At 40.1% G+C, this 111,518-nt stretch overlaps 6 protein-coding genes and 1 long non-coding RNA gene across 8 annotated transcripts; 3 read left to right on the plus strand and 4 right to left on the minus strand.

Annotated features, from left to right (window-relative positions):
- Window positions 1-18,573: 18,573 nt before the first annotated feature.
- LOC109991680 (gastrula zinc finger protein XlCGF8.2DB-like) lies at window positions 18,574-31,415 on the minus strand. The gene is made up of 2 exons (XM_065963796.1): window positions 31,188-31,415; window positions 18,574-22,808 (listed from the first exon to the last, which is right to left on the minus strand). The coding sequence occupies exons 1-2, from the start codon at window positions 31,279-31,281 to the stop codon at window positions 21,745-21,747; spliced, it is 1,158 nt and encodes a 385-aa protein (XP_065819868.1). The 5' UTR covers window positions 31,282-31,415; the 3' UTR covers window positions 18,574-21,744.
- Window positions 31,416-36,555: 5,140 nt separating this feature from the next.
- On the minus strand, window positions 36,556-38,323 carry LOC136182721 (zinc finger protein 501-like). The gene has a single exon (XM_065963802.1). The coding sequence runs from the start codon at window positions 37,813-37,815 to the stop codon at window positions 36,931-36,933; it is 885 nt and encodes a 294-aa protein (XP_065819874.1). The 5' UTR covers window positions 37,816-38,323; the 3' UTR covers window positions 36,556-36,930.
- A 19,090-nt stretch (window positions 38,324-57,413) lies between these two features.
- On the plus strand, window positions 57,414-75,760 carry LOC109991678 (FK506-binding protein 5-like). The gene is made up of 3 exons (XM_065963804.1): window positions 57,414-57,728; window positions 71,266-71,578; window positions 74,190-75,760. The coding sequence occupies exons 1-3, from the start codon at window positions 57,563-57,565 to the stop codon at window positions 74,299-74,301; spliced, it is 591 nt and encodes a 196-aa protein (XP_065819876.1). The 5' UTR covers window positions 57,414-57,562; the 3' UTR covers window positions 74,302-75,760.
- Window positions 62,171-69,603, plus strand: LOC114920850 (uncharacterized). Its single transcript, XR_010668768.1, has 3 exons — window positions 62,171-64,263; window positions 64,348-64,422; window positions 64,590-69,603. It is a non-coding gene; the product is annotated as an uncharacterized lncRNA (long non-coding RNA).
- On the plus strand, window positions 71,585-73,070 carry LOC136182720 (gastrula zinc finger protein XlCGF57.1-like). The gene has a single exon (XM_065963801.1). It carries the CDS (start codon window positions 71,796-71,798, stop codon window positions 72,681-72,683), a length of 888 nt encoding a protein of 295 aa, XP_065819873.1. The 5' UTR covers window positions 71,585-71,795; the 3' UTR covers window positions 72,684-73,070.
- Window positions 75,761-78,244: 2,484 nt separating the features above from the next.
- On the minus strand, window positions 78,245-82,936 carry LOC136182783 (stonustoxin subunit alpha-like). Its single transcript, XM_065964135.1, has 2 exons — window positions 82,905-82,936; window positions 78,245-79,083 (listed from the first exon to the last, which is right to left on the minus strand). Exons 1-2 carry the CDS (start codon window positions 82,934-82,936, stop codon window positions 78,498-78,500), a joined length of 618 nt encoding a protein of 205 aa, XP_065820207.1. The 3' UTR covers window positions 78,245-78,497.
- A 1,211-nt stretch (window positions 82,937-84,147) lies between these two features.
- Window positions 84,148-93,457, minus strand: LOC109991668 (zinc finger protein 585A-like). Of its 2 annotated transcripts, none has more exons than XM_065963782.1 (2): window positions 92,924-93,457; window positions 84,148-87,209 (listed from the first exon to the last, which is right to left on the minus strand). In XM_065963782.1, the coding sequence occupies exons 1-2, from the start codon at window positions 93,153-93,155 to the stop codon at window positions 84,670-84,672; spliced, it is 2,772 nt and encodes a 923-aa protein (XP_065819854.1). In that variant the 5' UTR covers window positions 93,156-93,457; the 3' UTR covers window positions 84,148-84,669. The 2 variants fall into 2 exon arrangements, with proteins under 2 accessions (XP_065819854.1, XP_029135203.2); XM_029279370.2 differs by having other exon boundaries at window positions 92,990-93,456.
- Window positions 93,458-111,518: the final 18,061 nt, after the last annotated feature.

Raw genomic sequence — 111,518 nt, forward strand, 5'->3', positions numbered from 1 at the left:
TACACACTAAGACAACAAAAATAATAAAAAAATAACGATAGAAAAACATACACTAACTACGGAGCTACAAGGACTTGCTGCCACTCAATACGACGCATAGCAACCAGGAAACTATATCATATCTGATATACCGTTAAACAGTTAAACTACTTTTACTTGTTGTATTTTCCTTTTTATTTGTACTATAAACCCATTTTTCCACTTCAGTGTGGAGTCCACTTAAAAAAACCTGCAAATATTCACACAAAGTTATTAAATCTATTCTCATAGGCTCCTTCTCAAATATAGGGTAGATTGTTGTTGGAGTTAAGTTACACTACACCTTATGTTGTGAACAAATAAGACAGCATATATACAGTTATTAGATCAGTTACAATTACCATCAACAGGGCAGAGACATGATTGGAAAAACTTTGAATTGGGGAATTCACACAAACTTGCTACAGCACAAACATGTAAGAATATGAGTTTAAGAATACTTCTGTGAAAAACATGTCAAGTGTAGGTCAAAGTAAAAAGATTTTTAACTTTTTAACATAACTACTCCTACTAATGCACCATTAAAGTAATGGCATATTATCCTATCAAAATGATTTGTTGCATATAAGAAATGTTTTTGATGGTTAACATTTGACGAAGATAAGATAAGAGATAAGATAATCCTTTATTTATCCCACAACTTGGAAATTTACATTGTTACAGCAGCAAAGAGGAAAGGTTGCAGACAAAAAGTGAACACAGTACAATTTAAATAAAAAAAGAAAAATTAAGAATGTACAAAAAAAATAGATACTAAAAAATAGATTAAAAAAAAATAAAAAAATAGATCAGCTATTTGACAAAAGTGTAGTCCATAATATTCAGTGCTGCTCCAGCAGACCACTCCGTACAGGATGGCTGATGCCACCAGAGTCATAAAAGTCCTCAGGAGTGCTCCCTGCACACCGAAGGACCTGAGTCTCCTCAGCAGATGATGTCTGCTCTGGCCTTTCTTGTAGAGAGCTTGGGTGTTAACAGTCCAGTCCAGCTTATTATTCAGGTGAACACCCAGGTAATCATAAGACTCCACTATGTCAATGTCCTTTCCCTGGATGTTCACCGGTGTGGGAGAAGTGGGCCTGTGCCTGCGGAAGTCCACCACCAGCTCTTTGGTTTTACCCGTGTTGATCTGGAGGCAGTACCGCTGGCACCAGTCCACAAAGTCCAGGTTTAGTTCTCTGTACTCCCCCTCGTCCCCATCAGTGATAAGGCCGACAATGGCAGAGTCATCAGAGAACTTCTGCAGGTGACAGTTAGGTGTCTTATGGGAGAAGTCTGCAGTGTACAGGGTGAAAAGGAAGGGAGCCAAGATGGTCCCCTGTGGGGCCCCTGTGCTGCAGATGACCCGGTCAGACACACAGTCCCGTGTCCTCACAAACTGTGGCCGGTTGGTCAGATGATCCAGGAGCCAGGATGTGATGTGCAGCAGAGTGGAATGGGTAGGGGGAGGGGTGGATGGCTGTTCAAATCTGTTGAAGAAAGTGTTCAGGTCATTCACCCATTCCTGATCCCTAACCAGTTCAGTGTTGGAGTCCTTGTGACCTGAAATGGTTTTTCAGGCCCTTCCAGACTCCGCTGACATTCTTCTGCTGCAGCTGTTCCTCCATCTTCCTCCTGTAGATGCGTTTCCCCTCCCTGATCTTCCTCCTCAGCTCTCTCTGCACATATCTTCATCTCCTCCTTGTCTTCTGACCTAAAAGCCCTCTTTTTGTCCTTAAGGAGGACCTTTATTTCAGGAGTAATCCAAGGTTTGCTGTTGGCAAAACAAAGTACAGTCCTGGTGGGTACAGTGTGATCCACACAGAAATTGATATAGTCTGTAATGCAGTGTGTGAGACTGTCAGTGTTCTCCCCATGGTCATCACAGAACACTTCCCATGCAGTTGTCTCCAAACAGTCCTTAAGAGCCTCTTCCGTCTCATTGGACCATCTTTTAACAGTGCGGGTGACAGCTGGTTGTCTGTGTACCAGAGGTTTGTACACAGGCAGGAGGTTGTGATCTGATCTTCCAAGGGGAGGGAGAGGAGATGAGGTGGTCCTTGGAGTTGGCATAGAAAAGGTCCAGTATTTTATTGTCTCTGGTGTGGCAGGTGACATATTGTGTGAAGGTGGGCAGGGTAGAGGAAGGAGAGGTATGGTTAAAGTCCCCAGTAATAAGGAAGAGGGCCTGTGGGTGCTGTGTCTGCAGCCTGTTTGTTAAAGAGTGCAGGACATCACACGCCGAGCTGGCATTAGCAGAGTGGGGAACATACGCAGCTATTGCGATAACATGCGAGAATTCCTGCGGCAGATAGTAAGGTCTTATGCTAATAGCTAGCAGTTCAATGTCCTTACTGCAGAGTTGTTCTTTGATAGTGATGTGCCCCGGATTACTCCATCGACCATTCACAAGCACCGCCAGCCCTCCTCCCTTTCTCTTACCGCTCTCCTTTGTCCTGTCAGCCCGCATCAGCTGAAAACCATCCAGCTTAGCATTTGAGTCCGGTGTTAGCTCCGTTAGCCAGGTCTCCGTGAACAGCATTAGGCTACATTCCCGATATTCCCTCTGATGCCGGGTTAGCACTGCTAGCTCGTCCATCTTATTGGGAAGAGATCTTACATTCCCGGTGATGACAGAGGGAAGGACGGGTTTGAAACGTCTCCTCTTGTTGCAGCACTTTACCCCGGCACAGCATCCCCGTCTCCGTCTCCTCAGCTCGCGGGGAACATCGTGTCTTTCACCGGTTAGCTTCGCAGCGCTATGGAGGGCTAACTGCTGATCGCGGGTGTAAACAATAGATGTAAACAGTAGAGTGAAAAACAGCAGAAATACCAGAACAAACTTAACAAGAGTTTTGTCCATCTTGTGGTAGTGGATTATGGAAGTAACAAACGAAAAAGAAGTAGAGTAAAAAAGAGCTAGAATAATAAAAAATAAGGAAAAAACCCTGTTACGGGCACGAGTTGCTGTAACATTCGACCACTAGTGCGGCGCTGCATGGTCTTCAATGAAGTAAGTCCTGATAAGTGAAGGGATGAAAATTCTTTACCTGGTTAAATCCATCTTACCTTCTAAGCTTTCACTTGTGTGTCTGCACTTCATGTCAGCTGATCAGAGAAGTTGAGTCAAAAGAAACTCATGACTGTGGAGCAGTGGTGATAGGCGATGCTCTGTCTATGCACTGGTTAAGACTGACCTGACTGACCACAGAATCTGGGGTTGTTATGAGCTGTTAGGGTTCTGGAATGACGAGTCAAAGGACCAAAGGACCAGAGGACAGAATGTTTACTTTGGAATACATGGAAACATGTCAGTTTATATGTCGCCATGGGAACAAACAATCAGGAAATCCTATTATGGGGCCATTTGCATAACACAACAAACAAGAAACAAAAAAAGTTGCTGTTTCATGAGTAAATATTTCAGTCCTGTCTCTACAGTCAATACACAAATGTACTAAATCAGTTCCTGATACCCCAATATTGCACCAATGTTCATCAGTGCTCTGAAAACTCCACCAACTGTAGCATCCTGGCTTCACTTTTTTTCATGAAATAAATAAACAAGTCTGTTAGTAGATGAAATATTAATGTTACTTTCATTGCAAATAGGAAAAGTTTTATGATTGATGACGAGTCAGGTTACCGTGGGAATTGGATAGCGCCAAGACCAATCGAAGAGTTGTTCTCCTCTTAGCAGAAAATGTATAAAAAGAAGTGAAGCAGCAAAAATGAAGCCAAAGAGAGAAATGATAACAGAACAAATATACACACAATTGAAGTGTTTCTATCCATATACCATTTAGTTATACACACTAAAGGCTATAATGTATTTCTATTGCTTCTTCTAACAATATGTTGAGTAAATCCAGAATTGCCAGATGACATCTACAGGTGTTGTCATTCAGTTTGTGATCAAAGGCTGCAGCAGTTTTTTGTTCAGGTGTCAATAGCCGTTTTCACATATGCACTCCGGATAATATCTAGATATTTACAGGAGGACTTCTCCGGAGATTCTCCCGAAGTAGCCGTTCACGTATGCTCCTCACAGCGGGGGTCTATCCCTGTCAGAGGGGAGGGCGCGCGGGGGTGGGCGCGCGGGGGATTTCCCGACGTAAGACATGACGTAAATAAACAACGCGGAAGTAACGGCCGAAGCAACAGAGTCCGCTACACAACGTTATAATGAGAATATTTGCCTTTATATCAGTGCTATGTGTAATCCAATGGAATGACAACATCCAGTGGAGAACAACATACTGACGAACAGAAAACAGAATGCAGCTGTTTAATTACGTGCACAGAGATCGTAGTGGTCACGGGCAGACACTTTAGGCGGTCACTATATAAACGTCATTCTCTTCCTATTGGCTCAAATTGAAAATCTCCGGAGTATATTCGGCCGTGTTCAGACATCAGCTCCTCCGGATTATCTGCGGAAAAAATACTAGGAGTCTGGCAGGATAAACTCCGGGTAATATCGGAGTAAAAAATGTGGCTGTTGCGTTCACACATTCAGCTCTTCCTGGAAATTTCTGGCATAGAAAAGGTCCAGTATTTTATTGTCTCTGGTGTGGCAGGTGACATATTGTGTGAAGGAAGGAGAGGCATGATTAAAGTCCCCAGTAATAAGGAAGAGGGCCTGTGGGTGTTGTGTCTGCAGCCTGTTTGTTAAAGAGTGCAGGACATCACATGCTGAGCTGGCATTAGCAGAGTGGAGTTTTTCAGGAGATTTCCGTATGTGTGAAAAGGGTTATTGAGATTTTCTTTATTTTGTATTCTGACTGCAGGATTCTTATTAAGGGTTCAAGGTTTTCAGTGAAATCAACCTGGACCTGATCTGGCTGTGGTCGCTCTGCATTAGGATCTCCTGAACTCCTTTTCTTTACCAAAGAGACTTTAGACACTCCAAACAAAAGGTCTGAGCAGACTCTGCCAATAGCTTTCCTTAAAAACGCTGGTGCTGAAATGTCTTGTTCAGTTGTCTTTTTGTTCGAGTTCTTCTTGGTTTTCAGTCTCTTGTTTGTCTCCATTCTGTCTTATGTCTAAATTCTTGCCATTTTGTCTTTAACGTGTGAACTCTTTCATTTTCTTTATGTTTGACCTACGGATTCTTCTTCTGTAAACTGTTATCTCCTGTCTACTTTTATTGTGTCCTGTCTAAGTTTATTTTGATAGAACCAAACCAATGAGATCCAACCGAGCCTTCACTATCAGTTTTGATGCAGAGAACCAAAACTCTTGTCTGTCAGCAACAGTGACAATACCTACGTATTTAATGATATTATTGATGACGATGACGATGGTTTTGTCTCTGTGCATTGCCTGTCAGTACCTGTGCGTCCGATCAGACTTAAAGCTGTTCGTTTGCACTTACTGACGTTGTTTCCTCCTTTCTAGATCATTACTTGTGTTGTACTTACTCTCTGATGTGTATGTACGTATGGACTACTGGACTGCTAGTAGGTCCTCAGTATTAACAGCCACATGAGAAGTCCTACAGGAGAGAGACCAGACAACAGTGTGTCCAGAGAAGCAACAAAGTGTTGAACCATTTCATATCTTTCATGTCATGTTTCTTTTTTTTTACATAATAAAATGGAAAGCAATATCGATAAATATTGCTGTCAAGAATTCTAACCGTACCATCCCTAGATTAATAACTCCTGTGCAATGGTAAAAGTGATCCAAATGAATCCAAGTTAACAACATCACTAATGTGTATTCATAAGTATGTATTGATTCTATATTCTTGTTCTATATGCTGTTCTGCTGAATATAATTCTAAGATTAAGATTGACTTCATTGATCCCCGCAAGGGGAAATTTCAGTTTTTACACTCTGTAGTCATGCAACATACAGTATATACATGCATACACACGGACAAACAGGATCCTATGGACATGCACCATGGGAGAGCTCCCAGTCCACCATATTGTTTGGGTTTTTGGATGGTAGACAGTTTGATTCCAGGTTTTTTTCTTTTACCAATAGAAATGTGTGACTGTACGATCACTGAATTTTTTGACAGGGGACTGTTGTACAGGTGAACAATGGGCTGCCACCTCCACCATTATATACTGATGACACTACAAAATAAACTTCAGTTTTCAGATCTCACCTTCCATCAGCTGGAAGTCCATCTTTAAAGAAAATAAAAAAATCTTTAGACTGATCACTCTTCATGGACACACAGCTGGGTCCAGGAGAGTCTGGTCTCTGTTCCTGCACCCTGATACAAACAAACAACATTATTAGTTACTGTGAGCAGCAGATGAGACAGTGATGATGATGATGACGATGATGATGATGATGATGATGATGACGATTATGATGATTGATGATGATGATGATGATGATGATCATGATGATGATCATGAAGGTGGAGTGATGTGAGTGCTGAGCTGTGACATGGAGAAGAGTCATGGACAGTTAGAGATCTTCACCTCAGAGCTTCCTGTTCCTCACACAGAGAGTTTTTAGAGGGAGGGACTCCCTCCTCTGTGTCCTCACACTGATCCATGGCAGAGCGCCCCCTGCTGGAAGAGCTGCACACCAAGAAGAACGAGCATTTAAGAGTTATTACAGCGAATAATCTTCACAGTTAAACTGGTCGTCCATGGAGCTTGACTGGGACAAAAATAAACAGCCCTGTATTTGGACTGGACCCTCCAATCCGTCCTGTGATCCATGAACACACCATCCTTTCAGCCCCCTGACATGCACACACTGCAGTATCCCCCAAAACCACTGTGAAGCTGAACAGCACCATGGACAAGAGGAGCACTGGTTACTGTCTCTCTCTTTTGACTGATCACACACTTCTCCCCCTCCACCTGTGGCTGCATGTTAGTAGGTACTGCTGCAGAAGAATATGTTAAAACTAGGGATGCAACGATTATGGATTTAGACATCATGATTATAGTCTAAGAAAGAATCCCGATTTCACGATTACCCAGATTATTTAGCATTAATCTCTTAACAAATGCAAACACAGGAATTCAATGTAGACCTATTCGATTTGAGCTTTCTGTAATGTGCAAAGCTATGAGGACATCTTTGGATCTTTGAGGGGGAAGACCAGACCTCAGGAAGGGGGGCCTGGGGGAGTCCAGCCCAGGATCTCATTTTTAATAAAAGCTCTGTTTCATGTTATTTAATCCCTCTGGTTACTTGTGTTAGCATATAGCTGACTGTAATATTTCATATGGTTATTTACTGGTAGACACTCACATATTCAGATACAGTTTCTGTGGTGCAGTGCTGCTCTGTTCACCTTCTGTTAACAGCCTCTGTCTGTATGTCAGCTCTTATACTGCTGTCTCATCTTCACAGTTTAGGTTAGGAAAGAAGATGGACTCACTTTTCTGGGAATATTAGTGTTTCATCCATTTCATTTGAGCACACAGTAATCCAGCACCAACTCAATGAATCTGATGTCTCAATCTAACGTACGATGTTCTATAGTGTGAACACATGGAGGGGCTTTCTGAGGGAGAGGTTTCTGATCATCATTCTCTATTTGGATTCTTCTTCATGCACTGTGCTCACCTTATTTACATTCAGATACATGTTTTTTTTATATTGGATGCCCACCAGCTGTCATTAAACATTTAATGATGAGGGTTCAACAAAAAGTTAAAAGTGTTTAGTTACTGTGGCTTTAATAACTGTTACAAAAAATGTTCATACAATCACAGATATGATTTCATCAGTAGAGTCTGTCTGTTCCTCACATTGACTCACTTCCTCTTACCCAGAGAGACCAGGTGACTGGTCCAACCAATGAACAGCTGTCCCTGCTTTAGGGGCCGGTCTTTAAAAGTTAACTTTATCAGTCACAAGGAGCATCGGCCCTTCGTGAAAATACGTGGTATGTCAGATGGTCAGTCCAGCCCTGATCGTACACATGAACACATCAGGAAGAAAAACAGATTACAGTCCAACACTCACACTGTGTAGTTTAACTTCTAATATCTTAACAACAGAAGTCAAAGTGATCCAACTTTACTCTGAGAAATGTCCAAAAGCTGAACTGAGACGTAGAACTAAGTACTTTGGTACTTTAACTGCAGACTGTGAACACTTCCTGAACATCACACTGACTCTTTCAGGATTGGTGTGTTTGACACATGAAGAATCAAAGTTGACAGTCGCTCAGTGTGACTCATGTTTCATCTCCTCTCATGTGTCAGAGCTGCAGCTCCAACATTACACTGTTTGATTTACACTGAACTCACTCAGAGACCCTCAGTCCATGTCTGAAGAGGACAGACTCCCCTTCCCCCCTCTGCTATCTAACGGTCCTGTTAGCATGTTAGCATAGCCTGCGTGCTATCTGTGAGTCATCGTGTTCCCTGTTCTTCTACAGGTGGGTAGAACGGGGTTGGCAGACACACACACTTTGGGGCCGTGGCGTGGTGAGGTGATCGTTCCCTTCTCGTTTCATTATTTCCCTGTTGCTTTCTCCCAACCAGGCTTGTTTTGTTTTATCCATGCATGTTTAGATTGCTGGGTTTTGTTATTTTAGTTGGGGCTGGAGAGACTGGTAGTCCTATTTTCGATTCCTTCCTTTCTTATAGATAAGTTTTGTGATTTAGGGGGAGGTGCCAAGAGCGACGGCCCATTATGTGGTTGGCTCGGCGCTTTCCCATATTTTGCGCTGTTTAGCTGGATCTCTTTGTTTGTTTTCTTATTTAGGTCTACTGACGGGGGGTGTAAGATCTTTTAAATAAAGCTCAGGGTTCAAACAGTTAACGTTGTGTGGCGTCCCTTTTTTATTTGTTCTGGTCTCCTCCTTTTACGAATCATTTATGGTTTAACTTAATGTACGTCGTAACAATCCCAAACGGGGAAATTATGGAAAATGATCCAGGTACAGATAGCACCGTTAATCAATCAAAAAAATCAGCTTTTTTTATAATGGGAAACAATAATCCTTTTTAGATTGTTCCCAAAGAGCCCAAGACATCACAAGGAGCCTAGCAAAGATGATTGTTGCTGACTTGCAACCTGTTTCAATGGTTGAGGATACAGGATTCCATAATTTTATGAAGGTGGTTGAGCACAGATACAAAATCCCATGTAGAAAATCCTTGATATCTTGTGAAATTACAAAGCTATATGAGCAAGTCAAATCAACTCTAAAAGACTTCTTAGAGTCTGCAAGCAGTGTGGTTTTAACAAGTGATATGTGGACAGCAAGAACAGCTGAAGCTTATTTGACAGTGACAGGACATTTTATTGACCAGAATTGGGAGATGAGGGCTTGCACTCTTGAGACACTCCAAGTAGCTGTACAGCACACAGCAGACAATATAACCGAAGTCATCACAAAAATCTCTGATGACTGGGGTCTGTTCAAGAGAAGGGGGGTCTTAAGGAAAAACAATCTCAGTGAAGCATCGAAAGACTTTGAATTGAATCGTATAACAAAGTTTGGGAGGGTGGAAAGTTTCCACAAAGTTGGAAGGAGGCGGTCGTAGTTCAATCCCCAAGCCAGGAATAGATTGTACACATCCAGGGCATTATTGAGCGACTGCTTTAACGTCCAACATCTGCAGAATAATGGAGGAAATGATAAATGAGAGGGAGAAGTAGGGGCGGGCTTTAGTGACACAGAGCTCCCGACCGACTCTGTCCTGTTGGTTCAGTCAGTACGTATCACTGACATGAAAGGGAGAGGGAGGGCGGGCTTTGAGCGACTCTAACAGTCTGGAGAGAGACACGAGACAGGAGAGAGGAGAGCGCAACTGAAGTTGAGAAACGAACGATTCTTTTCAGTTAGTGATTCAGTTCAGTTCGTTCACCCAGATGATTCGTTTGTTTTGAACGAATCATTCACGAACTACACATCACTACAGAGCACTGCAGAGCAACCTTTTGAAAGTCTCTTTTTTGTCACACTTTGAGAAGAAAACTTGGTGGTAACTCAGTCTGAAGCTGCATTGTACTGAGACAAAGTGAAAAAATGTCTGCTAAATCATCCAAAGGAAGAAAAAATTCTCTTTTAACCACGAGGCCTTCAAGTCCTACTCCGACCGCGGCCTCCACTGAAAAAAGTCCCCGAGGAGAAGCAGACGGACACAGAGTCTTTTCAAAGTGAGCTTCTGTCCTCCCTGCGCAAACATTTGATAGAGACTCTGAAGATTGAGGTCCGGGCTGTGTTGGAGAGTGAAATGGCAGTCATTAGAGCCGACATTACTGCAGCCAGGTCCGAGCTAAAGGAATACAGAGAGTCCATTACATCCGAGCTGTCTACGTGGAGTGTCACGGTAAAAGGTATGGAGGAAAGCCTGTCTGCATGCACTGATGACGTTTCACATTTACAGAAAGAAGCTGATACTCTGATATTTATCATCCTCTCTGTCTCTATTTCTCTTCATCCTCTCTGTCTGTATTTCTCTTCATCCTCTCTGTCTCTATTTCTCTTCATTCTCTCTGTCTGTATTTCTCTTCATCCTCTCTGTCTGTATTTCTCTTCATCCTCTCTGTCTCTCTATTTCTCTTCATCCTCTCTGTCTCTGTATTTCTCTTCATCCTCTCTGTCTCTCTATTTCTCTTCATCCTCTCTGTCTCTATTTCTCTTCATCCTCTCTGTCTCTGTATTTCTCTTCATCCTCTCTGTCTCTCTATTTCTCTTCATGTTCTTCACAAAAGGCAATGAGCATTTAAATTTCCTGTGATCCTGAACGCATCAGAATCGATCATCCGATCGCTATTGTAATAACAAGCATTTTCTTCTCCTCTTGAGGACAGATTTGACAAATCTTGACAAATCCCCCAGCTGAGCAACATGTCCGATGTGTCCTTGGGCAAGACACTTAACCCTGAATTGCTCCCGCTGCTTCAGTGGTGGGGTATGAACGGGATTAGTTACTTCTGATGATACTACATAGCGATCACTACCATCAGTATGTGAAAGGGTATGATTGGGTGGGTGTGACAGGCGGTGTAAAAGCGCTTTGAGTAGTTGGAAGACTAGAAAAGCGTTATATAAGCTCCATAAGTCCATTTACCATTTACTTTTCATTTCTTACAAATCTGCACTAGGATGTTGTTATTTCTTCAAACTTAATTCCCGTTAATTGTGAATAAATGACGAGACAGTCAGTATCTTTTTCAGGCTCATACAGCTGAAGTGAGCCAGCGTGAGACCGCTCTATAACTTTACATTGATTTTCTTTTATTGGTGAAAAACATGAAAATAAAAAGTGCCATTTGGACAAAAGTAAATATACAAAAAATGACAATAGGAATGTATGGGTTATGTAGAACAAGTGACGGGTGGGGGTGTGAGGTGGGGGGTCCTTAGTTTGAACAGCACTACTACTAATCATAAAAGAAGCAAAAATAATATTAAAAAGAAAAATAGAAATGATAGAATAATACTAATGATATAATAGTATAGTATAAAGCTACTTTATGTTATGATGTGGAATCAGCTCCCACTGGTGGTAGGGTTATAATTAAGACGGTTTAGGAATGGGTCCCATGTTTCAGTCAAGGCCAATATATTGCTTCTCTGGGAGGCCGTCATTATTTCCATTGTTATAAATCCTGTTAGAAGGTTGATCCAGTGGTTGATATGTAATTATTTTTGCTTGGATTTCCAGTTTAGAAGTACTGTTTTCCTGGTGATAGTTGGTGATATGAGAAGAGATTTTCTGAGTTTGGTCGGAGTGTCTAATTGTCTCTGAGCAGGCAGAGGGATGGGGATGTTGGGATTCTGCAACCCAAAATGTCTGGAAGTTGGCTTGTGTCCAAAAGTTTTGAACTGGCTGACATGTCCAGGTTGTGTGCAAATAATCATGTGTGTTGCCTAAATTGCATTGTGAGCATATTTCTGTTTGATAAGCCCATTTGAAACATTTCTTATGTAGCGATGTGTGTCTATGGATTGTTTTGTATTGAATGAGTTGTAGGTTAGTATTTTTTGTCATAACTAAAATATATTTTTGCAGATCTGTATCCAGAAGTTAGGGTCAGGATGGATATCTAGGTCATTTTCCCATTTAGAAATGGGAATTGTTATGGTGTCATCTGTTTTGGTTAGAATTTTGTAGAGCTTAGAGATTTTTTTTTCAGAGTCCGCAATCTTTATGATTTCTTTGCTTAATATAGAGGGAGTTAATGGGTTGTTAATTATATTTATCTTTGATTTTATGATTGATTTGAGCTGTTGATAGCGTAGAAATTGATGATTACCTACCCTGTACTCCTGGATTAATCTTTGGAAAGTAATGAATTGATTATTTTCAAACAGGTGGTGAAGGTGTGGTTCCATGTGGGAAAGTGAATGGGGGTTTTGCCTGCCAGAAAGTCTGGGTTATGCCAAATTGGTGTGTACTTGCATAGTTTTAGTGGTGATTTGGTTATTCTGTTAGCTCTCCACCAGGCTGTCAGAGTTGTTGAAATGACGGTGATCTTATAAAGACTGTGTGTTTTAATTGACTGGGAGAGAAAACTTAAATCTTTGATCATTATATTTTGGCACTGAGAATTTTCGAGATCTATCCATGAATTATTGTGTTGGGGTTGTCATCCATTTGATAATGTACTGAATCTGATTAGCTAGGAAATAGTATAGGATTGGAGCATCCAGTCCGTCCTGGGTTTTTTCTCTCTTTAATGTTGAGTGCGACTCTAGGTTTTTTATTTTTCCAGTAGAATTGGTTGATAACCGTAGAGAAGAGGTTGTGGGAACCATAGAGAAGAGGTACTTAACTTGGGGAAGGATTTTCATTTTAACTGTTGAAATACGTCCTATCAGAGAAAGCGGGAGTTTTGATCATCTTTTGAAGTCCTCTTGAATTATTTAAATTATTGGGGTGTAATTGAGGGTGAAAAGTTCTGATAGCCCGGCGGAGATGTTAATACCTAGCTATCTAATATTACATTGTGAAAAGGGAGGAGTTGGTTTTGGGTTGCAGAATCCCAGGCATCTGTAGATAGTATGGTTGTTATGGTTATTCCAATGAATTGTGAAGTTTGAGATTTTAGAGGAGTTGTTGATCAGATTAACTGTTTCCTAAAATGATGTGTTTGGGTTTTGTAAGAATAATAATATGTCATCTGCGTAGAGGCTAATCTTGTGTGCTGAATCGTTACTCTGAATTCCTTTTGATTTTGTTGCTTTGTCGTATTGCTGAAGATAGAGGTTCAATGAAAATTGCAAAAAGAGATGGTGAAAGTGGGCATCCTTGTCTGGTTCCTCTTTGAAGTGTGAATCTCTGTGATGTGATACCATTTGTGGTTACTGTGGCCACAGGTGTGGTGTAAATATTTTTTATCCAATGGATAAAAGACTCTCCGAAACCAAGCTTTTGAAGAGCACTGAAAAGAAAAATCCAACTAACCTTATCAAAAGCTTTTTCAGCAACTATGGTTTTTTCTTTTGTTTTTTGGGACAGATTGATGAGATTAAAAAGTCTGCGGGTGTTGTCTGAAGCATATCTTTTTTTTAATGAAGCCTGTTTGATCCAGGTGAACCAAAATCTTCTGATGAAGAAGGTTCTGGACTGGCAGTATATAAATTACTGTATAAAGATAAAAAAAGTTTTATTTATTTCATAATGATCCTGAACAGTTTCCCCATAGGCATTTATTATCGATAGAATAATCGATTTTTCTTTTTTCTGTTGTAATTGTTTTGGTAAATATTTTCCTGAGTTGTTGCTATATTGGAAGTTGTCGTATTTAAGTTGTTGGATGAGAAATTGTGTTTTTTTGTGTATGATAGCTTCAACCTGTGCTTTTGTGATTCTAAGTTATAACTTTTCATTTCTCTTCATCTCCTTTGTCTCTGTGTGTTTCTTTATTTCATCGTCTCCACTTGTAGGAATCTGTAAGCTCACTGACACACTCCAGACTCCTGTTCATTGACTTTTCTTCAGCATTTAACACCATTCAGCAGATTTTGATTGCTGAAAGGCTAATTCATCAGTTTAAATTTAAGCCTAGCTTGATTGGTTGGATTATATATTTTCTGACCAATAGGTTGCAGTGTGTGCTTTCTAACCAGCTCTCTTCTTCCACTGGCTCTCCTCAGGGTTGCTGTCTGCCAGTCCTTCTCTACATTATGTACACTAATGAGTGTCACAGCAATCACAGTAACAGACACTTTCTGAAATGATAACACTGTCGTTGTTAGCCTTCTTGAGGGGGGAGAGCAGGGTCATGGGCCAGTTGTGGATGACTTCGTAACTTGGTGTGATGAACCGTTTCTCCACTTAAACTTGTCAAAAACTAAAAACATGATCATGGATTTGACAAAATCCCCACCAAGCCAAACACCAACTGGTATTAAATCAGCTGACATTGAGATTGTGGACAGCTACAAATATCTGGGTGTTGTTCTGGACAATAGGTTGTGTTTAGAAAGTCATGTCAATGCTACCTCCAAGTTCTTTTGAAGAAAAATAAAATCTTTGAATGCCTCTTCTGAGATGAGGACTCTCTTATGTAAATGTTTCATTGAATTTGTTTTAAATGTGTCGCTGCATGGTATGGACGCCTGAACAGACCAATAAGAACAGACTTGGGAGAGTTGTTAAAACAAGCAGCAGAATCTCAGGGAGGAGTCAGGTTGGGCTTTTGACCATTTCGAACAAGCAGGTCCTGAGGACAGCTAAGATACTTGATATCTCAGATCACCCGCTTCACAGTGAGTTTGACCTTTGACCCTCAGGTCGTTGCTTTAGAGCTCCTGTGAGGAAGACTAAAAGGTCTCATTTGTACCAAGTGTAATTAATATGTTAAACAACAATTAGCCCTTTGTTGCTCTTTTTGCACTTGAACTGCACATTTGCAAACCTCCACTTTGCACTTTAATACCTTGGTAGGAATTCCCATCTTGGTATGAACTCTTGACTGATTTTATTGCAATGTTTTATTTGATTATATTTTGTTGTGTTGTCTGATTTTTGAAATTCATTGGTGATGTTGTCTTTGTGTTTCTTGTATTCTTTGTGGTCCTGCTGCAAAACAAATTTCCCCTTGAGGGACAATAAAGAATCTGAATCTGGATCTGAGTCCCTCTGCATAAGTCAGGGCCCGTGTCAAAGAATCTGAATCTCCTGTGACATCAACCACTTTTTGTTGATATATTTATGGGCTTTTGTATGCCTTTATTTTAGAGATAGGACAGAATCAGAAACCAAGGAGAGAGAGTGGGGAATGACTTGTGGGAAAGGAGCCACAGGTCACATTTGAACCCGGGCTGCCCGCTCTCCAGGACTTAATGATGATGAGTAGAAACCTCAGTCCTCACAGCCTTAGGCTACCGGCGCCCTGACTTTTTTTTACACAACCTCTTCAGCTGGTTTCATTTACTGTGGTTAAGTTAATATAGTATCTTCAGTCTACCACATGTTCCTTATTTTCTTTCAAAATAAAGGTATGTTTGTATCCAAAAAGGAAGTAGAGTAACCTAAGCTTAAGACAAAATTACACAATTAAAGCATTCAAAACCTTTTTTAAATGCTAAATAAGTGAATTCCAAACATGATTAAAATGTGATCAATTCCAATTAATTATTGATTTTCAGTGACAAAAGTGAAATCATTTGACAGCCCGTATTAACATTAAAAAAGCAGTCTAAGTACTGTTAATGTTTGTTTACTGTGTCCTGCAGATGTCCAGCAGCTGTTGGTGAGTAAAGAAGAGCTTCCACCTGAGCAGCAGGAGTGGAGCCACATTCTGGACCAGGAGGACACCAAGCCCCAACACATTAAAGAAGAACATGAGGAACTGTGGAGCAGTCAGGAGGAAGAACAGCTTGAAAGACTGAAGGAGGCTGATACCACCAAGTTCCCCTTCACTCCTGTCTCTGTGAAGAGTGAAGATGATGAAGAGAAACCTCAGTCCTCACAGCTTCATCAGAAACAAACTGAACAGATGGAAACAGGAGCTGATAGAGAGGACTGTGGAAGAGCAGCAGAACCAGAGAGGTACTCATATCCAGAGAGACATTTACAACCAGAGACTGAGGTCAAGACTGAAGACTCTGATGAACCTGAGACTGATGACAGTGATGATTGGCAAGCGACAAGAGAAGATTTGTCAGAATTAAACTTGAAAAATAAGAAACTAAAAACTGATAAGAGACCACATAGGTGCTCAGAGTGTGGTAAAAGATTTAACCGAAAAGGGATTCTGACCAGTAACATGATGATTCACACTGGAGAGAAACCCTTCAGCTGCTCTGTTTGCTGTAAAGGTTTTACCCAAAGAGAAAGTCTGGCCAAACACATGTTACTTCACACAGGAGAGAAACCCTTCAGCTGATCTGAGTGTGGTATAATGTGTAGTTCTAAGGGAAATCTGACCAGACATATGATGATTCACACTGGAGAGAAAGCAATCCGCTGCTCTCAGTGTGAGAAAAGATTTACCCATAGGTCTAGTTTGACATATCACATGGCAATTCACAGAGGGGAGAAACCCTTCAGTTGCTCTGTTTGCAGTAAAGGTAAAATTCTAAGATAAATTTGACCAGACACATGATGATTCACACTGGAGAGAAATGCTAATCCAGTGCAATGGTAAAAGTGATCCAAAGGAATCCAAGTTAACAACATCAGTAATGTGTATTCATAAGTATGTATTGACTAACAGATGTATAACTGCTGTTATAAAGGGATATAAGACAATTCTACTGACAGAAATCTGTCTCTACTTTTTTGACATTGATGTTTTGTTGCTGACATATGAACTAGTAAGTTGGGAGCAGCTATGATGTTTGAATGTAAAGGGTTTATATGAAACAGTTACAGTGAAAGGATCCTTTTTCTCTCTTGATATCTTCTCTTCTTTCTGTCACTCTGTTTCCTTGGAGGCCTCTGTGTTGGGTAGCACAAGTTCTTCAGACAGCTCATGTGTAACCTTGTAATAAATAAACTGATGTAGAGTGAGAAAGACTTTCATCTACTTGTGTTATTTTGTGTGGAGTGTCTAAAGTCTCTTTGGTAAAGAAAAGGAGTTCAGCAGATCCTGATGCAGAGCGACCACAGTCAGATCAGGTCCAGGTTGATTTCACTGAAAACCTTTAACCCTTAATAAGAATCCTGCAGTCAGAATACAAAATAAAGAAAATCTCAATGACACCTGAACATGCACAGGATAGACGTTCTGCTGTTGATTGTCTGTGGTTGCTTTCTGAAGTGTTCATTGTTTTAAATGTTCTTTGATGTAGGAGACCGAAGGAGAGTTTGTCTCTATTTAAAGTCAGTCAGTGTGAGCGACCCTTCTGGAGAGAACCATGTCTGATGTCTTCTCTCCGTTATCACGTCAATTAAAGGTTCCTGACTCATCACGATATTCTTATTTCTTTTGAGAACTAGCAATTCTCATATTTTTGGACAAAATTTAATAATCTTATATAATAAAATAATATTATATTATTACCAAAATAATATTTCCTGACTCTTCGCCTTTTCTGCACTAGAAGTGGATGGCGTTCAACGCATTGAAGACCCGGCTCCACCGTGCAAACGTGAAGTACGGGATGTTTTACCCCGCAACATTGAAAGTGGACACTCGAGATGTTGGGAATGGACATTTGGTATAAAAACACAAGAGAATATTCTTTTTACTCACCTGTATATACCCGTATAGATTTAATGCTGATACCCTTTTCTAAGGTACATCAAGTCACCTGCTTAGGATGTTTAACTATTCTATAGATACAGGGAGGCTTCCAGAATCACTGCAGCAGGCCCTCAACTGTGTAGCTCATATAGGCCTATTTTAATCCTACCCAGTAAATATAAAATATTCTCTAAAATCCTTGCTGTACGACTTGAAAAGACTTCATAAACATGGATCAAACAGGAGTCATTTAAAATAGATCCTAAATTGTTCATGTATGAAGATTCTTTAATATTATTCACAGCTCTAAACATGTCAAAAGTCTGTGCATCGCAGTTTCACTTAACGCGGAAAATGCTTTTGACCGCTTGATCCACCTGATTTTACAGCTGCATTTGATACTGTTAATCATGATATAATGATTCAAAGACTTCACGATTTAGTTGGCCTATCAGGCCCTGTTCTCGACTGGTTCACATCTTTTTACAAGACAGGAAATGTCACATTTCTCCAGGCAAGGTTTTCTCTGGGGTTCCACAAGGATCATTCCTTGGGCCGCTGCTTTTTAATCTATACATGCTCCAACTTAGTACAATCATGTAGAAACAAAATATATCATTCATATGCTGATGACACACAGGTATACATTTCACTTTCATATGATGATCTTAGCTTTATTGGAAAAACTTACAGATTGTGTAAAAGATATGTTTTAAAACTCAACACAGAAAAGACTGAATTACTCATTGTTCCAAAACTCAGAGACAACATATCCATCTACACCTCAAATCCATGTCAATGAAATACAGTGAGCAGGCCAAAAATCTTGGAAATATTTTAGACTCCTACCTTAGCTTTGAAAATTATATCCCCAACATTACCAGAACAGCATTTTACCATTTAAAGTGCATATAAAAACTCAGATTCTTCATATCCCAAACAGACGCAGAGAAACCAGTCCATGCATACAGACAAAATATGTTTATTTATTTGAAAATAGAGGTCAGTATTTTTGTTTATTATGAATACAAATGTTTTCATTGAGCCAGCTGTTGTCTGGCCTGAAGCCCATCTTTTGGTGACAGACTGAAACTGAAACCAAAGAGAGAAAAAAATCATCAAACATTAAGAAAGATTTTGAAAGATGGTGTTGGGCCACGCAGGCTTAGGACGGTCAAACAATGGACTTGGGCCTGCACCTCTGTAAAAGCCTCATTTGAGTTATTCACTGAGATCACAAAGAGGCCTAAAAGGACTCTTAATCCCAGAATCCCCTGCGGTACTTCACACCTACGTGTGAAGTAAAGGGGGGACCAGAACCTCTCTCTCCTCATTGGAGGGGACCTGAGGTAGACCCCCATGGAGCAGGCCAGGCTACAAAGCTCCAAGACTTCCATTGCTCGCCCTCTTTCACGCGCTGACCTTCGGTGCTCGGAGACCCAAGAAGATCTCCTGTTTCCTGCAACAATCTTCCTTTGTTTTAAGTTTTTGGCGCGCAGGTAATCCGCGGCCGGCAGTGTTCTAAATTCCGAGCTTGGATTGTCCAGTGAACGCATCTCAGTTTCTCGGAGAGCGTCAGACTATAACAGATTATCAGAAAGATAACGGTCTTATTCCGTCCTGCAACGAAAGGACATCAACGGACATCTTTCCACTCGACGGAGAACCAACGAAGCCGCTCTCGCCGTAAGGGACCCTCGCCGCCATCAGACGCCTCTGCACCAGGACGGACAGAAGATCTGCTCCATCGCCGGACTCTTTTCCTTTCACCAATCGCGGACAAAGCGATTCACAAGTGAGGCTTAATTAGGTCTGGGCAGAATTAGCTTTAGAGAGTGTTTTTAACAATTGTTGATCAAAGCAGAAACTGTAATTTTTATCTTTGTTGGACCGCTGCGTCCTGAGTTTTAACCGTTTAAAACTCTTGTTGTTTCGGACCGCTGCGTCCTATATGTGTTTAGCGTAACAGCGTTATAACCGGGTATTACTCTTCTGATCAGAAAGGCCAGTGTAAGCCGTATTAACCTGAATTCGGCTATTGGTTTGTTTCTGTGAATGAAGGGAATTACTCCGAGTTGTGGCGCGGGAGTCGGACTGTGATCCGGCCTCTTCAGGCACGCATTTCTCTTTTATTTCCCCTTCTACGAACATACACATACACACATATTCCCGTGTAAACGTACATCTGGAGACCAACTCCACCACCGCGCCATTACGCACAGAGATCTATACACTCGTGGCTATCCAGATGCCTCAGAGACACAGATTGTGTAGGGCCGAACTCAGTCTCTTTTAGGCCTTAAGGCCACATTTAGGCCTTTGTTAGGTGTGTGCCATCGGAAGGGCGACCACGTGGGACGAAGTAATCTTCCCCCCCTTTTTCTCTCCCTTTCATCCACCCACACACGCACGCACCCAGGTCTTTGTTAGGTTTGCGCCATCGTGAACGACCACGAGGGTACGAAGCCATCTCCCCCCCCTCTCTCTCTCTCTCTCTCTCTCTCTCTCTCTCTCTCTCTCTCTCTCTCTCTCTCTCTCTCTCTCTCTCTCTCTCTCTCTCTCTCTCTCTCTCTCTCTCTCTCTCTCTCTCTCTCTCTCTCTCTCTCTCTCTCTCTCTCTCTCTCTCTCTCTCTCTCTCTCTCTCTCTCTCTCTCTCTCTCTCTCACTCACGCACGCACGCACACACATTCACACCCCTTCCACAAGCCTTTGCTTGATAATGTTTGTTGCTTAGATTAGTTTATAATAGTTACTTGTTTAATTAAGTTCATTGATTTTGGATTGATGTTGCTTTGTTTAAATAAATTCTGTTATAATTTAAGAGAGCAGTTGTTTGTGATTACTGGTATATTTGCATTGTGATATAAGCTGGGTGCGAAGGCTTTGTGTACGGATTTCACGCCTTCAATTTATTAAATATAGTTATTCATTATTAATAATATTAGTAATTAAATAACTAATTTGAGACTGATTTGAGTGATATTTTGGTTATATTTACCTGATTACAGGTTGGTGCCCCAAAACCAGATTAAACATAGTTTAATGATATTTTATTTATATTATTAATAATTAAATATAATTATTAAAGAATATAACCAAAGTTGACTTGATACAACCCCAACAATGGCGAGAAGGTTGCTGCCGACAGGCCATTCTTGTGTCTCAGCTGCTGCGGCTAGCAGCGGCCCCAGAAGCATGATAGAAAACACTCTCCCTCCCCAATCCCACAATAACGGACAAAGAGACGTTGACGACGAGCGTACTGTGCCGTTGTTGTTCAGCGGATTTGGGTTACGTCGCAGGTAACACGTCCAATTTATTAAAGCACTTGAAAAGGCACCACGCGAACGTAAACATCACTGCAACTAGGAAAAAACAGACAGCCTTTTGCTAGTGATTCTGAACAGGCCAAAGCCATAAGAAATGCCATTGAAGTTCTTATATCGACAGAGGGAAATATTAATAGTTCTGCGATGAAACTATACTGTCACCCAGATGTGATAAGGTTTATTATGTGCTCAAAGGGCATTCAAAAAAATTGTTGGCTTAATAAACTAAAAGGTCAGTGTAATTTAAAAGAAATATTTTTACATATAGGCTATATTAATTACTTCATTTCATTCATATCTTTTATTTATGGGAGACTCTTTTGGTTGAAGGATGCAGCATAAGTTCATTATATGTTTTCTTTTTTTTATACATTGTTTAATTTAAAATATTATTAAAAAGTAACCTGAGCAGGTGTGCAAGTCTGAACTGTCGATGCTGCACTTAGCCCAATGTGTAAAAGCGAAATTCTAAATGTTCCTAATAAAGAAAAAATAGAGTTGTATCAGGTCCCTTTACTGTACCAAAAATGTACCGAACCGAAGCTTCAAAACTGAGAACTGTATCGAACCAAAATTTTTGTGTACTGTTCCACCCCTAGTGATTAAGTACTGTTTCTTTACATGTTAAATGAAGTACTCAACATGCTGAAATGTGTCTTTCTCTGATGTCTACATTTTCTCAAAGTGGATGGTTCTATACTGTATTTTGGTGTACTTCAATATGCTGTGGGCTTGATGTTTACATTACATCTATCTTTAAATTTGAGTAGAACAAAATTATTTTGGATCAGTTTTACCATTGCACAGATTAGCATTTCTTTCTAGTGTGAATCATCATGTGTTTGTTCAGATTTCCCTTGGAAGTAAACCTTTTACCACACTCAGAGCAGCTGAAGGGTCTCTCTCCTGTATGAATTAATATGTGTTTGGTCAGACTTGTTCTTTGGGTAAACCTTTTACTGCAAACAGAGCAGTTGAAGGGTTTCTCTCCTGTGTGAATTACCATGTGACTTGTCAAAGTAGACTTATGGCTAAATCTTTTCTCACACTGGGAGCAGTTGAAGGGTTTCTCTCCAGTGTGAATCTTCATGTGGCTGGTTAGATGCCGCTTTCGGTTAAATCTTTTCTCACACTGAGAGCAGTTGAAGGGTTTCTCTCCTGTGTGAATTAGCATGTGACTTGTCAAGCTAGACTTATGGTTAAATCTTTTCTCACACTGAGAGCAGTTGAAGGGTTTCTCTCCAGTGTGAATCATAAAGTGGCTGGTCAGATGCCCTTTTTGGTTAAATCTTTTCTCACACTGAGAGCAGCTGTAGGGTTTCTGTCTTGTATGAACTAACATGTGTCTGGTCAGATGCTGTTTTTTGTTAAATCTTTTGCTGCATTCAGAGCACCTATGTGCTCTCTTACCAGTGTTAAGTTTCTTATTTTTCAAGTTTAATTCTGACAAATCTTCTCTTTTCTCTTGCCAATCATCACTGTCATCAGTCTCAGGTTCATCAGAGTCTTCAATCTTGACCTCAATCTCAGGTTGTAAAGGTCTCTCTGGCTCTAAGTCGCTCTCTGGTTCTGCGCCTCCACAGTCCTCTCCATCAACTCCTGTTTCCATCTGTTCAGTTTGTCTCTGATGAAGCTGTGAGGACTGAGGTTTCTCTTCATCATCTTCACTCTTCACAGAGACAGGAGTGAAGGGGAACTTGGTGGTATCAGCCTCCTTCAGTCTTTCAAGCTGTTCTTCCTCCTGACTGCTCCACAGTTCCTCATGTTCTTCTTTAATGTGTTGGGGCTTGGTGTCCTCCTGGTCCAGAATGTGGCTCCACTCCTGCTGCTCAGGTGGAAGCTCTTCTTTACTCACCAACAGCTGCTGGACATCTGCAGGACACAGTAAACAAACATTAACAGTACTGCTTTTTTAATATTAATAAGGGCTGTCAAAGTATTACATTTTTAATGGCTGAAAAGTATGGAGTTAGATCAGTCTCAATATTCACAAATGCACACACAAATATATTTCATTCTATATAAATGTAAAAGAAATCCACAAATAAAAAAATAAGATTCGCAAATCTATTTCTGACTCACAAATATTTGTAATTTTGTATATATGTAATAGAAATCAACAAATATATAAAGTGTTCAGTCTGCATTTACAAACTGTTTGTCATTTGTGAACCTCACTGCATTTGTGTGTGGGATTTTTGAGACTCCCCTGCCTTGGTTAGATCAAAGACTGTAAATATTACGCGTTAGATTCACATATGCATTTTTTTCAGCAGGGAAATGTCTGTAGCCAATCAGATGTCTCCTTCCTATTCAGCCAATCACAGAAGCGTAGGTTCAAGGGTATGATTTAATGTGATCACTGTAGCATTGCATCTGTGCATACAGCGATTAGCCTAGCTATCAGACAATCTGATTAAGTCATCTTTATTCTGACCAGCACAAATAGTCTATGATTGTCGTACTGTATGGAAAGTTGTTTATCATGGTGGCTAGATTGACTGCGTGTCGTTGGTTTAACTGGTGTTGAATAAACTGGTGATATTCCGGCCGATGTGTTGGGGCCGCGGCTTTTGAAGGACCCATTGTTTACTATCGTTATCATGTTTACAACCAGACCAGGCATCTGCAAAGTCAACTATATTTTCTGTCTGACATTCGTTGGTTTACAGTCTATGGTTTTAACTTACTTTGTGACTCTGCAAACTCTTACCGAGTAGTGTTTGTCTGTTTATAGCTCAGAGCGCGTGTGTGGGTGGTGAAGCGAGTGAGGAGAGGGAGAGCGGATGCGAGTGTGTGTGTTCGATCGGTGTGTGTGTGTGTGAGTCACGTAGTTGATGCCGGGGATCAGGGCAGTGTCACAGCAGAGAAACGAGTCAGTATCTTAAGTGTATGTGCAGTTTGAGCTCTGTGTGTGTAATAAACGACCTGACTCTCAAGAAACAAGCTGGACTCTCCGTGTCTGCTTACTAGCTGCGGTTCAGTAAAAGCTTTCATTCTTTTTTTTGAGGACCTAGTCTAAAATGTATTTATTTTTTATGAATTTTTAGAGAATATTTGGGGTATGTAGGCAAAAATGTCTGAGTGGTGCAGAGGTGTAAAGAGTACTAATATATTCTACTCAAGTAAAAGTACTGTTACTTTGATGAAATTTTACTTAAGTACAAGTAAAAGTAACAGTTTAAAAATGTACCGTATTTTCCGCACTATAAGGCGCACCGGATTATAAGGCGCACCTTCAATGAATGGCCTATTTTAGAACTGTTTTCATATATAGGGCGCACCGGATTATAAGGCGCATAGAATAGAACGTGTTTACAACTGAACAAGGCTGGGAGATATTGTGAATATATAAATATAAATACGTATAAAACGTAATGTATAAAACTACAAAAACAAAAGTACATAAGACGATTTCCCCAAATAATAAATTATTTCTTTGACGTTTCTCTTAACTCTCAAAACGTAATTTTGTACGTAGTGCATTCACAATAACTCAACGTTGTTCAAACGTTAATGTGCATATTCACAATATCTCCCAGCCTTGTTCAGTTGTAAACACGTAAAAGAAACACAGTCTGATACCGCTAATTCAAACGTTAGTGCAGGGGTGCCCAAACAGTCGACCGCGATCGACAGGTAGATCGCTGACTGATTCTCAGTCGATCACGAGATGTTTTGTCAATATAAAATACAATTGTAAAATAGAAAAGTGATTTCAATTTCATCTCATTGCACTGTTTCCCACACACGATACCTGTGTTGGGAGCCCAAGTATACTTCCGACCTGTGTGTATTTAATTTTTCATTTATTCATGAAATTGCTGCGTGCATGAGAGAGCGAGCGGCGGAGATAGAGAGAGCGCGCAAGAGAGAGTGCAGGCATGCGCAAGGACGTGCAGGTAAAACCGGGGGGGGGGGGGGGGGTAAATGTTTTACCAACGCGCGCGCACACACACACACACACACACACACACACACACACACACACACACACACACACACACACACACACACACACACACACACACACACACACACACACACACACACACACACACACACACACACACACACACACACACACACACACACACACACACACACACACACACACACACACACACACACACACACACACACACACACACACACACACACACACACACACACACACACACACACACACACACATGCGAACCTTTTTACTTAGTATTTGTATTAAATGCATTTGTAGGCTGTTGGTAAAGGCTATGGCTCACTATGTGGACTGGTAGATCTCGGCAGACTGGTAACTTTAAAAGTAGATCTTGGTTCAAAAAAGGTTGGGCACCCCTGTGTTAGTGCATAACTCAACATTGTTCAGTTACGTATAACACGTAAAGCTCACTTTTTCAGTTCATTCCCCGTCCACGAATCCCTCGAATTCTTCTTCTTCAGTGTCCGAATTGAACAGTTGGGCGAGTACGGCATCCAACCTGCCCGGCTCCCTCTCGTCATTATCCGAGTCAGTGTCGCTGAGCGCCGTGTACAACCAGTATGGATCAACCAATTAACCAATTGATCCATATATAAGGCGCTCCGGATTATAAGGCGCACTGTCGTTTTTTGAGAAAATTAAAGGCTTTTAAGTGCGCCTTATAGTGCGGAAAATACGGTACTCAAAGTAAAAGTAACTTGTTTAAAATGTACTTTAAGTAAAAGTTACTTAGTTACTTTTTTTAACAATGCATCTCTCGTCGTGTGTCGTGAAAAAAGGACGAGAGGATATTAATCTCAAAGTTTTTTTAATTAAAGGCCGATCTTTACAATGATTTATCTTTTCAGATAAACATTTTCTTTTCTACCCCATTGAAAAAACAAAATATACATAATGAATAAATAATCAAGGATTATATGTTCAAGTAATCAGCTGTTTTATGAAGGGAAATGTTTAAAGGCTTTATATGTGATTTTTTTGATCCAGCAGATGTCACCCTTGAGCACCAGCATGAAACCAAAACAACTCGCGCTGCATTGTTGTGTTAGCATGCTAATGCTAGCGATCTTTATTATGCTCGTATCTTCACACTGCATGTAAATTTACCTGAAATGAGCGTGATCTAGAAACACAGTTAAGCAGTGAGTACAGTATGTTATTCTTCTTTTCTCTAGTCCCTCAATTAAACAACTTATATACACGAGGGGAGGAGTCAGCTGGCCGTCCCGGCGATGTAAACAAAGTGAAGATAGGACTCTGAAAACATCACAGACAGTGGGACTCGGGTGTTACACCCATTGTAGACAGTCATGACTCTCAGAGTTATTTTCAGAGGATATACTTGATTTCTATTTAAGTGTGAAAAATCACATATTAAACCTCCTAAACCTAAAAAGTATTTAAGAAAATACTAAAAGGATCTTTGTCTCAATCATAAAAAGTGTAAAGAGTATTTTAGTGTTTTTAGTTTTATTATTCTGAGGCTGGTTAGTCTCAAATGCAGCCTCAAAGGCTGACTTAGCTGCAACTAAACCTGAGATGAAAGATAATCCATTTATTGTTTTAAAATGAGCCTGTAAGAGTTTAAATGTTAGATGTTTTAGTCTCTGTTTGTTTACCTATTAGCTACTGAAGCTTCTAACTGAGTCTGTTTGGTTTGAAGTATTTATTTTCACACATCTGAGATGTGTTAAGTTGCAGCAGCTTATAACACCCAACTTCCTCAAACGTCTTCTTCAAAATAAAAGCACATCACAGAGATGGCAATTAGGGATTTTTATTGTGAAAAACTTTCCGGAACTAAATGTGTTTATCGCTCGGAGCTGCAGCGGTGATTGCTTAAGACAATGAGACATCAGTTTATAAACACCTTCAGCAGGTAGACCCGTTGTAGAAGAGGAGCTTATCCGTGCTGCACTAGCTGAAGTGACACCAAGCCAAGAAAAGTCTCTCTCTCTCTCCCCTTACAATAGAACTGTTCAATAGTAAATAAAAGTAATGGAACATCATTGTTCTTATTATTATAATTATTTTAGGGAAATTGTGTCACCAAGTCAAGTACCAAATTGACCACCATTGGCATAATTGATTTAAATGGAAATATATATTCACGTTTTGTGAATTATTTGTTCAAAATGTAGATGGGTGACGTGACGCTCAGTTTTTTGTGTCCATAAGGTTTAGTTAACTTTTAAAGGCTTAAAATTTAAAAATAAATGCACAAATGACATGCTTTCATTCTTTGTTTTGAGGACCTAGTCTAAAATGTATATTTATTATACATTTTTAGAGAATAATTGGGGTATTTAGGCAAAAATGTCTAAGTGGTGTAACTGTTGAAACTTCATACCAAAGAATTAAACTTGCTTTAAAAAGGTTAAATTTTCATATAACACCCTATGAACTAGTCTGGCATAATCTTACAATAGAACTGTTCAATAGTAAATAAAAGTAATGGAACATCATTGTTCTTATTATTATAATTATTTTAGGGAAATCGTGTCACCCAGTCAAGTACCAAATTGTCAACATGGTGTAACCACCATTGAAGGAGCCATTTTGTTAATATATTCATCATATCTGCTGCTGCACGCCATGTTTAGCAACTCTCTTTAAACCATGAGATAATTTGACATTTTAAGGGCGTGGTCAGGTATGTCAAATGGTATGACCTCAGAAAAACATTAACAATTTATGATAATTCTAAAAACTTGAATTCACTTTGAAAATTAGATTTGAAATGTTCACACCAGGAACTGTGCTAACATAGGTCTCAATAATAATGCCTGTCAAATATGATTTGAAGTGGAAATGTCAAATGGTGTAACCGGTTACACTATTTTACTTTTATGACAAGCCTTTCTGTTAGAGGCCACTTTTGTGAAATATCAGTATTTTTTTTGTGTTGATTAAAGTGGTGATTCATCCACAACCTTATTATCAAAGGTCAAGAACAAAATGCCCTGGCATTTTGTAAATGTTGAGCTTCAAATTGCATATTTGTGTTCCATTCACTTACATTTATAAAGGTGCACTATGTAGTTTTAGTAGAGAAATGTGAAAGTTGGAGAAATTTACAGATTACTTGGTTTACGTCAATCATAAATCCAAACACAAACTGTCCTCAGAGGAACATTTGGTCCCTGTAACACTGTTTGAAGATAAAATGCTACTGGAGAAGTTATGGTGGTGGGCCCGCAACAGTGAAAGCGTAACTCTCCTGGTAACTTTATATCTCCAAACAGAGTTCCAGGGACCCATTTTTTACTTTGAATAAAGTTTGCGTATTCAGTTCAGAAAATATATCACTTTCACTTCTCCAACTTTCAAATTTCACAACCAAATCTACATAGTGCACCTTTAAAAAGCCCATATTCTGCCCTTTTTGGGGTTCGTATATTTAATCTATGTACCTGCTAAAGTATGTTCACAATAGATAAAGTTCGAAAAAAGTGTCTGTTTTCATGTTCTGCCGCTCCATGCACCGGCTCGCTTCTGACTCTCTCTCTAAGGCTCTGAAGTGCCCACGTTCAGAGTCCCCATGTGTGCCAAGTCTGATCTGATTGGTCGGCCTGTCAGCTCTGCCGTAATTGGTCAGTCGCTCAGCCACTCTGGCTCAGAGGACCGGGGAGCATAAACATTAGCACCTTAGCACTGCTGTGCTACCACAGGCTACGGCATATCGTGGGCGTGCTACAGAAGTTAACGGGCATACAACATGGGCTTGCCACAACGAGCCAATGGGCTTAGATCAGTGATATCACACTGACAAGACGTCACACTGACAAATTTTTTTTGAGGGGGGCTAGAACCGAGCTTTACATACAGCTAATGCTACAGCTAACAGGAGGACGTAGGAGAAGCCGCGTTTCACAGGACACTTGGAAAACACATTAAAGAGCATATAAAACCAGAAAAGGCATAATATGGGCTCTTTAAACATGTATGATCTAATATATGCATGTATGGTGTAATATTGGCACCAGTAGTTGCATTTTAGATGTGCGGCTATCAGGGGCCATGTGGTAGGGTAGGTAGTATCAGCGTGCCACTACCTGGAGCTTGCTTGCCAACGTCTGGTCCTATAGAAGGTGGCAATGCTGTTTGGGCTGTGATGGCCATGATGTAGAAGAAGGTAAGATGTCAAGTGTTGCCTGTGGGTATGGTGGGCGTTGAGAGCTACCATGGAGGGGGGTGTCTCTAGGACGCCAAAGCTGAATGTCTAGTCTTCCGGGGAAGTTGTGGACCTAATTAGACGAACATCTGGTGAAGGGTGGGTCCCACTTGACAACACCGGTGATGACCTGGTTCTTGCTACCCTTCGGTCTACAAGGTTGAATTGTGAATGCCAGTGTGGTAGGGTGGTAAGTATAAGCGTTGTCAAAACATGGCTAACTCACATACTGTAAACAGAGCCTGGGCCTGTTGAAGGTGGCAATGCTGTTTTGGTTGCAGGGGCAACTAGGGCCGTAGGCTAGGATAGCCAAATCATCAATAGGGCATAGGGGCATAATTGGGGCAAGGGGTTTCTTCACTAATCTCTTATCCTTTCATTAGGGCACAAGTACCTTGAGTTTATTCCAAATACTAAATAAATGAATTCCCCCTGAAGATTTTGGTCAGATGTTGTAATTAATGAATTAATTAAGGATGCACCGATCCAATTATTGGATGGTATAGGATGTCGGTCCCATCTTGACTAAGACAGCTAGATCAGGTATCAGTAAGAATTCGCTGATCTATGAGACCCATCCAAAAGGCCGATCTATTCACTTCAGTTTTATACTATTCTGTGTTCAAGGCAAACATACGTGTGCTACATTACTGTCATCAGTGCACTGGTATTCTGTGCACTTTGGTAGGTGGAGCAAACATAAAATGGAGGAAGCTAACAACAATTTCTTCAAGAAACAATGGCCTTTGACTGTAGAAGCAGCATGGTCAGTTGGTGTAACTGGTTTGCGTCAATTGGTGTAACCAGTATTTCTTGTAAAAAAAATATAATAAAATACTGGAAAATTAAAGTGGAATAAAAGTAGTCCTCTATTGCAGTGAAATAACATGTTTTTAACAATTTTTACATAATTTGCCAAAAATGTATTAGAAAACAGAGGTGTTTACAGCTTTGTGTCCCGCTCAGTATTGAAAAAGGGCATAACTTTAGGGATAATCCTAATAAAATCTATTTTCTTGTGCTATTTTAAAATGAAGTAATTACAATCATGAGTACACTTACATATACTCCAGATGTATAAAATATTCTTATTTTTTCAGTTTCACTTGACATTTTTAGGTCCATTTAGCCTTACCTTTTGTAAAAAAAAAAAAGTTTAAATGTCATTTTAAATAACACAAAACCAACATGAATACAAATCTTACATTTTAATGAACCTGATGCATGCTTTCAAATTGTGTTTTTAAAATATTTTTGAATTGGTCATCTGAAAAACCCTTATTTGTCACTGACCCACATAACCACACACAGTCATATAGCAATGTCATAACCACGATAAACAACTTTCCATATATAGGCCGACAATCACCGAGACTATTTGTGCTGGTCAGTTTAAAGATGACTTAATCAAATTATCTGATAGCTAGGCTAATCGCTGTATGCAGCCTGCACTGCTCAGGGGGAAGCTAGAGAGAGCGGGACTGGACTGTCACCTGGCTGCATGGACAACGGACTACCTCACCAACAGACTAACAGACTGTGAGTCTGACATGGTGGTCTGCAGTACAGGGGCCCCGCAGGGGACAGTTCTCTCCCCTTTTCTCTTCACCCTGTACACCTCGGACTTCTGCTACAACTCTGGGAGTTGCCACCTGCAGAAGTTCTCCGATGACACAGCCATCGTGGGGTGTGTGTCTAAGGGTGATCTACTTTCAGTCCAGTGTCACATGGGTCAGAGCGACTCTCTTCTTCTTTACCGTAAAGGAGCAGATAAATGAGCAGCAAAAATCAAACGCGGGCTGACTTGACAGCAGTGAGTTCCAGGACTCTTTCCATGAACTCTGCATTGTTCACCTCTAAAGTTGAAGCTTCTTGGCCTGTGGTCTGAAGCTGGACTTTGTAGTCCTTTTTCTTTCTTTGTTTATTTCAATTCATGTGGTGTGCAGAGCATAGTTTTGTCATTCAGTGCGGTAGGACCCGTCTCGTTTGTTTAAATATGTACAATAGTTTTAAGTAAAACACGATCATTTTAAAGCTGCAGTACGATATTGCTGTATTTTCAATCTGGAAACACTGTAACGACATACATTACACTCACCGTAGTACGTAGTAGAGACCTCCATCTTAGCATCATCGTGGTCTTCAATCTCCGAGCTACTGCGGGCTGAAGAGAGCTTCTTCTTCGTCTTCATGCTGCAGTTTCCGGAGCACTTTATGGTTAAAGCGTCAGTATGGTGTATTAGAGATTCATACGATCACACAGAATTGAGTTGGAAGGTAAAGTATGCAGACGAAGCTAGCAGAAAACATGCTGCACCCGGTCCGCCATCTTCTACTTCTTCTCTGGGAATTTTTGGCGGATCGCAAACAGCTTAAAGGTGCATACCGCCACCTACTGTTCAAGAGTGTGTATCATCATGTCACTTCCCTTGTCTAGACTTTAAATTCTTCCTGCCACCTTTGTGTAATATAAGAATGAATAAAGAGCCCTCCTGACAGCTCTTATCCCCTCTCCTTCTTCCTCTGTGTCCAGTATTCCTCTCATATTCCATTCACGCCCTGTAGCGCTGATTTTCTCTTTCAATCTCTCTCTCTCATTTACATACTTATTACAATGTAATAATATATGTTCTACATTTTCCTGAGTTCTGCATCTTTCACACTCGTCCCTGTTCCTTTTCCCTAGTATAACCATTGTGTCATTCAGCCCAGTATGACCGACCCTAAGTCTCATTATGATCATTTCCTCCCTTCTATTCCTTTCTTTATAGCTCTTTGTGACAACAGATTTTTGTATTTTATACAAACCACTTCCTTTCTGATCGTCATCCCATCTTTTCTGCCATATTTCTTTTCCCTTGTTTTTTAAATCATTGCTTTTCCTTCTCCTTTCCCAAGAGAGATTGAGACTGCTCTTTCTTTGTTCAGTGCCCCTTTTGCTCTTTGATTGATCTTGGTGCTATCCACTTCCCACAGTAACCTGACTCGTCATCAATCATAAAACTTTTCTTATTTGCAATGAAAGTAACTGCTTTCATTTATGAATATTTCAACACAACTACAAGCAGACTTGTTTATTTATTTCATGAACAAAGTGAAGCCATGATGCTAGAGTTGGGGGAGTTTTCAGAGCACTGATGAACATTGTTGCTATATTGGGGTATCAGGAACTGATTTAGTACATTTGTGTATTGACTGTAGAGACAGGACTGAAATATTTACTCATGAAGCAGCGACTTTGTTTGTTTCTTGTTTGTTGTGTTATGTAAATGGACCCATAATAGGATTTCCTGATTGTTTGTTCCCATGGCGACATATAAACTGACATGTTTCCATGTATTCCAAAGTAAACATTCTGTGCTTTGGTCCTTTGGTCCTTTGACTCGTCATTCCAGAACCCTAACAGCTCATAACAACCCCAGATTCTGTGGTCAGTCAGGTCAGTCTTAACCAGTGCATAGACAGAGCATCGCCTATCACCACTGCTCCACAGTCATGAGTTTCTTTTGACTCAACTTCTCTGATCAGCTGACATGAAGTGCAGACACACAAGTGAAAGCTTAGAAGGTAAGATGGATTTACCCAGGTAAAGGATTTTCATCCCTTCACTTATCAGGACTTACTTCTTCAAATGTTAACAACAAAACACATTTCTTATATGCCACAAATCATTTTGATAGGTTAATATGCCATGACTTTAACGGTGCATCGGGGCAGTATGTGTAGTTATGTTAAAAAGATAAACATCTTTTTACTTTGACCTACACTGGACATGTTTTTCACAGAAGTGTCCTTAAACTGATATTCTTACATGTTTATGTGCTGTAGCAAGTTTGTGTAAATTCCCCAATTCATAGTTTTTCCAATCATGTCTCTGCCCTGTTGATGGTAATTGTTACTGATCTAATAACTGTATGTATGCTGTCTTATTTGTTTACAAAATGGGGTGTAGTGTAACTTAACTCCAACAACAATCTACCCAACATTTGCGAACGAGTCTATGAGAATAGATTTAACAACTTTGTGAGAATATTTGCAGGTTTTTTTAAGTGGACTCCACACTAAAGTAGAAAAATGGGTATATACTACAAATACAAAGGGAAATACAACAAGCAGAAGTAGTTTAACTGTTTAACGGTATATCAGATATGATATAGTTTCCTGGTTGCTATGCTCCGTATTGGGATGCAGCAAGTCCTTGTAGCGCCGTCGTTAGTGTATGTTTTTCTATCATTATTTTTTATTATTTTTGTTGTCTTAGTGTGTATTTTTGACTGAAAATGAGTACAATGACAAGGTTAGTGTACTCGAGAGAGGACCTCCTTATTCTGCAACGGACAAGTCGTGGAGTAAGTCATCACATCCCGGCTGAGCTTAAGAAGGCATGCCACGGATGTCGGGCTGGAGCTAAGCTTAAGGCTAAATGTAAGGCTCAGAGATGGAGATTTAAGCCTGTCCTACCTTCAATCCTCATGGGGAATGTCAACTCCCTGTCCAACAAATGTGAAGAGCTGGAGGCACTTGTGAAAGACCAAGAGACATAGTGAGTGTAGTCTCGTGTGTTACGGAGACCTGGCTGAACAATTACATTCTGGACACTTCTGTCGACTTAACTGGTACCAGCAGACAGAGATGTGAGAGTGAGTGGAAAGTGCAAAGGTGAGGGTGAGGGCCTGGTTCTGTTTGTGACAAAATCGGTGGTGTAACCTTGGTCATATAACTGCGAAAGAAAAGCTGTGCTGACAGGAAATTGAACTTCTGGCAGTTGGTCTCAGACTGTATTATGTACCGAGGAAGTTCTCTCACATCGTCGCCATTGTTGTTTACATTCCACCAAGAGCGGTTGCTATGGTGGCATGTGACGTCATCAATAAAACTGTTGCAAGAATACAGACTCAACACCCAGATGCGTTCATTGCAATATCCGGAGATTTTAATCATGTCAACCTCAACTCCAATCTGACTAGCTTTTCACTGTTTGTTTACTGTCAGACAAGGGGAAATAAGACATTTGATCTGCTGTATGCTAACATCAAAGAAGCTTACAGTGCTTCAGCTGTACCACCACTAGGCAGACCAGATCACAACCTGGTCTTTCTTCAGCCTTCCTATAAATCCTGTGTACTTAGTCAGCATGCAACCATTCGCTCATTCAGGAAGTGGACACCAGAGGCTAGTGATTATTTAAGGGACTTGCTTTGAGCGCACCGATTGGAGTGTACTGCTGGAGTCACAGGGGAACAACTTGGACAGTAACATGGACAGAATAGTTGAATGCACCACAGACTATATTTATCTTTGCTGGGAAACTGTGATACCAGTAAGGACTGTACGGTGCGTTCTCTATAACAAAGCCTGGATCATAAGTAACATCAAGAAACTCCTTAACAAGAAAAAAGAGGCCTTTGGGGAGGGAGACAGGGTGAAGGTCAAGAGTGTGCAACATGAGCTAAAGAGGGCATTAAAGCAGGCAAGGACGAACTACAAAAAGAAAGTAGAGAGGAAGCTGCAGCATAATGACACCAAAGAGGTGTGGAGGGGAATGAGAACCATCATTGGCTACAGTAAAAAGAACTGCCAATTTACCACTAGTGATGATGATGTTGATAAATCCAATGTCTTCAACCAGTTTTTCAACAGGTTTCACATGGTGGCTAGTGTGTGTCCAGCACCAGCTGATATAGTCTCACCCATTCCCTCTACCACTACTTTAGCTGCAAGACACCTCTCCCTTTCTTCTCCACACAGCTGCACTCCTCACACTGCTGCTGCAACTTCCCCCTCACCTGGGACCCCTCCCCTGTTCTTCACAATGGATGATGTGAGGTCAGAGCTTCAGAGGCTGCATCCTGGAAAAGCAGCTGGTTCTGATGGGGTGTGTCCGAGACTGCTTAAAGAGTGTGCAGCCCAACTGGCGGAACCCCTCCAGTGGATCTTTAACCTAAGTCTACAGAAGGCGAAAGTTTCGCTTCTCTGGAAAACATCATGTCTCGTACCGGTACCTAAAGTAGGCCGTCCAAACAAGCTAAATGACTATAGGCCGGTGGCTCTCATTTCACACATCATGAAGACACTGAAACTGTTACTTCTTCGCAGTCTTGGACAACAGGTTGGACATTCAATGGACCCTCTACAGTTTGCGTACCAGCAGCATATTGGAGTGGATGATGCTGTGCTGTACATGCTCCACAGGGCCTACTCCCACTTGGAGGAGCTGTGTAGTTATGTGAGGATTATGTTCTTTGATTTTTCAAGCGCTTTCAACACCATCCAGCCCCCTCTTCTAAGACACAAACTTGAGGGGATGGGGGTGGATTCCTCTCTCGCTGCCTGGATCACAGATTACCTGACAGATCGACCACAGTTTGTCAGGCTGGGGAACTGTGTCTCTGGTACGGTGGTTAGCAAGATGGGGGCTCCTCAGGGGACTGTGCTAGCTCCATTCCTGTTCACTTTGTACATGGAATTCTGAATTCTGCCACATTCAGAAATATTCTGATGACACGGCTATTGTGGCGTGCATTAGGAATGGGCAGTCAGTGGTGGAGAGTGTTCTTTTTTATGTGATCTGCCTGGGGGGGCAACATGACTGACAAGAACACTAGGCGGCTTGACAAGCTGATAAAAAAGGCTAGCTCAGTTTTAGGCAAGAGGGACTTACTGAGGATTGAGGTGGAGAGATGCGTGCGAAAGAAAGGACAGAATATATTGGACAATGTTAGTCATCCTCTTCATGACATCATGGCAGGTAGGAGAAGTAGCTGCATTGGACATCTAATTTCACTGTGCTGCAGGACCGAGAGGTTCAGGAGATCCTTTGTCCCCACAGCCATTAGGCTTTTTAACACACAGGCCAATGGTAGCAGCTCATGGCTGGATCTGTGGGTGGAACGTTACTGTCTGCCGTTTTCTTGTTTCTCTCCCTAACACCCTGGTGATTTGTGCCATTATAAGAAGCATTAAGGAATATAAAGACTTTAAGTATTTTAATTATCTGTTAATATCTATGCAGTTTTAAATTAATATTGATGTTTTCTCTGTTCTATTTTTTCTAACTTGTGAGCTATGGGACACTCCTGAATTTCCCCCAGGGGATGGATAAAGTATCTATCTAATGCATTTCTATTGTTTCTTCTAACAATATGTTGAGTAAATCCAGAATGCCAGATGACATCTACAGGTGTTGTCATTCAGTTTGTGATCAAAGGCTGCAGCAGTTTTGTGCCCAGTGGCCTCTGCACTCTTAATTAATCCTGTGCATGTTCAGGTGTCATTGAGATTTTCTTTATTTTGTATTCTGACTGCAGGATTCTTATTAAGGGTTAAAGGTTTTCAGTGAAATCAACCTGGACCTGATCTGACTGTGGTCACTCTGCATCAGGATCTGCTGAACTCCTTTTCTTTACCAAAGAGACTTTAGACACTCCACACAAAATAACACAAGTAGATGAAAGTCTTTCTCACTCTCCATCAGTTTATTTATTACAAGGTTACACATGAGCTGTCTGAAGAACTTGTGCTACCCAACACAGAGGCCTCCAAGGAAACAGAGTGACAGAAAGAATAGAAGATATCAGGAGAGAAGAAGAATCCTTACACTGTAACTGTTTCATATAAACCCTTTCAATTCGAATGTCATAGCTGCTCCCAACTTACTGGTTCACATGTCATCAACAAAACATCAATGGCAAAACAGTAGAGACAGATTTCTGTCAATAGAATTGTCTTATATCCCTTTATAACAGCAGTTATACATCTGTTAGTCAATACATACTTATGAATACACATTAGTGATGTTGTTAACTTGGATTCCTTTGGATCTTTTTTAACATTGCACAGGATTAGCATTTCTCTCCAGTGTGAATCATCATGTGTGTGGTCAGATGCCATTTTTGCTTAAATCTTTTACCACACTCAGCGCAGCTGAAGAGTTTCTTTCCTGTGTGAACTAACATGTGTTTGGTCACAAGATCTTTTCGATTAAATCTTTTACCACACTCAGAGCAGCTGAAGGGTTTCTCTCCTGTATGACCTAACATGTGTCTGGTCATAACCTTCTTTCGGTTAAATCTTTTACTGCACTCAAGGCAGCTGAAGGGTTTCTCCCCTCTATGATTTGCCATGTGATATGTCAAACTAGACTTATGAGTAAATGTTTTCTCACATTGAGAGCAGCTGAATGGTTTCTCTCCTGTATGACCTAACATGTGTGTGGCCAGAGTTCCTCTTTGGGTAAAACTTTTACCACACTCAGTGCAGCTGAAGGGTTTCTCCCCTCTGTGGTTTGCCATGTGATTTGTCAGACCAGCCTTATGGGTAAATCTTTTCTCACACTGAGAGCAGCTGTAGCGTTTCTTTTCACTGTGAACCATCATATGAGTGGTCAGACTTCCCTTAGTACTTAATCTTTTATCACACAAACAGCAGCTGAAGGGTTTCTCTCCTGTATGAACCAACATGTGTTTGGTCATTGACCCTTTGTGGTAAAATCTTTCACCACACTCCGAGCACCTATGTGGTCTCTTACCAGTCTTTAGTTTCTTATTTTTCAAGTTTGATTCTGACAGATCTTCTTTTGTCTCTTGCCAATCATCACTGTCATCAGTCTCAGGTTCATCAGAGTCTTCAATCTTGACCTCAATCTCTGGTTGTAAAGGTCTCTCTGGATCTGAGTCGCTCTCTGGTTCTGCTCCTCCACAGTCCTCTCCATCAATTCCTGTTTCCATCTGTTCAGTTTGTCTCTGATGAAGCTGTGAGGACTGAGGTTTCTCTTCATCATCTTCACTCTTCACAGAGACAGGAGTGAAGGGGAACTTGGTGGTATCAGCTTCCTCCAGTCCTTGAAGCTGTTCTTCCTCCTGACTGATCCACAGTTCCTCATGTTCTTCTTTAATGTGTTGAGGCTTAGTGTCCTCCTGGTCCAGAATGTGGCTCCACTCCTGCTGCTCAGGTGGAAGCTCTTCTTTACTCACCAACAGCTGCTGGACATCTGCAGGACACAGTAAACAAACATTATCAGTACTTGGACTGATTTTTTAATATTAATAAGGGCTGTCAAATTATTTTATTTTTAATGGCTGAAAATCGATAGTTAATTGGAATTGATAATGTTTTAATCATTGGAATTCACTTATTTTGCATATGAAACAAGTTTTTAATGCTATTATTTTGTAATTTGTCTTAAGCTTAGGTTACTTTACTTCCTTTTCTGATACAAACCGACCTTTATTTGGAAAGAAAATAAGGAACTTGTGGTAGACTGAAGACACTATATTAACTTATCCACGGAAAAAGGGAATTGGTAAAAAAAGTAAAAGTAAATTAAACCAGCCGAAGAGGTTGTGTAAAAAGCCTTGCAGCCTTGGTTCAAATCCGATCTGTGGTTCCTTTCCCATTCATGGTGGTTGGTTGGTTTCATTCCATCACTGCACGTACTGTCATTTAAAAAACTTGCATTCATTTCAGACCTGACTGTGATTAACGCGTTATGGTTTACAGCCATTCTTTTAATATTTTATTTGACAAAAGCATGATAAGTTCATGCAAATCTTTACAAATTAAAGTAAGAAAATAAAACAAGTGGACACAACATTTCAAACCCTTAGGGAAGTATTATGTGTCATTTGTTTCTTTGGTTTTTGATTCAGGTCGGAGCTGTACGTTCACTTTTTGTGCTCATAGCGAGGCTACTACAAAGATTGATTACAAGTCTAAAACTTGTAGCATGATAACTACGTGATGAGTAGTTTGTTCAGTTGATGTCATGATTTGGTTTCTTATTTTCAGAGTTTAGGTTTTCTTGTTGTTTTTAGTTCTCATTCTTGTTTGATGGTGTTGTTTCCCTTGTGTGTTTTCTAGGTTAGTGTTTCTTTATGTTCTAGTGTGCTTTGTTTCATTCTTGAGTTCTGTGTGTCTTCAGTGTTTCATGTATTTTATTTTGTAGTTGTCCTCAGTGTTGTGTCCATTCCTTCCTGTGTGATTGCCCTCATAGTCTTCACCTGTGTCATTAGTCTCACCTGTGTTTGATTACCCCTGTGTCTATTTAGTCTCTGTGTTTCTTCCCTTCTGCGTCAGTTCGTTGTATGTTGTATGAATGTTAGTTTTTGCTTGTGCTCCTCTGTGGCTCCCTATTTTTGATCCCTGTGTTTTGTTGCCTTTGGCCTTTTTGTTTAATTAAATATTTTTGTTTTCTGCACTTGGGTCCACCTCCCTGTTTTTCCAACCTCTGTAACAGTTGATCAATTAAACAGGTTGTGACTGACAAAGGAAATTAATATTTCATACAAAACAGAAAAGCTAAAAACTGTAGTGTTTTCAGAGCAACTTGTTGTTTTCAGAGCAACTTGTTCTTTTCAAAAACATCAACAACATGACACTTTGTTTACACCTTCTTTTAACCAGCAGCATGTTTCATGATGTCTAATAATCAAGGCTTATAAAGTAGTGGGCTGATTTATGAATGGAAATGTTGAAGAAAATACTGACAGGCTCTTTGTCTCACTCAGAAACGCTTTGAGTTGAGAGGATTTGAGTTGATTATTTTAGTTTCTAAATAATGGATTGATTGTTTGAAATGCTGAATCATATTGAGCACATTTAAAAAAACGTATGAACCTTGCTATTTCGAGCATATAAATAAATTAAACATAAATGTAACATCATAATTATACGACCATCTATCTTGTTTAAAGAATAATCCAGATGCTCCCTGAGTAAGATTGCATCACCCCTCGGACTTCTTGAACCACGATTAAAAATGATAGCTCCCATCCATTCTCATATCCACATCTCTTCCTCTTTTTGAGTTGAGTGTGTCTCCTGTAAACATATTATATCAAACTTATGTTTGGTATTCAGCCAAGTAAAACATTTGTTTTTCTTCATAGTATTTGATAACCTTATGTACTGTAGTTCTGCTTGTTTTTCAATGTATGCAGAAACAAACAGACATAAACACAACAAATAAATACATTTCAGTGTTATTGTTAACGTCAATCAGCATTTGCACTATTTATTATTAACCCTGACCCCAAGAGACCCTGTATGAGCTTCTATGAGATATTTTTATAAGTCACTGTGTTCCCCACTGAAGCTTCAACTGTATCTGCTTTGAAGTTTTTAGAACAATACTTGAGTAAAAGTACTTAAGTAAAAGTACAGATTCAAAAAAACACTCAATTACAGTAATGAGAGTAAATGTAATTCACTATTTTCCTCCTGTGAATAGCATACCATTTCATAAACTTATCTCCAATAATCATATCTACTTTGGTGGAAAGTGGAAAGAAAACCTACCTGCTCTCTGCAGCTTGATTTCAGGTATTAAAATCACATCCAGCAGTTTTCTTTGTCGGTGGAGCTCCTTTTCGTATCCACATGTTGTAGTTTCTGATATATCTCTGATAACCGCAGCGAGCAGCCGCCGTCTGAATAAATCTTTAAGATCCTGAAACCCGGACATCTGACACACATTAGAGTCACAGAAGGAAAATTCTACTCGACGTTACTCTGATAACCTACAACGTTACAGACACACATGCTATCAATCATGCTAACAAAGAGCTGGAAATAAACTCTACATCCTATATTTCTTCTTGTCTGTGTAGGTTCTCAGTGATCCAGGTCATGGCAAATTCGAAGCTTTATCCAAAGGCAACTGGACTGGTTAAAGATTTTGAAGACGTTTCACCTCTCCTCCAAAAGGTTTCTTCAGTTATGAACTATCTGGTGGATGGAGCTTGAGATTTAAGCCTCTGTGGATGACTCACATCAGAGTCGTTAGCTGAGTCGTTGGCCTTGTTTGGCCTAGAATCGTTACCACCCCCAGTCGTCTGTGGGTCGTTGGAGTTACATGTTCCAAGGTGGGACTGGGGCTTCAATTGTTTTGGGAGAACACCATCTTTCTAGGTGAAAGATGGTGTTCTCCCAAAACAACTGAAGTTGATGAACTGACTCATCCACCACTGAAAATAACCTTTGTTGGCTCTGCATATAGACATGATTTGGACATGGGCACAATGTTTAAAATGTATCTTTGTCTCTCAGAGAAAGAGCTCAAGAAGAGGTGGAATTCTCTGAGGACCCAGTACACCCGCTATAAGCGACTTGCTTCATCTGGAAGGTCTGGAGCCCAAACGACTGGCAGGCAGCAGTGGATCCTGACCTGGCTGCAGTTTGTAGAGCCCCATACAAAGAGGAAGGAGACCAACTCAAATCTTGCTATCAGGGTAAATGAACTATTCTGTTGAGTTTCTGTCTCTATCCACATGTAGCCTTTCATACGTTAACTTGGTTTTACTCTCACATTATCTTCCACAATCTGCCGTGAAGTGCATTTTTAGCATCTGAATACAGCCATAGCCTTATCATCAAAAAGTGTCTATACAGTGAGAGAAGCTTGTATTCACATTGGGCACTTCACACCTGACCACACCCCGGCCCAGATTTCAGGGTATTGTTTAACCCAACCATAACAATCCCAAACAGAAGTTTCCGCCTTTTTCACCAAAACATCCAAAAAGGAAATATGATCTGAGTCAAAACACAAAATGAACTTCATGGATTCCGTTCTAGAATTCATAAACGCGTGAAATTCTTTTCAATCTTCAGCATTACCTCACCGAATGAAAAACAAATCATCAATTTACCTCCAGTAAGATTTGATCAACTTAGAATTAAGTTAATTGGACCTACACATTATAAATGCTGTTCATCTGTAAGTTTAGGACGAGGGCATGATTTAATATCTTCAGGTATGGACAAATTAAGTGACCGTGATTCTACCTCCTTAAAATTATTAGTGTAATAGTTCATTAAAGTTTGAAGAATATCATTTGTAGATGTAACAACTGTTCCATTCTCAAGCAGAATTTGATCAATATTTGTCCTATATATAGATTACTTTTTTTGAAGTTGCGCCCCCCCGCAGCGCCATTCCCCCGCTGGCCGGCGCGGCCCACGGTCACACTACACAGGACTATCCGTGCCTAAGCACGATTACCTCTTGTACATAACGTCTTAATACAACACATGCACGCTTTATGTTATTATGAAGCATGCTCAGTTTACAAACAAGCGGACGAGAGAGAGAGAGAGAGAGAGAGAGAGAGACGCGCAGTCGAGTCCGCGTCTGCACATCAGAGAAAAACCCATGACAGCTACTTTACTGACTTTACAGCTTATTTAAGCCATTTTAATCAGACACAGCCATAAATTAATTATTTGTTCTCCGATGTGCAGGCGTCCACGTAGACTCACGCATGGACTTGCGCGTGGACTCGGCCGCGCGGATGCCCGCACATTGGAGAACAACACAGAACATGACAGCTACTTTGTGTCTTATATTGTGTCATGTTAGTCAGATACAGCCATGAAACTCTGGATTTCTCCATAATGAAGGCTGTCAGCTCTATGTACCCGCGTGCTTGTGCTCATGCATTAAGTGTACCGTGCTGAAGCACACCTCTCTGAAGTGTGCCAAAGCAAAGGAAGTGTACCGTGCCTGAGCACGATACGGAGCGGTCACACTGGTCAAACGAACTGGACTTTAGCGTTGAAGCGTGCTTGGGCACGGTACGGATGGCCAGTGTGACCGTGTCTTTAAGGATTATCAAATCCAGATTATCAGATTTTATTTTGTCTCTTATTTTTTATTGGTGATATCAGAACAATACAGACATTACAGAAGGGGGTCCATTGTTTTTCTATAATGTAGAACATTTAGCCCCCCAATCACTTCCTGCTAGACTTCTGAGGATGTTATTCACTTTCTCACATTTACAGATGATTTTTCTACATGAGTTTTCCAAGTAAGTCTCTTATCCATACACCAAGAAATGTGAACACATTAACCCTTTCAAAGGAACAACCATTGTTAGGTGGGGTTGTTTCTGTAGTAAATGTTCAACAAGGACTTCATGAAACAGACTGTGGATTATCAGACAACACCGCAACCCAACACACATGGCTGACAAAGTGCTGACCGTCACGTGCTGAAAAGTATTCATCTTCACATTGTTGCTCATATACTGTCAGCAGGTACAGCCTACCAAGCACAGCGCTACACTGGGGCTAGGGGGCGCTATAGCCCCATCACAAATCTGTCTAGCTCCGGTTAAGCCCCCTCACGTATGTCTAGAAAAAAGAAGAAGAGAGAACTTAAAAAAGTACCTATGAACTCATGAAAATCGGCTGTTTATAGCACCCCAACATATTCAAGCTCCCCCTAAACACCGGGAGGAAATAAATCCTGGCACCGTCCCTGCAGCCTACAGATTCCTTTCCATTCAGTTAGACTTCCAATAGGAATTTCTGTTCTGTGATGATGTTGGTTCAGAAGTCTGGTGATATGTTTATCCTGCTGCTTTGGTTCAGCGTTTTAAGGGATTAGGTGTCTTGTGGTAGAGGGTGAGTGCTCGTAACAGATATGAAGCTAAACTTCTTCTGAGTCAGCTGTTCATAAATCACAAACTAATAGAAGCTTCTGTTTGTCTTTTATATCACCACTGGTTGAAAGTCTGAGTATACTTGTTCATCATATTAAACAAAGACATTTAGAGTTTGCTTTGCCTCCAATGCATTAGTCTAACGTTGCTTGTTTTCTTAGATCTCCTATTGGACGATATGATAGGGAGTGAACGTCTTCACCTGCTACCAATCAATCTACCGTACGAACATCTGTTGTATCAGTTAACTCTAAAAAGACGATCTTATCAATGTAGAAATATGAATATTAAAAACAGAACATTTCAAGTATGGCTTTTGAGTATTATAGAGTGTTATTATTCTACATATCTTTGCAGGATTAAGAATGAGAAGCTTTCTAACATGTGAGTCTGTAGATATCTCACTGTGATGGTGTTTCTAATGGACCAACATTTCTGATAACAGTCACTGTTGAAGACATTTGTGGACGCATGCACAGTATCTATTGCAGTTGTTCTCATCACTTGAAGCATTGGTGTGTGTGGTTTATAATGTAGTTTGATCTCTATTGGTTTCAAGTTGCAAACTAGGAAGTGGTCACCAGGTTGGAAGGTATGCACTGTGGTCTCAGCTGGTGGAATCTACCACCTGCTCAGAGCACTCAGAAACTAAAAACAGTAAATACTTATCAAGTAAAACAAGTCCTAATCTTTCTAATGATTCAAAAACCTTTCTTATTGTTGAAGTTTAAGATTAAATAATTAGCTATTGATACAGGAAAAAATATAACTAGAGCACGCATTAGAAGACAACTTACATGAACTGAAAAAATAAATAACCTATCTGCAGTAAATATCACTGGAGGAAGAGACTGGACGAGCGACGCTTCAGTCAATTAGATGATATCTATATAGAAAAGGCCAAAGGAGCAATTAGAAGATAAATTCCTCTTTTTCTATTAGTGTGTACTTCATTCATATCTTCTGATACAGGCCAGTAGCGTAAGAATCTAAGAGCTGCGCCCCCAACAGATTGAAAGTTTGTATAGAAAATATAGACTTAAAGGAGAAAGATGAGAGTCCCAGGTCAGATAGCTCCCTGAATAACTGACTTCTTTCATTCTTTGAAAGTTTGTCAGAGATTTTATTCCCCTCAATCCCTGAATGACCTGGTACCCAAACTGAATCTGACACCCCACATTTTCAACCTGACACAGTATGTAATGGTATGCAGCTTAAAGGTGCATACCGCCACCTACTGTACAAGAGTGTGTATCATCATGCCACTTCCCTTCTCTAGAATTTAAATTCTACCTGCTACCCTTGTTCTCTTTATATCTTAATCTTATTTTGATACTTTCCCCCTATATCTCAGGATACTCTGTGCCAAATGTCATATTTGTATGGCTATTGATGCAATTTTAACAAGATAATTTGTAACATTACATGATCTTAACTGAAGCATTTTTCAAAAAGGTTTTTTTTGGCCCTCCAGGACCAAACAGCCCCGAGTTGGGAGTGGTCGATATGAACTTTTGATGGCCCAAGGTATGTGCTAACTAAAAATCATAGTGAAAAAAAAGGTAACAAAAAACATCCTGAGGGAGGGACCTGGCTCCCAGACTAGTATCCCCTCTCCTTCTTCCTCTGTGTCCAGTATTCCTCTCATATTCCATTCACGCCCTGTAGCTCTGATTTTCTCTTTCAATCTCTCTCTCTCATTTACATACTTATTACAATGTAATAATATATGTTCTACATTTTCCTGAGTTCTGCATCTTTCACACTCGTCCCTGTTCCTTTTCCCTAGTATAACCATTGTGTCATTCAGCCCAGTATGACCTACACTAAGTCTCATTATGATCATTTCCTCCCTTCTATTCCTTTCTTTATAGCTCTTTGTGACAACTGATTTTTGTATTTTATACAAACCACTTCCTTTCTGATCCTCATCCCATCTTTTCTGCCATATTTCTTTTCCCTTGTTTTTTAATCACTGCTTTTCCTTCTCCTTTCCCAAGAGAGATTGAGACTGCTCTTTCTTTGTTCAGTGCCCCTTTTGCTCTTTGATTGGTCTTGGTGCTATCCACTTCCCACAGTAACCTGACTCGTCATCAATCCTAAAACTTTTCTTATTTGCAATGAAAGTAACTGCTTTCATTTATGAATATTTCAACACAACTACAAGCAGACTTGTTTATTTATATAATTGAAAAAAGTGAAGCCATGATGCTAGAGTTGGGGGAGTTTTCAGAGCACTGATGAACATTGTTGCAATATTGGGGTATCAGGAACTGATTTAGTACATTTGTGTATTGACTGTAGAAACAGGACTGAAATATTTACTTATAAAACAGCAACTTTGTTTGTTGTGTTATGTAAATGGAACCATAAAAGGATTTCCTGCTGGTTGGTTTCCATGGCAACATATAAACTGACATGTTTCCATGTATTCCAAAGTAAACATTCTGTGCTTTGGTCCTTTGGTCCTTTGTTGACACGTCATTCCAGAACCCTAACAGCTCATAACAACCCCAGATTCTGTGGTCAGTCAGGTCAGTCTTAACCAGTGCATAGACAGAGCATCGCCTATCACCACTGCTCCACAGTCATGAGTTTCTTTTGACTCAACTTCTCTGATCAGCTGACATGAAGTGCAGACACACAAGTGAAAGCTTAGAAGGTAAGATGGATTTACCCAGGTAAAGGATTTTCATCCCTTCACTTATCAGGACTTACTTCTTCAAATGTTAACAACAAAACACATTTCTTATATGCCACAAATCATTTTGATAGGTTAATATGCCATGACTTTAACGGTGCATCGGGGCAGTATGTGTAGTTATGTTAAAAAGATAAACATCTTTTTACTTTGACCTACACTGGACATGTTTTTCACAGAAGTGTCCTTAAACTGATATTCTTACATGTTTGTGCTGTAGCAAGTTTGTGTGAATTCCCCAATTCATAGTTTTTCCAATCATGTCTCTGCTCTGTTGATGGCAATTGTAACTGATCTAATAACTGTATGTATGCTGTCTCATTTGTTCACAAAATGGGGTGTAGTGTAACTTAACTCCAACAACAATCTACCCAACATTTGAGAACGAGTCTATGAGAATAGATTTAACAACTTTGTGAGAATATTTGCAGGTTTTTTTAAGTGGACTCCACACTAAAGTGGAAAAATGGGTATATTGTACAAATAAAAATAAAAATACAACAAGTAAAAGTAGTTTAACTGTTTAACGGTATATCAGATATGATATAGTTTCCTGGTTGCTATGCTCTGTATTGGGATGCAGCAAGTCCTTGTAGCTCCGTAGTTAGTGTATGTTTTTCTATCGTTATTTTTTTATCATTTTTGTTGTCTTAGTGTGTATTTTTGACTGACAATGAGTACAATGACGAGGTTAGTGTACTCGAGAGAGGAGTCGTGGAGTAAGTCATCACATCCCGGCTGAGCTTAAGAAGGCATACCGCAGATGTTGGGCTGGAGCTAAGCTTAAGGCTAAACGTAAGGCTTGGAGATGGAGATTTAAGCCTGTCCTACCTTCAATCCTCATGGGGAATGTCAACTCCCTGTCCAACAAATTCAATTCAATTCAATTTATTTGTATAACGTCAACTCATAACAAGTGTTATCTCAAGACCCTTTACAAAAAGCAGGTAAAATACCTTACTCTGTGTCTGTTAACATTACAAAAGAGCAGGTAAAAAGACCTTACTCATTGTTATGTTACAGAAAGTAGGTAAAAGACCTTACTTATTGCTATGTTACAAAGATCCGGGGTTGTTCTGGCATGCCGTCAACCAACGATCTTGAGGAGCCTAAGAGAGCTCAAGAGCTCTCAGGAAAGTAGGTGGTTAGTGACTGAAATTTACAGATAGATACATGCAGTAATATGATGTACTGTATATGCACAGAGAGAGAGAGAGAGAGAGGAGCTCAAGGTGCCAGTTCCCCCGGTAGTCTAAGCCTATAGCAGCATAACTAAGAGCTGGTCTACACCAGCACTAACTATAAGATTTATCAAAAAGGAAAGTTTTAAGTCTATTCTTAAAAATACAGACTGTGTCTGCCTTCCGGACCCCGGCTGGAAGGCGGTTCCAGAGGAGAGGAGCCTGATAACTGAAGGCTTTACCCCCCATAGTACACTTGGAGACTGTAGGTACCACCAGCAGGCCTGCACTCCGGGACCGCAACGCTCTCGAGGGACAGTACGGCACTAGTAGCTCCTTCAGGTAAGATGGTGCCTGGCCATTTAGTGCTTTGTAGGTGAGAAGAAGGATCCTGAATTCTATTCTAGACTGTATAAGGAGCCAGTGCAGATAAGCCAGGACAGGAGTGATGTGGTCCTATTTCCTGGTTCTGGTCAGTACACGAGCTGCAGCATTCTGGACCAGTTGAAGAGTCTTTAGAGATTTGTCAGAGCACCCTGACAAAAGAGAGTTACAGTAATCCTGTTCCTGAATCTAGAGTAAGCTTTTTAAGTAGAGGTTTGATTACCGCTACTTTAAATGCCTGTGGTACATAGCCTGCCAGTAAAGACGAAATTATCATATCTAATATAGAGTTGCTAACTAAGGGAAAAACTTCCTTAAACAGCTTGGTTGGGATTGGGTCCAAAATACAGGTTGACGGTTTCGACGCAGAAAAAATGGAATATAGCTCCGAAAGGTTGATTGGAGAAAAACAGTCCAGACTAATATCTGGTCCTGGAACTGTCTCTGCCGTACCAGACATATCCGCACCAGGTAAGGGCAGGAGGTTACCAATTTTGTCTTTGATGTCTACAACTTTGTTGTTGAAAAAACTCAGGAAGTCATTACTGCTGAGGGCTAGAGGAATACAAGGCTCAAAGGAGCCATGACTCTCTGTCAGCCTGGCTAGAGTGCTGAAAAGGTATCTAGGATTGCCTTTGTTTTCCTCAATTAGAGAGGAGTAGTAGGCAGCTGGGGCGTGACGTAGAGCCTTCATATATTTTCTATGACTATCCTGCCAGAAAAAACGAGAGTGCCATATTCTTTCAAAATTCCGCGACGATTTTTTTAGAGTACGGGTTTCTGAGTTGAACCATGGAGCCACTCTCCGCCGCTTGACAACCTTCTGTTTCAGGGGAGCAATCGAATCCAGAGTAACTCTCAGCGAATCCACTGCACTATCAACAAACTGATTTAGCTGAGAGGGACTAAAGCTATCATAAGAGTTTCCAACCGGGTTGAAACACGGTACTGAATCAAAAACAGCTGAAATAGCTTCTTTAAATCTAGCAACAGCACTATCCGACAAACTTCTAGAGAGCACACCTCTTCCAGGCAGAGGTAATTCTGGTAGGACAAAATCAAATGTAATAAAAAAAATGGTCTGATAGTAGACTCCCTTTTCACAATGTAATATTAGATACTTAGGTATTAACATCTCTGCCGGGCTATCAGAACTTTTCACCCTCAATTACACCCCAATTTTTCAAATAATTCAAGAGGACTTCAAAAGATGATCAAAACTCCCGCTTTCTCTGATAGGACATATTTCAACAGTTAAAATTCAAATCCTTCCCCAAGTTAAGTACCTATTCTCTATGGTTCCCACAACCCCTATAGACAACTGGTTTAAATCTCTTGACTTGCTCACCAACAAATTCTACTGTAAAAATAAAAAGCCTAGAGTCACACTCTCAACATTACAGAGAGAGGAAACCCAGGGCGGACTGGATGCTCCAAACGTACTATACTATTTCCTAGCTAACCAGATTCAGTACATTATGAAATGGATACAACAACCCCAACACAATAATTAATGGATAGAGCTAGAAAATTCTCAGTGCCAAAATATAATGATCAAAGATTTAAGTTTTCTCTCCCAAAAGGCAAAACCCCCATTCACTTTCCCACATGGAACCACACCTTCATCACCTGTTTGAAAATAATCAATTCATTACTTTCCAAAGAATAATCCAGGAGTACAGGGTCGGTAATCATCAATTTCTACGCTATCAAAAGCTCAATCATGAAATCAAAGATAAATATAATTAACAACCCATTAACTCCCTCTATATTAAGCAAAGAAATCATAAAGATTGCGGACTCTGAAAAAAAATCTCTAAGGTCTACACAATTCTAAACAAAACAGATGACACCATAACAATTCCCATTTCTAAATGGGAAAATGACCTAGATATCCATCCTGACCCTGACTTCTGGATACAGATCTGCAAAAATATATTTTAGTTATGACAAAAAATACTAACCTACAACTCATTCAATACAAAACAATCCATAGACACACATCGCTACATAAGAAATGTTTCAAATGGGCTTATCAAACAGAAATATGCTCACAATGCAATTTAGGCAACACACATGATTATTTGCACACAACCTGGACATGTCAGACAGTTCAAAACTTTTGGACACAAACCAACTTCCAGACATTTTGGGTTGCAGAATCCCAACATCCCCATCCCTCTGCCTGCTCGGAGACAATTAGACACTCCGACCAAACTCAGAAACCCTCTGCTCATATCTCTAACTATCACCAGGAAAACAGTACTTCTGAACTGGAAATCCAAGCAAAAATAATTACACATCAACCACTGGATCAACCTTCTAACAGGATTTATGACAATGGAAATAATGATGGCCTCTCAGAGAAGCAATATATCGGCCTTGACTGAAACATGGGACCCATTCCTAAACCGTCTTAATTATAACCCTACCACCAGTGGGAGCTGATTCCACATCATAACATAAAGTAGCTTTATACGATACTATTATATCATTAGTATTATTCTATCATTTCTATTTTTCTTTTTAATATTATTTTTGCTTCTTTTATGATTAGTAGTAGTGCTGTTCAAACTAAGGACCCCCCACCTCACACCCCCACCCGTCACTTGTTCTACATAACCCATACATTCCTATTGTCATTTTTTGTATATTTACTTTTGTCCAAATGGCACTTTTTATTTTCATGTTTTTCACCAATAAAAGAAAATCAATGTAAAGTTATAGAGCGGTCTCACGCTGGCTCACTTCAGCTGTATGAGCCTGAAAAAGATACTGACTGTCTCGTCATTTATTCACAATTAACGGGAATTAAGTTTGAAGAAATAACAACATCCTAGTGCAGATTTGTAAGAAATGAAAAGTCAAGATTTGTCAAGTCTGTTCTCAAGAGGAGAAGAAAATGCTTGTTATTACAATAGAGATCGGATGATCGATTCTGATGCGTTCAGGATCACAGGAAATTTAAACGCTCATCGCCTTTTGTGAAGATGAAGAGAAATAGAGAGACAGAGAGGATGAAGAGAAATACAGAGACAGAGAGGATGAAGAGAAATAGAGACAGAGAGGATGAAGAGAAATAGAGAGACAGAGAGGATGAAGAGAAATACAGAGACAGAGAGGATGAAGAGAAATACAGACAGAGAGGATGAAGAGAAATACAGACAGAGAGAATGAAGAGAAATAGAGACAGAGAGGATGAAGAGAAATACAGACAGAGAGGATGAAGAGAAATAGAGACAGAGAGGATGATAAATATCAGAGTATCAGCTTCTTTCTGTAAATGTGAAACGTCATCAGTGCATGCAGACAGGCTTTCCTCCATACCTTTTACCGTGACACTCCACGTAGACAGCTCGGATGTAATGGACTCTCTGTATTCTTTTAGCTCGGACCTGGCTGCAGTAATGTCGGCTCTAATGACTGCCATTTCACTCTCCAACACAGCCCGGACCTCAATCTTCAGAGTCTCTATCAAATGTTTGCGCAGGGAGGACAGAAGCTCACTTTGAAAAGACTCTGTGTCCGTCTGCTTCTCCTCGGGGACTTTTTTCAGTGGAGGCCGCGGTCGGAGTAGGACTTGAAGGCCTCGTGGTTAAAAGAGATTTTTTTCTTCATGACCTAATCACACCTATTTGTTTGTTTTGTACCAAGCTGTAAACATGTTAATCTCTGCTATAAAAACAGACTTTTTTTAATGTTGTTTTTCAGATTAAATAAATATTTCTATAGAAATGCACTCCTTTATGTCTACTTATGAGTATACATTTCAGATTTTAAAAGGACAAGACTAAAATGTGCATTAATGCTCAACTCAATAGCTAAGGGAAGGAAGTCTACTTTTACACAACTTTTTATTCTTTCAACATTTTTTTTTACCAAATACTAATGTAGTTCATTTCTGAAAGTGGGATGGAACAGAGTCATTGCAAAAATATGCCCTTAAACACAGCCCCACTCTTAAATCAAGATACATGGAGAGTAAATAAGATCAATAACTTGTGAATAAAAACACAGTTAAAAATGATTTAGAAATGTAGTCTTCCCTGATCAATATCACATAATATCAACTTCTCCCATCTAAACTGGACAAAGGGTTTTAAAATGGGAAGAAAATGGTTTGATTGCAAGTTGTTTGGAGGAGATCTATTTTTATTTGAACAGCATGAATACAGTCTTCCAAGGTGCAAACCCCACTCCTCCTCCTGAAGCCTGTGGAGCTCCTTCATGTACTGCTGTCTTATCTGCTGGCCATCTTCTCTCAGCACAACTTTGACTGTTGAAAAGTCATTCAGAAGAAGCTCGAGCATGTGACATGGATCCAGGAGAACATGGACTTTTAGTGAGGGGTCTTCAGGATGGCAAAGAAAGAGAAAATATCAGTTATTCATTAAATCATTTTTTTGTTCTCATCTATTTTTCTGTATTCATCTGTGTGTAAGAGCACATTTATAAATTCAACAGTGTACTACCCAGACAACAAAGGTCCAGTATTCAGGTAATCAACATCTATTCAAAGTTAAGAAGATAAACATTATTGTAATCATGCTGTTTTCAGCTCTCTCACTCACACGATGATATTCCACATCAAATTGTCTCAGATTTTGTGTGAGGAAAAATTAAGCAGTTTATTGTGGATAGTACTTCATCTTAACATGAAACAAATATAACCTGAATTATTTAAATCATTAACAGGTCCCAACTCTCTGTGCTTTAGTACAGAACATACAGTAACTCATTTATTATTAACATGAGCTCAGTACATGGCTGTATTCTTCAAACTATTTCTTATACTTTATTATCTATGTGCTTTATATCTTATTTTCATTCCATATGTTATTTATATTTTATATTTCTACTGCTATATTCTGTGTATGAGTTCAGTGAAAATTAATATGGTTATTAATATAGTTTTTTTTTTAATTTGTTAACAGTTTGCTCAAATCTTAAGACACTACATCAACCATGTAACATTAATGTCATCCTCTATAACCTACACAGCACATTAGGTTCAGTTCAGTTTATGTTACTGACGGATAATTACTACACAAAGTTTGTTTTTTAATGTCCACATTTACGTGGAGTATAACATTCATCATAACGTCAGATAACCATATTTACAGTCTGTGGTTAACCACCGAGCTGAACCTTTAGCTTCTAACATCACACAAACTCATTATTTTCAACAGCAACATCTTAACAACAAACATTTCTAAACCATTGACCGTAAATAATGTAAATAATGAGCTACACAGTTAGCCGACTGGTTTACAAGCTAACGCTAAACAAGCTAGGTCCGTAAATATAAACACATGAGTAAGCAGTAAATATAACACTACTATATCACTTACCGAAGAAAAATGAAGCATCAACTTGTTGAATGGTCTGTTAACCGCACAGCAAGCCATGTATGTTGTCAGATATGTGTTAAACAAACTCTCCAAACGAAGTAAAAAAGAGGAGAAATCAGAGGATCAAGCTGTTAGCCTCCTGACCTGCTGACCTGACAGACAGATGCAGCGCGCAGAGCTGTCAATCAAATCTGACACAACCAAATATGGGCATAGTCGTTTTCCTTAAAATAATAAAATCCGATGAGTTATAAAAAAAAATCACCCCCCCCCCACAGTGTGAGGAGAAGGGGCCGTCAACTTCTCAGATATATCTCGTTTTTTGAACCAGGCTGTAAACATGTTTTGTACTTCCGCATAGGCTTCATTTTTCGAGACCGGAGGTTGCCCCTTGTCTGAAACACGATACTGACTCTTCTTTTTTATTGGCGGGTAGCTTTGAGGCGCATTACCGCCACCTACTGGAGTGTGGGCCAGAATACCTATGACTATTAGAAAAATCAATAATAATAATAAATAAAATAAAAATGTACACCCAAAAATAACAACAACAAAAATACATTTCTGTAACTAATTATAATGATTATGTCTTCTCAATCAACTGAGTTCGTCCAAGGTTCTTAAATAAAATCCTACAGTTTCATTTTCTGAGTTCTTTTGTAAGATATTTATTAAATGTACTTTAATTTCTTTCAGGTTTTCCATCATCTGTCTTCTTTTGAAACTTTATTTCTGACAGTGTAAAATGACATGTTCCACTGTCTCCTCTTGTCCACAGTAGTCATATTATGTTTTCCTGTTTTGAACAATGTGTTATTTAATCTATTGTGTCCTAATCTGAATCTAGATATTACAGCTATTCACTGTACCTAAATTAAGTGAAAGTCTATATTCTTATTTTTGGGATATTTTGGGGATACATTTGAATATTAGATTATTTTCGGGGTATTTTGATTATTATTGTTTACATTCACGAGTTATTTCCATTCGTTTATTTTGCTACTTGGGGCATAAGGGTAGATGGGTACATGGGTGTGTCTATATAGCCAGGTAGCCAGGTGAGACTCAGGTAGGCACCTAATGGGTTAATGTTTTTTTTACCATGAAGCCAGGACGCAATGGCAGGATGACAGGGCAAGAGATACAGCAGCGTTGTTTGTTGCCTGCTTGATGTCTCTGGATAAAATAAACCACCCTGAAACCTTCAATCATCATCTGGACAATGGACTTATTCATATATCCTGCATAAGTTTTGCCCTCTAGGTGCCTCAGTGGCTTTATTATGAGTTTGTGTTAAATTTATAATTTGTTTGGAATTTTTGTTATTCATAGACTATAGATATCACCACTATACTAGATATCATTCTTTCATTTCTCCTTTTTGTTCCTGCACTTCTCATTTCTCCAACATTCCTTTGTATTCTGTAAAATCATCGTCCTTTCCTTTCCTCCTCCCACTGCTTCTTTTGCCACCTTTCCTTCAGTCTCTGTTTGATAATGCTCTTCACTTCTGTTCTACTGATGCTAACTATCAAATCAGTTTAAGTATTTAATGTAGCCTCCTTTGCCACCTTGTCTGCTAATTCCTTTCCTTTGAAGCCTATGTGTGCAGGTACTCATAAAAACATAATTTGACTTCTGTATAGTGTTTGTTTGGTTTCTAAATGTCTGCTGTCTGAATGTAAACTGATGAGTGATGAACTTGAATCTGAACAAATGACTGATCTCAGTGCTCTTGTATCCTCTATCCACTGTACTGATAATAATAGAGTGATCATTCCCCCTGCTGATAACGCCTCACTGATTCTTTTCCCAACTTTGACCTGAAGCTCTAGAACAAGAAATTAAACTCCAACTGTATTTTTGATGCATGTGTATAGATGTGGACATAACTGTGGTATCCATCAATATAACTCTGTATGATGTGTGAGTTAACATGAAACATCCTTGTTCTTCTTTTCCAGTAATGTGAGATCTACTGTGGCACCAGGCAGTATCCAGGGTTGTATTTCTGGTAATTGTACTGTTGGACTATGGATGTTCCATTGATCAACTTTAATTTCTGCTGCTTTCTGTGTTACTGTCCATCTGAAGCTGTTTGTTTCCTTCTTCTCCTTTTCCCAACAAGGTTTGAAAGTTCCCTGTGTTGGATGATCTGGACTATGGCCCTGCTGTAAATGAACCCAGGAAGTCACTGACAGCTGAATCCTTCTTATGTCTAAAGGCATGTCTCCCATCTCCACCTGTAATGCTGCTGTTGGGGTTGTATTAAAAGCACCTGTACACAGTCTGAATGCCTGATATTGGATAGTATCTAGTTTTGTAAGAGTTGTTCTTGGTGCCAATCCATATACAATAAAACCACAATCTAATACTGATCTTAGTCATCCTGTATATATGGCTTTCAGAGCAGTCTGCCCCCCACTCACTTCCTGCTATTTAGACATGTATCCTTTATTTTATAAATAATATGTTGACCTCTCATTTATCATTTCCTCCATTATTCTGCAGATGTTGGACGTTAAAGCAGTCGCTCAATAATGCCCTGGATGTGTACAATCTATTCCTGGCTTGGGGATTGAACTACGACCGCCTCCTTCCAACTTTGTGGAAACTTTCCACCCTCCCAAACTTTGTTATACGATTCAATTCAAAGTCCTTCGATGCTTCACTGAGATTGTTTTTCATTATGTAACACATCTGATCCTCGCCTGGTGCTGACATTTAGGTTTTCTTCAGAGAGCGGTTGAGTTCTGTTTTTGTAAATGGCCTGTTTAGTATATCATTGAAATTAGAGAAATGGTCGTATGAATGGGGGTTCAAGATGTCAACAAGCTAATCTTTAGTAGATATATATAGAGCACTTATGAGATCAACACTAGATTATAGATGTATTGTATAGAGCAGCTACTAAGTTAGCATTGCAGAAAGTGGACAGATTACAGTACAGAGCACGATGTGTATGCATTGCAGCTATTAAGACAACCTCCATTAATGCAATTTTAATAGAAGCTGACGAGACACCTCTAGAGCTAAGGAGAGAAAAACTCACACTTCCTTATTGGGTACAGCTCAAAGGAAGTGGAGAGGAAAACCCTGCAACAAAGACTATCCAGAGTGGTTGGGAATACTTCATGTTCCAGAGGTGAAGGTTTGGGTGGACAAGGAATGAATGTTCAAACATGTACGGGATAGAGGCCTTAGAGTTCACCCAACACACTCCAGTGAGTAGTGTTCCTCCATGGCTGTACACTGAGCCAAAGATAGACATGAGTGTTTACCTGAGGAACAGTTATTTCAGTTACCTCAACATTTACACAGATGGGTCAAAGAATGAGCATGTGTGGGAATAGGAGTGTACATACCTGAATCTGAATCTCCAAAAGATGATCAGATCAACTATCAGTATATACTGCAGTATAGAGGCAGCTATGATTAGTCTACATTGGGTGGAGGAGGTCAGGACAGATAGACTGGTGGTGTGCACAGACTCTCGAGCTATCTTAGAAAGTATTCAGTCAATAAACTCAACCAGAGAAGATTTACTCATAGAACTTCATCACTCATGTTGCTAAGACTTCACAGGGGTGGTATAGATGGACCGTTTTGTTTGGTTTCTGCACATGAGGGAGTGACAGGAAATGAGTGTGCTGACTAACTAACAAAAGGGGCACTGAACAAAGAAAGAGCAGTCTCAATCCCTCTTGGGAAAGGAGAAGGAAAAGCAGTGATTAAAAAAACAAGGGAACAGAAATATGGCAGAAAAGATGGGATGAGGATCAGAAAGGAAGTGGTTTGTATAAAATACAAAAATCCGTTGTCGCAAAGAGCTATAAAGAAAGGAATAGAAGGGAGGAAATGATCATAATGAGACTTAGGGTCGGTCATACTGGGCTGAATGACACAATGGTTATACTAGGGAAAAGGAACAGGGATGAGTGTGGAAGATGCAGAACTCAGGAAAATGTAGAACATACATTATTACATTGTAATAAGTATGTAAATGAGAGAGAGAGATTGAAAGAGAAAATCAGCGCTACAGGGCGTGAATGGAATCTGAGCGGAATACTGGACACAGAGGAAGAAGGAGAGGAGATAAGAGCTGTCAGGAGGGCTCTTTATTCATTCTTATATTACACAAAGGTGGCAGGAAGAATTTAAAGTCTAGACAAGGGAAGTGACATGATGATACACACTCTTGAACAGTAGGTGGCGGTATGCACCTTTAAGCTGTTTGCGATCCGCCAAACATTCCCAGAGAAGAAGAAGTAGAAGATGGCGGACCGGATGCAGCATGTTTTCTGTTAGCTTCGTCTGCATACTTTACCTTCCAACTCAATTCTATGTGATCGTATGAATCTCTAATACACCATACTGACGCTCTAACCATAAAGTGCTCCGGAAACTGCAGCATGAAGACGAAGAAGAAGCTCTCTTCAGCCCGCAGTAGCTCGGAGATTGAAGACCACGATGATGCTAAGATGGAGGTCTCTACCGAGAGCTCCAAAAGGAAAGAGCCTTTGTCAGCAGCGAGGAACCCACCAGCAACTAAAAAGAAGGACACTGACTCAGAGAAAGGTAGGGAAGGAATGAACGAAGTCCTGGACGCAATAAAACAGCTAACTGGAAAAGTGGACACGCTAGGTACACAGATACAGCAACACTCACTTATGCTAGCTAACATAGCTAAAGCTGTTTAGTTCAATGCGGAGTCCAGCTTCAGACCACAGGCCGAGAAGCTTCAACTTTAAAGGTGAACAATGCAGAGTTCATGGAAAGAGTCCTGGAACTCACTGCTGTCAAGTCAGCCCGCGTTTGATTTTTGCTGCGCATTTATCTGATCCTTTACGGTAAAGAAGAAGCGAGTAGTGATGTGTAGTTCGTGAACGATTCATTCAAAACGAACGAATCATCTGGGTGAACGAACTGAACTGAATCACTTACTGAAAAGAGTCGTTAATTTCTCAACTTCATTTGTGCTCTCCTCTCTCCCGTCTCGTATCTCTCTCTCTAGACCGTAAGAGTCTCTCAAAGCCCGCCCTCCCTCTCCCTTTCATGTCAGTGATACGTACTGACTGAACCAACAGGACGGAGTCGGTCGGGAGCTCTGTGTCGCTAAAGCCCGCCCCTACTTCTCCCTCTTATGTCTCCAAAATTGAGAAAGTAGCAAATATATTATTTAACATTTGTGTCGCGAAAATGTTTGTGGGTCAATGACGTGACACTCATTTTTTTGTGTCCATAAGGTTAAGTTAACTTTTAAAGGCTTAAAATTTAAAAATAAATGCACAAATGACATGCTTTCATTCTTTGTTTTGAGGACCTAGTCTAACATGTATATTTATTATACATTTTTAGAGAATAATTGGGGTGTTTAGGCAAAAATGTCTAAGTGGTGTAACCGTTGAAACTTCATACCAAAGAATTAAACTTCCTTTAAAAAGGTTAAATTTTCATATAACACCCTATGAACTAGTCTGGCATAATCTTACAATAGAACTGTTCAATAGTAAATAAAAGTAATGGAACATCACTGTTCTTATTATTATAATTATTTTAGGGAAATCGTGTCACCCAGTCAAGTACCAAATTGTCAACATGGTGTAACCACCATTGAAGGAGCCATTTTGTTAATATATTCATCATATCATGTGACAAGAAATGATATCACAAAGAAGAACCCCTGATGGTCCTAACTGCTGCACGCCATGTTTAGCAACTCTCTTTAAAACATGAGATAATTTGACATTTTAAGGGCGTGGTCAGGTATGTCAAATGGTATGACCTCAGAAAAACATTAACAATTTATGATAATTCTAAAAACTTGTATTCACTTTGAAAATTAGATTTGAAATGTTCACACCAGGAACTGTGCTAACATAGGTCTCAATAATAATGCCTGTCAAATTTGATTTGAAGTGGAAATGTCAAATGGTGTAACCGGTTACACTATTTTACTTTTATGACAAGCCTTTCTGTTAGAGGCCACTTTTGTGAAATATCAGTATATTTTCTAATGTTGATTAAAGTGGTGATTCATCCACAACCTTATTATCAAAGGTCAAGAACAAAATGCCCTGGCATTTTGTAAATGTTGAGCTTCAAATTGCATATTTGTGTTCCGTTTACTTACATTTATAGAGGTGCACTGTGTAGTTTTGGTAGAGAAATGTTAAAGTTGGAGAAATTTACAGATTATGTGGTATATGTCCATCATAACTCTAAACACAAACTGTCCTCAGATGAAAATTTGGTCTCTGGAACACTGAAGATAAAATGCTACTGGAGACGTTATGGTGGGGGGTCCACAACAGTGACATCGTAACTCTCCTGGTAACTTTATTTCCAAACCGTGTTCCAGGGACCCATTTTTTACTTTGAATAAAGTTTGTGTATTCAGTTCAGAAAATTTATCAAAGAATTGTTTCACTTCTCCAACTTTCAAATTTCACCACCAAATCTACATAGTGCACCTTTAAACATGTATAATCTAATATATGTATGTATGCTGTAATATTGGCACCTTTGCATTTTAGATGTGTCAGCTATTAGCTGCCATGTGGTAGGGTAGGTAGTATCAGCGTGTCACTACCTGGAGCTTTCTTGCCAAAGTCTGGTACTATAGAAGGTGGCAGTGCTGTGATGGCCATGATGTAAAGAAGGAGAGATGTAAAGTGTTGCCTGTGGGTATGTTATCCTTTGATTCGGGCACAAGTACCTTGAGTTTATTCCAAATACTGAAGAAATGAATTCCCCCTGAAGATTTTGGTCAGATGTTGTAATTTACTTAAGATATGAATTAATTAAGGATGCACCGATCCTGACTAAGACAGCTAGATCAGGTATCAGTCAGAATTTGCCGATCTATGAGACCCATACAAAAGGCCGATCTATTCACTTCAGTTTTATACTATTCTGTGTTCAAGGCAAACATACGTGTGCTACATTACTGTCATCAGCGTACTGGTATTCTGTGCACTTTGGTAGGTGGAGCAAACATAAAATGGAGGAAGCTAACAACAATTTCTTCAAGAAACAATGGCCTTTGACTGTAGAAGCAGTATGGTCAGTTGGTGTAACTGGTTTGTGTCAATTGGTGTAACCAGTATTTCTTGTAAAAAAATATAATAAAACACAGGACAATTAAAGTGGAATAAAAGTAGTCCTCTATTGCAGTGAAATAACAGGTTTTTAAACAATTTTTACATAATTTGCCAAAAATTAATTAGAAAACAGAGGTGTTTACAGCTTTGTGCCCCGCTCAGTATTGAAAAAGGGCATAATTTATGAATTTAGGGATAATCCTAATAAAATCTAGAAATTAGATTTAAAAATTCTTGTGCTATTTTAAAATGAAGTAATTAAAATCATGAGTACGCTTGCATATACTCTAGATGTATAAAAGAATCAATATTCTTAATTTTTCAGTGGTTACACCACTTGACATTTTTAGGTCCATTTAGTCTTACCTTTTGAAAAAACAAAGGTTTAAATGTCATTTTAAAAAACACAAAACCAACATGAATACAAATCTCACATTTTAATGAACCTGATGCATGCTTTCAAATTGTGTTTTTAAAGGATTTTTGAATTGGTCATCTGAACAACCCTTATTTGTCACTGACCCATGTGCTTTTTATAGCTGCTGTCAGTTTGTAAACGGCTTTTATATCCAACTTAATTTCACTCAACTGACTGTTTTAACATCCACTAACGATCGTGTTTCAGTCAGTACAGTGTGTGTGTGACTGAGGCTGGTGACTCGCAGTCTCGCTCGTTCACGTTCAGTCAGTGTTTCGTTCACTGAACGAACTGAGAGGAAGAGAGTGACTCGGAGGTGGAGCTCTTGTTCAGTTTGTTCAGTGAACGAACTGAACGAGAGCTCCGACATTAATCACTGAACAAACTGAGAGGAAGAGCGGCGCTCTCATTCAGTTCGTTCAGTGAACGAACTGAATGAGAGCTCCGCCTCCGAGTCACTCTCTTCCTCTTCGTGTACTGAACGTACTGAACAGAACGGTCGGGGAAAATAAATGTGATTGTTTTAGCAGCTTTCAGTTTGCAAACTGTGGCTTTATCCAACTAAATTCTCAGCTCATTGGCTTATTATTCACCACCGGCTGTTCTCAGTACGATCGCGAGCAGAACTAAACGTTCAGCCGTGTTTCAGCTTATTAAATTCTGATTCACAGACAGAGCTGCGGAGAAGTACTGAACGATTCGGTGAACGAATCACTTTACTGAACTGATTCTACTGATTCAGTACACTGAAAAGAACTGCTTTTCACATCACTAGAAGAGAGTCGCTCTGACCCATGTGACACTGGACTGAAAGTAGATACTTCAAAATAAAAGCACGGCAAAAGATTAGATAGATAGATTGAATGCAATGTGATTTTATGTGTTTTAAATTTCACATTTCAAACAATGTCTTGATAGGTTTGCAAATAATTTCAGTAAACCATGAAGACATTACGGTGGCCCTCAAGGTAAACTGTTTAAATATTTGATAATTGTGAAACCAGTTCACTACATGTAAAAATATTTAATGGAACACAAAAACATTTCAAAAAGACATAAAAACATTTTTGGCTTCGGGTGTTGACTGCTGACAGGAGAGTTTTAGTTTGTGAAGACAGGATGCCTGAAAGTTAATTTTCCTAATAAGTGGATATTTGTTGTGCAGACAGAAATGTGTAGTAGTTCAGTCCAGGACTTGGAGCGCCTGGAGCATGTAGGACTCTTCTGCTTAGTTGTTGATAGTTTCGAGTAAAGGTCATCACCTATGTTCACCTGCATGAGCGTTTTCGTGCCGTCTTGTTCAGAAACAGTTTACGTGTCTCGATGATGCGTGGAATGCCGTTGTTATGGATAAACGTTGAGCGAGTAGCACTTGTTCTTTTAGTTATTAGACACCTGCAGTGGTCTTATCTGATCAGACATGATCAGTGCGTCTCCACATCAAGGTAGACATGGTGCTCATGTCAGCAGCAGCGCTGTAACTGAATTTACAGGTGAAATCTCCTGAGTGACTGCGCGGCTCAATAAGTCTCTAAAACATTTATGTATTACTGATATGTTTTATTTGAACTATTTTACAAGCTAAGGCTAAGCTAAGTTTGCTAGCTAGTATGGCCTTGTTTTTTTACACTGTCAAAATATAGCAAACTACTTACAGCATTCAGGTGACTTTTCAAGCTTCTTGTGCCACCATGGTAGGCACACTGCCTTTGTCTTCACTAAATTTAAAGTGTTCCCACACAGCTTCGGCATTTTGTCTTCCCTTTAACTGAAGTGTGACGCTGACTGACCGCGTGAGGATAGGAATATAAGGTACCCCAAAAAAAATGAATATTCGAATACCAAAATTAATAATCAATTGCCTTCCTGACGAACAAATATTCGAATAGCCGAATATTCGGGTCCAGCCCTAGAAGGATGTCCATCTTTCCTTCATTGATCTCATCCACTGTGACTGACACTGCTTCTGCTGAGAGAGTTACTACTCATTTCATAGCCGTAGAAGCATTTCAAATTGAGATAGAAAAATCCTAGGAACTAAGGTAGAAAGGTCAGAAGGTTCCTGTGGGGCTGATAGTCTCTGAATTCATTTGAAAGCACACTGTTTCAACCTCATTGACACCGCAGTGTGCCAGCTTCACTGTAGCTCAGCTTGCCCAGAGCAGATCGGCCTGAAAACCACACGTAACTTTCGTCCACGGCTCGTGGTCGTCTCACGAGAAATTCGTACTGCTTTACAGCATTACTGCAGTCAGCAGCACTTATGCTATGAAAGGAAAAGTACGGTGACGGATGAAGCTTAGAATAGAAAATGTGAGTGTGACCGAACAAGAAGCCGGACCAGAGGAACTATTGTGGTGCGTTCCAGTTGATCTCGTAAGTGGGAAATTCCCAGTTCCCAGTCAGAAGTGTCAACTGGAACGCCCCCTGGAGTCGTAATTACAACCCCGGAAACTCGGAGTAAAAAAAGTAACCAGAGTTTGGATCCAATATGGCTGCTACGTGTGTCGAAAGGGATGTTTAAGCTGTAACTGTTGATTTCATTAGCAGTTTAGTTGTCTTTTTTGTAATTAAATCAATCAGACTGATGGAATCGTGCAAGTTCTCTCTGTGGAGGTGTTTCATGTCATTTTCAGTCAGAAACTATCACGTAGTGTGTTTTTATCGTCTGGTATTAGCTAACAAAACAAAGTTACTCCTTGGACGAGTCCATGTTGCTTTTCCGACTTGCAACTGGAACGCAGTTATTTCGGGTGTGACGTCATTCCCACTTCCAAGTTCCGAGGTAAATGGAACGCAGCATTAGAGAGGCTTTTACACGTTGGAGAGAGCTTCAAGAAACAGTGGGCTGCAAGTCCAGCGCTGGGCTTGTAATGCTGGTGAGTAATTCTTTTTTCTTTTCATCATCATTTTAGAGTCGTTTCACCAAAAAAACATTCAGTCTATCTCCACAGGTAGATGACGTTATCATACAAAGACCAGAATGTCAGAATAATGTTACGGTCCCCTGATGATAGCGTTAGCGACGCATGCAAAACGTTATTTGTTGGAGATTTTTTGTGCCTTTATTGTAGAGATAGGACAGCGTCAGGAATCAGGGAGAGAGAGTGGGGAATGACATGTGGGAAAGGATACCACAGGTTGGATGAGAACCTGGGCCGGCCGCTTGGAGGACTACAGCCGTACATGGGGCGCGTGCACCAACCACTGCGCCACCAGCACCCCATTGTTGGAGATATTTGGGCAAATTATGACTGATGCACGGCGCAAAAAGTTGTCGACCCCGTTAGCAGTTGTTTGTATGCCAAGTCATCCCATGTCAGCAGAAATTTAGTCTGTAGCATGATAATACAGACATATTGCATATTGTCATGGTTAAGCTAGCTCTTCTTGCTCCTTATCTGAGCAGCGCGTATGCAAACGTTCTCGCAGTTCAAACGTTTCGCCCTCATGTTGCTGTTGAAACTAACGTTACTATACATACTCTGCACAGTTATATCAACCAGCATAATGACTTCAAACTTTATTCCAGCTTTCTAAAAAGGCGATCAATCTACAACCCTGCCAGAGTCTTACAGTCAGACCGCCACAGGTATGTTTTCATGGAGGAACGTTATCTAATCAATTACAGTCATTGAATGGTAAGATGTAATATTTTACTTGTCTTTTGATTCAGGAATGATGTGTTTGCTGTTCGAGGTGTTCAGCCACTGAATGAGGAAGAGGAGGAGGCTGATGTCTTATAATATAGGTCAGTTTGACTTACATCTGAAACACACAAGCACATTGTAGTGTTGAATAGTAATAATCTAATTGTATGTCTTTTTATACTCTGGTTGCAGCATGAACTCCCTGGATGAGGAGGAGGCCCATGACTTTGAATATTGGATTTGACTTTACTTGTACTATTTGTTACAGATCCAGAGCATGGCAAGTACAAGGAATAAGGGGCTCAAACATTCACTCGACATCTGGCATGCTGCAAAGTATTTGGGTAAAAAGCTACCTCAGGTGAGGCTTCTTGTTCTTACTCTCATAACTGTTCTCTCATTTGTTTTCTAAAGATTGTGTTTTTACATGTTCAAACTTTATTGTATAAGGAAGAAAAAGAACATTTCACAGCAGCACATGTTCTCATCTTGTAATTAGGCATACACAGTGAAAGACCAATCGTCAGTCATGACCTCGATGAACCACTTCTGGTATTTCTCCAAACAAGCAACAGCAGAAGAGCAATTCAAGGATTGTTGGTATTTGTGTAGCACCAAACCCAAACTCTTGTTTGTTGGTATGCTCATGCTGAAAGGGAAAATAATGTGTTTCAAGGACTTTATAATAGGTATATAATGATTTTTAAAAATATATATTTTGCAGATATTAGAAATTTTATCACCTTCAGGTGTGACTACAGTCATGCTTGTATTTGTAATAATTTTTTTACAAACACGTTCTTTTTTTTAAATCGACAATGGCTGCATGCTGCATCATTGTTATTTACGACCATTACAAAATGTATTTATATGGTGACTCTTTATCACTCCAGCTGATTTTCAAGCTGAGGACTCTGCTCACCTTTATGTTATTTGGTGCAGTATGAAGTGGAACGTCCAAAAGCACACCTTTATGTATTCAGAGAAGCAGTTTGGTCACACCTGTATACAGAACACTGACCGTGCTTACAGCTACTGATTAAACCCACCAGAACCGCCGACTTCCTGCTCGAGACCGTGATGGACACAAGATGTCAGTATTTAGTGTGACAGTTGTCTAACATACAAATGTATTGTTGCTGTTTCCTAAACAGTTTTGAAAATATGAAACCACTCTAATACACAATTCTATTATTATCCAAGGTCCTGAAGTTGCTGCAATAAAAATCAAAGAGCTGGAGTGTGAACGCCTTGAAAGAGATGAGACTACGGTCAATAATGCTGATGATCCACAGGCACCACCCACAGCTGAACTTTACTCACATTTCACAGGGAGAAACTGCTCCTAAACTTTCTGCTGGTCTGTATCTACAGCTGTGCATGATCAGAGCTCAGGTCCATCATAACATAGCTCCAGGATGGTGTAGGGCCCCCCCCCCTCCTTCATCAGAGCTAATAAAAACCTATTTTATCTTGATCTCTTTAGCTTTTCCTTCCTATTATATCATCCATCATTATTACCTTTGATATATTTTGCATGACAATGCTCAGGGAGATTCTTTTTGTTGGCATTGTTCTGCCCAATGTTGATCGCTTGATTCTTGAAACCTTGATAATGTTTTTGTTATTATGTGAATATAAATAAGAAGATAGAACTAAAAATCAGTGGGCAATGAATGAATGAAACCTTTATTGCCCCTAGGGGAATTTGCCTTGCACAGAGAGCTAAAAAACACAATACAAACAAACATTTACAGGACAGTACATAAGAACACATAAAAAAAACACTAAAGCATCACATGATTCAATGAGGGATTTCAGCGAGTTAAATAAAGTGCAGAGTGCCGAGTTCGTCCTGTATAATCAGTTCTTATTAAGCAGCTGAACACTGCACACAATTACTAATTGTTATAACCATTACCAGTACAGGACAATTACAAGTACTAAATGCAATCATAACAATAGAATGGAAGAAAAGGATATATGTTTTATTATTCAAACAAAGGTCAAAGCAAAAGACTTCAAGGAACTCAACATACAAACTCAACTTGAAATTGCACAAAAACACAGGTATTTACAAGTCTGTCAGACACATTTTTACACAAGGCAGCACACCCTGAAGCCAGGATACTGTCCTCTTGGCAATGCATCTATGATTTTCCAGATGCAGCAGCTTTGATTCATAACTCTGTTCCCCTCTCCCAAGCAGCCAAGCTATCATATCACACATTGTCTATGCTGCAGGCCTGTGATGCTGCTCCACTCCGGGCTCCTGCTCATCACTGATGGTGATTTGAAGTTTAGGTTGAATCCTGGAATAAAAGGAAAACCGATTTTGAAAAAAAAAAAACTCATACACTGTTAGCAATGCATAAACATCTCTTAGATTCGATACGTGAGCTAGACCATAGATACTCCATATCAACCTCACCTGAAATATATAAAGAAAGACTGGGCTTACAAACTCAATATAACCTTCTATCAACGGACAGTAAATGCTGCTCTCAATCAATCAATGAGCTTACATAGATCCCGAGGATTTGTGTATGAGCACGGTGAAAAGGCAGGTCGACTTCTGGCCCATCAGTTGAAATGTAGATCTGCTGCTCAACTCAAACCAAAAATTCGAAAAGCTTCTGGTGAGCAAACAGTCGACCCAGTTGAAATAAACAATACTTTCAAAACATTTTATTCTAATTTATATACATCAGAATTCCCGAAGGACGATTCTGTTATGCTTGAATTTTTGGACATCTTAGATGCTCCTTCCATAGATCCTAATAAGAGGGATGACTTAGACGAGTCCTTTATACTAGAGGAAGTAATCAATTCAATCACAGCAATGCAAAGTGGCAAGGCTCCCGGACCTGATGGCTACCCAATTGAATTTTATAAAACATTTTTGTTCAAGTTAGCCCCTCTTCTCTTTGATATGTTTGAGCACTCTCTGGATCAGGGGGCCTTGCCACAAACACTGTTGGAAGCATCTATCACACTTTTATTAAAACCCAGCAAGGATGCAAATGAATGTGGCTCTTATCATCCAATATCGCTCCTGAACGGAGATGTGAAGATTTTGGCCAAGCTTCTTGCTTCTAGGTTAGAAACTACTGTGACAAACATCATCTCCACAGATCAAACGGGTTTTATCAGGGGTCGTCATTCTTTCACTAATATACGCAGGCTCCTCGGGGTCATCCACTCCCCATCATCCTCGGAGACCCCAGAGGTGGTGCTCTCCTTGGATGCGGTGAAGGCGTTAGACCCAGTCAAATGGCCTAATCTGTTTGCAACACTGCCTTTTCCTCTTTCGAGGGCTAAATGACAGGGTTGCCCTTTCAGTCTGCTCCTCTTTGCTTTGGCCATAGAACCTCTTTCTATCATGCTAAAGGTCTCACAGCATTTCAAGGGAATTCAAAGGAAAGATATAAAACATAGTGTCCTTATGTGGACGACTTACTCCTCTACATTTCGGACCCTGTGCCCCTAACATTGTAAATATGCTACTTCGGTTTGGCAATTTTTCAGGATATAAATTGAACCTCTCAAAAAGAGTGTTTTCTCAGTTAACAACTAAGCCCTTCAAATTGCAGATACCAACTTACCCTTTCTCTTTCCAGATCAGTATTTAAATATTTGGAAATTAATATAACCCGCACGTTATCTGGCCTTTATGACAAAAATTATGCACCCTTGATTGATAGCTTAAAATGGACATCCAGAAATGGAGCGTGCTAAATTTGTTCCTTTACAGGCAAAATTACAAGTGTTAAAATTAACATACTGCCCAGATTTATTTATCTGTTTCAGAATATCCCGGTTTTCTTCTCAAAATCGTTCTTTAGACTTATTGACAAGTTGATATCCTCTTTTTTGTGGAGTAAAAAGCATCCCAGAGTTCGGAAGACGCTTCTCCAGAGGCATAGAGTAGAGGGGGGATTGGCCCTACCCAATCTGATGTATTATTACTGGCCGGCAAACCTACAAAAAAATTGTGTATTGGATCAAGGCCCCAAATACTGACTGGTGCAGAAGCGAATACCTGCATATCATCATCACTACCTGCACTAGCAACTGCTAAGTTATCTGTGTCTCCCAAAACAGTATTCTTTATGCCCTATTGTTATGTCCACCCTTAGGATATGGTCTCAATTCAGACAAAATTTTAACATGCAAGATTTTTCTATTTATTGTCCCATCTGTAATAATCACATGTTCCTTCCAGCCAAATCAGACCCTGTCTTTGCCCAGTTGTGAAGTGCAGGCCTCCATAGATTTAGTGACCTATTCCTCAGAGACACTTTTGCCACTTTTAACGCCCTTTCCACCAAATTTAAATTACAGTGCTCTAGCCTTTTCCGATACTTCCAGGTCCATCACTTTGTTCAATCCATTAGTCCATCTTTTCCCAATCTGCCACCAAGTACACGACTAGATGTTATTTTGAAAATCGCTGCACATCTTAAGGGTCTGATTTCAAATATCTACAATACTATCATGTCATCCAATATTGTAACACTAATGTAGACGAAACATGGGATCGTTGTCACACAGAAAAAGCAGACCTGACTCGCATGTTCTGGTACTGTAATAGGCTGAACAATTTTTGGGCTACTGTATTTCAAACTCTATCTAAAGTATTTGACAAAGATATTCAACCCAGTGCTGAAATTGCAATTTTTGGAGTCCCAGGGGAGGACATATTGATGACAAACAAGATTAAATATATTTTTGCCTTTGCGACCTTGCTTGCTCGGAGAAGGATCTTATTGGGCTGGAAATTGAAACATCCCCCTAAAGCTTCAGCTTGGATGAGTGACCTGATGCTGTTCCTGAAATTTTAAAAGATTAAGTTTTCTATTAGAGGGTCAACCCAAAAATGTCATACAACATGGGACCCTCTAGTTTTTTATTTTGAAAGGTTTAAGACCCTTCCCAAAAATTAAACTCAACAAGAAACAGCATCTTGTCCTTCATGGAGCACTTAACCCTATAATGCCTGACCCAAGAAATAATGGTCAGAATATTCTAATATTTTGAATCTGAAGTCTTAATTTGGTCCTCTAACAAAATGTAAAATCATTTTAAAAAATAGCAGAATTGCATATGTTTTTTTGTTTGTAATCACATTTGATACATCGGGCATAACAATTTAATTCAATTCATTTTATTTGTTTAGCGTCAACTCATAACAAGTGTTATCTCAAGACACTTTACAAAAAGCAGGTAAAATACCATACTTATTGCTATGTTACAAAGATCCGTGAATCCGTCAACCAACGATCTGGTGGGGAGGGGGTAGGGGTGTGGTGGGGGTTGTTCTGAGTGTGTCGCTGAGTGGGGAAGATTTGTTTGAAACATGAAGTGGTTGGTGGGGAACCGTGTGCTTCGATTTTTGACTATGCTTCCCTCGGACAGTAACCCAGCCACTGCCTCCCGGCTGCTCGGGAGCTACCGGGGGGGAAGCCAAGCTATGTTGGCCCGCACCGGCTACAGGTGGCTGGCTAACTGCTGCTGCATACGATGACTCTGACTCAATGGTGCGGAGCCGTCTCTCCAACTCAGACACCCTCGCCTCCAAAGCTAAAAATAAACTACATTTCTTATATGTATCATTATCACTAAAGGAGGACGAGGAGTAACTTAACATCTGACACGTAGAGCAGGAGAGGGAGAGACAGAAAAAGAAGCCATGGTAAAGCTAACTGCTCAGCTAAGCTAAGAGTAGGTACACAGTAACACAGTACAGAGGAGAACAGAACAGAAAATGATGCAATACGCTCACCCGTAGTTCGCTGCTCAGGTGCTGCTCGCTGCTCTCCTTGGGTGCTGCTCTCTGCTCTGCTCGGGTGCTGCTCGCTGCTAATGCAAATTTACTCCTTGGCCATCTGTAACATCTGCATCATTATCTCTTCAAACAGCTGCCTTTTTCCCCGGGTGGGAAGAGAAAATAAAAGGAAATGCTTGTTGTCAAATGTTTGTTTTTCTTTTTGTTAAATAAATAAATACATGCATAAAAAAAGCAATTCATAAACAGAGTGATCTAACGTAACTTATTACATATATTTATAATATTGCCCAACTAGTTGGTATTATGATCCGTTTCACGCCTCTAGGGAAAGCATCTGTTAGATGACAGAATAAACATCCCTGCAGATATTATTTATAACCGATTGAGACATAAAGTGAGTCTGCATCATTACCGGTGTCATCTCATGTTTAGCAGCTTTACCGGGAGCAGAAAGTCAACATAAGTTATGTCTCCGGTTTGCAGACAAATAGATAAATATATCCATCTAACATTGTCTCCAAAAAAAGTATAACCTTACAAACCGATCTATAACTAGAATGGAGCCTATAGGCTACGTGCAGCCATTTATTCACGGCCAGTAGTTATCATGGTAACATTTGAAAACACATACACAAACTAAACAACGGGCTATAGGCGTTCAGGTAATATGGTAATATTACTGTACCTTTAGAGACGACATGGTTCTTTATCTTCTCACAGCGTCTCCTCACCTTCTGCTTGTCAACAAATGCACGTTGTTTCAGAGAAGTAGTCCTAACAGTTTTATGACAGTGCAGTTGCAGTCAGAGACCTGCTGTTGGCGTCAAAGCGCACCAAAACTGAAAAGTTACATATTTGGGCTTTAATATAGTATCTTAAGTCTACCAAAAGTTCCTTATTTTCTTTAAAAACAAAGGAAGGTTTGTATCCATAAAGGAAGTAAAGTATCCTAAGCTTAAGACAAAATTACAAAATAAAAGCATTAAAAACTTTTTTTAAACGCAAAATAAGTGAAATCCAGACATGATTAAAATGTGATCAATTCCAATTACTGTTGATTTTCAGCAATTACAAATGTAATAATTTGACAGCCCTTATTAATATTAAAAAATCAGTCTAAGTACCGTTAATGTTTGTTTACTGTGTCCTGCAGATGTCCAGCAGCTGTTAGTGAGTAAAGAAGAGCTTCCACCTGAGCAGCAGGAGTGGAGCCACATTCTGGACCAGGAGGACACTAAGCCCCAACACATTAAAGAAGAACATGAGGAACTGTGGATCAGTCAGGAGGAAGAACAGCTTCAAGGACTGGAGGAGGCTGATACCACCAGGTTCCCCTTCACTCCTGTCTCTGTGAAGAGTGAAGATGATGAAGAGAAACCTCAGTCCTCACAGCTTCATCAGAGACAAACTGAACAGATGGAAACAGGAGTTGATGGAGAGGACTGTGGAGGAGCAGAACCAGAGAGGTACTCAGATCCAGAGAGACGTTTACAACCAGAGATTGAGGTCAAGATTGAAGACTCTGATGAAGCTGAGACTGATGACAGTGATGACTGGCAAGATACAAGAGAAGATCTGTCAGAATTAAACTTGAAAAATAAGAAACTAAAGAATAGTAAGAGACCACATAGGTGCTCGGATTGCGGTAAAAGATTTAACCGAAAAGAGCATCTGACCAGTCACATGATGATTCACACAGGAGAGAAACCCTTCAGCTGCTCTGAGTGTGAGAAAAAATTTACCCAAAAAGGGTCTCTGACCAGACATATGTTAGTTCACACAGGAGAGAAACCCTACACCTGCTCTGAGTGTGGTAAGAGTGTATCCCAAAGTGGAGGTCTGGCCACACACATGTTAGTTCACACTAGAGAGAGACCATTCAGTTGCTCTCAATGTGGAAAACGATTTAGAGAAAAGGGGACTCTGAAGAGACACATTAAAGTTCACACTGGGGAGAAAGCCTTCAGTTGCTCTGTTTGCAGTAAAGGTTTTACCCTAAGAAGAAGTCTGACCACACACATGTTAGTTCACACAAGACAGAAACCCTTCAGTTGCTCTATTTGCAGTAAAGCATTTCATCAAAAAGCAGCCATAACCCAACACATGTTAGTTCACACAGGAGAGAAAGCCTTCAGCTGCTCTGGGTGTGGTAAAAGGTTTAGTTCTAAGGGAGAACTGACCAAACACATAATGATTCACTCTGGAGAGAAACCCTTCAGCTGCTCTGTTTGCAGTAAAAGTTTTACCCGAAGAGATAGTCTAGTCACACACATGTTAGTTCACACTGGAGAGAAACCCTTCAGTTGCTCTATTTGCAGGAAAAGTTGCACCCAGAGAGGAAGTCTGACTAGACACATGTTAGTTCATACAGGAGAGAAAGCTTTCAGCTGCTCTGATTGTGGTAAAAGGTTTAGTTCTAAGGGGGAAGTCACAAAACACATGATGATTCACTCTGGAGAGAAACCCTTCAGCTGCTCTGTTTGCAGTAAAAGTTTTACCCGAAGAGATAGTCTGACCAGACACGTTAGTTCACACAGGAGAGAAAGCCTTCAGCTGCTCTGGATGCGGTAAAAGGTTTAGTTCTAAGGGAGAACAAAAGTGATGATTCACACTGGAGAGAAACCCTGTTTGCAGTAAAAGTTTTACCTGAAGAGATAGTCTGGCCACACGTTAGATCCCACATGAGACAGCCTTCAGCTGCTCTGAATGTGGAAAACGATTTAGAAAAAAATGGGACTCTTAAGATACACAGATATGCAATCTGCTCCTCTCAACGTGAAAAAAAGATTTACCCATAAGTCTAGTTTGACATATCACATGGCAATTCACAGAGAGAACCCCTTCAGCTGCTCTGAGTGTGGCAAAAGGTTTTGTTCTAAGGGAAATCTGACCTGGCACACGTTAGTTCACACAGGAGAGAAACCCTTCAGCTGCTATGTTTGCAGAAATGTTTTTACCTGAAGAGAAACTGTGGCCACACACGTTAGTTCACACTTATCTCCCCTCTAAATTAGACAAAAGAACACAAAACACACTTTGTAATAACCGTTAGAAAATAGCTCAATGCTATATACTAGGACTCCTGCTCATAAATTCAACATATGACCACTTACGCTGCACTGCTGTTCAGTCTTTCTCCCAGCGTGGCAGCTAACACACAAACACGACACATTTTCCTCAATCTACAAAAATCATCATGAATACACAATCATTGTTCATCAGCCTTACTCTGTAAACTTAAATATAAATATTGATGTTATCTTTATCTCTTATTTTGAAGGTTAATACTTCTATAACAAGAATAAAGAGATGAACTGAAAGAGGACAGCCTTGTTTAATCCATTCATTTCTAAATCTTTGATGATATCTCGCATTTTGAAGGTTACCCATTTAATAAAACTATCACCAACATGAAAGTATTGTAAACACTGATATAAAAACTCCCACTTAACCGTATCAAAGGCTTCTTCAAAGTGAGCTATAAACACCAAGCCAGACGAATGATTCTTATCATAATATTCCATTATTTCAAGAAGACGCTGAAGATATCATCTCCTATGAATCGACCTTCCAGAAAACCTGTTTGATCAAAATGTATTCATCGTTGAATCACCTGCTTTATTTTAAGAGCAACACATTGAACTAAAATATGAGCATCACAGCACAAAGGTGTCCGGGGTCTCCACTTATTCAGTACCACAGGTTGATTACGCTCACACACAACTTGTAAACGCCTTGATTAAACACGTTGATAACAGACACGTTAGACACGAGATTGAATCATCAGTGAAGAGCTTACTATGTAATGTTTCACCATACTGCGTTCAAATTTTTTGTTTGTTTGTGAGAACCCATCACACCAATTAAGACAGACAACCATACATGTTTCAAATAACACTAGGAACATCCAATTAGATATATATATGACACGACTCTCTTTCCAACACCTGCTAACGAGGCTGCTTGATCAACTTCACTTGGATTGGCCTGATTAATTCTCTTTGGCAAATTAACTTGCCAAGCAGGGGATATGTAGCCGTTATCAGCAGCCACGTTTTACAATCTCTCTTCCTGCAGGACTCAGGACTGTGGATTATCATCTGGGTTACTTTTTCACCAAGAAACAAAGAAACTGATCAATGATTTAAGTCTGCCTCTCAGACAGGCTCTGGAAGACAGGATATTATGAACTTTTACAACACCTGGAATAAACAATCTAGCGGAAACAGAACACTCTGCTATCTACGAATTGACCCCAAAGACATGAAATATGACCGAAACCAGTCTCTGCAAAGTCATAAAATTAACCATCTGTTGAAGGACTGCTGAAGAGCTGAATTAAACCACAGCGTTCAATTCTGCATCAAATGAACATTTATGTCTTTCTTCATCTAGATATTTGTAATTGTCACATATGTATTGTAATCATCTTTTTAAACTCCAAATCTGATTTTCTGACTAGGAATAAGAGTTATAAATAGTTTAATAGGAATTTGACGTGGAGCACTATTGCCATCTAGTGTTAGAATATCCTTGAATACGTAACCTTCATAATTATACATTTAGACGTGTTATAAAGCTTACTCTTTGATATTAGCTATATAAGGTGTTATTTAAAGACACCAACTTTTTTTCCTACTTTATTGATATGTCTTATTAAGAATGTTGACTGTATAACATGGTTTTGTTCACATGCAGGCTGGGATTAACTGAGGATGTTCCCAGATGGTGTGATTTTCATTTTAACATGAATCTGATAGAAATGTTTGTCTAAATATATGACTTGAATCTACATCAACGTGGATCTGATAGAAATAATATTGAAATTAATGTATGGTGACGTATATATGTTTAGATTCTTATTCTTAATCTTATTGAGTAAACTTGGTTTAATTTAAACAATTGTCCTCCGATCAGAATGGGAGTCCCCCATGGGCGGCCCCCCTCTTCTCCTGCAGACCCCCCTCCTCTCATCCAGCTGATAAGAGTTCACACTGACCTCAGATCTCCACTTTTAGTTTTTAGTTTAGTTTTAGTTTTGGTTGAAGTTTAGAGCTTCAGCTCTTGCTCGCTTCTCTCCGGACTTCAGTTCGAATCACTTTTAAGTTTGTGCCGTAGAGACGACTCTCTGCCGAACTTTCATTTTCACACGCAATTTTTGGAAGTTTTTTGAACTTTCTTCTCTAAAGTCTTGGCGCTTCAATTTTGAACGTCAATTCCTTAGTTTGGATTCATTGAGATGGCCATCCGGTTAATCTGAATTGGAAATCGACATATCAAAAGACTCTTTAATATTTTTTCCTGTTGGATCCTCTTGGAGCTTCTGAGACGATGGCTGAACCAACGTACAATCTCCATTCCAGCTGCACACTCCGACCAAGATGTTAAGACATCTAATCTGGCCCGTGGACCTCTCTGGGCCAAATAGAATCCCAAAATTTGTTTATCAACTTTTTCCTTTTTGACCATTTTCTGATTAAGTCATTCAAACAATATCGCGTCTTATCTCATTACTAAATATATAATGTCACCATACATTAGAATTGCATTATCCTGATCATAATAATCATATTCTTTATCTGTTTCATCTATACCTCATTGTTTACCCCTTTGTATATTCAATTTTACACATAAAATTCAGGACTTTGTCTGTGTGTTTTCTTGTTTAACATTTCCAGAACTTACTTCTTTCAAGATATGAAACTGACTGATTAATTAATTAACTTATACCGTTGAAGTTATTTTCTTCCTTTAACAGGAAGTGGTGCCCCCTTCTTTTAATCTGAGGTTAAATAAAGACATAACATTTTAATAATTTAATTACGCTACATCTTATATGTTGTAATTCCTCCATAAGTGTTTTTTCTTTGTTATGTTTAAAAAAAGAATACTTGATGGTATGACCCCACAGTGCACATTTAAACCCATACAATGTGTGGGTCTGCTGATCCATTATTAACAGAGAATAATCTTGTTGAAATTATAAACGTCTCGTCTTCCTGCAATAATTGATTTCACTTCCAGTAACCTCTACCTCTGTTAACCCCAACAAAATGTATCTTTTATATAATGAGATGACCATCAGAGCGACATTATATTATTGCTTGTGTTACACCACTCACTCTGCAACCGTACTTATGGTGTAGAAAATGTCCACAGGCCAGGATGGCAAAATTTACAAGCTGTCGGTAAATCAGCACCACACTTCAGCAGCAACGCAAGAATACCAGCTCAGACTGTTTACTCAAGCCACTTCTTTAAGTTTCCCTTTTTATGTGCAACAAAAGAGCTTTACACTGCCACCTGCTGGTCAATGTAAAAACACCTAATTCAACAGAAACTATTAATGTCACATTGTGTTATTACCAACATGTTAAATAAAAGTGACTGGAATTAACTCACAAAAATAAGTATTTTTACGGGTGCTATCCTTGGTGTATCTTTGAAATCAAATTGAACGATTTTAAAAAACAGATCTGGTCTACTAGCCATTGAATTTCTTCAGCAGGTATATCTCATTAGATCTGGATTCTTTATTCTCCATAAATCAATTAATCCATGGCAGACGTCATCGATAACATAGCACTAGGTTATTTTTCTTGGTAATCTCTCTTGTTTCCTGCCCTATCTTTAGTTGGGTCAAGGACCGTATTAAAGTCTTCAACCATAATTATAAGTTTATCATAATGCTGAATCATATTGAGCATATTTAAAAAAAATGTAGGACCCTTGCTATTTGGAGCATATACATTAATTAAACATAAATGTAACATCAGAATTATACAACCATCTATCTTGTTTAAAGAATAATCCAGATGCTCCCTGAGCGAGATTGCATCACCCCTCGGACTTCTTGAACCATGATTAAAAATGATAGCTCCCATCCATTCTCATATCCACATCTCTTCCTCTTTTTGAGTTGAGTGTGTCTCCTATAAACATATTATATCAAACTTATTTTTGCTATTCAGCCAAGTAAAAACTTTGTTTTTCTTCATAGTATTTGATAACCTTATGTACTGTAGTTCTGCTTGTTTTTCAATGTATGCAGAAACAAATAGACATAAACACAACAAATAAATACATTTCAGTGTTATTGTTAACGTCAATCAGCATTTGCACTATTTATTATTAACCCTGACCCCCAAGAAAGTAGTACGAGGGAATTATTTAAATAACCACACTTAATCACCAGAATAACACCTGTGTGTGCTACTCAAGGTAGACCAACCTGTTTCCTCCAATCAGCCTGTCCATAGTCATATGTCATCTCTTCCCTAACAGCAAAGAGAAAAAGGTTTGCCCTTTGCCATGATCTTTTTCATCTTACAGTTCGGCTGCTTGTGGTCATCATTGACTAGTCTTCCTAGACTATGGAGTCAGATCAGTCTCAATATTCATGATTGCACCTAGAAGGATTCACAAATGTATTTTGTGATTTATATATGATTGATTCTATCCACGAACATATTTTTCAATGTACACACAAATATTTATCATTCTATATAAATGTAAAAAAAGGACGTTCACAAACTTCTAATTCACACACATATTTATTGTTTTAAAAATATGTAATAGATATCCACTTTAATGTATTTGCAGTTTTCATCAAAAACACATTTGGATCTTGCTACATTTATAACTGAACTGTTCAGTCTGCATTTACAAACTGTTTGTCATGTGTCTGTGTGTGTGTGCATGACTGGTTGATTTTTATTTTACTGTTGCCATCATCTGTCCAGGAGACAACAGATGGAAATTAGCTAGTTAGCTAAATCTGGTACAAAGCATCTCTTCTCTTCTGAGACTAATGTTTTTGTCCCTGATTCAAATAAACGATTAAACTAAACTAAACTGATATCCTGATCCTGATGTTGAGTTACTGTCAGCTTGTCTAATGTTCTGGATGTTTTCAGTAAAGAAGGTGTAAAATTAATTACAGGCCCTGGTAGCATGAAGTTCAGGTGCTGCTGACACAGGAGGGTTTGTTAGCCTGTCGACAGTAGCTAACAGGGCACAAGCATTATTATTGTTTCTGATGATGATGTCAGAGAAGAAAGACTGTCTTGCTACATTAAAGGGATCAGATGATCCGGCTCACTTTGATCCTTTTTGGATCACCCTGATCCAGGTACAGATTTAAGGATTATCAAATCCAGATTATCAGATCTTATTTTGTCACTTATTTTTTTATTGTTGATATCAGAACAATACAGACATTACAGAAGGGGGTCCATTGTTTTTCTGTCATGTAGAACATTTAACCCCCATTCACCCTCCTCCTCCCCCCCCCCCCCCCCCCCCCATTACCACGCCCACCAACCATGAAACAGAGCAGCTGGACAGAGTGAACAGAGTCAGCTGGTCTTCAGTCAGCAGTGTTTCTCAGACCGACACACCACACAGAGACACTGAAGAACCAAACCAGAACAAAAACCCAAACCCAGGATAGAGAGGTTCAGAGAATGTGGTGTTGAAGGTGTGGAGGTGGATCAGTGTGTCAGAGGAGACTCTGTAGAAGGACAGAGAGCCAGCAGGACAGTCCACATACACTGCTACTCTCTTAGAGACAGAGGAGGAGGAGGAGATCTTTGTTCTTCTGGGATTGTGCATGACAGAGTAACCTTCATCAGAGCAGAACAGACTCCAGGACTGATTATTCCATCCAAACATACATTCATCACTGACTCCTCTCCTTCTGATTCCTCTGTAACTCACTGATACATCAACCTTTCCTCTCCACTTGACCTCCCAGTAACAGCGACCAGTCAGACCAGTCCTACACAGCAGCTGAGACCAGTAGTCAAATCTGTCTGGATGATCAGGATATGACTGAAGCTTCTCCAAACATGTCACCTTCCTGTTGTTGTCAGACAGTCTGAGGGATCTGTTCACTGTGTTTGTGTCCAGTTCCAGCTCACAGGCGTCTGATGGAGAGAACGAGACACAACACAGCTGCAGGTTATCATCTGTTCATTCATCAACAACTTTACTGACACTTACTGAGAGTCAATCAAACTTACAGTTCATATTCAGCACTGAATGATGTTTGACAGCACTAAAATGTAATAATCCACTTCTAATCAAGTTCAAATGTAGTTACCATGCTGTGAAAAAATACTCATTTTACGTTAAATAACTCAACATTTTAAAAGTATTTTTCTGTTTTTTTAAATAAACAAACTGTAAGATGACATTATCTGTAAATTAACAACCCCCCCCCCCCCCCCCGTTATTTTATTTTAACGTTTATTTCTCTTTTTTACAGTCAAATTACTCTACAAATGATACATTATATATTTTCTGTTTTCTAAGATTACATATTTAATAATCTGTAATTAAATATGTAGCTGGTTAATATAAAGGTGTATGTCCATACCAACAATATGACGTGTTTCTCTCTCATTTTAAGATCTATCTTATTGGTTTTATGTTCATGTGTGCCTGACATTCAAACTCTGTCATTCTGGATATGACTTTGATGATGCAAGACTTCAACCACATTTAAAGGTAAGTTTTCACTTTAGTTTCCCTTTTTTAGGTTCTTTATTTTAGATCAGACCGGTCTGTAAATATTTTGGTTTTAGGTACACAGTCTGTACCTATTTAAAGGTTTTAAGTCTCTTTTCTTTGTGAGTTAACTCTTTTCTTCCTCCTTTAACAGGTTAGAAAACACACATATTGTCACAGTACCTGCTCCTTGACTATATATATATATATATATATATATATATATATATGAACGCAAACAGACACATTTTTCGCGCAGACTTTACCCAGAGTTTCTCCGACCAGACCCCTACAGTCTGTAGTTTGGATACGACGGAGTGTATGAAATTTGTGGTGTTTAAACCAAAAAGCTGTGTTATCTGTTCTGCCTGTAGGTGGCGATAAAGTACTGTATGTTGGTGCTATATGCAGTTGTAGAGTGTCTCCTGTGCCAGAAGCGTGTTGTAGCCAAGGGGCAACCTCCGGTCTCGAAAAATGAAGCCTATGCGGAAGTACAAAAAACTGCAGTTCCTCGAGGTTCCGCTTGAGGCTGGCTGCAGAAGCGCCGGAAGTGCCATAAGCCCACAGCCAAAAAAGCCAGTTTTTACCACAGGAATCATATTTACAGCCTGGTTCAAAAAACGAGATATATCTGATAAGTTGACGGCCCCTTCTCCTCACACTGTGGGGGGGGGGGGGGGTGATTTTTTTTATAACTCATCGGATTTTTATTCTATTAAGGAAAACGGCTATGCTCATATTTGGTTGTGTCAGATTTGATTGACAGCTCTGCGCGCTGCATCTGTCTGTCAGGTCAGCAGGTCAGGAGGCTAACAGCTTGATCCGTCTGATTTCTCCTCTTTCTTACTTCGTTTGGAGAGTTTGTTTAACACATATCTGACAACATACATGGCTTGCTGTGCGGTTAACAGACCATCCAAGAAGTTCATGCTTCAGTTTTCTTCGGTAAGTGATATAGTAGTGTTATATTTACTGCTTACTCGTGTCGGTATTTATATTTACGGACCTAGCTTGTTTAGCGTTAGCTTGTAAACCAGTCGGCTAACTGTGTAGCTCATTATTTACATTATTTACGGTCAATGGTTTAGAAAGGTTTGTTGTTAAGATGTTGTTGAAAATAATGAGTTTGTGTGATGTTAGAAGCTAAAGGTTCAGCTCGGTGGTTAACCACAGACTGTAAATATGGTTATCTGACGTTATGATGAATGTTATACTCCACGTAAATGTGGACATTAAAAAACAAACTTTGTGTAGTAATTATCCGTCAGTAACATAAACTGAACTGAACCTAATGTGCTGTGTAGGTTATAGAGGATGACATTAAAGTTACATGGTTGATGTAGTGTCTGAAGATTTGAGCAAACTGTTAACAAATTTTAAAAATATGCACTTTGTAAGAGCATCTGTAACCATTAAGAACTATATTAATAACCATATTAATTTTCACTGAACTCATACACAGAATATAGCAGTAGAAATATAAAATATAAATAACATATGGAATGAAAATAAGATATAAAGCACATAGATATAAAGTATAAGAAATAGTTTGAAGAATACAGCCATGTACTGAGCTCATGTTAATAATAAATGAGTTACTGTATGTTCTGTACTAAAGCACAGAGAGTTGGGACCTGTTACTGATTTAAATAATTCAGGTTATATTTGTTTCATGTTAAGATGAAGTACTATCCACAATAAACTGCTTAATTTTTCCTCACAAAATCTGAGACAATTTGATGTGGAATATCATTGTGCAAGTGAGTGAGAGAGCTGAAAACAGCATGATTACAATAAGGTTTATCTTCTTAACTTTGAATAGATGTTGATTACCTGAATACTGTACCTTTGTTGTCTGGGTAGTACACTGTTGAATTTATAAATGTGCTCTTACACACAGATGAATACAGAAAAATAGATGAGAACAAAAAAATGATTTAATGAATAACTGATATTTTCTCTCTTTCTTTGCCATCCTGAAGACCTCTCACTAAAAGTCCATGTTCTCCTGGATCCATGTCACATGCTCGAGCTTCTTCAGAATGACTTTTCAACAGTTGAAGTTCTGGTGAGAGAAGATGGCCAGCAGATAAGACGGCAGTACATGAAGGAGCTCCACAGGCTTCAGGAGGAGGAGGAGGGTTTGCACCTTGGAAGACTGTATTCATGCTGTTCAAATAAAACTAGATCTCCTCCAAACAACTTGCAATCAAACCATTTTCTTCCCATTTTAAAACCCTTTGTCCAGTTTAGATGGGAGAAGTTGATATTATGTGATATTGATCAGGGAAGACTACATTTCTAAATCATTTTTAACTGTGTTTTTAGTTTTTTTAGTTATTGATCTTATTTACTCTCCATGTATCTTGATTTAAGAATGGGGCTGTGTTTAAGGGCATATTTTTGCAATGACTCTGTTCCATCCCACTTTCAGAAATGAACTACATTAGTATTTATCAAAAGAATAAGAAGTTGTGTAAAAGTAGACTTCCTTCCCTAAGCTATTGAGTTGAGCATTAATGCACATTTTAGTCTTGTCATTTCAAATCTGAAATGTATACTCATAAGTAGACATAAAGGAGTGCATTTATATAGAAATATTTATTTAATCTGAAAAACAACATTAAAAAAAATCTGTTTTTACAGCAGAGATGAACATGTTTACAGCTTGGTACAAAACAAACAAATAGGTGTGATTAGCTCATGTCTCGATGGACACACACTGTACGGGGGGTGAATGTTTTGATGACTCATCAGTTTTGATTTGATGAAGAATAAGAGTTATTCACAATAAGGCTTGTAGCTGACCAGCTTGACAGGCGGGCGCGGTGTAACGGTTTGTCAAGAGGCTTAAAACCCGTCTCAGCTCCAGCTCTCAGTCTGTGAATGTCATCACTCAGGCCATCCGGGGGAGACCTCCCTCACAGCGAGCTGTTGAAGAGAAGCAACTGAAGTCCACCCCAGAAGAACCAACAAATACAGATGTTGTTGAGGCTCAGGTTTCTCTCTGGGCACTAATCCACCAAGTCCAATAATCCACACTGTGTCTATAGGAGAAATACAAAGGTGTTCAATTAATGCCTCAGACAAGACAAAATGTACAGTTAACTACATGTGACAGCTCAGGCTGTTTTTTGTTATGAGCCACATCTGCAGGAAAAATATTGATAGCTGCAACTCCTAATAATAGATGCCAGTCTTAAACACTATTACTGCCAGCTAAAAAATAGAACGATAAAAGATGAAACAAAGACTTTAAGTACTAAAAAGTTAGAAACGAACAGGAGCAACGGTAGCTTGCGCGGTTGACGCATGCGCACTCAGCTATATAAGAAAGCACTAAGAGAAATGCTTTTTTTTTTGATTGTTAGTAAAATAGTAGAAGTAAGTCCTGATAAGTGAAGGGATGAAAATCCTTTGCCTTTTAAGCTTTCACTTGTGTGTCTGCACTTCATGTCAGCTGATCAGAGAAGTTGAGTCAAAAGAAACTCATGACTGTGGAGCAGTGGTGATAGGCGATGCTCTGTCTATGCACTGGTTAAGACTGACCTGACTGACCACAGAATCTGGGGTTGTTATGAGCTGTTAGGGTTCTGGAATGACGAGTCAAAGGACCAAAGGACCAGAGGACAGAATGTTTACTTTGGAATACATGGAAACATGTCAGTTTATATGTCGCCATGGGAACAAACAAGCAGGAAATCCTATTATGGTTTCATTTACATAACACAACAAACAAAGTCGTCGTTTCATGAGTAAATAGTTCAGTCCTGTTTCTACAGTCAATACACAAATGTACTAAATCAGTTCCTGATACCCCAATATAGCAACAATGTTCATCAGTGCTCTGAAAACTCCACCAACTGTAGCATCCTGGCTTCATTTTGTTCATGAAATAAATAAACAAGTCTGCTTGTAGTTGTGTTGAAATATTCATAAATGATGTAAGCAGTTACTTTAATTGCAAATAAGAAAAGTTTTATGATTGATGACGAATCAGGTTACCGTGGGAATTGGATAGCACCAAGACCAATCGAAGAGTCGTTCTCCTCTTAGCAGAAAATGTATAAAAAGAAGTGAAGCAGCAAAAATGAAGCCAAAGAGAGAAATGATAACAGAACAAATATACACACAATTGAAGTGTTTCTATCCATATACCATTTAGTTATACACACTAAAGGCTATAATGCATATCTATTGTTTCTTCTAATAATATGTTGAGTAAATCCAGAATGCCAGATGACATCTACAGGTGTTGTCATTCAGTTTGTGATCCAAGGCTGCAGCAGTTTTGTGCCCAGTGGCCTCTGCACTCTTAATTAATCCTGTGCATGATCAGGTGTCATTGAGATTTTCTTTATTTTGTATTCTGACTGCAGGATTCTTATTAAGGGTTAAAGGTCTTCAGTGAAATCAACCTGGACCTGATTTGACTGTGGTCATTCTGCATCAGGATCTGCTGAACTCCTTTTCTTTACCAAAGAGACTTTAGACACTCCACACAAAATAACACAAGTAGATGAAAGTCTTTCTCACTCTCCATCAGTTTATTTATTACAAGGTTACACATGAGCTGTCTGAAGAACTTGTGCTACCCAACACAGAGGCCTCCAAGGAAACAGAGTGACAGAAAGAAGAGAAGATATCAGGAGAGAAGGATGCTTACACTGTAACTGTTTCATATAAACCCTTTCAATTCAAACGTCATTTTACTGGTTCGTATGTCAGCAACAAAACATCAATTTAAAAAAAGTAGAGACAGATTTCTGTCAATAGAATTGTCTTATATCCCTTTATAACAGCAGTTATACATCTGTTAGTCAATACATACTTATGAATACACATTAGTGATGTGAATTTGTATTCCTTTGGATCACTTTTACCATTGCACAGGACTAGCATTCATCTCCAGTGTGAATCATCATTTGAGTGGTCAGATGCACTTTTTGCTTAAATATTTTCCCACATTCAGAGCAGCTGAAGGGTTTCTCTTCTGTATGACCTCACGTGTGTGGCCAGAATTCCACTTAAGGTAAATTGCACAGGATTAGCATTTCTCTCCAGTGTGATTCATCATGTGACTGGTCAGATTTCCTTTACGACTAAACCTTTCACCACAATCAGAGCATCTGAAGGGTTTCTCTCCTGTATGCACCAACATGTGTCTGGTCAGACTTCCTTGCAGGTAAAATCTTGTATCACACTCAAGGCAGGTGAAGAGTTTATCTCCCGTGTGATTTGCCATGTGATATGTCAAACTAGACTCACAGGTAAATCTTTTCTCACACTCAAGGCAGCTGAAAGGTTTCTCTTCTGTGTGAACTAACATGTTTGTGGACAGACTTCCTGTTAGAGTAAAACTGTCACAGCAAACAGAGTTGCTGACGCGTTTCTTCCCTGTGTGAACTACCATGTGTCGGGTCAGATTCCCCTTCCTTTTAAATTGTTTTCCACATTGAGAGCAGCTGAAGGGTTTTTCTCCTGTATGCACGTGTGTCGTCAGATCTATTCGTTTGCTAAAACTTTCACCACACTCAGAGCATCTAAAGGATTTCTCTCTGTGAATTGCCATGTGATTTGACAGACTAGACTCATGGGTAAATCTTTTCTCACACTGAGAGCAGCTGTAGCATTTCACTCCAGTGTGAATCGTCATGTGATTTGTCAGATTTTTCTTATTTCTAAACCTTTTCTCACACTTAGAGCAGCTGAAGAGTTTCTCACCTGGGTGATTTGCCATGTGATTTGTCAAACTAGACTTACGGGTAAATCTTTTCTCACACCAAGAGCAGCTGTAGCGTCTCTCTTCAGTGTGAATCATCATGTGACTGTTCAGATTTCTCTTAGTACTAAACCTTTTCTCACACTCTGAGCAGCTGAAAGGTTTCTCTACTAAGTGAACTAGCATGTGTGAGGCCAGGATTCCTTTTTGTTTAAATGCTTTACAGCAAATAGAACAACTGAAAGGTTTCTCCCCTGTGTGATTTGCCATGTGATATGTCAAACTAGACTTATGGGTAAACCTTTTCTCACACTGAGAACAGCTGTAGCCTTTCTCTCTGTGAGCCATCATGTGTTGGGTCAGACTTATCTTAGTACTAAACCTTTTACCACACTCAGAGCAGTTGAAGGGTTTCTCATCTGTGTGAGTTGTCATGTGATATGTCAAACCAGTCCTGTAAGTAAATCTTTTCTCACACTGAGAACAGCTGTAACGTTTCTCTCCAGTGTGAATCGTCATGTGAATGGTCAGATTGCTCTTCAATCTAAACCTTTTACCACACTCAGAGCAGCTGAAGGGTTTCTCCCCTGTGTGAATTGCCATGTGATCTGTCAAACTAGACTTATGAGTAAACCTTTTCTCACACTGAGAACAGCTGTAGCGTTTCTCTCTGTGAATCATCATGTGATTGGTCAGATATCTGTTAATACTAAACCTTTTACCACACTCAGAGCAGTTAAAGGGTTTCTCCCTTTTGTGACATGTCAAACTAGACTTATTGGCAAATCCTTTCTCATATTGAGAGCAGCTGTAGTCTTCCTCTCCACTGTGAATCATCATGTGACTGGTCACATTACTCTTAGAACTAAACCTTTTACCACACTTGGAGCAGCTGAAGGGTTTTTCTCCCATATGAGTAATCATGTGGCTAGTCAGCTTTCGTTGCAGGTAAAACATTTTACCACACTCAGAGCAGGGTTTCTCCCTTCTGTGATTTGCCATGTGATATGTCAAATTAGACTTAAAATTGAATCTTTTACCACACTCAGAGCATTTGAAGGGTTTCTCTCCTGTGTGAACAAACATGTGTTGGGTTAGGTATCCTTTTTCTTGAAATGCTTTACCGCAAATAGAGCAGCTGAAGGGTTTCTCCCCAGTGTGAATTTTATCGTGTATCTTCAGAGCCCCCTTTTCTCTAAATCGTTTTCCACATTGAGAGCAACTGAATGGTTTCTCTCCAGTGTGAATCTTCATGTGTGTGGTCAGATGCCCTTTTTGGTTAAATCTTTTACCGCACTGAGAGCAACTGAAGGGTTTCTGTCCAGTGTGAATCATCATGTGAATGGTCAGATGCCCTTTTTGGTTAAATCTTTTACCGCAATCCAAGCAACTATGTGGTCTCTTACCAGTCTTTAGTTTCTTATTTTTCAAGTTTAATTCTGACAGATCTTCTCTTGTCTCTCTCCAATCATCACTGTCATCAGTCTCAGGTTCATCAGATTCTTCAGTCTCGACCTCAATCTCTGGTTGTAAAGGTCTCTCTGGATCTGAGTCTCTCTCTGGTTCTGCTCCTCCACAGTCCTCTCCATCAACTCCTGTTTCCATCTGTTCAGTTTGTCTCTGATGAAGCTGTGAGGACTGAGGTTTCTCTTCATCTTCACTCTTCACAGAGACAGGAGTGAAGGGGAACTTGGTGGTATCAGCCTCCTCCAGTCCTTGAAGCTGTTCTTCCTCCTGACTGATCCACAGTTCCTCATGTTCTTCTTTAATGTGTTGGGGCTTAGTGTCCTCCTGGTCCAGAATGTGGCTCCACTCCTGCTGCTCAGGTGGAAGCACTTCTTTACTCACCAATAGCTGCTGGACATCTGCAGGACACAGTAAACAAACATTAACGGTACTGCTTTTTTAATATTAATAAGGGCTGTCAAAGTATTACATTTTTAATGGCTGAAAAGTATGGAGTTAGATCAGTCTCAATATTCACAAATGCACACACAAATATATTTCATTCTATATAAATGTAAAAGAAATCCACAAATAAAAAAATAAGATTCGCAAATCTATTTCTAATTTTGTATATATGTAATAGAAATCAACAAATATATAAAGTGTTCAGTCTGCATTTACAAACTGTTTGTCATTTGTGAACCTCACTGCATTTGTGTGTGGGATTTTTGAGACTCCCCTGCCTTGGTTAGATCATAGACTGTAAATATTACGGGTTAGATTCACATATGCATTTTTTTCAGCAGGGAAATGTCTGTAGCCAATCAGATGTCTCCTTCCTATTCAGCCAATCACAGAAGCGTAGGTTCAAGGGTATGATTTAATGTGATCACTGTAGCATTGCATCTGTGCATACAGCGATTAGCCTAGCTATCAGACAATCTGATTAAGTCATCTTTATTCTGACCAGCACAAATAGTCTATGATTGTCGTACTGTATGGAAAGTTGTTTATCGTGGTGGCTAGATTGACTGCGTGTCGTTGGTTTAACTGGTGTTGAATAAACTGGTGATATTCCGGCCGATGTGTTGGGGCCGCGGCTTTTGAAGGACCCATTGTTTACTATCGTTATCATGTTCACAACCAGACCAGGCATCTGCAAAGTCAACTATATTTTCTGTCTGACATTCGTTGGTTTACAGTCTATGGTTTTAACTTACTTTGTGACTCTGCAAACTCTTACCGAGTAGTGTTTGTCTGTTTATAGCTCAGAGCGCGTGTGTGGGTGGTGAAGCGAGTGAGGAGAGGGAGAGCGGATGCGAGTGTGTGTGTTCGATCGGTGTGTGTGTGTGAGTCACGTAGTTGATGCCGGGGATCGGGGCAGTGTCACAGCAGAGAAACGAGTCAGTATCTTAAGTGTATGTGCAGTTTGAGCTCTGTGTGTGTAATAAACGACCTGACTCTCAAGAAACAAGCTGGACTCTCCGTGTCTGCTTACTAGCTGCGGTTCAGTAAAAGCTTTCATTCTTTTTTTTGAGGACCTAGTCTAAAATGTATTTATTTTTTATGAATTTTTAGAGAATATTTGGGGTATGTAAGCAAAAATGTCTGAGTGGTGCAGAGGTGTAAAGAGTACTAATATATTCTACTCAAGTAAAAGTACTGTTACTTTGATGAAATTTTACTTAAGTACAAGTAAAAGTAACAGTTTAAAAATGTACTCAAAGTAAAAGTAACTTGTTTAAAATGTACTTTAAGTAAAAGTTACTTTTTTTAACAACGCATCTCTCGTGTGTCGTGAAAAAAGGACGAGAGGATATTAATCTCAAAGTTTTTTTAATTAAAGGCCAATCTTTACAATGATTTATCTTTTCAGATAAACATTTTCTTTTCTACCCCATTGAAAAAACAAAATATACATAATGAATAAATAACCAAGGATTATATGTTCAAGTAATCAGCTGTTTTATGAAGGGAAATGTTTAAAGGCTTTATATGTGATTTTTTGATCCAGCAGATGTCACCCTTGAGCACCAGCATGAAACCAAAACAACTCGCGCTGCATTGTTGTGTTAGCATGCTAATGCTAGCGATCTTTATTATGCTCGTATCTTCACACTGCATGTAAATTTACCTGAAATGAGCGTGATCTAGAAACACAGTTAAGCAGTGAGTACAGTATGTTATTCTTCTTTTCTCTAGTCCCTCAATTAAACAACTTTTATACACGAGGGGAGGAGTCAGCCGGCCGTCCCGGCGATGTAAACAAAGTGAAGATAGGACTCTGAAAACATCACAGACAGTGGGACTCGGGTGTTACACCCATTGTAGACAGTCATGACTCACAGAGTTATTTTCAGAGGATATACTTGATTTCTATTTAAGTGTGAAAAATCACATATTAAACCTCCTAAACCTAAGAAGTATTTAAGAAAATACTAAAAGGATCTTTGTCTCAATCATAAAAAGTGTAAAGAGTATTTTAGTGTTTTTAGTTTTATTATTCTGAGGCTGGTTAGTCTCAAATGCAGCCTCAAAGGCTGACTTAGCTGCAACTAAACCTGAGATGAAAGATAATCCATTTATTGTTTTAAAATGAGCCTGTAAGAGTTTAAATGTTAGATGTTTTAGTCTCTGTTTGTTTACCTATTAGCTACTGAAGCTTCTAACTGAGTCTGTTTGGTTTGAAGTATTTATTTTCACACATCTGAGATGTGTTAAGTTGCAGCAGCTTATAACACCCAACTTCCTCATACGTCTTCTTCAAAATAAAAGCACATCACAGAGATGGCAATTAGGGATTTTTATTGTGAAAAACTTTCCGGAACTAAATGTGTTTATCGCTCGGAGCTGCAGCGGTGATTGCTTAAGACAATGAGACATCAGTTTATAAACACCTTCAGCAGGTAGACCCGTTGTAGAAGAGGAGCTTATCCGTGCTGCACTAGCTGAAGTGACACCAAGCCAAGAAAAGTCTCTCTCTCTCTCCCCTTACAATAGAACTGTTCAATAGTAAATAAAAGTAATGGAACATCATTGTTCTTATTATTATAATTATTTTAGGGAAATTGTGTCACCAAGTCAAGTACCAAATTGACCACCATTGGCATAATTGATTTAAATGGAAATATATATTCACGTTTTGTGAATTATTTGTTCAAAATGTAGATGGGTGACGTGACGCTCAGTTTTTTGTGTCCATAAGGTTTAGTTAACTTTTAAAGGCTTAAAATTTAAAAATAAATGCACAAATGACATGCTTTCATTCTTTGTTTTGAGGACCTAGTCTAAAATGTATATTTATTATACATTTTTAGAGAATAATTGGGGTATTTAGGCAAAAATGTCTAAGTGGTGTAACTGTTGAAACTTCATACCAAAGAATTAAACTTGCTTTAAAAAGGTTAAATTTTCATATAACACCCTATGAACTAGTCTGGCATAATCTTACAATAGAACTGTTCAATAGTAAATAAAAGTAATGGAACATCACTGTTCTTATTATTATAATTATTTTAGGGAAATCGTGTCACCCAGTCAAGTACCAAATTGTCAACATGGTGTAACCACCATTGAAGGAGCCATTTTGTTAATATATTCATCATATCATGTGACAAGAAATGATATCACAAAGAAGAACCCCTGATGGTCCTAACTGCTGCACGCCATGTTTAGCAACTCTCTTTAAACCATGAGATAATTTGACATTTTAAGGGCGTGGTCAGGTATGTCAAATGGTATGACCTCAGAAAAACATTAACAATTTATGATAATTCTAAAAACTTGAATTCACTTTGAAAATTAGATTTGAAATGTTCACACCAGGAACTGTGCTAACATAGGTCTCAATAATAATGCCTGTCAAATATGATTTGAAGTGGAAATGTCAAATGGTGTAACCGGTTACACTATTTTACTTTTATGACAAGCCTTTCTGTTAGAGGCCACTTTTGTGAAATATCAGTATTTTTTTTGTGTTGATTAAAGTGGTGATTCATCCACAACCTTATTATCAAAGGTCAAGAACAAAGTGCCCTGGCATTTTGTAAATGTTGAGCTTCAAATTGCATATTCGTGTTCCATTCACTTACATTTATAAAGGTGCACTATGTAGTTTTAGTAGAGAAATGTGAAAGTTGGAGAAATTTACAGATTACTTGGTTTACGTCAATCATAAACCCAAACACAAACTGTCCTCAGAGGAACATTTGGTCCCTGTAACACTGTTTGAAGATAAAATGCTACTGGAGAAGTTATGGTGGTGGGCCCGCAACAGTGACCCCGTAACTCTCCTGGTCGCTTTATATCTCCAAACAGAGTTCCAGGGACCCATTTTTTACTTTGAATAAAGTTTGTGTATTCAGTTCAGAAAATATATCACTTTCACTTCTCCAACTTTCAAATTTCACAACCAAATCTACATAGTGCACCTTTAAAAAGCCCATATTCTGCCCTTTTTGGGGTTCGTATATTTAATCTATGTACCTGCTAAAGTATGTTCACAATAGATAAAGTTCGAAAAAAGTGTCTGTTTTCATGTTCTGCCGCTCCATGCACCTGCTCGCTTCTGACTCTCTCTCTAAGGCTCTGAAGTGTCCACGTTCAGAGTCCCCATGTGTGCCAAGTCTGATCTGATTGGTCGGCCTGTCAGCTCTGCCGTAATTGGTCAGTCGCTCAGCCACTCTGGCTCCGAGGACCGGGGAGCATAAACATTAGCACCTTAGCACTACTGTGCTAGCGCAGGCTACGGCATATCGTGGACGTGCTACAGAAGTTAACGGGCATACAACATGGGCTTGCCACAACGAGCCAATGGGCTTAGATCAGTGATCTCACACTGACAAGACGTCACACTGACAATTTTTTTTCGAGGGGGGCTAGAACCGAGCTTTACATACAGCTAATGCTGCAGCTAACAGGAGGACGTAGGAGAAGCCGCGTTTCGGCAGACTTTGAAAAGTGAAATAAAAGTGAAACCTTCCACTCAGAAATCAACATCAAAATAAATATGAAATTAATTGTTACATGTATGCAAGACAAGAATGTACAACTGAAGAAATGCACAAAACATTCCGAATTGAATGAATGTTGAATAAAACATCATCTGATAAAAATGTCTCTTATCTTTTTATCTCTTTCATGATCTGTGTCACTTTACGATCATCGTTAATGTTCGTGAATGGTCGGATGCGCGAGTCGCTTTAAATGTTGCGGCCGCAACACATACAGTGAAATATGTATAATATATAATATGAAGGCCGATACAAATGAGTGAGGGAATACAGAGGACTCCTTTACAGATCAGTGCGTTAAATCTTTGAGTCTTAATGTTTACTATTAAAGGGTGTGATATTGTTAAAGCCCAGAGCCATATAATCATTCAATTATTATAAATGATGTGCAGACTTTTCATCTTGTACCTTTACTCCAAACTATCAACAACTAAGCAGAAGAGTCCTACATGTTCCAGGCGCTCCAAGTCCTGGACTGGACTACTACACATTTCTGTCTGCACAACAAGTATCCACTTATTAGGAAAATTAACTTTCAGGCATCCTGTCTTCAGTACGAGCCTCCCCTTTATGGTTAGTGAAATATATTTCTCAGCAGGCATAATAATATTTTTGCAGTTCCTACGTTATTTTTAGTTTTTTTTTTAATATTTTAGTGTTTCACAAAATATTTTTACATGTAGAGAACTAGTTTCACAATTATTAAATATTTAAACAGTTTACCTTGAGGGCCACCGTAATGTCTTCATGGTTTACTGAAATTATTTGCAAACCTATCAAGACATTGTTTTATGTGAAATTTAAAACAGGTAAAATCACATTGAATTCAATCTATCTAATCTTTTGCCGTGCTTTTATTTTGATCTACTTTCAGTCCAGTGTCACATGGGTCAGAGCGACTCTCTTCTTCTTTACCGTAAAGGAGCAGATAAATGAGCAGCAAAAATCAAACGCGTGCTGACTTGACAGCAGTGAGTTCCAGGACTCTTTCCATGAACTCTGCATTGTTCACCTTTAAAGTTGAAGCTTCTCGGCCTGTGGTCTGAAGCTGGACTCCGCATTGAACTAAACAGCTTTAGCTATGTTAGCTAGCATAAGTGAGTGTTGCTGTATCTGTGTACCTAGCGTGTCCACTTTTCCAGTTAGCTGTTTTATTGCGTCCAGGACTTCGTTCATTCCTTCCCTACCTTCCTCTGAGTCAGTGTCCTTCTTTTTAGTTGCTGGTGGGTTCTTCGCTGCTGACAAAGGCTCTTTTCTTTTGGAGCTCTCGGTAGAGACCTCCATCTTAGCATCATCGTGGTCTTCAATCTCCGAGCTACTGCGGGCTGAAGAGAGCTTCTTCTTCGTCTTCATGCTGCAGTTTCCGGAGCACTTTATGGTTAGAGCGTCAGTATGGTGTATTAGAGATTCATACGATCACATAGAATTGAGTTGGATGGTAAAGTATGCAGACGAAGCTAACAGAAAACATGCTGCACCCGGTCCGCCATCTTGGGGTGCATCCGAATTGTCCCTCCTATCTCCTTTCACTATCCACTTTACCTTAACCTCGGAAGCAGTTAAGTGGCGGCCATGATAAGAGCCGTTCGAATTCTCTCAAAGTTAAGGAAAGATGGGTCAATGCTCCCTTTATAACCTCCTTTAGCATAGGATACACTGGACCATCATTTACGAAAGGAGATGAGATATGCTGCCCCACAATTCCTTGCGGCCGCAACATTTAAAGCGACTCGCGCATCCGACCATTCACCAACATTAACGATGATCGTAAAGTGACACAGATCATGAAAGAGATAAAAAGATAAGAGACATTTTTATCAGATGATGTTTTATTCAACATTCATTCAATTCGGAATGTTTTGTGCATTTCTTCAGTTGTACATTCTTGTCTTGCATACATGTAACAATTAATTTCATATTTATTTTGATGTTGATTTCTGAGTGGAAGGTTTCACTTTTGTTACTTATACCCTGGTAGTCTATATTTCTTTTATTTCAATCCCAACCTTGTAGTAATTAGATTATTTCACCGGTAAGAAGGCACAGGGGAAAGTTTTTTAGATGCGTTTTTAGTAGTCCATTTTCGGAACATTGTAGTTTTTTTGTCATTGATTAAAAGAAGTGATTTAATAGGGAACTTGAATTCTAAATGAAAAATTGAAAACTTTGTCAGTGACTTTGAGAATTTCTGTTTGTGACTGAAAAACTTTGCATATAGTATAATGAAGTTTATGACATTTTAGAGAGCTATATTTTCCTTATTATCATAGTAATAAACAACGTCTTTCAGGTTTAGAGAATAAACACAATTAGCAGCCGGAAAAAAATGAGATTGGATGTCTTTCCAGAATCTTTTGGATAATTCACATTCAAAAAAAGGTGGGAAATTGTTTCTGTATCGGTTTTGCAAAAAGTGCACTCAGCCTCAATATCTGTAAACTTAGCAATAAGGCAGTTAACAGGATACATTTTATGTGGTATTTTGAAGTGTACCTCTTTAGCTTTGTTTGTGATACAGTATCTATAAGGTAAAAGCCAGGCCCTCCTCCAGTTTATGTTCTCAAGCTTAGATCTCCAGTTGGAACCAATTTATTATTTCTTTGAAATATCCGGCGAACATGCTTATTGTTACATTTTTTTATCTGTCAGATTAAGTCCATCTAGTAGCATGTCATTAGCACCGTAGGTTAAGTGGTTTTTAACCAGTTGAATCAATCCTTGTGTTTGGAATAGCACAAGTTAATGAATTACATTTTCTGAAGGGGATTGGAAAGTTATGTACTGACATAAACATTTCATAAGACAACATGTTGCCAGAATCCTCAAAGAGATTGTAAATATATAGAATCTTTATTATCATTGTATACAAGGACACAACAAAACTTTGTTAGCAGCAATCTTCAACAGCAGCGTTTACAAAAACAACAAAAATATATTTGTGGTGATATGAGAGAGAAGTATGCAAAAAGTGGCCAGGGAAATTGCTGTTCAGTGAATGAATGATAATAATAATAAATAAATAGACAGTTGTGGGGACTGAAAGAGTATATACAGTTATTATTTTTGCAGTGACTGATTAATTAAACAAATATAAATATATAGATATAGTGAAAATAAGTGAAGTTATAGTGCAGTGACAGAGTATATACAGTTATTATTGTGCAGTGACTGAATAAATGAATAAATAAATAAATAGACAGTTAAAGTTAAAGTGCAGTGGCTGAGTAAATAAACAGACAATCATAAAGCAGTGAATTACAAAGTTATTAAACAAGTAATATTGAACAGTTTGCAGCAGTTAGGTAATTATTGCACATTGTATTCCCGTCTTTTTATGTGGGGGGGGAGTGTTTTGTCCACAGCTCTGGGATAGAAGCTGTTTTGTAGTCTGTTTGTCCGTGTGCGGATGGTCCTGAGTCTGCCTGAGGGAAGGGTGGTGAACATACAGTGTGTGTACAGGGTGAGATGTGTCTCTCCGGATGTTTGAGGCTCGCTTGTGGAGACCGCCTGAGTGGGTGTCTCTGAGGGATGGGAGAGGGGAGCCAACAATCCACTGAGCTGTTTTGACAATCCGCTGAAGATTCTTCTTTTCTGCTGCAGTGCAGCTCGAGTACCAGACAGTACAGCCGTACGTCAGGATGCTCTCGATTGTGCAGCAGTAAAAGTTCTTCAGCAGATCGCGAGGGAGTCTGTTGCACCTCAGGGTCCACAGGAAAAAGAGGCGTTGCTGTGCCTTCTTTATCATGTGTGCTGTGTTGAGGCTCCAGCTCAGGTCCTCTGAGATGTGCACTCCCAGGAACTTAAAGCTCCACCTCTTCCTGGTTTATGTGCAGACTGTTGTGGGGTGTTTTTTGTTTTTTCCTGTAGTCAATTATTACTTCCTTGGTTTTCTTCGTGTTGAGGTGCAGGTTGTTGTTTTTACACCACCCAGAGAACGTTTGTACCTCCTCTCTGGAGGCCGCCTCATTGTTGTTGGAGATCAGTCCTACAATGGTGGTGTCGACTGCAAATATGAAGGTGTTGGAGCTGTGGGTGGGTGTGCAGTCGTGGGTGTACAGGGAGTAGAGGATAGGACTGAGGACGCAGCCCTGGGGTACACCAGTGTTGAGGATGATGGTGGAGGAGATGTTGTCTCCCAGCCTGACATGTTGAGGTCTGTTGGATAGAAAGTCCTGGATCCACAGACAGAGGGGGGTTCCTAGCTGCAGTGTTTGCAGTTCGCTGGGCTGGATGGAGTTGAATGCAGAGCTGAAGTCAACAAACAACATTCTGACGTAGGTGTTGGGCTGTTCCAGGTGGGTGAGGGCAGTGTGCAGTGCAAGTGAGATGGCGTCGTCTGTGGATCTGTTGGCCTTGTAAGCAAACTGGTGTTGATCAAAACCAGCGGGAATTTTCTGCAAAACTAATGAGAATGATGAAACCTCCCCCTCATTATTGTGGGAAACCATGAAGGCTTTCATTAGAGGCAGAATTATCTCATACACGTCTCATGCGAACAAGCTGCGCAGGGCTCGCCAGTGGGAATTAGAAAAATCTATAGCTAACCTTGATGTCTTACTGTCGACTTCCCAATCACCTGACTTGTACAAAGAAAGGCTAGGACTCCAAACGGAGCTTGACCTTCTTCTCACTACAGAAGCTGAATGTCTCCTCCTCCGCTCTCGTGGGTCTATGCACGAACATGGCGACAAGGCGGGTCGCCTTCTGGCCCACCAACTAAAGGCCAGATTGGCTTCCAACCAGATCACCCAGACACGAGACGAGTCAGGCTCTCTAACCTCTGACCCAGATAAGATAAACAACATATTTAGGTCATTTTATTCTAAGCTGTATACCTCCGAGTCCCGTAACGATGAAAGTCAGTTATGTCATTTCTTTGATAAATTAATTTTACCAAAAGTTTCGCCGAATGATAGTCAGACATTAGATGCCCCTTTAACACTCTTTGAAATCAAAGAGGCCATTTGTTCAATGCGCAGTGGCAAATCACCAGGCCCTGACGGGTATCCTGTGGAGTTTTTTTAACGGTTTTCTGACCTGCTTGCTCCACTCCTACTCGGAATGTTTAACCAATCATGCCACCAGGGCACCTTGCCACCCATGCTCATGCAAGCTTCTATATCTCTCATTCACAAGAAAGACAAGGACCCAGCAAGCTGTGCATCCTATCGCCCAATTTCACTCCTTTCTGTTGACGTTAAAATTCTAGCTAAGGTCCTAGCCTGTCATCTGGAGGCTATTATGCCCACAGTAATCTCAGAAGATCAGACAGGATTCATAAAGGGGACGCACTCTTTTTCTAATGTCAGAAGGCTTCTCGACATCATTCACACCCCGTCCTCTTCTACTGAGCCTGAGGCTGTAATAACTCTCAATGCCGAGAAGGCCTTCGATAGGGTGGAGTGGGCTTATCTCTTTTTCACTTTGCAACGATTCGGTTTTAGTGCCAGCTTCATCTCCTGGATTAAGCTACTCTACTCCTCCCCCTACGCATCTGTGTGTACAAACACACAGCGTTCAAGACCTTTTCCTCTTTTTCGCGGCACTAGGCAAGGCTGTCCGCTCTCTCCGCTGTTGTTCGCCCTCGCCATTGAGCCGTTATCAGTTGCTTTAAAGTCGCTATCCTTTCGCTCCTGAACACTTTTGGTGTTATTTCTGGATATAAATTAAATATTTTGAAAAGTGAATGGCTTCCGATTAATCAACTGGCCGCAGAAATGTCACCGTCATCCATACCATTTAAAATATCTAACACAGGAATAAAGTACCTAGGAAAAAAATGAAAAAAATGTCACTGCTTTAACTGCTGCAGTCAAATCAGATCTACAGAGGTGGAACTGTTTGCCACTATCTCTGGCGGGAAGGGTACAGACTGTAAAAATGAACGTGCTACCCAGATATTTGTATTTATTTCAATGTCTCCCCATATTTCTCTCTAAGTCCTTTTTAAAAATTTATTAACAACATTATTTCTTCTTTTATTTGGGCTGGTAAGCGTGCGAGAACGGGTAAAATTTTACTCCAGAGGAGCAGGTCAGTGGGTGGGCTTGGGCTACCTAATTTTATCAGCTACTATTGGGCAGCCAATGTTCACAAAATTATACTTTGGTTTTATGTCACCCCAGTGCAGCTGGTGCCGATTAGAGGCTGACTCCTGCTCCTCTTCTCTCCCATCTCTGGTGTGTGGCACCCTTCCCCTCTCTCCCTCTAGCTTCGCGTCTAATACTGTGGTAATAGGCACACTTAAAATATGGTCACAAATTAGACGACACTTTGGGTGGCTCTCCCTCCCTAAAGCGCCGCCCATCTGTAATAATCACCTTTTTATACCAGCTAGGATTGACCCACGATTTGCATCTTTGGAGAGGAATGGCCTGCGCTGTCTGGGTGACTTATACGTTAATGATGTTTTTGCCAGTTTCGACCAATTACGTTCTGCATTCCATTTAAATGAAGGCCTGACGTCCGGTTGAGTGTACGCTGGCGCGTTTAGCTGCCGCTGCTCTCCGGTTCCTCTGACTGTTTTTGCTGATCTACGGCCCTTTTTGCATTTGTTGTATTCTTCCCTGGACATACTTCCAAATGATCAGATTACCCGGTGAGTTAATTTGGATTGGTAGCCTATTAGCTTACCTGTTGCGTGCAGGGCTCCCACTCCTCACCTGGGCTGCTTCTGCTGCCGGAGCCCTTATCCAGTCCATCATCGGCAACAATGTGGATTAATAAAATGTTTGTATGGTCCGTGCTCGTCTGGACTGCCCTGTCCTTGGTCTTCAACCCAACGGCAGCGGTACTCCATTACACAGCCGCTGAGCTCCTGCAACTACGCTTCCACCTGTCTGATCCTCGACCGGCTTTGCATCTCTACCTGGACATCGCTCGTCATGCCCGTCGGAAATATATCCACCGTGGTTCCCGACGGGGCTTTCAAATTGATGACTCCACACCAATACAATCCATCTGGTCCTCATCTCGCCAACCCCGAAGAAACTCCAGCCGGAAAGTTGACCACACTGTCCTAGCCAGCCTAGCCAGGTCAGCTAACGTCAGGTTCAAAGACGACCACAACGATGTCAACTTCGGATTATTCAACACTCGCTCTCTTACCAGCAAAGGTCCTCTCCTCCAGGAGCTCCTGGTTGACCGTAAGATTGATTTTTTGTGTTTAACCGAAACATGGCAACAACCTAATGACTTTTCACAGCTGAATGAATGTACCCCTCCAGGGTTTGTTTACATCTGTCAACCCCGTGCCTCTGGCAGAGGGGGAGGTCTCACGATAGTTTACCGCGAGAATTGGAAAGTGTCGCCTGTTTCTGTCCCTGTTCAGTTGTCTTTTGAATCTATTGCCTTACAACTGAATGGGCCTACACCTACCATAGTGGCCACTGTCTATCGTCCACCAAAGCCCAATACTGATTTCTTGAATGAATTTGCTTCATTTTTAACTCATCTGTGCTCACTCTCCCCTAACATAATATTGCTGGGAGATTTTAATATACATATGGATAAAACTAACAATGCCTTGACGAAGGACTTTACATCCTGCCTTGACAGCTTTGGATTGCAGCAACATATTGATTTTCCTACACACTCCAAAGGACATATCTTGGACTTAATCTGCTGCTCTGGTGACTGCGCTGCAGATGTCCTTCCCATTTCTGATCACATGTTAATATCTTTCAATGTCAAACTTACACTATCCAAAAAATATCTGCCACGTGTCATTTCATATCGCAACATCAAGGACATTAACTTAACTGCTCTCTCCAGTGGCATTGACAGCCTCCCCAGCATAAACTGTTTATCCACCCCCGATGAACTGGTTTCTCATTACAATGATGGTCTTCATAGCCTCTTAAATACCCTGGCTCCTTTAAAAACCCGGACTGTTTCATTCACCCACTCTGCTCCATGGTTTACACCTGAACTTCGCCTACTCAAAACAAAAGGCCGTCGCCTGGAACGTCTCTACAAGAAAACTGGACTTCTTATTCACAGAGAAATGTACAATAACCACATTCTCCACTACAAGGACAGTGTCTCTACAGCTAAATCAACTCACTACGCAGGTATCATCAGCTCAGGTGAAGGGAATACAAGGACACTATTCTCCATCGTCAACAACATACTACGACCACCGGACTCTCTTGCTTCTCATCTGTTTTCCACCGCCTATTGTAACTCTTTAATGTCATTTTTCACAAGATAGACAAGATTCACCAGCAACTGACTCCTAACATCTCATCTCTCCCAGTCTTCTTACCTCTTCTCTCTCACTCACTTTCAAGTTTCAAACTTCCTTCTGTTGCTGAAATATCTGACCTCATTCAGAAATCAAAACCATCTACCTGTCCATTAGACCCTCTCCCTACTGTTCTAGTAAAAGCTTGCCTACCCCCTCTGTCTTCCTCATTCCTCCCTCACCTCTGGTCCCTATACTTAAGAAACCTGCTGCAGACCCAAATGACTTCAATAACTTCCGTCCTATCTCTAATCTACCCTTCCTATCCAAAATTCTTGAAAAAACAGTTGCATCTCAGGTTCACACTCATTTGTCTGACAATAACCTCTATGAACAGTTCCAGTCTGGTTTCCGCCCCCTCCATAGCACAGAGACAGCATTGGTAAAAATCACCAACGACCTCCTCATGGCAGCTGATTCTGGACTTCTAACCATCCTCATCCTCCTTGATCTAAGTGCAGCCTTCAACACCATCTCCCATCACACACTCCTTGACAGACTTGCCTCCACCGGAATCACTGACACACCCTTGGTTTTCATCCTATCTCTCTGGTCGTACTCAGTTCACTCAACTCGGAACCTTCAAATCCCAACCATTTCCAGTCACCACCGGTGTTCCTCAGGGTTCTGTCCTGGGCCCCCTTCTGTTCATCATCTATCTCCTTCCTCTTGGCCATATCTTCCGTAAGTATAACATCCAGTTCCATTGCTATGCGGATGACACCCAGCTCTATCTGTCCACCAAACCCACCTCCTCCCTCCCGCCCACTTCCCTGACTGATTGCCTGCAAGAAATCAAATCCTGGTTCACCTTCAACTTCCTCAAATTAAACAGTGACAAAACCGAGCTTCTCCTCATCGGCACCAAATCAACAATCTCCAAACTTGACAGTTTTTCTCTGGCTATTGACCACTCCTCAGTTTCCCCTTCCCCTCAGGTTAAGAGTCTGGGTGTCATCCTTGACAGCACACTATCATTCCAAGCTCACATCAATAATGTCACCCGGTCTGCTTATTTCCATCTACGTAACATTAATCGCTTCCGCCCGTCCCTCACTCCCAGCAGTACTGCCATCCTCGTCAACACCCTGGTTACATCCCGCATTGACTACTGCAACTCCCTTCTCTTTGGTCTCCCTCTCAAGTCCATCCACAAACTTCAACTGGTCCAGAATTCTGCCGCTCGCATCATCACCAGAACGCCCTCTGTTAATCACATCACCCCTGTCCTACAGCAGCTTCATTGGCTCCTGGTTAAACATTGCATCACCTTCAAAATTCTGCTTCTCACCTTCAAGGCCATCCACAACCTCGCTCCACTTTACATCTCTGAACTCCTGCACATCAACATACCTACCCGCACTCTCAGGTCTTCTTCTTCCATTCAACTCACTGCACCACCCGCCCGCCTGTCCACCATGGGGTCCAGGGCCTTCAGCCGCTGTGCCCCCCACCTCTGGAACTCCCTCCCACCACAAATCCGTAATATCGACACTCTCTCCATTTTCAAATCTCATCTCAAAACACATCTTTTTAAACTGGCATATTCAGTCTGATCATTCTCCACCCATTCTCATAACTCCTTTACATCCTGTACATTTGTGTTTTTTTAATGTTAATTTCATCGTTGTGTTGTTACTTTGTTGTTTTTTTTTTATCTCTGCTCTGTAAGGTGACCTTGAGAGTTTTGAAAGGCGCCTTTAAATAAAATGTATTATTATTATTATTATTATTATTATTAAATGGCTCAGACTTTTTTCAATATTTTCAGCTCCGTGATTTTGCTAGGACCCACTCACCGGCATTTCCTCATGTTCCAAACCCCAGTGGCATTGATCTGGCACTCAAGGCAAGAGTCTTGCCCGGAGGTCAGGTTTCCTTCCTTTATGACCTCCTGTTCACAACTGACGAGTCCACAGTAAAAAAGATCAAGGCTGATTGGGTAAGCGAATTACAAACCAACCATTCTGAGGATTTCTGGGAAAAGGCGCTTGGGGCTGTTAATTCTTCTTCTAGCTGCGCTAGGCTGTCTCTTATCCAGTTTAAAGTGCTCCACAGACTTCATTACAGCAAATATAAACTCTCCAGAATATTTCCGGATACAATTGATGAAACTTGTGGTAGGCAATCCTTCTTTAAGTCCATCTCCGCTATTTTAGGTGTAAACATCAATCCATCCCCACATATAGCTATTTTCGGTAGGTCTCCTGACGATCTTGCCACCTCGACCACTCAGGACAATGTTATTGCTTTTGCCTCTTTAATTGCCCGCAGGAAAATCCTTCTCTTATGGAAATCTTCACAACCTCCCTCCTTCAAAGCATGGCTGCACGATGTCTTATTTCTCCTTAAGTTGGAGAAAATTAAATTCTCTCTTAGAGGGTGCTCTGATAGGTTTTACACTCACTGGAGACCTCTGCTTCAATATTTTGAGAAACTCTCACCTGACGAGGTATTGTAGTAGTACACCTTGTTGTCTTTCCTTTTATTGATCAAGTTGAGCAGTGTGTGTGAGGGATTTTGTCTCTTTTACAGGTTATACTGTTTTTATAGTTGAGGATGTAGAGTTATTTACAAAAAGAGAGATGGATGGATACACAAACCGGGACAGACCTTCTGCTTTAGAGAGGAGAACTCTACAGAGGATAGAGAGATCCCTTTGAAGCCAGTTATTAAATATAGTCTTCTGAATTCTGTTTGAGAAATGTAAGTGTTGTCTAGCTATGACATTTTTAGTTATAACTGTTCCCAAATATTTGACAGAATCTTTTATTGGGATATTTTCAATGACTGATTCATTAGAGTCATGCAGGGGTAACATTTCACATTTAGACATATTTAGCTTTAAGCCTAATTTAATAGAGTTACTCAGTTGGTCTTTGTTCTTTAAAAAAAGCGTAGTATCATCTGCAAGCTGGGATATTTTTAACTCTCTTTCAAATATCGTAATTCCTTTAACGTTTTTGTCATTTGTGATATTGATTGCAAGTAGTTCGGTGACTATGATAAATAAAAAGGGTGAAATTGGGCAACCTTGTCTTACCCCTGTGTTGATTTGGAATCTCTTGGATGTATTTAAATTGATTACAACTGAGCTGTTAATATCTTTTAAAACATGTTAACAATGTTGACAAAACGAGTACCAAAACCAAATGTCTTGAGGGATTGCAAAAGAAATCTGTGTTCGATTGTGTCAAAGGCTTTGTAAAAGTCCAGAAACAAAAGAAGTGCTTTCGATTTGACTGCATCAGCATAATCTAACAAATCTAAGATGAGTCTTATATTACAACTAATGTGTCTGTTTCTCATAAATCCCGTCTGAGTTTCTGCTATAATGGAGTCCAGACCTATTTTTACTCTGTTTGCATAAAGCCAGACTCTATAACGATATAGATTCTGGCTCAATCAATAACGATAAAGATAAAGATAAAGTTTATTGATACCCCATGGGGGAAATTTTTGCATTACAGCAGCTCAAGAAAACAGGAAACAGGAATATAATTATTAAGAATAAAAATAGAAGTTAAAAATCAAACATATTTACATCAGTTGAATGAAAAAATACAATAATAGAATATTACAAGGTATGTACACTTCCACTTGTGGAAAGAGTTATTGTTATTAAAAAACACACACAGTGTGTAGCATTACTGAAATGAGTCATGAGGTGGTGATGTTGTTAAAGAGTCTGATTAAACAGTCTGACGGCAGATGGGATGAACGACCTGCGGTAGCGCTCTGTCTTGGGTGGGTGTCTGAGTCTGTCTGAGGGGTTGTCCATGATGGATGTCAGCTTCACTAACATCCTCCTCTCACCCACCTCCTCTACAGAGTCCAGAGGACAGTCCAAGACAGAACTGGCCCTCCTGACCAGTCTGTTCAGTCTCTTCCTGTCTCTCTCTGTGCTCCCTCCTCCCCAGCAGACCACTGCATAGAAAAGTGCAGACGCCACCACAAACCCTTTTCACACATACAGAAATCTCCTGAAAAACTCCGGAGATTTCCAGAAGGAGCTGTATGTGTGAACGCATTTTTTACTACGATATTAACCGGAGTTTGTCCTGCCAGACCCCTAGTATTTTTTCCGCAGATAATCCAGAGGAGCTGATGTCTGAACGCAGCCGAATACACTCCGGAGATTTTTAATTTGAGCCAATAGGAAGAGAATGACGTTTATATAGTGACCGCCTAAAGTGTCTGCATGCGACCACTACGATCTCCGTGCACGTAATTAAACGGCTGCATTCTGTTTTCTGTTCGTCAGTATGTTGTTCTCCACTCTTTTGTGGATGTTGTCATTCCATTGGATTACACATAGCATTGATATAAAGACAAATATTATCATTATAACGTTGTATAGCGGACTCTGTTGCTATGGCCGCTACTTCCGCGTTGTTTATTTACATCATGTCTTACGTCGGGAAATCCCCCGTGCACCCACCCCCCGCGACGGTATTTGAGACACGAAACGCGGCCCATTGGTTGATTTTCTTGAAGGACATTGGGCTTGTCCAATGAAATCTCTCAGCCCTCCTCGGCCCGCCCCTCCCCTCCCCGGCCAAAGGTTATCAAATTTTGTCATTAAGCTAGCTGACCGGAGTTGGAGAGAAGTGAGTGTGAGTGAGTGTGAATTGAAATGGAGAAGAAACAACAAACGCGCAAGGGGGGCGCAGAGAAGCTCAGAGAAAAAAGGCTAAAAAGCCTACAAGTGGACGCAGCAAAATGTGCCAAAATCACTAATATGTTTGCAAGTTCGACTGCAGCAGCGAGTGCAGGGCCGTCGAGTGCACAGGTGGATTCTTCGGAGGAAGAGGAGGAAGAGAGAGAGAGACGTGACCCAGCAGCAGGGACAGATTGAGGAGGAGGAGGTCAGAATAGCTACTGTCAGCCCGGGAAGAAGTGTGTGTGTGTGTGTGTGTGTGTGTGTGTGTGTGTGTGTGTGCGTGTGTGTGTGTGTGGTGGGGATTGGCATGCATTTGAGCGTTTGTCTGCAACCTGCATCAGTAGCAAAGAAGCCACCTGCATTATACATTGCGTGATTGTCGTCGACGTGGAGAGGAGAAAACTTAAATAACTTATCCACAACAAATTAATGAGTGGTCGGCTTCAGAACGCACTCAACTTTCTGAGATCTGAAGTCAGTCATGATTGGTCGAAATTGTTGTCAATCTTGACGCAGTATAACAAGCAAACCTATCAAATGTCTTTGCGCAGACAGACAGGTATACGTAGGCTACACACGCCCGCAGTCAGAAAGACACTGGAATGACACAGAAAACAGAAATGATGATAGCCCGTGGAATTAACAATGAAAATGTTTTGGGATGTGTGTACATCTTCACTAAATAGTATCTGGGGAAATTGTAGGCTAAAAGTGTGCAAATGCTCAACTCTTCCATGTAGGCTACTGCGCTTTATTTGAATTTTTTAAACAACACAATGTGCGCATATATTCTCTGGTATGTCGTGTGCCTCCGCATATCGTATAAATAATCATGGTGGGCCGCCATGGCCAAAAATGCCAGGGCCATTTTTTGGTCCCAGTCCATCCCTGTCCATGATGACCTGCCTGTACTCCTGTTCGCTCCCCTTAGACACACACCCCACGATGGCTGTGTCATCGGAGAACTTCTGCAGGTGGCAACTCCCAGAGTTGTAACAGAAGTCCGAGGTGTACAGGGTGAAGAGAAAAGGGGAGAGAACTGTCCCCTGCGGGGCCCCTGTACTGCAGACCACCATGTCAGACTCACAGTCCTGAAGCCTCACATACTGTGGTCTGTTGGTGAGATAGTCCGTTGTCCATGCAGCCAGGTGACAGTCCAGTCCCGCCCTCTCTAGCTTCCCCCTGAGCAGTGCAGGCTGGATGTTGTTGAAGGCACTGGAGAAGTCAAAGAACATGACCCTCACAGTGCTGCCGGTGTTCTCCAGGTGAGTCCAGGATCTCTGCAGCAGGTAGATGACGGCGTCATCCGCCCCGATGTTCGGCTGGTAGGCAAACTGTAGAGGATCCAGATTTGAAGTCACCAGGGGGCGGAGGTTGTTGAGGATGATCCTCTCCATGGTCTTCATCAGGTGAGAGGTGAGGGCCACAGGTCTGAAGTGGTTAGGCTCCCTGGGGTGAGATGTCTTTGGGACTGGCACCACGCAGGAAGTCTTCCACAGAGTCGGTACCCTCTCCAGTCTCAGGTTAAAGATGTGCAGAAGAACCTCACAGAGCTGGTCTGCACAGTCCTTCAGGAGTCTGGAGCTCATGCCGTCGGGACCTGTGGCCTTCCTCGCCTTGATCTTCCTCAGCTGACTTCTCACCTGATCAGCTGTTATGGAGAGGCCGGAAGAGGAGGAGGAGAGGGTTGTTGAGGGGGCATCGGTCGAGGAGGAGGAGAGGGCTGTTGAGGGGGGTGGCAGGGTACTCAGATGGAGTGTCTGAGAAGCGGGCTGGTCTGCGCTCTGGTGGGTGGGGGTGGGGGTGGGGGTGGGGTTGGGAGCAGAATCAAATCTACTGAAGAACAGATTCAGTTCATTTGCCCACTCCTTGTCTCCTGCTTCAGGGCCCCTCCCACACCTTCTGCTGTGACCTGAGATGTTATTCAGCCCCCTCCAGACTTCTCTTGCATTTTTATGTTGTAAATGCTCCTCCATCTTTGCCCGGTAGCTGGCTTTCCCCTCCTTGATTTTTCCTTGAGCTCCTTCTGCACCCTCCTCAGCTCCTCTCTATCTCCAGATCTAAAAACCCTTCTCTTTTCATTGAGCAGGGTTTTCAGCTCAGGGGTCACCCAGGGTTTGTTGTTGGAGAAACACTGTATTTTTTTGGTGGGTACAGTGTTCTCAACACAGAAGTTTATGTAGTCTGTGATGCAGTGAGTTAAACCGCCGATGTCCTCTCCATGTGGGCTGCACAGCGCCTCCCAGTCAGTGGTGTCGAAGCAGTCCTGCAGTGCCTCAGTGGCCTCCTTAGACCACTTCTTAACATACCTGGTTGTGGGGGTTTGTTTTTTCACCATAGGTATGTAAATGGAATGCAGTCTTACCAGGTTGTGGTCTGAGTGCCCCAGTGGGGGAGGGGTGATGATCTGTATGCATCCTTGGTGTTTGCATACAGTAAGTCCAAAGTTTTATTGTCCCTGGTATGGCAGTCAACATATTGAGTGAAATTATGGTTAAAAGGGTAACGGGACGCCAGTTTTATATTAATAACGGGTCTTTGTCTGGTTTTGGTAGAAGAGATATAATTCCTTGCTTCATTGTAGTTGCCATCTCTCCTTGTACATGGACTTTGAATAAGTTCCCAAAACTGCATATAGAATTCAACAGACAGACCATCAATACCTGGTGCTTTGCCTTTCTTCATTGAGAACAGCGCCTCTTTAACTTCAGCTGTAGTTAGTTCAGACTCACATATAAGTTTGAGGTCTTCATCTACAGAAGGTATATGTTTGAATTTTTTCCAGAAAACGTTCACAGTCATCAGCCTTAAACTTTGATTCTTATTGTTTAACATCAAATAAGTTAAAAAATTAGAAATGACCTGAGGGTCTTCAGAAGGGACACCATCAATATAAAGAGTGGTTAAAGCTTTCCTTTTAGAGTTCCTTTTCTCTAAAGCAAAGAAGTAGTTTGTGCTTCTTTCACCTTCTTCTAACCATTTGGCTCTCGATCTAATGAAGGAACCTTTCACAAGTTCAAGATACATTTGATCCATCTGTAGCTGCAGGTCCTTCAATAGAAGTTCTTCTTCCAAATGAAGAAGATCTTTCGTCAGTAGAAGGTCGAGTTCATGTATTAAGGTTGTTTCTTTCATTCTTTTTTCATTTTTCAATTCCTTACTTCTTTTGATGGCAACACATCTGACCTTGTATTTGAAAAATTCCCAGCTTTTCTTATAATGATTCACTAGGCTTTCTTCAAGGAGTTCCTCTATAAGAATTTTAACAGAGTCATTAAATAAATGATCTTTTAATAGAGAATTATTCAATTCCCAATATCCTCGCAAATGAGATGTTTCCTTGTTAGCACCTAGTTTCAGAATGAGTTGTTTATAGTCTGATAAAGGGGCGTACAGATGATTCACCTCCTTCACAAACTGAAGTGCACAAGAGGAGATTAAGAATTCTCCATTTTAAGGTTAAATTCCTATTGCACCAAGTAAACTATTTTTTGTTAGGGTTGAAAAACCGCCACACGTTGGTTAAAGAGAGGTTAGAGCAGAAAAGAAACAAGGTTGTTACTTTGTGAAGCTTGTTTTAGTCTAGGTGGGTATCTGTCCATGATGTCATCAGAAATTTTGGTATTTGTTTGTCAGATCTTTTAACTTGCAGGTTATTTCATCAAACAAGGTTTTGTTGGAGGCATGGGAGTTAAACCCGTATATATTACAGACAATAAAGGTAGTGTTGTCTTGTTTAATTATCATTATGATCCATCTATCTATACCATCTATCGCGATAATATCTATCTAATATAATCTATTTTGTTTTTTTGGACATGAATGAGGATTTTCGTTCCTCAATGCATTCATATGCATGGAAATCCCTGGAGCACCAGATGGATGTTATGAGTAAATTTCCCCGTTGTGGGATAAATAAAGGATTATCTTATCTTATCAAACCTCTTATCTAGAGACGGCCTCAGAAACAAAAGCAAGACCGGCTAAGAAATCTAAAAAACTGGCCAGCGAGCAGGAAAGAACAGCCAGCTGTGTCCAACTCGGTCTTGCTCTCTATCATGGAGAGAATTGAGAGGATGCAGGAAGAATAACTTGAAACAACAGTTAAAGACAATACGAACACCATTAAAAGTCTAACAGACTCTCTCCAATTCATGGGAAACCAGGTGGGGGAGGTAGCAGTTAAGGTTGAAACTCTGCAGAAAAGAGTTCAAGTCTTGGAGAAAGAAAATGTTGTGCTGAAGGACAAATGCAATGACCTGGATGCCCACCAGAGGAGATGGAATATTGGAGTTGCTGGGGTCTCTGAACAAGCAGGCGAGAACTTCAAAAAGATCATCATCCACCTGTTCAGACATGTTTCTCCCGACATCGCAGCTCAGCGGGCCTTCTCGGGGGACATCAAACACAGATTGGGTCTCCTCTCTGGAGAGGCTCGCTCAAGCCGCAGCATCATCGTGCAGTTCCTGTCACGTTCTCACAGGGACAAGATCTGGAGGGACGCCAAAACATCAACCTGGCTCACGGAAAGGAGGATAAAGATCTTTGAAGATCTGACGCTGGAAACTAAGGACGCCAGAAACAAACTGTGGCCGTTGGTGGAGCAGGTGAGGAAGGATGGGAAGGAAGCTGGCTTTAGAGGACCCTTTGCACATATTGATGGTAAGAGAGTCAAAATAAAAGACATGTAAGTGATGACATGAGGCTGCAAAGACACAGTACAACTCCACAGTAGGTGAGATGAAAATGGCTCTCAAATGCATAAGGCGCTTGAAAATGCATTGTATTTTGACTATGCGTGTTCTTTGCGTTAAAACTACTGTTATTATGTGTAGCCTATATGCTGCTGCCTCCATCCTTCCCCGGTTGGACATCGGCCCACTTATCCTAATAATTTTCATAGGTAGATGACCTGATAGACATGATTTATGGCCGCCAGTAGAGGGTGAGCCAGCACCTTATTTAAATTACCCCCAGGGGATACATGATCGTTTAATTTTTTGTTGCTACTAACTTCCAAAAAGTAGGCTAGTTTAATCCTTTCAGTCATGTAGAGATTTAATAAATGAGGAGTAACATTTCCTTTTCCTTGCATCCTTTGTTTTGTTGTCTCTGATGATAAGCTCCATGCACGAACAATTTTCTTTCAGGCAGTTTTAAGTGCGTTATTTAATATTATTTAGTACCTGAATAAACTCTTTATTTTGGTAAGAGAGACTTAATCAGTAATTTTGAGTTGACTGAAGAGAAGTATGACTTAGCACTTATATTTAAGCCCTTTAAGATACAGCTTTATTAATCTATTGCAGTAGCTGCAGTAGCTTCTGTGCTCATCCTAAAACAGGATTTTGAGTTTTGTGTTATTTGTCTTTTTGTTTTTCTTTCCACACTTTTCAGGGAAACTGTTGTAATATTAGTCTTTAATGTCTATTAATACATTTAATTCACTTAATGTCATGTCTTTAAATGTCAGAGGTATTAGGGATATCACTAAAAGGAAGGCGATCTTTCTATTATGTAAAAGAAGTGACGCTGATTTACTTCTACTTCAGGTAACACATTCTTGCGATTCTAATTTAAAATTCTGGAAAACACAGTGGGGTAACACTGCTCATTTTAGCCATGGTACAAATCACTCAGCTGGGGTTTCAATATTTTTACATAAATTCAAAGGAGATAGCACGTGTGTCGTTGTAGGGTGAGTATCAGAGTATCAGAGTAACGTCAGTGTTGAGTTTTTCTTCTGTGACTCTTGGATGTGTGTCAGATGTCCGGGTTTCAGGATCTTAAAGATTTGTTCAGACGGCGGCTGCTCGCTGCGGTTATCAGAGATATATCAGAGGCAACAACATGTGGATACGAAGAGGAGCTCCACCGACAAAGAAAAGTGCTGGATGTGATTTTAATACCTGAAATCAAGCTGCAGAGAGCAGGTAGGTTTTCTTTCCACTGCTGGAAACGTGTTTCCTGCTCATGTTTCAGGGAGCAGAGCCTTTAGTCCATAGACGCACACAGCACAGTGTTAGCCGCAGCTAGCTCCTGCTAACAACATCATTGACTTTACTTAAAGACTCTTTAGTCTGGACTTATTGACTCCACCAATGGATCTTTGTGTTCATTTTAGTACTTAAAGTAGATATGATTATTGGAGATACGGTTTAGAAACGTTAAATACATGCTATTCACAGAGGAGGAAAGAAGATTCCTTACTGGAATACTTTTACTTAAGTTGTTTTTTTAAGTGATGTACTTAAAGGTCCCATATTATGCTTTTTCTGGTTTTATATGCTCTTCAGTGTATTTTCCAAGTGTCCTGTGCATGTTTAGGCACATCCATGTGCAAAAATTCAAAGTCCGCGGAAACGCTGCTTCTCCTACCTCCTCCTGTTAGCTGTAGCATTAGCTGCAGCATTAGCTGCATGTAACGCTCGGTTCTAGCCCCCCTCGATAAAAATGTGTCAGTCCGACGTCATTGTCAGTGTGATATCACTGATCTAAGCCCATTGGCTCGTTGTTGCAAGCCCTGCAGCTCATGTTGAAATTTCCAAGACGCATGCTGAGCAACTGACCAATAATGACAGAGCAGATCGGTAGACCAATCAGAGCAGACTTGGCCCACGTGGGGTCTAACAGTGTGGGCTCAACAGAGTGCAGCTGACGGACTCAGAACGGAGAGGGAGCAAGGAGGAGCAGGACATGAAAACAGACACTTTTTTCAGACTTTATCTATTGTGAACATACAAAAGTAGGTACATAGATTAAATATATGAACCCCAAAAAGGGCATAATATGGGCTCTTTAAATCAAA

Source organism: Labrus bergylta, chromosome 15 (assembly GCF_963930695.1).
Source record: "Labrus bergylta chromosome 15, fLabBer1.1, whole genome shotgun sequence".
Lineage (NCBI taxonomy): Eukaryota > Metazoa > Chordata > Actinopteri > Labriformes > Labridae > Labrus > Labrus bergylta.

Excerpts from the sequence above, each read along its gene's own strand:
- LOC136182720 (XM_065963801.1), top strand. The coding sequence starts at position 71,796 with ATGATGATTCACACAGGAGAGAAACCCTTCAGCTGCTCTGAGTGTGAG.
- LOC109991680 (XM_065963796.1), bottom strand. The coding sequence starts at position 31,281 with ATGAAGACGAAGAAGAAGCTCTCTTCAGCCCGCAGTAGCTCGGAGATT. Across the intron at positions 22,809-31,187 it reads GGTCTCTACTACGTACTACG|ATGTCCAGCAGCTGTTGGTG; the intron begins GTGAGTGTAATG and ends TGTGTCCTGCAG.
- LOC109991678 (XM_065963804.1), top strand. The coding sequence starts at position 57,563 with ATGAAGACGAAGAAGAAGCTCTCTTCAGCCCGCAGTAGCTCGGAGATT. Across the intron at positions 57,729-71,265 it reads GGACACTGACTCAGAGAAAG|ATGTCCAGCAGCTGTTAGTG; the intron begins GTAGGGAAGGAA and ends TGTGTCCTGCAG. Across the intron at positions 71,579-74,189 it reads GGAGGAGCAGAACCAGAGAG|GACTCAGGACTGTGGATTAT; the intron begins GTACTCAGATCC and ends CTCTTCCTGCAG.
- LOC136182721 (XM_065963802.1), bottom strand. The coding sequence starts at position 37,815 with ATGGAAACAGGAATTGATGGAGAGGACTGTGGAGGAGCAGAACCAGAG.
- LOC136182783 (XM_065964135.1), bottom strand. The coding sequence starts at position 82,936 with ATGCGTCAACCGCGCAAGCTACCGTTGCTCCT. Across the intron at positions 79,084-82,904 it reads CGCAAGCTACCGTTGCTCCT|AGATGATAACCTGCAGCTGT; the intron begins GTTCGTTTCTAA and ends TGATGAATGAAC.
- LOC109991668 (XM_065963782.1), bottom strand. The coding sequence starts at position 93,155 with ATGAAGACGAAGAAGAAGCTCTCTTCAGCCCGCAGTAGCTCGGAGATT. Across the intron at positions 87,210-92,923 it reads TGGAAAAGTGGACACGCTAG|ATGTCCAGCAGCTATTGGTG; the intron begins GTACACAGATAC and ends TGTGTCCTGCAG.